This window comes from Plecotus auritus, assembly GCF_963455305.1.
Source record: "Plecotus auritus genome assembly, chromosome: 2".
Taxonomy (NCBI): Eukaryota; Metazoa; Chordata; class Mammalia; order Chiroptera; family Vespertilionidae; genus Plecotus; species Plecotus auritus.
In genome coordinates, this window is record NC_137771.1 from 105,072,885 (window position 1) to 105,217,063 (window position 144,179).

Sequence of the window (144,179 nt, forward strand, 5' to 3'; positions counted from 1 at the left end):
TAATTCGGATATTGGTACTCTTGAAGTTGTCCCAGAAGCTTCTTACACTATCTTCAAATTTTTGGATTCTTTTTTCTTTTTCTTTTCCCGGGTGGGTGTTTTTTGCTTCTTTGTATTTCAAATCTTTGACTTGATTCTTGCGTTCCTCTAGTCTGCTGTTGGGTCTCTGTATAATATTTTTTATTTCAGTCAGTGTATGTTTAATTTCTAGTTCAGCCGTGGGCAAACTACGGCCCGCGGGCCAGATCCGGCCCGTTTGGCTGTTCTATCCGGCCCGCAGAGCCGAAAGAGTGGAGGGTTCTCTTGCTCTCCCCTCCGCTCCTTCACCAGCAGCAGTGTTAACATGGCAACGTCGGGAAACACGGCCGCAGCTCCTTCTTCTGAGTGGGCGGATTTATATCCGCCCATTCAGTAGAAGGAACAACCTGTCAGTCTTCCAGAGGCTCCTTGTAATGCCTGGGGACGGGTCCCCCGACATCACCCTGGGAATGCGTAGACATGTTATTGTGGTGATGTAGGGAGACACGCCCCTGGAGAGCACAGTATCAGAGCATTAGCTACAAAGGAGACCAACAACACTGTTCCCACTGAAGTTGATGTTTTAAAGACCAAAAACCTTTCAACCCAGTCTACATTGCCATCTACATCTACGTCCCGGGCATCATTTGGAAGTTGCACTAAAGAAAATGTTTAATTTACTGTTTACACATTTTGTTCTTTTCTATTTGTTTTAGTTTTAAATTATTTTATTATATTTAAGTTTAATTTGAAAGGCTTTTGTACCTTTCCTTTGTTAGGCAATTTTATTTTGCCTTTGCCATCTTCAATATAAGGTATGTTATTGTGCTATGATTCCTCCATTTTTTGAAGTTTCAAATTATAATAATTAGTGTTTACATTCTTCTTGTTAAAATGTTTGAAATGAATAAAACTATTGAAATAAAAAAAAGACTGTATCCTTTTATGTAATGATGTTTACTTTGAATTTATATTAGTTCACACAAACACTCCATCCATGCTTTTGTTCCAGCCCTCCGGTCCAGTTTAAGAACCCATTGTGGTCCTCGAGTCAAAAAGTTTGCCCACCCCTGTTCTAGTTGGTCCTTTTTCATATCCTCGAGGGTCTTTATTGGCCTTTTCTAGGATATTCTTGGAAAACCTTATAACCATGGTTTTGAACGCTATATCCAGTTGTTTGTTTTCTTCCTTTTCTTTTGTTTGTGATGTTTCTTTGTCTCCGCATTTTCACTGCTTCCCTGAGTTGGTGGGGTGGCTTTGTGTGCTAGGTGTCCTATATGGGTCAGTGGGTCGGCCTCCCAGTTACCTGAGGTGGACACTCTTGGTGCACCCCTTTGTGGACTGTGTGTACAGCCTTGTTGTAGTTAAGTCTTGATTGTTGTTGGTGTCACTGGGAGGAATTGACCTCCAGGCCAACTGGCTGTGAGAACCCGCTGTGTCTATAATGGAAGAACTGCTGCACTGGAGACACGCTTAGGAGGCAGGAATTGCTTCAGTGGGGTTTTGGTGCTCACTGAGTCTGCCTCTTGAATGTGTCACTTATGGATGTAAGTAGTTGAAATCGGTGTCGTCTCACACTGACCACTAGATATGCTAGCTTCTGGATCTCCAATGGGGTGCTGGTCAGCTACTCTCTGAGGCCACTCAGTAGGAGGTACAGATAGAACTACAGTTTTCTCCTCTTTGCTTGGGGTTTGGAGGTTTTGGAGCTGTCTGACCAGAGCTGCAGTTTGTTAGGTTAAGCTGCGATAGGGCCGGCCATTTATATGCAAAAGCTGCTGCGCGGAGCTTGGGTGGGTTTGTAGATTGTGCGGGGCGGGGTGTCAGGGAGTCACTAGGCTAGGGCGTGGCAAACAGTGATGGCTGCCAGTCAGCCGTCTCTGCGTTTCCGCATTTCCAAGTTCCCGCGTCTCGTGCCCCAGCGCAGTAAACAATGATTGCTGGGTGCACCTCTGCAAGGAAGTCACCCTCACTTTCCGACCCGATGGCAGACAGTCCAGCTTCTCCCCATAGGAGTTTGGGTCCCCAGCGTCTCCCCAGAAACTGGAGTTCAGAGTAATCTGGAGCTTGTCTTCCTTTGGGTTGAAAGAAGCAGCTCACCCAGACACCCGCCGCCAGCCCGATTCGCGCGCTGCCATACCTCAGCTTTTCAGCGCTTGTGCATGTCTCAATGCTCTTTTCTCTTTCCTTCTAGTTGTAGAACTTCCATTCAGCCAGCTTTCCTGTGGTTCTGGGTGATAGATGTTTAGGCTTTTAGTTGTAGTTTTGAAATTGTTGTGCGAGGCAGTAGTTTAGGTGTTTACCTATGCTGCCATCTTGGTTTCTCTCGCTTTTCTCTATTCTTGACTGCTTCTTCCTTTCGTAGATAGCAAGAATCTCTGGAACCAGGGATGGGTAAGACTACACCCTTTGACAGCAGGAAGAAACTACAGAAGATAAGACTTTTATCTATTTACCCTTGTAAGATTATACGGGTCCAGAGTTCTGAAGGGGAGAATTGTTATCATAGCCAGGGAGCACAGGGGAGTCTCTCCCATTGGCCAAGATGGCACAGGGAGAGGTTCTTACACTGAGCATGCCAAAAGCTAAAAAGATGAATGGATAGGGCCCAACCACACCAAAAGCTAACATAATAATTGCACAGAAAAAATCCCTCCCCTCCCTATCCCTATAAGAACTACAGGCTTGAGCAGGAAAGGGAGATGGTCTTTGAGAAGGGAGTCTACCATTCTCCAGGTCATGCTACCTGAATAAAACTCTTCCCTTTTGTACCAGCACCTATCTCACGAGTTTGGCATTTGTTGCTGCAGACAGCTTAATGTGTGTTTCATTACCATATGTGTACTTTTTTTGTGTGCTGTGCCATTCACCCAGTACCAAAATTGTGTCTTTATGGAAAACGTTACACTCCTCAATACTATATATTTCCAGCTACATAATCAACTAATGTGAGGTGTAAAAAATTTAATTCTTGATCTTATACTGTTTGGAGTGTAAGCAACTCATTATATAGAAAAGATGCCTTACATCACAGAGAGGCTGAAATCTAAGGTGCCCACAGAAAGGCTAAGCAAGGCTTGCAGTTTAAGGTATAAGATGATTGTCAGACATGCAGGCACCTCGGTCTACATATCACGTACCAAAAAGTCAGCCTCTGTTCTCTCAAGCACCTGATATTCTATGTCCCAACTGTCTAAAGATGGTCATTAAGGACTTTGCAATTCCAACTCATAAACTAATTTAAACCCAAAGAGACAGTGTCTAAAAGGAAGAGTAAGCATAAAAATATAATATATAAACATATTTAATAGAAATATTAAAATAATCACTATGTTTCCTCTCATTGCTAAAATCATGAAAGAGTATTTCTTTTGTAATCAAAGTAATAATTTTTAATCAGTTAAAAAAGTATTTTTGTTATATTCATAAGCAGAAACCATATTTCAAAACAAGTGTATAGACTTAAAAAAGGCCTAGACTTAAAGAGAAAGTGGGATTTATTTAAATACTATTATAGTTTCATTGTATGCTGTTGGCATACTTATATTCACAGTACATAAAGTAAAAAAAAATTAATCTTTTAAAGTCAGCTCTGAAATAGATGCATTTTCTTTAATACATTCACTAGTTAGTTCTGTTCTAAAACAGGAGGGAAGATAGATATATGAGATATTTTTAAAAGAACAAACTCAACAAGTCAGCATCACATTTCAGGTAAATTAAATTGGAAGCCAATGTTCTGAGTAACCAAAGTAAAAGTCAGTTAACCAGCTGAGAGTGAAAATTAGAATATAAATTAAAAAGCTTAAGAGAGACCTTCATAGAACACACTGTAACAAATATTAAAAATAGAATTCTCAAATTTATGATTTAAGAACACAATTTTTTTGTAGTCAATAAAATATATTCAGAGGCATCAAAAACAAGTCATAACACCATCTAGAGTTATTAAGAAGAACTGTGGATCTCTAGTGTCTCTCTAAAATCCTTCTAATGGAAAACTTACAGAATAACATTATCTGCTGAAACATGGGAAGCACCAGATTCATATTTTGATAAAATGCTGAGTAATACAATCATTTTTCTGATACATTTTTATTTGGGGAGATGGAGAGAATTCTCAAAATAGACTCATGGCTTAGAAGTAGTTGAGCTGTAACAAGAGCCTAGAGAGACACCATGAAATCAACCCAAGGTGAGGTGGTGGTTCCATCTCCTCACATTCAGTATTACACCAGCCAATAAAGGGCTTTGACAACACAGTGAGTTTTGATATAACTTACTTTAGAGGGCAAAAACCCAGTTAATTTAAAAGTAAATAACTACATAAATTGTATTTTAACTTAGTCTCATAATTAACTGTAGTATATCTAACATATAGTCCCTTAATAATCAAACCAACTTTACCAATAAAGCATTTTCCTTCATGTTCTAATTAACAAATTTCTTTAACAATTTATAGCTAATTACAATCTACCAGCCCAACCTTGCAATAAATATTCGTGTAATGTTATTTTAAAAGCCTAAATTCCAGTTGATATGGTACCAGAATGTCACTTAATTTTAACATTCACAGTACTGCTCAGAAATGGACAGGTCCTGAGGTTCTAGAGAATGGAGTGAGTTCTTGTTGCTTTCACCTGGCAGCATGCGTGGGTGATCACAGAATCAAAGAGCTGTGGACTGGTATCAACAGTGCAGGCTATTGTACTTTTACTTCAAGCTGAGACTTTTAAATACAGGATACAGTGGTGGGCAAATGTAGCCTTTCAACTATGAGTACATGAAACACAGTTTATTCTTGTATTATTTATTTGTATTACAACTATAAACCTACTTTTGCCCACCCCTGTATATGTGCACACATATGTACAAACACGTGTGGATATGGATATACACACGCTTTATGATGAAAGAATAACAGCAATATATGTGAACAATTTTTGCCAAATGGATTCTATTTGGTTAACAAAGAATGTTCTTTCCATCCATCTATCTAAGTCCAGACCAGCTATGAAGATAGGATGCCCATCCGGAGGAACGGGAAGCATTTTCTTCCTCACCTTTGGGGAGTTAAAAAAAAAAAGTATTAATCTTCTCATATCATACTTTGATGTTACGAATCTTTCTGTTCTTAAACTTTCAGTATTTATTGTTTACTGTCTTTCTCTATTAGATAATTCCAAAATAAAGTCTCCAGTGCCATTAAATATTATTGAAAATAAAAGGAACTTTTTATATTCTTTTGAAATAGAAACCTTTACATAACTTAGAACCTAAAACTAATCGATTTACGGTAAACCTCAAAACTAAACCAAAACAAACCCCAACTGTTTTTTAATCATTTAAAAATTAGGCTTATTGAAGTATAATTTACTTACAGTAAAATTCAACCTTTTAAATGTAGCACCACCCCCAACCAAGGTATAATGTGTCAAAGTTTTCTCATGCCCTTTTGCCAGCACCCCTGTTACTCCTTCACAACCACTGCTTTGTTTTCTGTCCTTATAGTGTTGTTGTTTTTTCCTAGAAATTCATATAAATAGAATCACATTGTATATAGTCTTTTTTTTTTTGAGTCTTATAGTCTTCTTTCACTTGCACAATGCATTCAACCATCCATGCTGTTGTGTGTATCAGTTCACTCTTTTTTACTGCTGAGTAGTATTCCATTGTGTCTGCACCAGTTTATTTATTTACCAGTGAAGGATATTTGAGCTGTTTCTAGTTTTTAGCAATTTAAAATGAAGCTGCTACAGTGGGCATGTGCTGGGGGTGGGAATGGCTGGGGAGAGGTCAATGGGGGAAAAAGGAGACATATGTAATATTTTCAACAATAAAGAATTTAAATTAAAAAATAAAAAGAAACTGCTATAAACATTTGTGAGAGGTGTTTTTTTTGTTTGTTTTGTTTTTGCTAGTCCTCATCCCAGGATATTTTTTCCCATTGACTTTTTTTCCGAGAGAGTGGAAGGCAGAAAGGGAGGGAGGGAGGGAGGGAGGGAGAGAGAGAATGAGAGACAGAGAGAGAATCATTGATGTGAAAGAGATACATATATTGGTTACTTCCTATACACACCCAGAGCAGGGTGGGTGAATGAACCTGCATCTCAGATTCATGCCCTTGACCAGGAATCCAACCCATGACCCTTTGGTGCATGGGCCAATGCTCTTTAACCGCTGAGCATTGCTGGCTAGGGCTGTGCAGAGGTTTTTAATTTAAAAATTCAAGAACTAATTCACATACCATAAAATTCACACTTTCAGGATTTATAATTCAGGGGTTTTTAAAAATATGTTCACTAGAGGCCCGGTGCATGAAATTAATGCACAGGGGGAGGTCCCCTCAACCCAGCCTGGACCCTCTCCAATCCGGGACCCCTCGCGGGATGTCCGACTGCCGGTTTAGGATTGGATTGGGCCTAAACAGGCAGTTGAACATCCCTCTCACAATCTGGGACCGTTGGCTCCTAACTGCTCACCTGCCTGCCTGCCTGATCACCCCTAACAGCCTGATCACCCCTAACCACCTCTGCCTGCCAGCCTGATTGCCCCCAACTCCCTCCCCCTGGCTGGCCTGGTTACCGACAATTGCCCCCCCTGCTGGTCTGGTCATCCCCAACTGCCCCCCCCCCACACCGGCCTGGTCACCCCCAACTGCCCCCCTCCTGCTGGCTTGGTCGCCCCTAACTGCCCCCCCTGCCAGCCTGGTTGCCCCTCACTGCCCCTCCTGCCGTCCTGGTGACCCCCAACTGCCCCCATGCCAGCCTAGTCGCCCCCAACTGCCTCCCCTGGCGGCCTGGTTGCCCCTCACTGTCCCCCTCTGCTGGCCTGGTTGCCCCAAACTGCCCCCCTGTTGGCTTGGTTGCCCCTCACTGCCCCCCTCTGCCGGCCTGGTCACCCTTTACTGCCCTCCCTGCCAGCCTGGTCGCCCCACACAGCCTGCTGGTCAGTCGTTTGGTCGACCCTCGCTAACCCCCTGCTGGCCTGGTTGCCCCACACAGCCTGCTTTTCGGTTGTTACTGTGAGGGCATCATGACCAATTTGCATTATTACCCTTTTATTAGTATAGATGAGCTTTGTGTTTTTCTTTGTGTAGACATAGGTTTTCTGAACACCTTGGAATGGGACTGTTGCTGTACAATGAAGGTATGCTTAACTTATCCTTCACTTCTCCCCTCCCCTCCACAAAGGCAACCATCATTACATTTAGCATATACCCTTCCAGACACCCTTCTGTGTTTTCAGACATATATGTACAGTTGGGTCTCATTCAGAGAAGCATTTTCAAAGTTTTAAATGGAGAAACTACAGTTTACACACCACTTTCATTTATTTTTCTGTTTATTGTCTGGTTTTATTCATGTATTAGAGGCCTGGTGCATGAAAATTGTGCACTCAGTGGTGGTGGTGGGGGGTCCCTTAGCCCAGCCTGCACCCTCTCACAGTCCAGGAGCCCTTGGGGGAATGTCTGATGGATGACTTGGGTCTGCTCCCTACCTAAGCCATCAGTTAGACATCCTTAGCGCTGCCGCAGAAGTGGGAAAGGCTCCTTCCACCACCACTGCGCTCGCCAGCCATGAGCCCGACTTCTGGCTGAGCGGCGCTTCCCCTGGCTGAGCATCTGTGCCCTGATGGTCAGTGCGCATCATAGCAACCGGTCGTTCTGCTGTTGGGCTGAAACTGGCTCTCCGACATCCCCCAAGGGGTCCCAGATTGTGAGAGGGAACAGGCCAGGCCAAGGGACCCCACTGCTGCACTATCGGGGCTGGGGAGGAATACGGGAGATTGGCCAGCCAGGGAGGGACTGTGGGAAGGCTCTAGGGCAGGGGTCCTCAAACTTTTTAAACAGGGGGCCAGTTCACTGTCCCTCAGACCGTTGGAGGGCCGTACTATAGTTTAAAAAACTATGAACGAATTCCTATGCGCACTGTGGGCCCGGGACGAGTCAGCTGCTAAGCGGGACAGGCAGCGGCACCCGGCGGGCCAGATAAATGTCCTCGGCGGGCCGCATGTGGCCCGCAGGCCATAGTTTGAGGGCCCCTGCTCTAGGGCGTGTATGGTCCACCTTGCTCAGTCCCAATCAGCTAGACCCCAGCAGCAAGCTAACCTACCAGTTGGAGCTTCTGCTCCCTGGTGGTCAGTACATGTCATAGCGACAGGTGGACCGGTCAACTGTCTGCCCCCTGGTGGTCAGTGCACGTCATAGTGAGCGGTTGAGCAGCCTTAGCATATCATTAGCATATTATGCTTTGATTGGTTGAATGACCAACTGGATGACCAGACACTTAGCATATTAGTCTTTTATTATATAGAATTAGTTATAAACTGCTACATACCAAATTACCACAAACTTATCAGCTTAAAACACATTTATTTTATTTAATTTTTTAAATTTAATAAATCTTTATTGTTCATATTACAATTGTTCCTCTTCCCCCCCCCCCCATAGCTCCCCTCCACCTGGTTCCCACCCCACCCCATGCCCTAACCTCTCCCCTACTGTCCTCGTCCAAAGGTTTATGATTTTTGTCCAGTCTCTTCCTGCACCTCCCACACCCCTTTCCCCCCGAGAATTGTCAGTCCACGCCCTTTCTATGCCCCTGATTCTATTATATTCACGTTTATTCTGTACATCAGATTTTTAATTCACTTGATTTTTAGATTCACTTGTTGATAGACATGTATTAGTTGTTCATAATTTTTATCTTTACTTTTTTCTTCTTCCTCTTCTTAAAGAGTACCTTTCAGCATTTCATATAATACTGGTGTGGTGGTGATGAACTCCTTTTGCTTTTTCTTATCTGTGAAGCTCTTTATCTGCCCTTCAATTCTGAATGATAGCTTTGCTGGGTAGAGTAATCTTGGTTGTAGGTTCTTGCTATTTATCACTTTGAATATTTCTTTCCACTCCCGTCTGGCCTGCATAGTTTCTGTTGAGAAATCAGCTGACAATCATATGGGTGCTCCCTTGTAGGTAACTAACTGCTTTTTTCTTGCTGCTTTTAATATTCTCTCTTTGTCTTTTGCTCTTGGCGTTTTAATTATGATGTGTTTTGGTGTGGTCCTCTTTGGATTCCTTTGTTTGGGGTTCTCTGCACTTCTTGGACTTGTAAGTATATTTCTTTTACCAGGTGGGGAAAGTTTTCGGTCATTATTTCTTCAAATATGTTTTCAATATCTTGCTCTCTCTCTTCTTCTGGCACCCCCATAATTCGGATGTTGGTACACTTGAAGTTGTCCCAGAGTCTTCTTACACTATCTTCAACTTTTTGGATTCTTTTTTCTTTTCCAGCTGAGTGTTTTTTGCTTTGTATTTCAACTCTTTGACTTGATTCTTGCAGTCCTCTAGTCTGCTGTTAGGTCTCTGTATAATATTTTTTATTTCAGACAGTGTATGTTTAATTTTTAGTTGGTCCTTTTTCATATCCTCAAGGGTCTCGTTAAATTTATCGGCCTTTTCTAGGATATTCTTGAAAATCCTTATAATTGTGGTTTTGAATTCTATATCCAGTCATTTGTTTTCCTCCATTTCTTTAATTTGTGATCTGTTTCTTTGTCTCCACATTTTCGCTGCTTCCCTGAGTTGGTAGGGTAGCTTTGTGTGCTAGGTTTCCTATATGGCCCAGTGGTTGGTCTCCCCAGTTAACCTGAGATGGACACTCTTGGTGCACCCCTTTGTGGACTGTGTGTACAGCCTTGTTGTAGTTAAGTCTTGATTGTTGTTGGTATCACTGGGAGGAATAGACCTCCAGGCCAGTTGGCTGTGAGGATCAGCTGTGTCTACAATGGGAGAAGTTAGGTGCTGGAGACAGCCTTATAGGATTAGACTTGCACAATTGCAAAAGCCTCTGTGCTCAGCTCGGATGGGGCGGGGTCTCAGGGCGGAGCATACAGTCTTGGCTTCCCATCAGCTCTGACCTTCTGTGCGCGCCTCCTGACCTCTGCCTTCTGCGACTCCCCTGAGTTTCCACCTGACATTTCAGATTCCCCCTGTAAGAGCGTAGGTCCCCAGGGGCTCGCCCGGAACTGGGGTTCAGTGCAGTCCGAACTAGGGTTCAGTGTAGTCAGAAGCTTTCAACTCCCTTCCACTAGGGAATGCCTGCGGCAACCTCCGCATTCAGCTTTCTCTGCGAGCACTCGCGTGCGTGCACGCGCGCCTTCAGACCCACCACGGCTGCCCTGGGTCTCCAAGTCTCCGTGTGCCTTTCTCTCTACCTGACAGTTCAGACTCCCCCTGTATGAGCCTGGGTCCACAGGGTTTCGCCCGGAACTGGGTTTCAGTGCAGTCAGAACTGGGGTTCAGTGCAGTCGGGGGCTTCCTTCCCCCTCCCGCCAGAGAAAGTCAGCCAGGCACTCAGTCGCCCTTCCTCTCTGCGCAAATCTCCGTACCTCAGCCGTCCTTTGCCGCTCCTCTAATTCTCTGTGAGCTTTCCTCCTTCCTTCTAGTTGTAGAATTTCCACTCAGCCAGCCTTCCTGTGGTTCTGAATGATGTCCATTCCATTTTTTAGTTGTAGTTTTGAAATTGTTGTGCAAGGCAGCAGTTTAGGTGCTTACCTATGCCGCCTTCTTGGTTTCTTTATCTTCAAATTTTTGAATTTTTTCTTTTTGCTTTTCCGGCTGAGTGTTTTTTGCTTCTTTTTATTTCAACTCTTTGACTTGATTCTTGCGGTCCTCTAGTCTGCTGTTAGGTCTCTGTATATTTTTTATTTCAGACAGTGTATGTTTAATTTTTAGTTGGTCCTTTTTCATATCCTCGAGGGTCTCATTAAATTTATCGGCCTTTTCTAGGAAATTCTTGAAAAACCTTATAACCGTGGTTTTGAACTCTATATCCAGTCGTTTGCTTTCCTCCATTTCTTTCATTTGTGATCTGTTTCTTTGTCTCCGCATTTTGACTGCTTCCCTGAGTTGGTAGAGTAGCTTTGTGTGGTAGGTGTCCTCTAGGGCACAGTGGCTCAGCCTCCCCAGTTACCTGAGTTGGAAACTCTTGGTGCACCCCTTTGTGGGCTGTGTGCTCAGCCTTGTTGTAGTTAAGTCTTGATTGTTGTTGGTATCACTGGGAGGAATTGACCTCCAGGCCAAATGGCTGTGAGGATCAGCTGTGTCTACACTGGGAGAACTTCTGTGCTGGAGACACTCTTATGAGACAAGACTTGCAAAATTGCAAAAGCCTCTGGGCTCAGCTTGGATGGGGCGGAGTTTCAGGGCGGAGCAGATAGCCTTGGTTTCCCGTCAGCCCTGCCCTATGAGGCCCCTGGGTCTCAGTGCCCCTCAGTAATCACTGCAAGCACGTCTGAGAGAAAGCCGCCCTCGAGTTTCCCCCGCTGCCAGATAGTCCAGTTTCTCCCTGAATGAGTCGGGGTTCCCAGAAACTTGCCTGGAACTGGAGTTCAATGCAGTCGGGAGCTTTTGTCTCCCTCCTGCTTTAGAAAGCCAGCCGTGCACTCAGCCTCCTGTGCATTCAGCTGTCAGTCCTCTCTGCGCTCGCACACGCGCGCCTCCAGACCTCTGCCTTTCGCAGCCCCCGAGTCTCAGTGTGCTTTCTTTTTCCTGACAGTCCAGATTCCCCCCGAATGAGTCTGGTTTCCCAGTGTCTCACCTGGAACTGGAGTTCAGTGCAGTCGGGAGTTTCCTTCTCCCTCCCGCTTTAGAAAGCTAGCCGAGCACTCAGCCACCCGTGCACACAGCCGCCTGTCCTCTCCGCGTGCGAACCTCTGTACCTCAGCCTTTTGTAGCTCCTCAAGTCGCAATGTGCTTTCCTCTTTTCTTCTAGTTGTAGAATTTCCACTCAGCCAGCTTTCCTGTGGTTCTGGATGGTGTCCATTTTGGCTTTTAGTTGTAGTTTTGATATTGTTGTGCGAGACAGCAGTTTAGGTGTTTACCTATGCCACCATCTTGGTTTCTCAATCTTAAAACACATTTAGTCACTCAGTTTCTGTGAGGCAGCAGTCCAGGAATGGCTTAGCTGGGTCCTCTGTCTCAAAGTCTCTCAAAAATCTACAATCAAGGCATCTTCCAGGGACAAGCTCTCATGTGAAGGAACAAAGGAGAAGGATCTGCTTCAAAGTCACAGTAGATAGCAGAACTCAGTTCCTCAAGAGCTGCTGGAAGGACGGCCTTAGTTCATTGTCACATGAGCCTCTCCAATATGGCAGCTTGTGTCAATAAAGTATGTAAGTGGAGAAGGCAGAGCATCTGCTAGCAAGACAGAAGTCACAGTCTCTTGCAACTTATATGTAACATCCTACCTCTTTTGCTATATTCTACTGGCTACAATTAGTCATGAGGCCAGCTTACTGGCCATTCAAGGGGAGAGGATTACATAAAGGCACAGATACATGGATGAGAGATTAATGGGACAGGAGGCCTTGTAGAAGTCTGTCTTCCACAATTGCAAGAAGAGCTTCTAGAAAGCTCTTTATTTATGGATGGACAACTGGGCACTGACTCTGCTTTCTCCCATCAGAGGAGGTGGCTTTGCTCCCAGGAACAATGAGAGCTAGGTGACTGTAAAACATTTCCCAATACAAAATGCAGAGACTATTGTGTGTTCTTCTGGAATAAATGATATACTCTGAGTATAAGTCTTGTGACACAATAAAACTCAAGCTGTGTTCTCAGATCTGGCATGACCCTGCCCTGTCAATATTCCTGGAAGCTATTCATCTCCGTAAGTAAATAATAACCAGAGTAGAGCCATGCTGAGATATGGTGCCTTTGCTCTTGCCCTGAGCAATTGTTCTCTTCTGATGCAGATCCAACCAGGTACTTACAGTGAGTATATCAGCGTGCACTGAAGGGTCAAGGGTTTGGTTTCTGGTCAGGGCACATGCCCAGGTTGTGGGTTTGATCTCCTGCGTGTGGAGGCAACTGATGGATGTTTCTTTCTCTCTTTCTCTCTCCCCCTTCCCCTCTCTCTCTCAAATCAATAAAAATATATCCTTCGGTGAGGATTAAAAAAGAAAAGCTTATGATAGTATTTGTATTTTTCTCAACTGTATTTGTTGGACTTTTTCCTCTTTATGTGTACACAATGTTAGACCTTGGTATATAAGTAACAATATACAGCTCTGTAAATAATAACCTAGTTGGGGAGTAAAGATGTACAGAAGCAACTTTTAGTTTTGGCCAGAGCAGCAGAGCTGAGATTCCAGTTTTTCACAGGGAAGTACTATGTAATTAACATATGTGGAGAGCGAGCTGATTTAGCACAAGTTGTATCCCAAGTGGACTGCAATCTGTAAGTTGTGTTGGGATTTGATAAGCAGGGAGGAGGGTGAGTTAACATTTACATTGCAAGTAGAGTGACAATATTTTCTTAGCAGTGTCTTCTTCATGTCACATTTGGGGACTAATATGGCACTTTATACTGTGTTTCTTATATAGAGTCTAGAGGCCCAGTGCATAAATACGTGTACAGGTGGGGTCCAGCTGGCCTGGCCCCAATCAGGGAGGATCAGGGCTGGGCCTGTCGGGAGGAGGAGATGGTGGGAGGTTAGCCGGCCAGCCTGCCTGGATCAGGCCCAATCAGGGCCCCTGATCAAGGCCGGGCCAGCAGGCCCTGCCCCTGATTGGGGTATGGGGGCTGATTGGGGGTGGGGCTGGCCATGGGGAGGGGCTGTGGGCAGTGGGCCAGCTGGCCCCACCCCTGAATGGGGTGGTTGGGGGTTGCCAGTCAGGGGCCAGTGGCCTGGGGGAGGGGCCATGGGTCCTTGGGCGGCCGGCCCTGCCCCTGATCAGGGTGGGGGGCCAATCTGGGGTGGGGCTGGGTGGGGGAACGGCTGCAGGATATTGGCCGGCCAGCCTCGCCCCCTATTGGAGTGTGTGTGTGTGTGGGGGGGGGCACGATCAGGGGTGGGGCTGGCTGGGGGGAGGGGCTGTGGGCCGATCAGGATGGGGGGGCTATCGGGGGTGTAGCCAGCCAGGGGGAGGGGCTGCAGGCGGTTGGCTAGCCAGCCCTGCCCCCTATTGAGGTGAGGTGGCTATCAGGGGCAGGGGGTGTGATCAGGGGTGGGGCGGCCAGGGGGAGGGGCTGCAGGAGGTTGGCCACCCAGCCCTACCCCTACTGGGGTGGGGGTGTGTGTGATCAGGAGCAGGCTGGCCATGGGGAGGGGCTGTGGGCCCATCATGGTGGGGTGGGCTGATCGGGGCGCAGCTGGCCGGGGGGTGGGGGGGAAGGGCGGAGGCGTTTGGCCAGCAGGCCCCACTCTTGATTGGGGTGGGAGAGTCTGATCAGGGGCAGGCCGGCAGGGGGGAGGGGCTGCAAGGTTGGCTGCCAGGCCCACCCCCTGATTGGGCTGGTTCGCTGGCCACAGTGGGCATCACAACTACCGGTTGTTAGGTCGTTATGGCTGTTACGGTAGCTGCCTTTTTATATATATATAGATATAACAGGCAGCAACCAGCAGCTCATAAGTTTGGCCCTTAATAGGTGTCTATCATAAGGATTTTAATGTCACTTATCAGAGTTGGATAACCTTATTCCCTAAACTAATGCTTCTCAAATATTTGTGACCTAAACCCAGAGAAAAAAAAAAGACATTTTATATTAGGAACTGACAGTCAGACAAATAACCAACATCCATACATATACCTAGAGAGTTTCAAGAAATAATTCTTACTCTTACTAAATTCAATGTATTCTGTTGTGTCTTTTTTTTTCCTCAAATCCTCACCTGAGAATATGTTCATTTTAGAGAGAGGATGGAAGAGGGAGAGAGTGAGAAACATCAATAAACAACATTTAAAAGTTATAATTTTAAATCACAGTGTTAAGAAAAAGATTTTAAGTATATAGACAAAGTCACAACCACAAGACAACATTTAGAGTAAGTCATAAAACAAGTTTTAAGACTTTGCTTCACCTACCTTGAGCAATTGTGGCAAGTTTTCCCTTTTCTTCAGGGCTGAGCTGTAACATTGTGTCTATGACAGGAAGAAGCCTCTCTCTTTCACTACCTGGTTTTAGGAAAATGAACTGTAGCAAGACATTCTTCAAGTACTCCAGGTTAGCTACGGACTTCTCTCGCTCTTGATTTCTTTCCAATCTTCTAATTTCATTTTTGAGAAGCTGGTATGAGAGAAATGACTTAAAAGTAGGTTTTAGGAGCTTCTGGTTAAACATGGCAGACTGCACACATGCATTTTTCTTCTCTTCCCCCCTGACAATGCCCCCAAAATGACAATAATGGAGAGCCTAGGAGAGGAGAAAAATGTAGATGAGAAATATCAAGAAAGTCCCAGAAAAATGGGAGAGATGAAGTGTCAGTAAATCAATCCAAATACTGACCAAGTACCAGAGACAAAGAGGAGAGAATGGATCCCACAGAAACACAGACAATCTCCTGCCTCAGAAGTACAGGTTACCATGGGAACTGAGGACTACATGAAGTCTATATAGGTTAGTACCAGGATGTTCCCTCTACCTGCATACTCTCTATAGAAACTAAGCCAAGAGGGCTTAGGGTTCTGGGTTGCCAAACACATTGTAAGGAGTGCAAGACAGAAGTCTAAAAGCAGGGGATGAGTGAACATCTGTATCCACCACCAACCCCTTTCCCTGCCCTGCTCCCAGAACCCACAGCAGTTAAGATGCACACAGTGAAATTATGTTTTCATGATGAACAGCATTTCACCAAAAATAAAGTCAAGTTTAGGATAGAATGAAAATTCTGGAGTGCAAGATAATCTAAAATATAAGGAAAATGGAGCAAAGGATATGAAGAAGATGGTAGAATGTTAGTCTTTGAGGAAGATTCATGGGTTGAAACAAAAAATATATATATTGTTTTAGTTCATCATTTTATGGGCTAGTCCAGGAAAGTTAGCCAGCGATGTCCTAAAACCCAGAGCCATTTTAGAAAAGTGACAATAAGGTCTAAGAAATCATATAAGAATGTATATTTGTGGAAATAAAATATAAATAGTCACTTAGGTTCATGGGATTAGTGATTTGTTAGATGTGATAATATTTTGACTTTGTGGGAAAATGTTTTTTTTTTTATAGAGATGCATACTAAAATATTTAGTGATGGGATGCCATAATATATTTAACCAGAGGCCCGGTGCACAGATTCGTGCAATGGTGGGGTCCCTCGGCCTGGCCTGCTCTCTCTCACAATCCAGGACCCCTCGGGGGATGTCGGAGAGTCAGTTTTGGCCTGATCCCCGCAGGCCAGGCTGAGGAACCCCACTGGTGCTAAAATCTGTGCACCAGGCCTCTAGTATGCATATAAGATCTTTGGTTGATGTCTTCCTGCCCTCCCCCCTTCCCTCTGAGATTCATCGGTCTGTTCCATGTTTCCATGCCTGTGCGTTGTCTGCCCCCTGGTGGTCAGTGTGCATCATAGCTACCAGTCAAATGGTCAGACACTTAGCATACTAGCCTTTTATATATATAGATGTGCTGCAAATAACTGAATAACTTGGCATTAAAAAAGTTATTTTGACAAGGACAACTGGTGGCCCTGCATGGCACAGGCAGAAGTATGTGCTTCTTGGAAAGCCAGGGGTTTGAATTTTGCTCCACCGTTTATCAGCTTCAGGTGTTCTCTTCAGTGCTTTTGTTAGAAAGGACAAGGGTCTCAAGATCTGGTGGTTCTCACTAAATGCTATTCTTGCTAAATGTTAAAAACCCAGGGCCTGGCTCATGAGAATTACTCAACAAGTAGTATGACTATATTTAGAGAGTCTATATACCATTGAGCTAGGTTGGAATATATAATTTGTGTATTCCTCAACTGCTCCACAATATACCTTATTCCTACACATTTCTGGTGTCTTTAAAGGAGGAAAAGCTCCCTATGCTATTTTACCATCTGTGGAAAGTAGTTTAGTGCCATAAACAGCAGAATACTCTGAATAAGAAATGCTCCATGGTTTATCTTTAAAATACCCATTTAAGTTTTATTTAAGCACATGTAGAATAATGACTTGTGAATATATGTCTACATTCTAAATCTATTACGTTTCTTAGAAAAAGTAGGAATTAAAATAGTATTTATATAATAGATATAAAAGCAATTAATATTTCTTGATATGGGAATATAATACTATCAGGAATCAAGATGTTATGGAAACACCTGATCTGTGAGTTTGTAAACTTAGATAAGTGTGGGTAGAGGGCCAAGAAACCCAAATTGCATTTTCTTGTCGGCAGTTTTTGACCCTTACCTTAATTTGCTCCATAAGGATTGCATTGGTTGCTTCCGTTTCCCGAAGCAGGCCATTTAAGTGATCGGCACTTTTTGTGGTGGAAATGAGCTTTTGCATCAATTCTTCTTTGGTAAATTCAACATGCCACAAAGGAGGCTCTGTAAGATGTTGTTCCAGTAATTAATTTTCAAAATCAAGATTACAGATGAAGATTCTAAATAAGAGAAATATCTTAGTACAGATATTTTGCCCCCCAATATTACATAGGTCCACTTTCTTTGCCATTCCTCTAATCATAACACAGTTAAAAACTTACATGTTAAATGTAACAAAGACAATCTCTGTAGTAAGGCATGTAATCTAATTAAATATAAATTCTATGAGCCCCAATTCTGCAATTTGTTAGGCTTTTGTTTATAAATCATTTTGTTTATAAATCATTTTATCACTCAACCTCCTCTATTAATGTTCTAAGAGCTTGTGTCATTTTACTTATAAATGAAGTAGTAACATTTACTGATCACTCATATCATGGCGCCTCAAGAATTTTATATGAGGTGGAGTAGTTATTATTTTTCAAATTTTACAAAAGATGAAACAAGCAATTTTGGCAAAATCACAAAGCCAAGTCTGATTCTGGGGTCTAGTGCTGCTCTTTAGTGATGCTTCCATCTCACCACTATTAACTTCACTTAAGGAACAATAAGTACAGCTTCCACCCACATCACAATCAATGATTGTGGATATTCAAGGACTCCAGATCCTGAAACTTCAGAAAGATGACAGATTACCCCTGAATTGTGAATCTTAGTTAGTATTCATTATAGGCAAGAAAAATATATCACAACTTCACTATATGGAAGAAGGCAAATTTAGCACTACTGCTTTATCGAGAGGAATAAACTGTTTCTCAGAATGGTGAGAGAATATAATACTTTCTAATACTACCTTAGAACTTCCAGCATCTATTTCTGGCTCAAGCTTAGGTAGAACTAATTTTAATTAAGCAATTTTTTTCCTTCCTTCATTCTGCAGGAAAGTTTTCCATTTGAAAAGGGGTGAAACACTGAAAGAAATTTTACTGGAGTAGATAAAAAAAAAAAGCATTTGTAATTTAGAGTAATATTGGTTAGACAAGACAGTAAAATTAAATAAAAACATACTTAAACAGAAAAACATACCAAGTTTAGTTGTGGGAGAATTAAGAAGCTGCTCTAAAGACTGCGTGTGAGTGCCAGTGGAAGATACAGACTCCGTATCAGCCGTCTCCATCCCTTCTCCCTCCTCCCGGGTTATACAATGCATGTCCAGTAGGGGGAGGTCTGTGTTTCTCCTTTCTCGAAGGTTCTTCACAGGTTGGTGGAAAGAAGGTGGGCCTATTTTTTTTAAAGGGGAAGTGAGAGAGTGTTCAAAATTGATAAATTCAGCATTAACAGAGATACACAATAAAATTAAAATGATCCTAGGAATGTCAGATGATATGGTAAGGAATTTGAATAAATAGGATAAAAAGTAAATGATGTATAAAAAATAAGTTCTGAAATAGTCCTAAAAACTGAACTTGTAACCACGTGTCATTTCAGCAGAAGCTATAAATTACTATTAGTTAGATACGATAAAGTATTAGATAACACAAAGCTCACAATTAGAGACCTCAACATTGGCAGAAATTCTAAAACTAGATTCCAGCTGTTTTTGAGGATCAGGTATTTCAGCTGGCTGCATACTTTCTGACACAACAGACTTGCTGACGTATGCTCAGCAAACGTTCTTGTTGATCACTGCCCTCTACTGATTCCTACCATTGTCTGCTCAGTGTTCAGGCAAGAAGAACCTAGAGTTCAGGACAGGGAACTAATCAGCACTAATCACAAGCAAGGCTCTCCTGCTTGCTGGTAGTGAACACTTGCATAGAAATGTAAGGTTGGTAAGACACTTTCAAATACATCACTTTATCGATCCCAAGAAACCTGAAGTTCAGAGAAAGTAAATGACTTTGCTCAGGGTCTCAGAGCTGGGTCAGAGACCAGAATTCTAACCCAGGTTTTTTAACTTCAAATTTCACTTATTTTCCCATTCCATGAAGTTGCCTCCCATTTTCTTTTCTTTAATATATCTTTGTTGATTTCAGAGAGGAAGGGAAAGGGAGAGAGAGATAGAAACATCAATGATGAGAGAGAACTATGGATCAGCTGCTTCCTGCATTCCCCTACTGGGGATTGAGCCCACAACCCGGACATGTGCCCTGACCAGGAATTGAACTGTGACCTCCTGGTTCATAGGTCAACGACCAACCACTGAGACATGCTGGCTTGGCTGCCTCCTATTTTCTTTCAAACATTAGCCCTCTGGCTACATTTGTTGAGGCATTTTCCTGGATTTCTGATATTTTCCTAACTGCTTATTCTACTGCTGGTTCCTAGACTACAATCTCTTATGCAACCCGTGTTTCCCTGGCTGATTACTTTCTGTGCTGATTCTTGGCATATGTTAAATTTTCTTAAAAGTTGGTTTCTGACCCTGATGAGTGACTTATAACTGATGACATTTTTCCATGGCAAACAGTGTTAAGTATGAAGCTGATACTTAATACTAAAATGTAGCCTCATCTAGGCTGACATATTTCCATCTCTTCCAGAAAGTAGACTGACACTGGGTGTGGCTGAACTAAAACTCCAACTAATCAGAAACGAGAGGGAAGAGCTGTATTGGCCAACCAATCCTGTAAGTTCAGTGCTGCTTGAGTGTTCCCAAGCCTCTTGCTCTCTTAATATTTCTAATTAAAAAATACATACATTTTGATGACTAACAGTGAAAAACACCAAACAGATCCAGTGAATATTTGAATCTGGCAGGTCATGAGACTGACACACTATGTTGGAGTCAGAGAAAGGAAATACTCTATTACATGGAGGCTGACAAATACATGGAAATCAGTATTCTCTGGTTACATAGGCTGGTTTAAGTATAATTTAGAATGGTTCCAATATCTTTTCTGTGAGCAAATCCAAAATTCATTAATCACAGAATCAACACTGGCTGTCACCTAGTACATTTTCTATTTTCTTAAGAATTTGTGAAGAATGTATTTGAGTGACATAAATACATGAGAACATGAACGACGATGGTTTCCATGTGTACATACATACTTTTTGTGGTCGATTCACTCTTCAGCTGGAAAAGCTGAGTTTCCACCTTGGAGAGCTGTTGCTGCAAAGTTTCCATCGTCTTTCTGTGCTCTTCCTGCAAGTGCCTCACTTGATCTCGGAAGCTGCTGCGAAGGACCTCATTCTGGGATGTCAGGTAACTCACAGCCTGTGCATGTTCAGACTTCATCATCATGTTCTCTGATTGTATTGAACATAATCTGAAGGGTGAGAGGCACGTAATTTATATGAGATCTTGCAACTTAAGATGCTGACTCAGCCTTTCTTAACTGGGCCCTGCAAGAGAATTAGCCCTGAGATAGGAATGAACTTCTCTCCTATGCATGTAAGATGGGACTAGCTGTGTAACAATCTGGGGAGAAATGACACTGGCTGTCATCTAGTTCAAATCCTAGTCTGTGTTCCATAGTTCAGAGAGGAACCCTGGTTGAGAAACTATGTTGTATGGTTTAGATGAGAAACTTCCTTCATAGTTTAGCAGAAAAAAGCACTATATTTAGGGCATAAATATTATACTTTTAATTAGGGCACTTTGGGTTATCTTATGTGGTATCTCATATAAGTACAGGATTATTATATCTTTTTTCGATTATCCGAAAAACACACAAAAAGAACACTCTTTCGATTCATAAGGAAAGCCTTAAAGGAAAGCATCCCCTTCTGAGCGAATTAACATGACACTCCGAAACACAAAGACTTAGCTTACTATAACTGCTTCTGAATTTCACTGCACTTCAGAACCACTCAGGTACCCAATTAAAAATACAGACAACTGGTTCTCTTCCGCGAGCCACTGAATCAGAATATCCAAAGGTAATCCTAGAAGTTGCCTACTTTTAGCAGTTATCCATGTGATTTTTATGTAGTCAGACTGATACTAGTAAGGGACCTACTATTTGGAAACTACTATTTTTAATAGCTTAGTTGTAGTATTGATCTTCTATGTTTGACTTTGGTAAAACAAAACTTTTTTTTTTTTTTTTTTACAAAAGGGAACCACAAGTACACTACCATAAAAATTCAAACAATACTGAAGCAATTATAGGAAACAGTTAAATCCCCCTTTTTATTCACTCCTCCTTATCCCCACAGTGTAAAACCCCAACTCCAGGGGTAAAATTTATTAATGGTTTAGCACAGGGGTGGGCAAACTTTTTGACTCAAGGGCCACAATGGGTTCTTAAACTGGACTGGAGGGCTGGAACAAAAGCATGGATGGAGTGTTTGTGTGAACTAATATAAATTCAAAGTAAAGGAGTGGAGGGGAGAGCAAGAGAACCGGATAGAACAGCCGGATCCGGCCCGCGGGCCGTAGTTTGCCCAAGGCTGGTAGCATGTAGCTTTCCAAAATCTCTTTTGTATGTGTTACACATATGGATACCACATAAGGTTTTAAAACAGGATTTAGTTGCTAAAGGGGTCATATGCAATAAAGAATCATGCTTCAGAAAAGGTGTTTGTTTTGTTAATCCTCACCCAAGGATACTTTTTCCATTGGTTCTTAGAGAGAATAGAAGGGAGGGGTAGAGAGAGAGAGAGAGAAACATCCATCTGAGAGAGACGCATCAATTGGCTGCCTCCCAATATGCCCCAACTGGGGCCAGGGATTGAGCCTGCAACGGAGGAGGGACATGCCCTTGACCAGAATTGAGTCTGTTCTCCTGAGAATATGTTTTTATTGATTTTTAGAGAGAAAGGAAGAAGAGAGAGAGAGAGAAAGAAACATTGATGTGAGAGAGAAACACTGATCACTTACTTCCCATATGCACCCCAACCGGTGATCAAACTCGCAACCTGGGTATGTGCCCTAACCGGTAATCAAACCTGAGACCTTTTGGTGCATGGGACAACATTCCAACCAACTGAACCACACCAGCTAGGACCAGAAATGTATCTTAATTGCCAAATTCATATCAATTAATGAGTTTAAATAATGATAGTATATATGCTAACCCTTAACCCTGCATTTTTCCTGCAAGCATTTTGTTTAATATGTATCAAGGAAGTAAAGAAAGAATCATTAGCTATCACAATAATTTTCTAAGGAAGATAAACGCTGCATTTTAGAACTAGGGTTTTCAGGTGGTGTGACACTTCTGAATTTGCTTGTTTGAGAGAGGTAGAAATTTAAGCCACACCTGGAACTGGAACAACTGTGATGATGAAAGTCCTCTGTTCTTGTCCCAGCTGTTACTGGGGTGTTTACATTAATTGGGTCCCTATTTACTCCTCTACCATTTAAAAAAATCTCATACAGTAAAGTATGAATATTAAAATGTTTAAAAGCGAGAATATATAAAGAAAAGGCTATTTCTTTAGGCTAGGGCACAGACAGCACAATATCATTAGAGGGAGAGGGAGAGAGACATTGATTTGTGGTTCCACTTATTCATGCATTCATTGGTTGCCTCTTGTATGTGCCATGACTAGGGATCGAACACACAACCTTGATGTATTGGGTTAATATATCAACTGAACTACCTGGCTAGGTCAATAATATCATTAGTTTTTCATATTTTGGGGGAAGACCCCTATAAATATCTCAAAATGCTATGAACACTGTCCAGCACTTAGGAAAGTGACTGGCACATAGTAGGTGCTCAAAAAAAATGTATGGAATGATCAAATTACTTCAGAGGCATCACTTGCACTTTATTTGTGTTAGCAATATAGTTAGCAATAGCTTTTCTAGAGTAAAGAATAAGTGTTGAAAATTTCTGAAGTAAACATCAAGTATATACATCATTATATATAAACTAATCTCATGGTAAACCCCGGTGATAGTTAGAAAATTGGTAGAACTTTCCTGAAACTTTTGATTTATGAAATTAACATACATAAATTACACTGGTTGACTTACCAAAGTCAAACATAGAAATTAATTTGGTGTAAAAAGCCAAAAAATTGAAGTGCTTTAACTTTTAAGATTAGTATACAATTAGGCATGTATTATAAACACATCTGAGATATATAAAGTATCTTTATGAAAGACACTCAATGAAGAATCCTTTTCCTCAATCTAGGATACAACTAACATTACCACTCAATTTCTTTATGACAAGAATTCAAAGTTCCTTGTTCACAATAATCGACTTATTCTGCCAATACTCCTAATGTCCATTTATACTGATTAACAAAAATAGCAAGTTGAAGACAGAGCTGCAAAGGTAGGTTGCATATTCTTTTTAGTCAGCAGCTGTTTGTTTACATGTTTTCCTCTAAAAAGAAAGAAAAAAATACTTGTAATTTGACACAAGGTCAGCGAGGTAGTGTATTTTTTTTTTTTTTCAGGGAACATTCTAGCCATGAAGGTCATAGGAAAGACAGAGTATTGGATGAATACTTTCTCTTAAACAAGCTAAGAACAAAAATAATCAAAAGGGAGAGTTTTAAGATAGAAACTTAAAAGGCAGAAATATTTTGCTGCCTGGTACAAACACTGTTAGTGCTGTTAGCAACCGTACTTTTCCCGGAGTTCTGCCTCTTTAGACACTGTTTCCTGCAGCATCTTGTTGTGCCTTTCTAGCAGAGTATCATGTTCAGACTGTAATGTTTGAAGTTCAGTCACACTGATCTGTAAATTATTTTGGGTATCTTGTAATTTGATCTTTAGTTGGTCAACCATCATTTCCAGGTGTTCTCTAAAATAAACAGAAATAAACAGTTTAAAATATTTTTGAAAGAGGTGAACATGATTAAAATTTTACTTTTAATCTTTTAATGTCAGACTCCTGCTATTATTATGGATGATTCTAAAGTAAATATAATAATCAGAAGAATTCAGAGACTAGGTTTAAATATAATGCAAAAGACATGATCAGATTTTAGATCTCAGGCACTTCAGGTTTAAACTTATGTTTCATATTCAAAAGGGGTAGACCATTAAAAGGCATTAAAATAACCTATTTTATGTTGTAGGACTATGCCATTAATTTAAAAAGAAAAAAAATCACACAGTTCTAAGCTAATCATTATGAGAATGGTAGATTAGACAAAGTTATAGTTAAACAAGTCCTTGGAGAAAAAAACAAGGACTTGTTTTTACTTGGAGAAAGAAAGTCCCTGGAGAATTGGACTTTGTAGCTAGATCTCGAATTCCAACCGGTAATTCTGCCACAACTAGTAAAGTACACTATATTGATTAGTTTCTTTTCTTTTTTTAAAGTAATGTATAAGAAAGTAGAAGGGGTCAGTCCCCTCACCCTCTGCTGCTGCCGCCCCTCTGACAGTGCTCCAGAGCCACTCGCCACTCAGCAGCCATTTGATACTCAGGCCAGTGGTCTCGGGGTGGGGGTGTTGGGGGAGCGAGGCTGGCGGTCCTGCGTGCTCTGCACATCCGCTCCATGGGATCGGCGTGAGGCATCTTGTGCTCTGGGGACATTCCCACTGCTGCACTGAGAGAACACATCTTCCATGGACTGGGAATTCCTAAAAAGCTGCGTTTGTGAACAGCTGGCAATAATTTCCTAAGTCCCAGCTCTTCATTTTCCTTTGTGTTACATTTTGGAACATCCAGAAACCATGAACATGAACAGCGTTAGTAATGAAGAATTTGACGGCTATTTCCTCGATGAGGCCTTTACTGCCAAGGACATTCTGGACCCAAAATTTAATGCAGTCTCTTCTTCTGATGATAAGGATGCTTTCTATGTTGTGGACCTGGGAGACATTCAAAAGAAACATCTGAGATGGCTAAAAGCTCTTCCTCGGGTCACACTGTTATGCAGTCAAATGCAATGACAAGAGAACCATAGTGAAGACTCTAGCTGCCATCTGGATGAGATTTGACTGTGCCAGCAAGACTGAAATATAGTTGGTGCAGAGTCTTGGGGTATCTCCAGAGAAGATCATCTTGCAAACCCTTGTGAACAAGTGTCTCAGATTAAATATGCTGCCAATAACGGAGTCCAGATGATGACTTTCAATAGTGAAGTCGAGCTGATGAAGGTTGCCAGGGCACATCCAAAGGCAAAGCTGCTGTCGTCTCAGTGTTAAATCTGGTGTCACGCTCAAGACCAGCAGGCTTCTTTGGAACGGGCCAAGGAGCTAAACATTGATGTCATCGGTGTCAGCTTCTATGTGGGCAGTGGCTCTACCAACCCTGAGACCTTTGTGCAGGCCATCTCTAATGCCCACTGTGTCTTTGACATGAGGGCTGAGGTCTGTTTCAACATGTATCTGCTGGATATTGGTGGTGGCTTTCTTGGATCTGAGGATGCAAAGCTTAAGTTTGAGGAGATCACCAGTGTAATCAACCCAGCCCTGGACATATATTTTCCATCAGGCTCAGGAGTTACATTCGTAGCTGAGCCGGGCAGATACTATGTTGCATCAACTTTCATACTTGCAGTTAATATCATTGCCAAAAAACTGTTCTTAAAGAACAAACAGGCTCTGATGATAAAGATGAGTCCAGCGAGAAAACCTTTATGTATTACGTGAATGATGGAGTATATGGATCATGTAATTGCATCCTCTATGATCATGTGCACATGAAGCCCCTTCTGCAGAAGAGGCCCAGACCAGATGAGAAGTACTACTCATCCAGCATCTGGGGACCGACCTGTGACGGCCTTGATCGCATCTTTGAGCATTACGGCTTGTCCGAGAAGCACACGGGAGACTGGATGCTCTTTGAAAACATGGGTGCTTACACCACGGATGCTGCTTCTACTTTCAATGGATTGCAGAGGCCGACTATCTACTATGTGATGTCAGGGCCAACATGGCAACTGATGCATAAAGTCCAGAACCAAGACTTCCCGCCTGAGGCGGAGGAGGATGCTGGCGCCTGCCTGTGTCCTGTGTCTGGGCGAGTGGGATGGAGCGCCTTCCGGCAGCCTGTGTGTCAGCTCACATTAACATGCAGAAGCCATTCCTGTAGCTGTTATGCGAGTGCAGCATGCCTTAAGGGATTTGGAGGACCATTAACTTATTGATTGCTAGTTTTGAAATGTCTTTGTAAGTGGGGTTGGCACAGATGGAACAAGGGGGAAGGCCTAGGTGATTGGGTCACACTTATCTGTGTTCCTATGGAAACTATATGAATGTTTGTTTTATATGGATTTTTATTCAATTCTCAAACATGCTATCAGAGCGCCCCTTAGCTGCCAGGCAAGCATTTGTAGCTTATGTATTGGCAGAACCGGCCCAAGGCTTAGTGTTGTGACCTGTTTTAACAATAAAGTACCTTGGAAATTAGGCATTGGAAAAAGAAAAAGAAAGTAGAAGGAACATATAACATTCATATTAAAATAATGTGAACCCCAAATTCTGGCACAATTAAAGTGTTCAAGTCTTGGAAATGGTGACATTTTTATATTGTGTAAATATTCAACTTTAGCTTTAAGATGAGCTATTGATAGAGAAAATATCTCATCATTTTCATCCTATAGTTGCTATTTTTTAAAGTACTTTTTTATTTTATTTTTAAAAAAATATATTTTATTGATTTTTTACAGAGAGGAAGGGAGAGGGAAAGAGAGTTAGAAACATCGATGAGAGAGAAACATCAATGAGCTGACTCCTGCACATCTCCTACTGGGGATGTGCCTGCAACCAAGGTACATGCCCTTGACCAGAATCGAACCTGGGACCCTTCTGTCTGCAGGCCGGTGCTCTATCCACTGAGCCAAACCGGTTAGGGCCTATAGTTGCTATTTTTAATAGACACCTAAACAAAAATTAATATAAGCAAAAACATACAAATACTGTAGGATATTCAGTCCTACTTGGAACAGTAAGTGTCAGATGTAAAACTGCTTTAACACTGAACTTCTACTTATAAAAAGAAAATACCCATGCTGTAGAATGCCCTATCTTTTATTCCTAGCATATTTTAAAATAATTTACAAAAGTATGCTAGTTTTAAGAAAGCATTAAACAATACACTATTGAAACAGTAATTGAAATGGTCATAAACTTTAATTCTAGACCAAAAACTTAGTACTTTTTTTAAAAATATATTTTATTTATTTTTTACAGAGAGGAAGGGAGAGGGATAGAGAGCTAGAAACATCAATGAGAGAGAAACATCGATCAGCCGCCTCCTGCACACCCCCTACTGGGGATGTGCCCGCAACCAAGGTACATGCCCTTGACCGGAATCGAACCGGGGACCCTTCAGTCCGCAGGCCGACGCTCTATCCACTGAGCCACACCGGTTAGGGCCAAAAACTTAGTACTTAATTTAAAACTTGTGAAATAAGTAAAATTTTAGGAAACTTCTGTTTAGCATAATTAATGGTGAATAAGTATATCATGGAAACTTTTTTATTCTTGTATTTCTGAACTTTCAAAATTGGGAAACTTATAATGTAACTTTGTGTTTCCACTATGACCAGATTCTACTACAAGGTGAAAATATTATGCCTGTATTTCAAAGCTTGTAGCCTGGTTTCACTGTTTCCTTTACACATATTTTTGAGTTTGTAATAGTGCCTTTCACAGTGACCTTTCCCTGCTGCTGTCTGGAACACAGTGAAGCCAACACCTTTCTCGTTCCTGATTACATGTAAAATCCCAGTCAGAAGATATCAAAGTAGGATTGTCAACCTAATGGGTGGAGAATGTGTCTTGGGGAGAAAAACCCTGCATGTTTCCTATAATTCAGACTTTACCTTTCTTGTTTAGCTTCCTCAGTTTCACCCTGAGATGCAGATTTATTTTTCTGTTGTTTTAGAACATTATGAACTCGGACTTTGTAGCTTTCAAATTCAGAGGTTATAGCAGCTTGTTCCACCTAAAATATTTAAAAGAGAGAAAAATTTTCTATTGCATTTTCTTTAAAAAAATATATATATGTATATATACATATATGTTTTTTATTGATTTCAGAGAGGAAGAGAGGAGTGAGAGAGAAACATCAATGATGAGAAAGAATCATTGATTGGATGCCTCCTGCATACCCCACACTGGGGATTGAACCTGCAACCCAGGCATGTGTCCTGACTGGGAATCGAACTGTGACCTCCTGGTTCATAGGTTGATTCTTAACCACTGAGAATTTCTATTGTCTTTCAGGGAGTAATGCATTAAGATGACAACCTGTTTTTGAAAATGAGGACAATGGCTAACACCTTTTAGCCCCTAATAATTAACTTTGGCTAAAAATTGTGCTTGGCCTTACACTTCTTAAAAGATTTTGAATGATATAATTTTGTCTAACTAGAGATATGCATCTACCATGTTTTATTCCCTGTGTGGACCGAGAAAGATGATACCTACTAAGAAGGGCTCCTGGTGGCTAAAGGCCTCAAATTTTAAAGAACAAAGCCTAGAAGAAGGTGAAAGCCTGTACTCACTGCCTCCCACAACCAATCAAAATTACAACTAAAATACAGAACAACCATCATTCAGAACTGCCTGAAAGCTGGCTGAATGGAAGTCCTACAACTAGAGAAATAAATAAGAAAGCACATTGAGTCTGGTAGGAGGGGTGGAGTCGCAGAAGGGGTTGGTCCAACGCCCTTTGCGCCCTTTATTTAATCGGAGCGAGATCGTCTCTGTGGAGGCTACCCGTGAGGAGCAAGATGTTCTAGCCCCAAGCCAAACACCCCAGCCCAGGCTCCCAGAGATGGGGAGAGAAGTCCCTATAACCATGGACTATAGAAACCAGCAGGAATTGTGGCTGAGGGACACAGAGGCTGCTGGAGACCAGGGTGTTCCTCTTAAAGGCCCAGTGCACAAACTTACTGACTCAATCACTCTGAGCTCCAGCACTGGGTGACTTTAGGGGACCCAGACACATACAGGGAGGAACTGGATTGTCTGGCATTGGGGCAGAAACTCAGGGGTGTCTTTCTACCAGATAGGAGTGCTCGCAGGGGGCAGTGTTCCTGTCCTGGGACCTCCCCTGTCACAGGCTGACTGGCAGACATATTTGAGTCTCCATCAGCCTGGAGCATACTGTTTGCTCTGTCCTGGGAATTCCCTGAGGTCCCACCGCATCCAATTTGCAGCCCCACACAAGCTGTTTGTAGCAGTTTTTCCATATGAATGGCCAGACCAGGCACAGGCTTCAGGCTTTGCTAAAAATCTCTCAAACAAGCTGTAGCTGGTGACAGAGTGCCCCAAACCTATCAATAAAAGGCCCAAGACCTGGCACTAGCACTAGTCTGCCTTGCTTCACAGCTGGGCCTCACCTGGGCACCTCCATGCCCAATGCAAATAGCAGCCATCTATAGATCCCTCTGTAGCTCCTGCTGGATAGCCCAGGCACTGGCTGACTTTGCACTTCCCTGAAGGCCCTAGAGCAGCCTTGGGCAAACTACGGCCCGCGGGCCGGATCCGGCTGTTCTATCCGGTTCTCTTGCTCTCCCCTCCGCTCCTTTACTTTGAATTTATATTAGTTCACACAAACACTCCATCCATGCTTTTGTTCTGGCCCTCCGGTCCAGTTTAAGAACCCATTGTGGCCCTCGAGTCAAAAAGTTTGCCCACCCCTGCCCTAGAGCCTGTGCACCTGGTGGACAGCTTCAAACCATAGCAGATTACAACTCTACATATCCACAAGTGACCTACTGAAGAGGCAGACTCAGTGAGCACCAAGCCCTACTGAAGCAAGTCCTGCTCCATAGGGGTGTTTCCTGCACAGTAGCTCTCCCACTGTAGTCAAAGTCAATTGGCTTGAAGGTCAATTCCTCTTAGCGATGCCAATAGCAATCAAGGATCAACTATAAGACAGCATACAGCCCACACAGGGGCGTACCTAGAGTGCCCAGTTCAGGTGACTAGGAAGGCTGAGCCACTGGGCCCTACAGGACAATTACTACACAAGGCCACTCTACCAATTCTAGGAGACATAGCAGCTCTACCTAATACATAGAAACAAACACAGGGAAGCAGACAAAGAAACATGTCACAAATGAAAGAAATGGAACCAAGCAAACTACTGGATATAGGGTTTAAAATCATGGTTATAAAGTTACTCAAGGATCTTCATGGGACTTAGTGAGATTTTTGATGATCTTAGTGTGAATGTCAAAGACATGGAAAAGGACCAGTCAAAAATTAAGCATACACTAACTGAAATAAAGAATAATTTACAGGGATTCAACGGTAGAGTAAAGGAGTACCAGAATCAAATAAACAATCTGAAATATGAGAAAGCAAAAAACACCCAACCAGAAGAGGAAAAAGAAAAAAAGAATCCAAAAATATGGAGATAGTTTAAGGAGCCTCTGGCACAACTTCAAGCATACCATTTGCATCATGGGGGTGCCAGAAGGAGAAGATAGCAAGATATTGAAATATAAAAGCCATAGATGACAAACCCATAGCCAACATCATACTCAATGGGAAAAACTAAAACCATTTCCCCTAAGAACAGGAACAAAACAGGGATGCCCACTTTCACCACTCTTATTCAACATAGCACTGGAAGTACTAGCCATAATGATCAGACAAGAAGAAGAAATAAAAGGCATCTAAATTAGAAAAGAGGAACTAAAACTCTCATTATTTGCAGATGACATGATATTGTACATACAAAACCCTAACGACTCCACCAAAAAACTACTAGATTTAATAAGTGAATTCAGCAATGTAGCAGGATACAAACCTAACACCCAGAAACCTATGGCATTTCTACCTATGGCATACACCAATAATGAACTCACAGAAAGAGAAACTAAAAAAACACACAAAAAACTCATTTACCAGTGCAACAAGAAAATTAAGATACCTAAGAATAAACTTAACCAAGGAGATAAAAGACCTGTACTCTGAAAACTACAGGACATGGAAAAAAGAGATAGAGGAAGACATAAACAATTTAAAGAATATACTGTGGCCTTAACCGGTTTGGCTCAGTGGATAGAGCGTCAGCCTGTGGACTGAAGGGTCCCAGGTTTGATTCCAGTCAAGGGCATGTACCTTGGTTGCAGGCACATCCCCAGTAGGGGGTGTGCAAGAGACAGCTGATTGATGATGTTTCTAACTCTCTATTCCTCTCACTTCCTCTCTGTAAAAAAAATCAATAAAATATATTTTTTTAAAAAAAGAATATACTGTGTTAATGGATTGGTAGAATTAACATCATTAAAATGTCCATACTACCCAAAGCAATCTATAGATTCAATGGAATCCCTATTAAAATACCAAAGGCATATTTCTCAGACCTAAAACAAACTCTCCAAAACAAAACCCCAAATACCTTCAGCAATCTTGAGATAAAAGAATAAAGTTGGAGAGTCACAATATCAGATATCAAGTTATACTACAAAGCCACTGTAATAAAAACAGCTTGGTACTGGCACAAGAATAGGCATAGAGATTAATGGAACAAAACAGAGATGCCAGAAATCGACCCAAGCCATTACACTCAATTAATTTTTGACAAAGGAGGTAAGAACATACAATGGTGTCAAGACAATCTCTCCAATAAATGGTGTTAAGAAAATTGGACAGATACATGCAAAAAAAATGAAACTAGACAAACTTACACCATACACAAGAATAAACCCAAAATCAATAAAAGTCATAAATGTAAGTGGGAAAACCATAAAAATGCTAGAAGAAATCTTATGCAGCAAAATCTCAGGCATCTCTCCTAGCAATATGTTTCGCAATACATCTCCTAGGGCAAAGGAAACTAAGGAGAAAATAAACAAATGGGACTACATCAAAATTAAAAGATTCTGCACAGCAAAAGAAACCATCAACAAAATGAAAAAGGGGCCCACTGTATGGGAGAACATATTTGGCAATGATACATTTGATAAAAGGTTAATATCCGAAATATATAAGGAAATCATACAAATTAACAAAAGGAAGACAAACAATCCAATTAAAAAATGGGCAAAGGACCTAAATAGACACTTCTCCAAAGTGGACATTCAGATGGCCCAGAGACATGAAAAAATGCTGAAAGTCATTGATCATCAGATAGATGCAAATTTAAACATCAATGAGGTATCACCTCACACTTGTCAGAATGGCTACCATCAGCAAATCAACAAATGACAAGTGGTGGTCAGGATGTGGAGAAAAGGAAGCCCTCGTATGCTGCTGGTGGGAATGCAGACTGGTGCAGCCATTATGGAAAAGAGTATGGCGTTTCCTCAAAAAATTAAATATGGAAATGCCATTTGACCGTGATCCCACTTCTAGGAATATATCCTAAGAAACCTGAAACACCAATCAGAATGAATATATGTGCCCCTATGTTTATAACAGCACAATTATAATAGGTAAGATATGGAAACAGCCCGTGTGTCCAGTAGATGAGTGGATAAAAAAGCCGTGGTACATTTATACTATGGCATACTATGCAGCAGGAAAAAGGACGGATCTCTTACCCGTTGAGACAGCATGGAGGGACCTGGAGAGTATTATGCTAAGGGAAATAAGCCAGTCAGAGAAAGACAAGTATCACAGAATCTTACTCATATGTGGAATCTAATGAACAAAATAAACTGATGAAGAAAATAGATCCAGAGACATAGAAACATAGAACAGACTGTGGAACCTCGTGGGAAGGTGCGGGAGGGTGGGTGGGTGGGAAGTGATCAACCAAAGAACATGTATGCATAGCCCATGGACACAGATAATAGGGTAGTGAAGGCCTGGGGTGGGTGGCAGCGGTGGGCTAGTAGGGGTTAATGGGGGGAAAATGGGGACATATGTAATACTTTCAACAATGAAGACTTTAAATAAATAAATAAATAAATAAATAAATAAATAAATAAATGAAAAATAATTCAAAGAAATTAAATTACTTGTACTTCAGTTTTCAAAAGAGAGTGAAAAAAAATAAATTCTAGGACTTCCACTTTTCTGCAGTGATCTGTAAACTCCCATGACTCTTTGGCCAAGAACACTTAGATAAGAGTTATCCTCTAACAAAGCTACTGTACTGTTTTTGTTTTGTATGCAGGTAAGTAGGCCCCAGACCCCAATGTACTAGAATATTTTATAATCATTTAGCCCTCAGAAAGAACTGTAACACTTCTCTAATAAAAACTTTAAAACAGTAACTTTCTTACACATGGAAATTGCAAAACAAAGTTGGAGTGAAAACAACATGTATGCATGTCTTTTCTCTTAGCAAAGAAAAAGTTATCCATGTGACAGGGTTGTGATGGAGTTGGGGTTAGGGTCAGATGAGTTGAACCTCGTATTCATCTAGTAAGTGTTCTTAAATGACAGCAAACACTAAAAAGCCAGACCATAGTCCTCAAGTGAAGTGCTACCCAGTGGGTAACAGCATCTCTGACATGCTGCTTCTGGGTGAGGAACACACCTTGGCAGCACGGCACTCTTCCTGAAGGGCTGCCACTTTCTGTTCGTATATGCTCAGTGTGCGCTGGTGCTGGTCTACAGAGGTCTTCAGGTGTTCGTGAACGTTGTGTTTCTCAGATGTTATTTCAGCCAGCTGAATCTGGGGGCAAAATCTTTTAATTAAGCTCTAGCAAATATGATTTTCACTTGTTAAGAAGATTTTCCTTAAACGTAAACTTGAGTTTAGAGACATGAGTCTCAAATAATTAAGTGACATAAATAAATACCAGAATTATCTATTATTGAAACATTTTTTTCTTAATAAATTAGGTTTCCTTAAAAAAAATAATGAAAAAGAATCCCAGACTACATGTTATAGTTCAATGTTTAATTAAACACCTCAAGAGGTGTTTAATTGAGGAAGAATATTTAGGGGGGGGATTCAATTGACCCCCCAGTATCTGTGGGGGATTGATTCCAGAAATCCAGTGTTACAAATCCGTGGATGCTCAAGTCCCCCAATAAAATGGCATAGAAAAATGCATACAGTTGGCTCTTCACATCTGCAGATGGTTGGCTGAATCTGAGGATGCAAAACCCGCAGCTCTGAAGGGCCAACTGTGTGTATGATTGATATACAATAATATTTAGCAAAATCCCTAAATGGTATTTTACTTCTACATGGAAAAATTTTTCTAAATCTTAAAAGGAAAACGAATCTTACTTTATAGACTTCTACTTGCTGCTGGCTTGCCTCTAGCTCGCTCTTTAAAGATGCTTGAAGCATTAAGTGATCAGTTTCCTACAGAATAAGAATCTTGGTTAAATTTTAAAAAGGAATTATTCATAAATACACTATAAGTAAGTATTAAAATGTGAAACTGAGGAATTAACATACTGCTTGCTTTGAATCTGCCAGTTCTTTCTTGGTTTTCATAAGCAATTGCTTGATTTTGGTGTTGTTTTCCTCATATTGTTGCAATGAAGTCTGTAGTGAAGCTAGTGTTAAGAAATAATTTCAGAAGAGATGAAATTATTTTCATGAATTAATTTAAATAAACAAGTGACAAGTCTTTTCTTTGTATTAACCTATCTTTTAAAGAAACTTGTCTTAGCTTTTTCTTATGGAACATTTCAGACATAAGTGACAGTCGTGATGATAGTGCAATAAACACCACTGTGCCCATCACCTGACTTTAACAATTACCAACACATGGCCAATCTTATTTCACCCAGACCAGGAGTCAGGCCCACAGGTAAAATCTGGCTGCTGCCTGTTTTTGTGAATAATTTTAATAAAACACAGTCAGGCTCATTTATTTACATATTGTTTTTAAGGCTGCTTTAGTGCAACAATAAATAGTAAACTTGACTAACATGATAGAGATTACATGGCCTGAAAATAAAACATTTATGGCCTGGCCCTTTATAAAATAAGCTTGCCAACCCCTGACCTATAGCCTCACCTACTCTTCCCCTCCCCCCTGACTCCCTCCCCCTCTTCTTCTTCTTCTTCTTTTTTTTTTTTACAAGATATACTTTCATTTGTAAATATTTTAGAATATACAGAATGGGGCAAAAGTAGGTTTAAAGTTGTTCGTATGAAAAATAATACAATAATCCTATATAGTAAAGAGGTGATATGCAAATTGACCATCACGCCGTCACAAAGATGGCGGCGCCCACAGCAGGGGCGGGCCGGCTGCTCCGTGGGCCTGCCGCCGGAGTCCCCTCAGCCCTGCTGGGGGCCTCAGATCCTCCTGCACCCCCCACAACTGACAGCTTGCCCAGGCTCCTCCAACAAGCTACACATCCCTCTCTTCCTCCATCCCTGAAGCTGAAGCTTGACTGTGGTGTCCAACAAATTGGAAGTTATAACTCACGTCATTGAGAGTATCCTCCATTCCTCAGCCAGGGCCAGCTGCTCTGCACGCCTGCTGCTGGAGTCCCCTCAGCCCCACTGGGGGCCTCTGGTCCTCCTGCACCCCCCACTGACTGAGGCTCAGGCAAGCAGGGCCGGCAAGCCTCAGATGGCGGCTGCTCAGCCTCCCAGGGCCAGCCCAAGGCTCAGGTAACCAGGGCCAGCTGAGGCTTGAGCTGTTGGCAGTGGCAGCAGCAGAGGTGTGATGGGGGCGTCGCCTTCCCTTGATCACCTGGGTCGCCACCCGCCCGAGGGCTCCCAGACTGTGAGAGGGAGAAGGCCGGGCTGAGGGACCCCCCCCTCCAGTGCATGAATTTTCATGCACTGGGCCTCTAGTCTATATATATAAAAAAGCTCAGCGACCAGAATGGCAGAATGACCAGAATAACTAGAATGACTGGTGGCTATAACACGCACTGTGGTAGCCAACCAGCCTGATCCGGGCCCCCAATGGCCGCCCCCCCCCCCCCAGCTGGCCCAGTCCCCAATTGACCCCCAACATCCCAGTTGGGGGTGGGGCTGGTCAGCCAACTGCCGCAGCCCTTCCCCTCCGCTGGCCCGGCCCAATAGGCCTCCATTGGGGCAGGCCAGCTGGACTGCACCCATGCATGAATTTGTGCACTGGGCTTCTAGTCTACATACATAAAAGTCTAAGCGGCCAGCTGGCCATCTGGTAGCTATAACACGCACTGACCACCAGGGGGCAAATGCTCAACACAGGAGTGGAAACCATAGGCATGGAAACATGGAATAGACTGATGAATCTCAGAGAAAAGGGGGGAGAGTGGGAAGAGATTAATCAAAGATCTTATATGCATACTAGAGGCCAGGTGCACGATTCGTGCACTGGTGGGGTCCCTCGGCCTGGCCTGCGGGTATTGGGCCGAAACCAGCTATCCAACATCCCCCAAGGGGTCCCAGATTGCGAGAGGGCACAGGCCAGGCCAAGGGACCCCACCGGTGCAGGAATTTGTGCACCATACCCTCTAGTTCAGGCGTCCTCAAACTACGGCCCGCAGGCCACATGTGGCCCGCTGAGGACATTTATCTGGCCTGCCGGGTGCCGCTGCCTGTCCTGCTTAGCAGCCAACTCGTCCCGGGCCCACAGTGCGCATAGGAATTTGTTCATAGTTTTTTTTTTAAACTATAGTCCGGCCCTCCAACGATCTGAGGGACAGTGAACTGGCCCCCTGTTTAAAAAGTTTGAGGACCCCTGCTCTAGTTAATAAATAAAAATACAAGAATAAACTGTGTTTCATGTACTCACACTGTAAACCTACTTTTGCCCACTCTACATCTCAAAAATAAAGGTATATACTTACGGTATATCTAAAAGATAAAAACTTTAAGAAACACCTCAAAATAGGTGCTGCGTATTTTCAATTGTATCATAATAGAGGCACATAGCTGGTTTTCTATTTTTGTGATTCTAATTACTTTGAAGGTATTGTGAGTGAAAAATAGTTTACTAAGGAACTGAAATGTAAGAAAAACAAATACTTTTATGCTTACAAAGGTAAAGAAGAAACAAATATCAAATAGGAATAAGTGGATTCATTGTCTAAATCACAGGTACCCATCTACAACCAGCAGGCCAAATCTGGCAATAGCCTATTATAAAACAAACAAAGAACATATGATAGAGACCATGTAGAAGCCATGAAGATTTATTATCTGGTCCTTTACAAAAAAAGTGTACTTGACATCTGGTTTAGACCAGTGCTACTAAAAGATCTTAAAAGCAATGATTAACTTTATGAAGTTAAATCCATACATATAGATTGTATTACTTGGTAAATATGAACAGGTACTATGCCTTTTTATGATAAATCTATTCAGTTATTTTCTGGTAACTATTTATCTAGTTCTGCAAAGCATTTTATAAAGCACAAATGATATACAAAGCCCCGTTAAGTGCTCCCAGGAATTATGATAAGCAAGATATACTAAGTTCCTGAACTCAAAGAATATGTAGAATGAAATTAGGGGATAACATTTTACATGATAATGTAAAGCAAAATATAAATGTTAAGAAAAAAATACAATAGGCTATCAGGATCCATGGACTAAAGATTATCAAGATTATTGATAATAATGAAAGCATAATATGCAAATCGACTGAATGGCTGAACAGCGGAATGACTGTCTGGACCACCACACTATGATACTCATTGGCGCCAGGCCAGCCAAGACATGTGCGATGCAGTCAGGGGCCCTGCCATCACCCCATGATCACTCTGCAGAGGGAGGCCCAGGCCACTGGCCAGTGGGGCAATTGATCCATCGTGGGTCTCCATGATCGCCCCATAGAGGGAGGCCCAGGCCACCGACCAGCAGGCTGCAGCAGGTGGGTGGGGCCTCCCTCTGTGGGAGCAATCCATCGCAGAGCCCTGGCCGGGTAGTCAGGGCCTACCTTTTTGGGACAATTGATCATGGGGCTCCCAAACTGTGAGAGGGCACAGGCTGGGCTGAGGGACCACCGCCCCCCGCTCAGTGCATGAATTTCATGCACCGGGCCTCTAGTTTATATACAGTTTGCATGGGATAAGGAAGATTTCATAGTACAAGAAAACATTTAAGATCAGGAAGCATTTCAAAAGGTGAGCATAAGGGTAGAAGGGCCAGGGCATGAAAGGAAGAATAGTAGCAGATGAAATATACACTTAAATCGTGTCTCAGGAAAAATGAATAGTCCTCTTTTCCTATAAGAGAGTAATGAGAATTAAACTGAAAAGTTAGCCTAGGGTTAGCTGTTTAGGGGTTTGAGATTAAAATTGGCATTCCTAATTCATTAGGCAGAATGAGCCAACCATTAAAAAAAATTTTCATGGAACATTGTCCTCCTGCTTCCTCATCTTCTTTCTACTCTGTCACAACTCCTTAGCTCAGATACCAAAGTCTTTGCTGCCATAGGCTGGTGGCTTTTTCAAGATTCTACCCCATTCTAATTAATTTGATATACTATACGGGCAAATCTTCCTCACTGTCCTTAAAAAGGGCCCACATACATTCTGGTATTCAGGTACTTCATGAAATGAATGGAAATATATCTTCCTTAATTGTACTTTACTTCCTAAAAGGTCAAGCCTTCATTCCAACTAGTCAAGCCTTCCCAAAATTATGTTCTTTAATTTTTGCTCATACCATGGTGTTGAAAGCCGCCCATTGTCTTCACTAGCAGAGAGGTGTGGACAAGGAACCCGGAAGGCTGGTCAACCTTGAAGCTCTGAAAGGTCAGAACCAACCACCCACTGTTCAGTTGAGACAATGGTAGCTAAAGCAACTTCCACCTTTTAGTTTTAGGTAAATCCTTGCAGATTGGCTATTATTGGAATTGCCTGCCTAAAGGCTATGGGTGTATCCCATAGTCTTAATAAAGGGGATAGCAAGGCCAGAGCAGGGTGAAGTCCTTCCCCTTGAGTTGGGCTCCCGCCTGGCCCCAATATTTCTAAATTAATATTTTCTAGTCTCTTTCATTTGTGTGCGGCCTCCTCCAGAGCCCGAACCCTGAACCTGAACCCTGAATCACGCGGGACGTGAAAGGGGTTCACTACACCATGGCTAGAGAAAGGAATACCCTTCTCAATTAGCTTTTTCTCTCCAAACCTTAACTTTAAGGATTAACTTTAGCCCCAAATTGTAAGAGTTTGTTTCAGTGCACAGAATCTCTCCACTCTGAACTCTTAGCACACACTGCCTGTGCCAACTCATTTCTGGCTATGAGGGAGTAACAAAATCTAGACTTTTATTCTTGTTATAAAAATTAGAAAACTAAGGAGGTCCAAGATGGCAGTGGTATAGGAAGACACTGAACTTAACCCCTTCCATTGGAATACTCAAATATACACATATAAAGAGAGCAAGCACTCCTTCCAGACAGCTTCTGAACAAAAAACAAACAAATGAACAAAAAACAGAGGGCATAGAGAAGGCTGGGAAACCACAGGAACTTTCCCAGGCTAGAGAAGCTAGTGAGTGCCATTGTTTATGGCTCCCTCCACACTAGAGCTCCCTCTATTCAGGTACTTTGACCTATCTGCAAGATCACCACAGGGTGTTCGCACCTATACTATTTAGAGCCTTTTGTCTCTGAAGATAAGGCCACATTTTCAAGACCAAGAGAGATAGTTATTTTTGCTTAATTCATATAGACTAACACAGAAAGTCAAAACAATATCTCTCAAATGAAGGAACAAGAAAAATCCCCAGAAAAAACCCTAAGGAAACAGTGATAATATGCCTGATCAAGAATTCAAAGAAAATCATAAGGATGCTCACTGAATTTGAGAGTGAAACAGAGGAACTTAGGAAGAACTTCAATAATAATTATATTAAGAACCAAGTAAACCTGAAGAATACAATAATGAAAATGAAAAATACATTAGAAAGAATCAACTGCAGATTTGTTACTATAGAAGAATGAGTCAGAGACCTGGAAGCCTGAATAGTGGAAATCAACCAATCAGAACAGAAAAAAACCCCAAAAGATTGAATTAAAAATTAACAAGGATAAGGGATGTCTGGGATAACAACAAATGTTCAAACATTAATATTATAGGGATCCCAGAGGAGAAGAAACAGAACAAGGAACAGAAATTTATTTAAAGAAATAATGGCTAAAAATGTTCCTAATCTTGGAAAGGAAATAGACATTCAGTTTCAGCAAACACAGAAAATTCCAAATAAGATAAACCAAAAATCAGACTAAGACATACTATAATTAGCTGGCCAGTGTGGCTCAGTTGGTTGGAATGTTGTCCTATGTACCGAAGGGTCACTGGTTTGATTCCTGGTCAGGGCACATATGTAAGTTGTGGGTTCGATCCCCGGTTGGGACCTGTACAGAAGGCAACCTATCCATGTTTCTCTCTCTCCCCCTCTCCCTTCCTCTCTTTCTAAAATCAATAAAAAATATTCTCAGGTGAGGATAAAAAAAAGAAAAAAAACTTACTGTAATTAAAGTAATAAAAGTTAAAGAGACAATCTTGAAGGAAGCAAGAAAAAACAGTGTATCACAACAAAGGAAACCCCATAAGAGTATCAGCTGATTTCTCAGCAGCAACTTTATAGGCCAGAAAGGAGTGACAGGACATCTTTAAAGTGCTGAAAACAAGGAACCTACAACTAGAATAATTTACCCAACACGTATCATTCAGAATAAAAGAGAAATAAAGAGTTTCCCAGAAAAATAAAAGCTAAAGGAGTTTGTAGTATTAAATCAGTTTTACAAAAAATGGTAAAGGATCTTCTTAAGCAATAAAGAAAGGCTATAACCAGAAACAAGAAAATATGAAAAGGAAAAAATTTCACAGGTAAAGCCAAATATTTAATAAACAGTGGAAATCAGATATTTAAAAAGTTTACTATGAGATCAGAAGAAAAAAATATCAAGCTCCACTCAAATTACTACAAGTAGCTAGGAGATGCAGAACATAAAAAGACCTAAAATATGACACCCATAACATAAAGTGTGGGGGTGGGGATAAAATTGCAGTCCTTATAAAATACATTTGAACACCTATGAGCTTAAAATGGACTAGTATAGATGTAGAGTAATATACATAAACATCATTGATAACCACAAACCAAAATCCTACAAAAGATATACAAAGAACATAGAGAAAGGAACCCAAACAGAACACTAAAGAAAACCAACAAACCACAAGGAAAGAGATCAAAAGAAGAAAAAAGGAACAGAGGTGAACTATAAAAACAACAACAACAACAAAAAAAAACCCCAAAACAAACCACACACAAAAGAATTAACAAAATGGCAGTAAGTACACACTTACCAATAATTACTTTAAAATGTAAATGATTAAATGTTCCAATAAAAAGACACAAGGAGGCTGAATGAATTAAAAACCAAAATAAAGCATGACCCATCTATATGCTGCTTATGAGACTCACTTGAAATCGAAAGACATACACACTGAAAGTGAAGAAATAAAAAAAGACATTTCATGAAAACAAAAATGAAAACAGTGGTAGCAATATTCTTATCAGACAAAATTTACTTTAAAACAAAAATGGTAAAAAAAGATTAAGAACATTACATTATTATAAAGAGGTCAATCTAAAAAGAGGATATAACAATCCTAAATATCTATGCACCCGCCAAATAATATCTATGCACCCAACATAAGAGCAACTAAATATATAAAGCAATTATTAATGGACATAAAGGGAAAAATCCACAGTAATATAATAACAGTAGGGGATTTCAATACCCCACTACATCAATGGGCAGATCACCAAGACAGAAAGTTAATATGAAAATAATGGCATTAAATGTAACATCAGACCAGATTAACTTAATAGACATTTATAGAACATTTCACTCAAAAACTGTAGAATACACTTTTTTCTTTTTCAAGTGCACATGGATCATTCTCCAGGAGAGATCACATATTAGGCCATAAAACAAGTCTCAATAAATTCAAGAAGATTAAAATCGTATCAAGCATCTTTTCTGACAATAACTTGAAATCATCTACAAAAAAGAAAACTGGAAAAAAACACCCACCCACAAATATGTGAAGACTCAACAATATACTATTGAACAGCAAAGGATTAAAGAGGAAATCAAACAAGAAATCAAAAGCTACCTTGAAACAAATGAAAATGAAAAACACAACTTTTCAAATTGTATGGGATCCAGCAAAAGCACTTCTAAGAGATAAGTTCATAGTTATATAGGTAAGCTCAACAAACAATAAAAATCTCAAATAAACAATCTCATTGGACACCTAATGGAGCTACAGAAAGAAGAACAAGCAAAACCTAAAAGTAAACAGAAGGAAGGAAATAGTAAAGATCAGTGTAGAAATAAACTAAATAAAAATCTTAAAAATAGAAGGTAACACTAAAACTAAGAGCTAGTTGTTTGAAAAGATACACAAAATTGACAAACTTATGGCCAAATTCATCAAGAAAAAAAGAGAGACCAAATAAATGAACGTTTCAACTGACTGCACAGAAATATAATCATTAAAGAACTGCAAACAATTATGTGGCAACAAATCTGACAATCTAGAAGAAATGAATGACTTTCTAGAAGTATATAACCTTCTGAGACTAAACCAGGAAGAAATACAAAATCTAAACAGATCAATTAGTAGCGCATGCAAAAAGATGAAACTAGACCACCAAGTTATACCATAGACAAGAATAAACTCAAGATAGATAAAAGACTTAAATGTAAGGCATGAAACCATAAAAATCTTTAAAAAAAAATAGGCTGTAAAATCTCAGACATTTCACATAGTAATATGTTTACCGATACATCTTCTAGGGCAAAGGAAACTAAGGAGAAAATAAACAAATGGGACTACATCAAAATAAAATCTTCTACACAGCAAAAGAAACTACCAACAAAATGAAAAGGGAACCCACTGTATGGGAGAACATATTTGCCAATGATATATCTGATAAGGAGTTAATATAAAAATATATAAAGTACTCATACAACTTTACAAAAGGAAGACAATCCAATCAAAAAATGGGCAGAAGACATGAGTACATATCTCCAAAGAGGACATACAAATGGCCAAGACACATATTAAAAGGTGCTCAATATCACTAATCATTAGGGAAATGTTAATTAAAACCATAATCAGGTATTACCACCCACCAGTAAAAATGGCTATCTTCTATTGATCAACAAACAAGTGTTGGTGAGGATGTGGAGAAAAGGGAATCCTTGTGCACTATTAGTAGAATTGTAAATTGGTGCAGCCACTGTATAGAGATTCCTCAAAAAATTAAAAATTGAGCTGCAAAACGACCCAGCAATTCCACTTCTGGATATTTTCCCAAGAAAACAAAAACACTAATTTGAAAAGATATATGCACCCCTATGTTCACTGCAGCATAACTAGTAATAGCCAAGATATGGAAGCAGCCTAGACATCCATCATTAGGTGAATGGGTAAAGAAGTTATATCTCCTATATAATAAAAGCCTAATAAGCAAATTGTCACCTTGACTGGGAGTTTGACCACTTGCTATTACGTGTGCTGACCACCAGGGGGCAGCATGGAACATGGCAGGAGTTGGTGATGAGGTGCTGGCAGCGGGCAACTGCCGGCCCCAATGGGCTTCCGGGTGAGCTGGGCTGCAGCCATCAGGACCACAGGGGCTGGTTGGGTTCCCTGTGGATTCGTGCAGGAGCTGGTCTGTGAGGCCGGCTGGGAGAGAGCACTCTGCCCGCCCGGCTTCTGTGCAGTGCTGCTGGGCAGCCCAGAGGCCCACACTGCACCCTGGCCCACAGCGTCTGGCCATATTCACCGCATCTCCGCGTGTGGACTCGGGCACTGTGACTCAGGTGGAGGGGTGTGCGTGGGGGGCCAGGGGCCCAGGTGCTGCCCAGGGCCCAGAGGTTAGTGGGGACCTACCCTTCCATGCCAGACGCTTATGCTTTGATCACCGGCCAGGCCTAGGGACTGCACCCGTGCACGAATATCGTGCACCAGGCCTCTAGTACACACACACACACACAATATGGAATGTTATTCAGCAATAAAAAAAGAAAGAAATCTTGCCATTTGTGGCAACATAGATGGACCTACAAGTTTTATGCTAAGTGCAATAAGATAGACAAAGAAAGATAAATACTATATGATTTCACTTATATGTGATATAAAACAATAACAAATAAATAAACAAACAAAAATAAACAGACCCACAGATATAGAGAACAAGCTGATGATTGCCAAAGGGGGGGTGATAAAAAATAAGACAATGACATTTAATGACTTCCATTTTTTCTTTAAATAATAATTTTTTAAAAACCGAATATATGAAAAAAACCTGTCTTCTGACATTGGACAGTAAGCAGTATAGTACTGTGGTGCCTAAAAGGAGGTAAACAACAGGTGAGCCCTATTATATAGTCCCTGCTCTCTGCCTGAGGCAATTTTTAAACTATGATACAGAAAGGGAATCCCAAACAGAGCAGAAGTCTTACTGAGTTGCAAAGATTACCAGGATCAAAACAATGCATAGAAAGCTGCAATCTGAGTAATTCCCAGATTTTACATAGCACTATAAATTGTTCATATTTCTACCAGCTACAGTAAGAAATGTTGTTGAGTACATGGGCACTCAGTAGTCCTCAGATGATTCCCACCTTAATATTGGGACTGAAATGGATCGATAGGTATAGAGAGCGGTTATAGGGTTAAGCCTCGGACTGACCTGCTGTCAAAGCCACAAACAAGTCCCAGCTTAGAGGGCACAGCCCTCTTAGCATAATTAAGCTTGATCTTGTGACTGCTCCCTAGATCTTTCCTGGGTAGCTAATGGGCTGTGGGAGGTGCAGCAAATGATGCCAAAACAAATGAAACTTACGAGAACATTGTAAATTACCTTGTTTACCTCTGACTATAAAATAAAGGCTCAGCTTGCAGTCTGGATCTGTTCTGTGGCCTCAGCCAGGTACAGAAGATCCACCTAGACCCAGCTTATTCTCTTTGTCTTTTCTTCATCCTTTGCCAGCTCTCCCTCAGACTCACCGAACCCTTGCCTGTGCTGGTGCGGCACAATAGGAAAGGCTATTCTATTCTATACTTGTCCTAAAGAAGATGAAAAACAAGCCACAAAAGGATAAAACTGATTCATAAATAACTTCTTGTCATACAAAATTTAACTCTTCAAATTTCTATAAAAAATTTAGCATTCAAATATGTCAAATTCATATCCAATTAAAAAATTATTTCCCATGAAAAAAAGCAGGAAAACATTATTCATAAACAGAAGAACAAACCCCAAGCAATAGAAATAGAAATTACAGAAGTGGTGAAATTAGCAAACAATGAAATTAAAATAGCTACAATATTCTAAGGACTTAAATAAAAACATGAACATAAAGAAGAAATAAATGAAAAATAAACAACAACAAAACAAATGGGACTTCTGGAGATAAAAAAAAAATACAGTATCTAAAATGAAAATGTCACCAAATGCAATTAACAGATGAGACACTGCAGATGACAGAATTGAAAGATATAATAATGTAAACTATCTATAAATAAGCTCAGAATATATAAAAAAAAAAAAGATAAAGGAAAATGGATTATGACTGAGTTGTAGGACTTCATCAGTGGTCTAATGTGTGTAATTGGATTACTGGGGAAAGAAAAGAAAGGGAGGTTTATATCCAAAATATTAAGGGAAATAATCACCAAAATTATTATAAACCTGAAGAAAACTATAAAAACTCCATACATCAAAGAAGTTCAATATACTATAAAAACAATACAAACAAGGTAAAAAATGCACAAAGGTACATCTTAAAACTCTATACCCAGCAAAAGTATCCTTTAAAAAGGAAGGCTGGTTAAAGATGTTTTCAGACAAACGAAACACAAGAGAATTCAATGCCTGTAGCCTGTGTCAAAAGATGCATTAAAGGAAGTTCTTCAGGCAAAAGGAAAGTCATACCTTTTGTAGAGAATTGGGATATACATGAAGGAGTGAAGAGCACGAGAATGATAAATGTGAGTGAGTATTAAAAACAAATCCTCTCAGTTTTTCATTTCTTTAAAATGGGTTGATAAACACTAAAATGGTCAGATAATAAATATTACAGGCTTGCAGGCCATGCAGTTTCTGTGACAATTACTCAACTGTGCTGTTGTAGCATGAAAGTAGTAAAAAATGATATAAACAAATGAACATAGTTGTGTTTCTACAAAACTTTTGTTTATGAAAATAGACAGCTGGGCTGTGGGCCATTGTTCACAGACCTCTGCTTTAAAAGATAACTATTTTCAAACAAAAATAACAACAATGTATTATAACACATGTAGAATTAAAATGTATGACAAAAACAGCACAAAAGAGAAAAGGGGAGAAAAATTGAGTGCCATTGTAAGATTCTTATATACTTGAGGCCCAGTGCATGAAATTTGTGCACTCTGGGATGGGGGTCCTTTAGCCCGGCCTGCACCCTCTTGCAGTGTGGGAGCCCTTGAGGTATGTCTGACTGACGGCTTAGGCCTGCTCCCCACTTAAGCAGTCAGTCAGACATCCTTAGCACTGCAACGGAGACGCGAGAGGCTCCCACCACCATCGCTGCGCTCACCAGCCATGAGCCTGGCTTCCACTCCTGTGTTGAGTGTCTGACCCCTGGTGGTCAGTGCACTTCATAGCGACCAGGTGTTCCACCGTTGGGTCGATTTGCATATTAGCCTTTTATTATATAGAATAAAGTGGTATAATCTACTTGAAAGTAATCTCTATTAAGTTCTAGATGTACACTATAAACCATAAAGCAACCACTAAAATCTAATTGGTATAGCTAATTAAAGAGATAAAACAATATAAAATATTTAATTCAAAAGGTGGCAGAAAAAGAGTAAAAAGGAAAGGAATTATAAGACAAATAGCGAACAAATAGCAAGGCAATAGATTTAAACTGAATCACATAAATAATCATTAAAAATAAATGGCTTAAACATCCCAATTAAATAACAGATGGTCACCTTGGAGAGAAAAACAAGACTCAACTACATACTTAAGAAACACTTTACAGATTTACATAGTTTGAAAGCCAAAGAATGGGAACAGATATGTCATGTAAATAGGAAATGAAGGAGAGCTGAAGTGGTTATATTAATGTTAACATCAAAGTGGACTTTAGAAAAAGGAATATTACCAGTGATAAAAAAATGATATTTCACAATCATAGAGGGATCAAATCACCAAAAATGACTAACTATATATATAAAACCCTAATATGTAAATAGGCCAAATGGCGGAACTGAACAACTGGTCACTATGACGTGTGCTGACCACCAGGGGGTGCACATGGAACATGGTGGGCGTCGGCAGCATGTGGCAGAGTGTGGAACATGGCGGGTGTCGGCCATGGGGGATGGTGGAGCAGGTGAGCAGGGGTGCCAGACCAAGGTGGGGCACTGGTTGCTGTCATCGAGGCAAGCCTCTTGTGGTTACTGAAAATTCTTTGCTCCCCACCCAGCGCTCGCACCTACTGCGGGCACTGGCCCTGCTTGCAGCCGCTGCCGGTGCCGGAGCTGCTACTTGCACCACTGCCAGCGCCCAGCGCCGGCCCCTATCACTCGGCACTGTCAGCAGGTGTGAGCGGCAGCTGCTGGTTCCAATTGCCCCTCAGGGTTTCTTCACCTCCACCTGCTCCTGAGGGGCGATCGGGGCCGGCAGCCGCCTCTTGCACCCGCTACCAGCGCTGGCCCAGCTCGCACCCACTGCTGGTGCCGGCTCTGCTTGTAGCCGCAGCCAGAACCCAGTGCTAGTCCCGAACGCTTGGTGCTGTCAGTGGGTACGAGCGGCAGCTGCCGGCCCCGATCGCCCCTGAGGGCTTCTCCACCGCCCCCTGCTCCTGAGGGGTGATCGGGGCTGGCAGCCACCACTCGCATCTGCTGCTGGCACTGGCCCCAATCATTCGACACCATCGGTGGGTGCAAGTGGGGCCGGCACCATTAGCACATGGGAGTGGCAGCGGCAGTAGCCGGGCTGCCAGCAGACAGGGGACTAGGGGCCAAGGCGGGAAGGGCCAGGAGGGGGCATGGAGGATGGACTGAGACCCGCCCCTGTGCCCACCACTGCCTCACAGTCCACAGTTCTTTTCAAGGTGCACGAATTCGCGCATTGGGCCCCTAGTACTAAATATACGTGTAGCTAATTCCAGAGTTTCTAAATATATGAAGCAAATTCAACTGAACTGATAAGGGTTAGCTAGCTAGCTTAATGAGGCAGTCAGAAAGGGGGGGTGTCCAGGAAGGATGGAGGCATTTCTGGCCTGAACAATTAAAACAGCCATAAGGTAGATCAAAAGCAGCGCTGACCTGAGCAGCTGTGAGAGCCATAAGGGGTAATGAAACATCTCTGGCAAGGACAATTGAGAGAGAGCCATAAGGGAGATCAAAAGCAACTTCAACCTGAACAGGTAAGATGGACAATGTTGCAAAGTAAGGGGGAGAGGCAGTGAGGGGCACCACATGGGCTTTAGACTTTGAAACTAACACTATGTAGCACAGCAACCAATGAGGAAAGCACAGAACTCCTAATTCAGGGGTCCTCAAACTACGGCCCGCAGGCCACATGCGGCCCGTCGAGGACATTTATCCGGCCCGCCGGATGCCGCTGCCTGTCCTGCTTAGCAGCCGACTCGTCCTGGGCCCGCAGTGCGCATAGGAATTTGTTCATAGTGTTTTTTTTTTTAACTATAGTCCAGCCCTCCAACGGTCTGAGGGACAGTGAACTGGCCCCCTATTTAAAAAGTTTGAGGACCCCTGTCTAAATTAAGGTAGAGTTCAATTAGGAAGGGTTAAGTCCAGACAAAGAACTGCAGCCTTTATACTAGTAAACCAGGAGACAAAAAGACTCAGCAGAAATAGATTTTGGATTTAGTTTTTTTTCCCATTAGAGAGAGAGAGAAAAAAAGCAGGCTTTTCTCCTTTGGGGATCCCCCTGCCTAGATGGACTTTGTATATGCTTCCAGTAAACTTTTACATTTTTATTAAAGAAATCTTTCAGTCCATGAGTTTAATTCTTCAAACTTCACAGGGCAAGGACCCACAGGAAGAATCTGCACTCTGAGCCCCATGTTTCAGAACCAAAAAGAAAACAAAATTCAGAATACAGAGAATTCAGTCCTTGATAGAACAGTAGTAAAAAATCACTAAGGATGTAGAAAACTTAAACACTGTCAACTGACTTGATCTAATTGATATTAGATAGAACAATCTATCTAACAACTAATATAGTCTAACACATTACTTTCAAGTGAATGAAACATTTACCAAAAGAAATCATTCTGGGCCATAAAATAAAACTCAATAAATTTAAAAGGACTAAATCATACAGAATATGTTCTCTAACTACAAAGGAATTAAGTTAAAAAAATCATTAACAGAGCCCTAGCTGATTTGGCTCAGTGGATAGTGGACTGAAAGGTCCCAGGTTTGATTCTGGTCAAGGGCACATGCCTGGGTTTCAGGCTTGGTCCCCAGTAGGGGACACGCAGGAGGCAGCCAAACAATAATTCTCTCTCATCATTGATGTTTCTATCTCTTTTTCCCTCTCCTTTCCTCTCTGAAATCAATAAAGATACATTAAAAAAACTTCTTAAAAATCATTAACAGAAAGATATCTGAAAATTCCTTAAAATATTTAGGAATTAAACAACACACTTCTAAATAATCCATGAGTCAAAGGAAATGAAAAAATATTGTGGGCTGAATTAAAATAAAAATACAACATATTGCCAAAACCGGTTTGGCTCAGTGGATAGAGCGTCGGCCTGCGGACTGAAGGGTCCCGGGTTTGATTCCGGTCAAGGGCATGTACCTTGGTTGCGGGCACATCCCCAGTGGGAGGTGTGCAGGAGGCAGCTGATCGATGTTTTTCTCTCATCAATGTTTCTAGCTCTCTATCCCTCTCCCTTCCTCTCTATAAAATATCAATAAAATATATTAAAAAAAAAAATACAACATATTATTCTGTGAGATGTAGCCGAATGAGCTAGGTCTAAAGCGATATTAATGTAAGCATTAATCCCATTATGGATAAAATGGAATATAATCACCTTAAAAAGAAAGATTTCACAGTTATTTAAATTATCCCACTCTGCTGACAATAAAAGAATCATTGACAAAGACCCCTTTTTATTTTTGTATTACTCACACAGTAGGTACTTACGAAATATTTAAGTGAATACATTATTCACCAACATGGGCTGTCAATGTCTGTACTACAAATGGTTTTAAACTTTTCTGGTCCTTAAAAATGGTTAGCACTGTGTGAAAGATCTGGTTGGCAGTCAAAAACTGGTGAAATAAACAAGTAATGTTGCTCTACTGTATTCTGCTATAATGAAGTTATTATTAAGTTAAAATGAACTGTGTTTTACTCACTCATTTCTTCTTGTAGGGCTTCTTGTTTCTGTTTTTGAATTTTTACTTCTTGCTCCAAATCTTCTATTTTGCTGTTTTTATTAGTTAACTTTTGATTTAGTTCTTTCATCAAACGTTCATAATCGGCTATTTCCATATTCATCAATGTGGTTTGTTGAGCATCCTGCACATATTATAAATAAATGATCCACAAAATAAAAGATGAGTTAATTTCATATGTAAAATTGCTAAAATGATGCCATAGGAATAAACATGTTCTAGTATGCTTTTCTGAAATAATGTTTACACAGTAACGAAGAAACTAAAAGTTGAATATTTTCTACTTTGTAATTTCAAAATGTGTTTTGTAATAGTTTATTTAATCTAACTTTCTCAGTTTCATTGTATCTCTTATTTTTTATTAACCTCAATTGGTAGTTATTCTCTTGTGGGGCTCTTATTTATAAACTAGAGGCCTGGTGCATGAATTTGTGCACGGGTGAGGTCGGGCCAGCCCACCCTGATTGGGGCTGATTGGGGCCAGGCTGGCCAGGGGGAGGGACCATGGGAGGTTGGCCAGTTGGCTGGTTGCAGTGCACGTCATAGAAACTGGTCATTCCATTCACTTGGCTTTTATATATATAGATACTAGCATTTTAAACAGCTTCTACAGTTGTACAGTACTTTCTTTTCCTATTAGCCTCATCTTGAAAAATGTTGAGAAAAATAAGCCAAAGTTAAATCTTCATGTGTCATACAATAATCATGTACAAAAATAAAATACCAACCAATATCTAAAATATCTAATAATTCATGAACCTAGATTCTTCTGGAGAGATAGGCATTCAGAGAAATAAATTCAATTTTCAATATTATGAGGCAAGCAATTTATAAATGATTATTTTAGTACGGCATGTAATCATGTTTTTGAAAGATTTCTTTTCAATGTTTATAGAATAGTTTAACGAAGATAATTACTGACATAAGTTTTGAGTCTGATTTTATTTTACCTTTTTAACCAGTTCTAATTCTTGCATGGTTTTCTGTAGCTGTTTCTTTTCCTTTTGAAGTTGTAGCTGAAGTTCTTCAAGTTCATTTACAGAACTGGCATGCTCCTAAAATTAAAAACCCCCACCCCCCCACCCCATGCCAACCAACATTAAAAAGGTATTTGTAAGGAACTATAAAATAAATCTGACATACTAAAATATCAAGTGTTTGAAATCTTTCAATATTTGAAAAATATACACTCAAAAGTCATAACTTAGATTCTCAAATCCATAGCTAGCATATATTAAGGAATTAATGAATTTTTCTGTATTAACAAATGCTATTCAGTAATCTTTCCATCTTTTTTTATGTTGTTAATCCTTACCTGAGGATATTTTTTCAATTTTTTTTTTTTTTTTTTTTTGAGAGTGAAACAGGAGTAGGGGAATAGAGGTAAGGTGGGGGCAAAGAGAAACACATGGATTGGTTGCCTCCTGACCAGGACTGGGATTGAACCTGCAACCAAGGTACTGTGCCCTAGACTGGGAACTGAACCCACAACACTTTGGTCCATGGGCCAGCGCTCTAACCACTGAATCAAACAGGCCAGGACAATCTTTCCATACTATATAATACAAGGTTAATATACAAATTGTCCCTATGGGCAGGAGTTTGACCTATCGGGATTTAGACGTGTGCTGAGCACCAGGGGGTGGCGCAGAACATGGTGGGCGTCAGTGACATGGTGCTAACAGTGGTGGGCCCCAATGAGAACAAGACCACGGTGGGGTGGTGGAGCAGGTGAGCAGGTGGCACCAGGCCAATGCAGGTATGAAGGGAGGCCCTGGCCAACAGCTGGGGGAAGGGAGGACGCGGCCGACAGCTGGGGGAAGGGAGGCCCTGGCTGGCAGCCGGCAACTGCTAGGGACCCTACCTGTGCACGAATTTCGTGCACTGGGCCTCTAGTCTCTTAAATAATACTTTGATAAAAACATCAATGTATAACATGAATTAATCCCACAGGACTATTTTTACCTTTATCTTCTGCTCTTTCTTAAGTTTCTCAGCTTCCAACTCTTTGTCCACCATTGCTTTGGCTTTTTGGACCTCTAAAATCTGTACTTCCAATAACTTGACATTAGACTGTAGTGTTTCAACATGAGCCAGGAGATCATCATTGTCAGAATTTAATTTTTCACACTAGAATGAGAAATTATTCATTACTGTAAAAACACACAAAATATATATAGGAGTGGAAGAATAAAATGGTATATTAACCAGAATGTTGCCATAGTATTAAAAAAATGAAGATTTCAAAATCAGTTTCAAAGAATGACAATGTTAAGTTGAGGATAAGTTTTAAACACTATAATTGTTGATATTAATTTGGCAAACAATATAAAAGACTAGGAACATTGGCAGAGAAAAAGGCAAAAATGAAACAAAACGAAAAAACGCCCAAGGGAACTGAGATTAGAGCAAGCATGTCAAACTCAAAGGCTAACAGGGGCCAAATAGACAAGGTTTAAGTTTATGTGGGCCACAAAAAAACAAAAGCTTCAATTTTCATAGAAATGTAGGTTTATTTCAATAAAGACATGCTGAATACAAAGGGCTGAAATAGAATATTTTAATAAAAATTAATATTTTTTCTTGAACATTAACTTACCAGACACTGAATAACTGCATAAATTAATAAGTGTAAGGCAAATAAACCTATTTTTCTTGTTCTCTGAAAACGAAATATTTCCTGTTTTGCACACCAAACAAGTCAATCCAAGACTAATGACGTGGCAATCGGCTGTTAAAATATTCGCTGGTAGTATTAGTAGAGAGAAATGGTGTGCCTGCGCATAAGGCACGTAAGGGAAATGAATACAACACGATTATAGTAATTAGTCATTAGCGAACATTGTAGTTCATTATTAATAATTATGTATAACAGGATATTGTAAAAATTAAGTTAAAAATTTTTATTAAAACATTTCTTACATAATGGCTGGACCGTAAAAATATTCGTTATGGGCTGCGAGTTTGACATGCTTGGATTACAGCAATAAGTAAGACAGGATAGTTGCTAGTTTTTTCCCAACAGTGGGAAAAGAAAATGAAATTAAGTTTCTGCCTATGTATTAATTTTATTTTATGCAAATATACTGAAATGAAATATACTTATAATTTTCATGTATGCATTTTCTCAATTTAAAGTTACCTGAAAAGTTGAATTCCTTAATTGTCTTGTAAGGTCTTCTACCTGATGCTCAAAATTATTAGCACGTTCTTTTTCTATATCCAACTGCTCTGATTGCTTATCATATTCTAGTAAAAGATTCTTCAATAAAAGACAAAATAATTTAATTTTAGGATATTATTATACACTCAACCAGTCAGACTATACCATCAAGCCACCTTTATATAAGGTTTATGAGTCCATTCTGGAAGCTTAAATATTTGCCTAAGTTCAACATTTGACAAAATACCTAATTGGCATTATATAATAAAATTAGCATAATTCAGATGATTTTAAGTATGAGGGGAATCTATTGAAGGGGAAGAGGATTTTATATTTATACAGTAATTTCCAAGTTAAATTTTCGAGTCATCAGTAAAAACAAACTTCTAAAATGTAAACAAAATTTGAGGAAGGAGAAAAAGTTTAACCTGGTTACTTATTAGTTCTACCTAAAGAATTCTGATGAAGGAAATGTTTCAGGTCTAGTTTAATATAAAGTAGAAGTGCTAATGACAGAACATGAGAAGACATTATATAAATACAGCCCCTTACATCTTATAGTAAAACATTCAATATTTTCTGACGACTCTAAAACCAAATGAATTTTTTGGATAGTCCCACATGGCCATTATTCCAGGAGAAAATGCCCACACAGACTTTTCTGCTACATAGCAGCCAATCAGGTTACTCTGTCAGAAATATGTAAATGAGACTCAGTTTCCAGATTGTCTATAGTTTCTCCTCTTTACCCTCTCTTCTAAATCCTGTTTTTGCCTTTGTTTCTGGACAACTACTACTGTTCTCCTTCACATAAATGAATTTGTATGCAAAATAACTAAGAAAATGTTTCTCAGTTTTCTGTGAAAAGTGACTTTCATCTAGCCCTGGAACTCTTGAGTCCTTGCCTCACCTTCTCAGGCTCTTCTGGTGGTCTCATGCATGGAATTATATATTCTTTCTGGTTCTGGCCAAATCTAATTTTGTTTCTAATTCTAATTTATTCATAGTCAATTATTATCCACACTGGTGACAGTTAGAATCTGAGGTTCTATTTTATGGTCTACCTAATTATTCATTGGCAAAGGCAGGAAATGGGAATCTAAAATCTGGCTTACAAATTTATTTGTCCATGTTCATTTGTCTGAGGATTCTGATAAATCCTAGGATACAAAAATATGGAGTTGAGAAATTATGTCTTCTATCTCATAGAGAGATGATGGCATGCTTATTTTGTATTTATGTGGATTCCTTTAACTCCAAAAATCAAAGGTCTTTATGCTCTTAGACTCTGTCTAATGTTTTTACTCATTAGGGTTTTAATAGTTGTCAATAGCTACTCTTAAAAATGGTGGAGATGGTGAACTTTGCTTTCTATTTTACCACATTTAAGTATTTAAAAAAACCAAGGGGGAGTAAATGGATGCTACACTGGCACGTTCCCAAGACCAAATTAGAATTATAACTAAAATACAAAAAAAATCTTGAATAATCAACTGAGGACTAACTGGAGAGAAACCTGATAACCAAGAAAGGAAAGTGGAGACTGCATAGAGACTGGAGACCAGAAAGGGCTGGTAAGGCACTCACAGACAGCAGCTGAAGTTCTGGAGGGATATTTCAGCTGTGGAGGGTTCCAACTGAGGACTCTGGGGTCTAAACCCCAAGCTGGGCACCCCAGCAAAGAGCACCAGAACTGAGAAAGATGCCAACATAACATCTGGCTGTGAAAAGCAGAAGGGTTGCTGTCTGCCAGGGAGAGATGGCTGGAAATGCAGGCATCCCAATAAAGGACCAACACACAAAACTTCATGTGCAGCCACTCACCTTGGGCTCCGGCAGAGGGAGGCCACAGTGGACTGGAGCTATGTAAGCAGAAGCCAGGGTTGGGGGCAATGGAGTTAGAGCTCTGAAGGCAGACACCCCTATTTCCTGTGCTGAGTCATTCCATCAAGCTGCAGATGTCATCTTTCTCAGGCACATATTTGCTATCCAAGCAGCTTTTGCCTAGGGGGCAGACAGTTGACCCATCCTATTATAAAACCCCTTGTCCCACCCTGTAGTTTCTGTGGACAATTAAGAGACTAGAATAACAATTAGCCTCCAAGTGGAAACAACTGCCCCACCCTATTGGAAAACCTCTCACCGCACCTGTGGATGATGGCCAGAGGGCTACTCAAGACTGAAGCCAATCCAGGATCAAGTGGGTCTTTGAAGGTGTTGAGTCTTTGTCTGATCTAATTAGTCAGAAACAGCATCTGACACAGTCCTACACTAGTGATTGAGAGGTGTAGCAGATCTACCTAATATAATGTATAGTCAGTCACAAACTCAAATAGGCAGCCGAAACAACAAGACAGAGAAACAACCCCCAAATTAAAGAAGAAAATTGATATAGTAACTATGAAAACAGAATAGTCAGAAATAAAGAATGACATAGCACAAATAAAGAATACATTGGAAGAAATACACAGCAGATTAAAGGAAGCTGAGGATCAGATCAGTGAATTAGAAGGCAGGTTAAAAAAAAGTCACTCAAAGAATCAAAAAGAAAAAACAACTAAAAAACAGGAGGGCAGCTTAGGAACATGAAATATAACAATATTTGCATAATAGGTGTTCCAGAAGAGACAGAAAGGGAGCAAGGAATAGAGAACAAATTTAAAGAAATGATGGCAGGAAACTTCCCTAACCTGGTCAAGAAAAAAGTCACATAAGTTCAGGAGGCACAGAGAACCACAGCAAGAACCCAAACACACCCACACACAGACACATCATAATTAAATGCCAAAAATTAAAGACAGAGAGAATCTTAAAGGCAGCAAGAGAAAAGAAAATGGTTACCTACAAAGGAGCTCCCCATAAGGCTGTCAGCTGATTTCTCATCAGAAACTCTACAGGCCAGAAGGGAATAGCATGAAGTACTCAGTAATGAAAAGCCAGGATCTGAAACCAAGATCACAATATCCAGGAAGGCTGTCATTGAAAAGAGATGGTGAAATAAAGAGCTTCCCAGACAAAGGCTAAAGGAGGTCATTACCACGAAGCCAGCATTACAAGAAATGCTAAAGGGACTGCTGTAATGAGAAGAATCAGAGAGGGAAACCTAGGCATACAGAATTAAAATGGCAATTAATAAGTACCTATCAATAATAACCTTAAATGTAAATGGATTAAATGCTCCAATCAAAAGGCATAGGGTAGCTGAATGGATACAAAAACATGACCCAACTAACTATATGCTGTCTATAAGATATCCACCTCAGAACAAAAGACTCATACAGGATGAGAGTGAAGGAATGGAAAAAAATTTTCCAGGCAAATGGAAAAGAAAAACGCTGGGGTAGCAATACTCATATTGGACAATATAGACTTCAAAATGAAGGCCATCACAAGAGAAAACATAATACTAAAGGGATTAATCCAATAAAAGGATATAACCCTGGTAAACATATATGCACCCAATACAGAAGCACCTAAATGTATAAAAAACTTCTAGAGGACATTAAGGGAGAGATCGAAAACAATTCAGTCATAGTAGGGTAATTTGACACCTGCTGGCTTTACTGAATACATCATCCAGACAAAAATTTAACAAGGAAACAGTGACTCTAAAGCAGTGGTCACCAACCTTTCGGACCTCGCGGAGGGTGTTCCATGGACCACCAGTTGGCGACTGCTGCTCCAAAGGTTTCCTTAAACCAGCAGTCGCCAACCTTTCAGACCTCACAGATCACTAGTGATCGGCGGACCACCGGTTGGTGACCACTGCTCTAAAGGACAAATTGGATCAGATGGATTTAATTGACAATTATAGAATATTTCACCCCAAAGCTGCAAAATATACATTCTTGTCAACATGGGTCATTCACAAAGAGACATGTTAGGACACAAAAAAATCTCTACAAGTTCAAGAAGATTGAAAACATATCAAACATCTCAGATCACAGTGGAATAAAATTAGAAATCAACTAGAGTATAAACACCCCAAAACATTCTAATACATAGAGGCTAAATAGCATGTTATTAAGCAATGAATGGGTTACCAATGAGATCAAGAAAAATGAAAAGACTTCCTGGAAACAAATGTAAATGAACACACAACACCACAAAATCTCTGGGACACACAAAAGCAGTTCTGTAAGGTAAGTTCATAGCAATATCAGCCTACCTCAAGTAACAAGAAAAAGGGCTAATAAACTATTTAATCCTACAACTTAAGGAATTATAAAGAGAACAAGAAAAGCCCAGAGTAAGTAGAAGGAAGGAAATAAAGAAGATTAGAGCAGAAATAAATTACATAGAAAAACAATACCAAAAGAAATCAATGAAACCAAGAGCTGGTTCTTTGGAAAGATAAAAACAAGATTGATGAACCATTAGCCAGACTCATCAAGAAACAAACAGAGAACCCAAAAAAATAAAACCAGACATGAAAGCAGTGAAGTAAGCAGTGACACAACAGAAATACAAAACAAGCTGGACAATATGGATGAAATAGACAAATTCTTAGAAAAATACAATGTCCCAAAACTGAATCAGGAAGATTCAGAAAACCTGAATAGGCCAATAAAAACTGATGAAATAGAAGCAGTAATAAAAACAAACAAACTCCTAGCCATTAAAAACCCTGGTTCAGATGGCTGCACAGGGAGTTTTCCCAAACATTCAAAGAACTAACATGTATACTCCTCAAATTATTCAAAACAACCCCAGAGGAAGAATCACTGCCAAGCCCTTTTTATGAGACCAGCATTACCCTAATTTCAAAACCAGATAAAGACACTATAAAGAGAATTACAGGCCAATATCCCTGATGAACATAAATGCTAAAATCCTCAAACAAAATATTACCAAATAAGATCCAGCGATATGACCAAGTGGGATTTATTCCAGGGATGCAAGGCTGGTAAAATATTTGCAAATTAATAAACGTGATATATCATATAAACAAACTGAAAGACAAAAATCACATGATCATATCAATAGAAACAGAGAAAGCATTCAACAAAATTGAACACCCATTTTTTAAAAATAAAAACTAGGCAAAGCGGAAATAGAGTGAGCATATCTCAATATATAAGGCGATATATGAAAACCTACAACCAACATCATACTCAAAAACTAAAACCATTTCCCCTAAGAACTGGAATAAGACAGGGATGTCCACTTTCACCACTCTTATTCAACACAGTACTTGAAGTACTAGCCCAGTGGTCGGCAAACTCATTAGTCAACAGAGCCAAACACCAACAGTACAACGATTGAAATTTCTTTTGAGAGCCAAATTTTTTAAACTTAAACTATATAGGTAGGTACATTGTTATTAACTTAATTAGGGTACTCCTAAGCTGGCCTATGCTAAAAACTCAAGGGGCCAAAGAGCCGCATGTGGCTTGCGAGCCGCAGTTTGCTGACCACGGTACTAGCCACAGTCATCAGACAAGAAGAATAAACACAAGGTATCCAAATTGGAAAGGAGGAAGTAAAATTGTCCTTATTCACAGATGACATGATATTGTACATAGAAAACTCTAAAGACTCCACCAAAAAACTATTAGATTTAATAAATGAATTTGAGAATGTAGTAGGATACAAAATCAACATTCCCAAATCTATGGCTTTTTAACCCAGCAATAATGAACTCTCAGAAAGAGAACTAAACAAACAATCCTATTTACCATTTTAACAAATAAATTAAGTTACTTAGGAATAATCTTAACAGTGGAGGTAAAAACTTGTACTTGGAAAACTACAGGATGTTGAAAAAAGAAATAGAAGAAGATATAAACAACTTAAAGAATGTACCATGTTCATGGATTAGTAGAAATAACATAATTAAAATGTCCACACTATTCAAGGCAATCTACAGATTCAATGCAATCCCTATTAAAATACCAATGGCATATTTCACAAATGTAGAAATTTACATGGAACCAAAAAAGACACCAAATAGCTTCATCAAATTACAAAAGAATAACAATGTTGGAGGAATCACAATACCAGATATCAAATTATACTACAAATCCACCATAATCAAAACAGCCTGGTACTGGCACAAGAACAGGCACATAGATCAATGGAACAGAACAGAGAGCCCAAAAATCGACCCAAGCCATTACGCACAATTAATATTTGATAAAGGAGGCAAGAGCATACAATGGAGTAAAGAATGTCTCTTCAATAAATGATGCTGGTAAAATTGGACAGATACAGAGAAACCAAGATGGCGGCATAGGTAAACACCTAAACTGCTGCCTAGCACAACAATTTCAAAACTACAACTAAAAGACAGAACGGACACCATCCAGAACCACAGGAAAGCAGGCTGAGTGAAAATTCTACAACTAGAAGGAAGGAGAAAAGCTCAAAGAGAATTGGAGGTACAGCAAAGGGGCTTTGTGCGCGCAGAGAGGAAGGGCGGCTGAGAGCCTGGCTGACTTTCTCTGGCGGAAGGGGGAAGGAAGCCTCCGACCGCACTGAACCCCAGTTCTGACTGCACTGAGCCCCAGTTCCAGGCGAGCCCCTGGGGACCCACGCTCTTGTGGGGGGAATCTGGACTCTCGGGCGGAGACTCGGGAGCCGGGGAAGGCGGAGGACTGAAAGCGCGCCTGCGCCGGTGCGCACAAGGGCTGCGGAGTTTGCCGCGGGCTTTCCCTGGTGGAGGGGAGTCAGAGGCTCCTGACGGCACTGTGCCCCAGTTCTGACTGCAGTGAACCCCGGTTCCAGGCGAGCCCCTGGGGACCCATGCTCTTGTGGGGGGAGTCTGGACTCTCAGGCGGAGACTCGAGCTGGGGAAGGCGGAGGACGGAAAGCGCACGTGCGCGCAGGGGCGGGGCTGACAGGAAGCCAAGACTCAGGCTCCACCCCATCCAAGCTGAGCACAGAGGCTATTGCAGTTTGGCAAGTCTAATCCTATAGGGCTGTCTCCAGCACCGGGCTTCTCCCAGCATAGACACAGCTGATCCTTACAGCCAACTGACCCGGAGGTCAATTCTTCCCAGTGATACCAACAACAATAAAGACTTAATTACAAAAAGGCTGTACACACAGTCCACAAAGGGGTGCACCAAGAGTGTCCACCTCAGGTTAACTGGGGAAGCAGACCCACTGGGCCATATTGGAAACCAAGCACAAATATCTACCTTACCAACTCAGGGAATCAGTGAAAATGCGGGGTCAAAGAATCAGATCACAAACAAAAGAAATGGAGGAAAACAAACGACTGGATATAGAATTCAAAACCACTGTTATAAGACTTTTTAAGAATATCCTAGAAAAGGCCGATAAATATAACGAGACCCTCGAAGATATGAAAAAGGACCAACTAGAAATTAAACATACACTGACTGAAATAAAAAATATTATACAGAGACCCAGAAACAGAATAGAGGAACACAAGAATCAAGTCAAAGAAGTGAAATACAAAGAAGCAAAAAACACTCAACCGAAAAAGCAAAAGGCAAAAAAAAAAAATCCAAAAAGTTGAAGATAATGTAAGAAGACTCTGGGACAACTTCAAGTGTACCAACATCAGAATTATGGGGGTGCCAGAAGAAGAGAGAGAGCAAGATACTGAAAACCTATTTGAAGAAATAATGACCGAAAACTACCCCCACCTGGTGAAAGAAATAGACTTACAAGTCCAGGAAGCCCACAGAACCCCAAACAAAAGGAATCCAAAGAGGACCACACCAAGACACATCATAATTAAAATGCCAAGAGCAAAAGACAAAGAGAGAATATTAAAAGCAGCAAGAGAAAAACAGTTAATTACCTACAAGGGAGCACCCATACGACTGTCAGCTGATTTCTCAACAGAAACTATGCAGGCCAGACGGGAGTGGCAAGAAATTTTCAATGTGATGAATAGCAAGAACCTACAACCAAGATTACTCTACCCAGCAAAGCTATCATTCAGAATTGAAGGGCAGATAAAGAGCTTCACAGATAAGAAAAAGCTGAAGGAGTTCATCACCACCAAACCAGTATTATATGAAATGCTGAAAGGTATTCTTAAAGAAGAGGAAGAAGAAAAAAGGAAAGATAAAAATTATGAACAACAAATACATATCTATCAACAAGTGAACCTAAAAATCAAGTGAATTAAAAACCTGAGGGACAGAATAATCTGGTGGATATAATAGAATCAGGGGCATAGAAAGGGAGTGGACTGATAATTCTCCGGGGGAAAGGGGTATGGGGGGTTCATGAAGAGAATGGACAAAAATCATACACCTTTGGATGAGGACAGTGGGGGGGAGGTAAGGGCAGAAGGTGGGGTGGGAAAGGGGTGGAGGGGAGCTATGGGGGGAAAAAGGAGAAATAATTGTAATAATCTGAATAAAGATTTATTTTAAAAAAAAATTGGACAGATACAAGCAAAAAAAAAAAAATGAAACTATAAGAATGAACTGAAAATGGATAAAAGACTTAAATATAAGTTGGAAAACCATAGAAATTGTAGAAGAAACCATAGGCAGCAAAATCTCAGACATCTCTCCTAGCAATATGTTTCCCAATACATCTCCTAGGTCAAAAGAAACTAAGGAGAAAATATACAAATGGGACTACATCAAAATAACAAGCTTCTGTACTACAAAAGAAACGATCAACAAAATAAAAAGGGAGCCCACTGTATGGGAGAACATATTTGGCAATGATACATCTGATAAAGGGTTAATATCCAGAATATATAAGGAACTCAATAAAAATTAACAAAAGGAAGACAAACAATCCAATTGAATAATGGGTAAATAACCTTAAATAGACACTTCTCCAAAGTGGACATTTAGATGACCAAGAGACATGAAAAAATGCTCAATCATTGATCATCAGAGATGCAAATCAAAATGACAATTATGTATCACCTCACACTTGTCAGAATGGCTATCAACAACAAATCAACAAATGAAAAGTGCTGGTGAGGATGTGGAGAAAAGAGAACCCTAGTACACTGCTGGTGGGAATGCAGACTGGTGCAGCCATTATGGAAAACAGTATGGAGTTCCATCAAAAAATTAAATATGGAACTGCCATTTGACCCAGTGATCACACTTCTAGGAATATATCCTAAGAAAACAAAACACCAATCAGAAAGAATGTATGTTCATAACAGCACAATTTACAATACCTAGGCATGAAAACAGCCCAAGCGCCTATCAGCAGATGAGTGGATAAAAAAGCTGTGGTACATTTATACCATGGAATACTACGCAGCAGTAAAAAAGTAGGAACTCTTACTCTTTGAGACAGCATTGAGAGGCCTTGAGAGCATTATGCTAAGTGAAATAAGTCAGTCAGAGAAAGACAAGTATCACATGATCTCACTCATATGTGGAATCTAATTAAAATAAACTGATGTACAGAGTGGATCCAGAGATGTGGAAGCATGGAACAGAGTGCAGAATCTCAGAGGGAAGACAGGGGAGCGTGGGTGGGTGGGAGGTGATCAACCAAAGAACTTTGTATACATATATGTGTAATTCATGGACACTGATAATAGGGTGTTGAAAGCAGAGGGCAAAGGCGGGCTGGGGGGATTAAAGGGGGAGAAAAGGGGACATATGTACTACTTTCAACAATGAACATTAAAAAAAATTAAAAATGAAGGAGAAACCAAGATGGCGGCATAGGTAAGCACCTAAACTGCTGCCTCGCACAACAATTTCAAAACTACAACTAAAAGACAGAACAGACACCATCCAGAACCACAGGAAAGCTGGCTGAGTGAAAATTCTACAACTAGAAGGAAAGAGAAAAGCTCACAGAGAATTGAAGGTACGGCAAAGGGTCTCTGTGTGCGCAGAGAGGAAGGGTGGCTGAGAGCCTGGCTGACTTTCTCTGGCGGAAGAGGGAAGGAAGCCCCCGACCGCACTGAACCCCAGTTCTGACTGCACTGAACCCCAGTTCCGGGCGAGCCCCTGGAGACCCACGCTCTTACGGGGGGGGGGGGGGGGGGAGTCTGGACTCTTGGGCAGAGACTCTGGAACCGGGAAAGGCAGAGGTCTGAAGGTGCGCGCGTGCCAGTGCGCACAAAGGCTGCGGAGGTTGCCACAGGCTTTCCCTAGTGGAAGGGAGTCAGAGGCTCCTGACTGCACTGAGCCCCAGTTCTGACTGCACTGGACCCCAGTTCCAGGCGAGCCCCTGGGAACCCACGCTCTTGTGGGGGGAGTCTGGACACTCGGGCGGAGACTCTGGAGCCGGGGAAGGCAGAGGTCTGAAGGTGCGCGTGTGCCAGTGCGCACAAAGGCTGCGGAGGTTGCCACAGGCTTTCCCTAGTGGAAGGCAGTCAGAGGCTCCTTACTGCACTGAGCACCAGTTCTGACTGCACTGAACCCCAGTTCCAGGCGAGCCCCTGGGGACCCACGCTCTTACGGTGGGGGAGTCTGGACTCTCGGGCGGAGAGTCAGGAGCCAGGGAAGGCAGAGGTCTGAAGGCGCATGCGTGCCAGTGCGCACAAAGGCTGCGGAGGTTGCCACAGGCTTTCCCTAGTGGAAGGGAGTCAGAGGCTCCTGACTGCACTGAACCCCAGTTCTGACTGCACTGAACCGCAGATCTGGGCGAGCCCCTGGGGACCCACACTCTTACCGGGGAAATCTGGACTGTAAGGCGGAAACTCGGGAACCTCGGAAGGCAGAGGTCTAAAGGCGCGTTCGCGCAAGGGCAAGGCTGATGGGAAGCCAAGACTGTCTGCTCCGCCCTGAGACTCCACCCCATCCAAGCTGAGCACAGAGGCTATTGCAATTTGGCAAGGCTAATCCTATAAGGCTGTCTCCAGCACCTAACTTCTCCCAGCATAGACACAGCTGATCCTTACAGCCAACTGGCCTGGAGGTCAATTCCTCCCAGTGATACCAACAACAATCAAGACTTAATTACAAAAAGGCTGTACACACAGTCCACAAAGGGGTGCACCAAGAGTGTCCACCTCAGGTCAACTCGGGAGGCCAACCCACTGGGCCATATAGGAAACCTAGCACACAAATCTACCCTACCAACTCAGGGAAGCAGTGAAAATGCGGCGTGAAAGAAACAGAACACAAACGAAAGAAATGGAGGAAAACAAACGACTGGATATAGAATTCAAAACCACGGTTATAAGGCTTTTCAAGAACATCCTAGAAAAGGCCGATAAATATAACAAGACCCTCGAAGATATGAAAAAGGACCAACTAGAAATTAAACATACACTGACTGAAATAAAAAATATTATACAGAGACCCAAAAACAGACTAGAGGAACACAAGAATCAAGACAAAGAACTGAAATACAAAGAAGCAAAAAACACTCAACCGAAAAAGCAAAAAGCAAAAAAAAAATCCAAAAAGTTGAAGATAGTGTAAGAAGACTCTGGGACAACTTCAAGCGTACCAACATCAGAATTATGGGGGTGCCAGAAGAAGAGAGAGAGCAAGATACAGAAAACCTATTGGAAGAAATAATGACCGAAAACTTCCCACACCTGGTGAAAGAAATAGACTTACAAGTCCAGGAAGCGCACAGAACCCCAAACAAAAGGAATCCAAAGAGGACCACACCAAGACACATCATAATTAAAATGCCAAGAGCAAAAGACAAAGAGAGAATATTAAAAGCAGCAAGAGAAAAACAGTTAATTACCTACAAGGGAGCACCCATACGACTGTCAGCTGATTTCTCAACAGAAACTATGCAGGCCAGACGGAAGTGGCAAGAAATTTTCAATGTGATGAATAGCAAGAACCTACAACCAAGATTACTCTACCCAGCAAAGCTATCATTCAGAATTGAAGGGCAGATAAAGAGCTTCACAGATAAGAAAAAGCTGAAGGAGTTCATCACCACCAAACCAGTATTATATGAAATGCTGAAAGGTATTCTTAAAGAAGAGGAAGAAGAAAAAAGGAAAGATAAAAATTATGAACAACAAATACATATCTATCAACAAGTGAACCTAAAAATCAAGTGAATTAAAAACCTGAGGGACAGAATAATCTGGTGGATATAATAGAATCAGGGGCATAGAAAGGGAGTGGACTGATAATTCTCCGGGGGAAAGGGGTATGGGGGGTTCATGAAGAGAATGGACAAAAATCATACACCTTTGGATGAGGACAGTGGGGGGGAGGTAAGGGCAGAAGGTGGGGTGGGAAAGGGGTGGAGGGGAGCTATGGGGGGAAAAAGGAGAAATAATTGTAATAATCTGAATAAAGATTTATTTTAAAAAAAAATTGGACAGATACAAGCAAAAAAAAAAAATGAAACTATAAGAATGAACTGAAAATGGATAAAAGACTTAAATATAAGTTGGAAAACCATAGAAATTGTAGAAGAAACCATAGGCAGCAAAATCTCAGACATCTCTCCTAGCAATATGTTTCCCAATACATCTCCTAGGTCAAAAGAAACTAAGGAGAAAATATACAAATGGGACTACATCAAAATAACAAGCTTCTGTACTACAAAAGAAACGATCAACAAAATAAAAAGGGAGCCCACTGTATGGGAGAACATATTTGGCAATGATACATCTGATAAAGGGTTAATATCCAGAATATATAAGGAACTCAATAAAAATTAACAAAAGGAAGACAAACAATCCAATTGAATAATGGGTAAATAACCTTAAATAGACACTTCTCCAAAGTGGACATTTAGATGACCAAGAGACATGAAAAAATGCTCAATCATTGATCATCAGAGATGCAAATCAAAATGACAATTATGTATCACCTCACACTTGTCAGAATGGCTATCAACAACAAATCAACAAATGAAAAGTGCTGGTGAGGATGTGGAGAAAAGAGAACCCTAGTACACTGCTGGTGGGAATGCAGACTGGTGCAGCCATTATGGAAAACAGTATGGAGTTCCATCAAAAAATTAAATATGGAACTGCCATTTGACCCAGTGATCACACTTCTAGGAATATATCCTAAGAAAACAAAACACCAATCAGAAAGAATGTATGTTCATAACAGCACAATTTACAATACCTAGGCATGAAAACAGCCCAAGCGCCTATCAGCAGATGAGTGGATAAAAAAGCTGTGGTACATTTATACCATGGAATACTACGCAGCAGTAAAAAAGTAGGAACTCTTACTCTTTGAGACAGCATTGAGAGGCCTTGAGAGCATTATGCTAAGTGAAATAAGTCAGTCAGAGAAAGACAAGTATCACATGATCTCACTCATATGTGGAATCTAATTAAAATAAACTGATGTACAGAGTGGATCCAGAGATGTGGAAGCATGGAACAGAGTGCAGAATCTCAGAGGGAAGACAGGGGAGCGTGGGTGGGTGGGAGGTGATCAACCAAAGAACTTTGTATACATATATGTGTAATTCATGGACACTGATAATAGGGTGTTGAAAGCAGAGGGCAAAGGCGGGCTGGGGGGATTAAAGGGGGAGAAAAGGGGACATATGTACTACTTTCAACAATGAACATTAAAAAAAATTAAAAATGAAGGAGAAACCAAGATGGCGGCATAGGTAAGCACCTAAACTGCTGCCTCGCACAACAATTTCAAAACTACAACTAAAAGACAGAACAGACACCATCCAGAACCACAGGAAAGCTGGCTGAGTGAAAATTCTACAACTAGAAGGAAAGAGAAAAGCTCACAGAGAATTGAAGGTACGGCAAAGGGTCTCTGTGTGCGCAGAGAGGAAGGGTGGCTGAGAGCCTGGCTGACTTTCTCTGGCGGAAGAGGGAAGGAAGCCCCCGACCGCACTGAACCCCAGTTCTGACTGCACTGAACCCCAGTTCCGGGCGAGCCCCTGGAGACCCACGCTCTTACGGGGGGGGGGGGGGGGGGGGAGTCTGGACTCTTGGGCAGAGACTCTGGAACCGGGAAAGGCAGAGGTCTGAAGGTGCGCGCGTGCCAGTGCGCACAAAGGCTGCGGAGGTTGCCACAGGCTTTCCCTAGTGGAAGGGAGTCAGAGGCTCCTGACTGCACTGAGCCCCAGTTCTGACTGCACTGGACCCCAGTTCCAGGCGAGCCCCTGGGAACCCACGCTCTTGTGGGGGGAGTCTGGACACTCGGGCGGAGACTCTGGAGCCGGGGAAGGCAGAGGTCTGAAGGTGCGCGTGTGCCAGTGCGCACAAAGGCTGCGGAGGTTGCCACAGGCTTTCCCTAGTGGAAGGGAGTCAGAGGCTCCTGACTGCACTGAACCCCAGTTCTGACTGCACTGAACCGCAGATCTGGGCGAGCCCCTGGGGACCCACACTCTTACCGGGGAAATCTGGACTGTAAGGCGGAAACTCGGGAACCTCGGAAGGCAGAGGTCTAAAGGCGCGTTCGCGCAAGGGCAAGGCTGATGGGAAGCCAAGACTGTCTGCTCCGCCCTGAGACTCCACCCCATCCAAGCTGAGCACAGAGGCTATTGCAATTTGGCAAGGCTAATCCTATAAGGCTGTCTCCAGCACCTAACTTCTCCCAGCATAGACACAGCTGATCCTTACAGCCAACTGGCCTGGAGGTCAATTCCTCCCAGTGATACCAACAACAATCAAGACTTAATTACAAAAAGGCTGTACACACAGTCCACAAAGGGGTGCACCAAGAGTGTCCACCTCAGGTCAACTCGGGAGGCCAACCCACTGGGCCATATAGGAAACCTAGCACACAAATCTACCCTACCAACTCAGGGAAGCAGTGAAAATGCGGCGTGAAAGAAACAGAACACAAACGAAAGAAATGGAGGAAAACAAACGACTGGATATAGAATTCAAAACCACGGTTATAAGGCTTTTCAAGAACATCCTAGAAAAGGCCGATAAATATAACAAGACCCTCGAAGATATGAAAAAGGACCAACTAGAAATTAAACATACACTGACTGAAATAAAAAATATTATACAGAGACCCAAAAACAGACTAGAGGAACACAAGAATCAAGACAAAGAACTGAAATACAAAGAAGCAAAAAACACTCAACCGAAAAAGCAAAAAGCAAAAAAAAAATCCAAAAAGTTGAAGATAGTGTAAGAAGACTCTGGGACAACTTCAAGCGTACCAACATCAGAATTATGGGGGTGCCAGAAGAAGAGAGAGAGCAAGATACAGAAAACCTATTGGAAGAAATAATGACCGAAAACTTCCCACACCTGGTGAAAGAAATAGACTTACAAGTCCAGGAAGCGCACAGAACCCCAAACAAAAGGAATCCAAAGAGGACCACACCAAGACACATCATAATTAAAATGCCAAGAGCAAAAGACAAAGAGAGAATATTAAAAGCAGCAAGAGAAAAACAGTTAATTACCTACAAGGGAGCACCCATACGACTGTCAGCTGATTTCTCAACAGAAACTATGCAGGCCAGACGGAAGTGGCAAGAAATTTTCAATGTGATGAATAGCAAGAACCTACAACCAAGATTACTCTACCCAGCAAAGCTATCATTCAGAATTGAAGGGCAGATAAAGAGCTTCACAGATAAGAAAAAGCTGAAGGAGTTCATCACCACCAAACCAGTATTATATGAAATGCTGAAAGGTATTCTTAAAGAAGAGGAAGAAGAAAAAAGGAAAGATAAAAATTATGAACAACAAATACATATCTATCAACAAGTGAACCTAAAAATCAAGTGAATTAAAAACCTGAGGGACAGAATAATCTGGTGGATATAATAGAATCAGGGGCATAGAAAGGGAGTGGACTGATAATTCTCCGGGGGAAAGGGGTATGGGGGGTTCATGAAGAGAATGGACAAAAATCATACACCTTTGGATGAGGACAGTGGGGGGGAGGTAAGGGCAGAAGGTGGGGTGGGAAAGGGGTGGAGGGGAGCTATGGGGGGAAAAAGGAGAAATAATTGTAATAATCTGAATAAAGATTTATTTTAAAAAAAAATTGGACAGATACAAGCAAAAAAAAAAAAATGAAACTATAAGAATGAACTGAAAATGGATAAAAGACTTAAATATAAGTTGGAAAACCATAGAAATTGTAGAAGAAACCATAGGCAGCAAAATCTCAGACATCTCTCCTAGCAATATGTTTCCCAATACATCTCCTAGGTCAAAAGAAACTAAGGAGAAAATATACAAATGGGACTACATCAAAATAACAAGCTTCTGTACTACAAAAGAAACGATCAACAAAATAAAAAGGGAGCCCACTGTATGGGAGAACATATTTGGCAATGATACATCTGATAAAGGGTTAATATCCAGAATATATAAGGAACTCAATAAAAATTAACAAAAGGAAGACAAACAATCCAATTGAATAATGGGTAAATAACCTTAAATAGACACTTCTCCAAAGTGGACATTTAGATGACCAAGAGACATGAAAAAATGCTCAATCATTGATCATCAGAGATGCAAATCAAAATGACAATTATGTATCACCTCACACTTGTCAGAATGGCTATCAACAACAAATCAACAAATGAAAAGTGCTGGTGAGGATGTGGAGAAAAGAGAACCCTAGTACACTGCTGGTGGGAATGCAGACTGGTGCAGCCATTATGGAAAACAGTATGGAGTTCCATCAAAAAATTAAATATGGAACTGCCATTTGACCCAGTGATCACACTTCTAGGAATATATCCTAAGAAAACAAAACACCAATCAGAAAGAATGTATGTTCATAACAGCACAATTTACAATACCTAGGCATGAAAACAGCCCAAGCGCCTATCAGCAGATGAGTGGATAAAAAAGCTGTGGTACATTTATACCATGGAATACTACGCAGCAGTAAAAAAGTAGGAACTCTTACTCTTTGAGACAGCATTGAGAGGCCTTGAGAGCATTATGCTAAGTGAAATAAGTCAGTCAGAGAAAGACAAGTATCACATGATCTCACTCATATGTGGAATCTAATTAAAATAAACTGATGTACAGAGTGGATCCAGAGATGTGGAAGCATGGAACAGAGTGCAGAATCTCAGAGGGAAGACAGGGGAGCGTGGGTGGGTGGGAGGTGATCAACCAAAGAACTTTGTATACATATATGTGTAATTCATGGACACTGATAATAGGGTGTTGAAAGCAGAGGGCAAAGGCGGGCTGGGGGGATTAAAGGGGGAGAAAAGGGGACATATGTACTACTTTCAACAATGAACATTAAAAAAAATTAAAAATGAAGGAGAAACCAAGATGGCGGCATAGGTAAGCACCTAAACTGCTGCCTCGCACAACAATTTCAAAACTACAACTAAAAGACAGAACAGACACCATCCAGAACCACAGGAAAGCTGGCTGAGTGAAAATTCTACAACTAGAAGGAAAGAGAAAAGCTCACAGAGAATTGAAGGTACGGCAAAGGGTCTCTGTGTGCGCAGAGAGGAAGGGTGGCTGAGAGCCTGGCTGACTTTCTCTGGCGGAAGAGGGAAGGAAGCCCCCGACCGCACTGAACCCCAGTTCTGACTGCACTGAACCCCAGTTCCGGGCGAGCCCCTGGAGACCCACGCTCTTACGGGGGGGGGGGGGGGGAGTCTGGACTCTTGGGCAGAGACTCTGGAACCGGGAAAGGCAGAGGTCTGAAGGTGCGCGCGTGCCAGTGCGCACAAAGGCTGCGGAGGTTGCCACAGGCTTTCCCTAGTGGAAGGGAGTCAGAGGCTCCTGACTGCACTGAGCCCCAGTTCTGACTGCACTGGACCCCAGTTCCAGGCGAGCCCCTGGGAACCCACGCTCTTGTGGGGGGAGTCTGGACACTCGGGCGGAGACTCTGGAGCCGGGGAAGGCAGAGGTCTGAAGGTGCGCGTGTGCCAGTGCGCACAAAGGCTGCGGAGGTTGCCACAGGCTTTCCCTAGTGGAAGGCAGTCAGAGGCTCCTTACTGCACTGAGCACCAGTTCTGACTGCACTGAACCCCAGTTCCAGGCGAGCCCCTGGGGACCCACGCTCTTACGGTGGGGGAGTCTGGACTCTCGGGCGGAGAGTCAGGAGCCAGGGAAGGCAGAGGTCTGAAGGCGCATGCGTGCCAGTGCGCACAAAGGCTGCGGAGGTTGCCACAGGCTTTCCCTAGTGGAAGGGAGTCAGAGGCTCCTGACTGCACTGAACCCCAGTTCTGACTGCACTGAACCGCAGATCCGGGCGAGCCCCTGGGGACCCACACTCTTACCGGGGAAATCTGGACTGTAAGGCGGAAACTCGGGAACCTCGGAAGGCAGAGGTCTAAAGGCGCGTTCGCGCAAGGGCAAGGCTGATGGGAAGCCAAGACTGTCTGCTCCGCCCTGAGACTCCACCCCATCCAAGCTGAGCACAGAGGCTATTGCAATTTGGCAAGGCTAATCCTATAAGGCTGTCTCCAGCACCTAACTTCTCCCAGCATAGACACAGCTGATCCTTACAGCCAACTGGCCTGGAGGTCAATTCCTCCCAGTGATACCAACAACAATCAAGACTTAATTACAAAAAGGCTGTACACACAGTCCACAAAGGGGTGCACCAAGAGTGTCCACCTCAGGTCAACTCGGGAGGCCAACCCACTGGGCCATATAGGAAACCTAGCACACAAATCTACCCTACCAACTCAGGGAAGCAGTGAAAATGCGGCGTGAAAGAAACAGAACACAAACGAAAGAAATGGAGGAAAACAAACGACTGGATATAGAATTCAAAACCACGGTTATAAGGCTTTTCAAGAACATCCTAGAAAAGGCCGATAAATATAACAAGACCCTCGAAGATATGAAAAAGGACCAACTAGAAATTAAACATACACTGACTGAAATAAAAAATATTATACAGAGACCCAAAAACAGACTAGAGGAACACAAGAATCAAGACAAAGAACTGAAATACAAAGAAGCAAAAAACACTCAACCGAAAAAGCAAAAAGCAAAAAAAAAATCCAAAAAGTTGAAGATAGTGTAAGAAGACTCTGGGACAACTTCAAGCGTACCAACATCAGAATTATGGGGGTGCCAGAAGAAGAGAGAGAGCAAGATACAGAAAACCTATTGGAAGAAATAATGACCGAAAACTTCCCACACCTGGTGAAAGAAATAGACTTACAAGTCCAGGAAGCGCACAGAACCCCAAACAAAAGGAATCCAAAGAGGACCACACCAAGACACATCATAATTAAAATGCCAAGAGCAAAAGACAAAGAGAGAATATTAAAAGCAGCAAGAGAAAAACAGTTAATTACCTACAAGGGAGCACCCATACGACTGTCAGCTGATTTCTCAACAGAAACTATGCAGGCCAGACGGAAGTGGCAAGAAATTTTCAATGTGATGAATAGCAAGAACCTACAACCAAGATTACTCTACCCAGCAAAGCTATCATTCAGAATTGAAGGGCAGACAAAGAGCTTCACAGATAAGAAAAAGCTAAAGGAGTTCATCACCACCAAACCAGTATTATATGAAATGCTGAAAGGTATTCTTAAAGAAGAGGAAGAAGAAAAAAGTAAAGAGAAAAATTATGAACAACAAATACATATCTATCAACAAGTGAACCTAAAATGAAATGAATTAAAAACCTGAGGAACAGAATAATCTGGTGAATATAATAGAATCAGGGGCATAGAAAGGGAGTGGACTGATAATTCTCAGGGGGAGAGGGGTTTGGGGGGTTCAGGAAGAGACTGGACAAAAATCATACACCTATGGATGAGGACAGTGGCGGGGAGGTAAGGGCAGAAGGTGGGGTGGGAACCGGGTGGAGGGGTGCTATGGGGGGAAAAAGGAAAAACAATTGTAATAATCTGAATAAAGGTTTATTAAAAAAATAAATAAATATAATGAATAATTTAAGTATAATTGTAACCAAAAAAAATAAATAAATAAAAGGTTTGAGTCATGTTCTAAAAAAAAAATTAAAAATGTTTTAACAGACTTTATTATTTAAAAGTTTTTGGTTTATACAAAAACTGAGGGGAAGGTATAGAGAATTCACATTACCCATCTTTCTCCAATATATAACCTCCTTCATCATCAACGTCCACCACCAGAGTGGTCTATTACAATAGATAAACCTACTATATTGGTTCACCATTGATGAGTAACATCATTACCCTAAATCCATAGTTTATATTAGGGTTCACTGTTGGTGTTGTACATTCTATGGGTTTGGATAAATGTATAATGACATATATTCACTATGACAGAGCAGTTTTACTGCCCTAAAAATCCTGTGTTCCACCTATTCGTCTCTTTTCCCCCACAAACCCTCAGAACCATTGTTGGTTTTTTTGTTTGTTTTTTTACTATATCCATAGTTTTACTGTTTCCAAAATGTCATATAGTTGGAATCAAATATATTTTCATATTGGCTACTTTTGCTTAATAGTGGTATGCATTTAAGTTTCTTCCATGTCTTTTCATGGCTTGATAGCTTGTTTCTTTTTAGTGCAGAATACAGTCATTCATCAATTAATGATGGGAATAAGCTCTAATAGATACATCATTAAGTAGGGGATCGGGCTGAAACCGGCTCTCCAACATCCCCTGAGGGGTTCTGGAATGCGAGAGGGCACTTTGCAAAGTTGCTGTCGTACAGGGTGTGGAACGCAAACGCAAATGTGCAATAAACCAGATTCGGGGCCGACAATGCCACAACAACAACATAACCCAGGGCCAAAGGTGGAATTGTGTGGCCCTGTGAGAAATCGGGCTCCCTCCTCTCTGGTTTCGGGGTGCGTCACCCAAGAACTGCCACTGCCAAGTCATTGCAGCTTGGCACCTCCTGCGTTGAGTGTCTGCCCCTGATGGTCAGTGTGTGTCAATAGCGATGGGTCGTACGGTCGGACACTTAGCATATTAGCCTTTTATATATATCTTATCTAATAAAAGGGTAATATGCAAAGTAACTGTCACTCTGTCACAAAGATGGCGTCGCCTAGTCCTCTCAGCCCCGCCGGAGTCCCCCAGTCCCTGGGGGGCGGCCGCTGAGAGCGAGCAGCATGAGCGGCCTGGTGGAATACTTGCTTCATCGCTGTGGCGATGAGGCAAGCATTCCGTGCCCGGCTGTGGATGGGCCTCTGGGCCGCGGAGAGCCTCTGGGCAGCAAGCGCGGAGCAACCAGGCCCCGCAGAGAGCTACTGGCGTACGGATTCGTGCGCAGGGCTACTAGTAGAAGATAACAGTAATAATACCATCTTTTTTGTTACTAATCCTATCTAATAAAAGAGTAATATGCAAATTGACCATCACTCCAACACACAAGATGGCCGCCCCCATGTGGTCAAAGATGACTGCCCCCATGTGGACACAAGATGGCCGTCACAAGGTGGCCAGCATGGAAGGGCAGTTGGGAGGAACCAGGCCTGAAAAGGAGGGCAGTTGTGGGCGATCAGGCCAGCAGGGGAGGGCAGTTAGGGGTGACCAGGCCGGCAGAGGAGGGAAGTTGGGGGCAAACAGGCTGGCAGGGGAGCAGTTAGCGGGTGATCAGGAAGGCAGGCAGGCAAGCAGTTGGGAGCCAGCAGTCCTGGATTGTGAGAGGGATGTCCCAGATTGGAGAGGGTACAGGCTGGGCTGAGGGACATCCCCGCCCCCCCGTGCACGAATTTCATGCACCGGGCCTCTAGTTTTATTATAAAATCCCAAAACAGAATCTTAATTTTAAGATACAAGGTACTATTTAAAGCTTAGCTACTTAAAATCTTGACATTATGATACCACATTATACAAAAATGATTTACTAAAAACACAAAGTGATTGTATTATGGACAAGAGTTTCTAGTACATTTCTTAACTTAGAGATTACAAATAAACCCTGTTATTAAAATAACTTTTTACCTTATAGCTTTCTGCTCCTTGAATGAGATCTTTCATGGAAGTAGACAACTGATCCTTTTCTGATTGAAGAGATTTGAGTTCTTCCCTTAGAGTCTGGGCCTATTTTAAATATATAATAGAGAGTTTTTTATAAACAGAAAAGTTGATTTTCTAAAATGTAAGGTTCTTGAATTTTGCATTTTTAAGTCACCTTACCTCTCTCCTGCTAGAATCTAGTTCTTTCTTTGCCTTCACAGCAACTAGTTTTATCTTATTTATTTTTTCCTCTTTCTCTCTGGATTCTTTTTTGAGGTACTCTAAAAACATAAAATGAATGGCTTATATATATACTCAAAAAGAAAAACATTCAAATTTACTTATTTTAGCCCTAGAAAAAATATTAATACCTATTTTTTTAAGTGAAAGCTTAATTATTCATTATCTAAGTGAGGGAAACAATGTAAAAAATTTACATTTTCTTCAATCCTCCATAATAGCCTACTTTTGTTTTTTAGGCATTTCATAACTGTCTAGGAATTGGAGAGGTTGTTAGGACATCTTGAACCTTAAAAGATTTCCTGGAAACACCCACATACCAAGATTTTAGGTTATAATTTTCAAACAAGAATCAAGTAGAAGAGAAGTTATATAGTTATTAAGTTATATAACCAGATGAAGTTATATAGTCATGCTCCCTAGGCATACTCCTCTTGGTTGGTGGGTCTTATTCTTACAACTAAGCCTGTAATGTGTTCTATGTATCCAGTCTTGACCTCTCCCCTTAATTTCTTTTTAAACTTTTATTTAATTTATTTTATTTGTTTCAGAGAGGAAGAGGGAGAGATAGAAACATCAATGATGAGAATCACTGATCTGCTGCTTCCTGCATGCCCCCTACTGGGGATTGAGTCTGCAACCTGGGCATGTATTTTGACCGGGAATCGAACCGTGACCTCCTGTTCATAGGATAACACTCAACCAACTGAGCCCCACCGGCCAGGGCATATTTTACTTTTTTGATGGTATTACTGCTTAACTTCAGTTCTGTCCCTGCTTATTAATGTACTTGCACCTGTCTTCAAATGCACTGTTCAAATACATCTGCCTGCTACAGATGAACCATCTGTGTGTGTGAAGCACAGGACAATTGTTTCAATTCTGCGTTTCATCCTATATCTTCTCACCTACTCAGGCACCAGTGTAACAATTCTTCTCCTTTACTGTGCAGCATACCTCCTCCTCTATTAGCGTTTCTCCAATTTATAAGCATACAACAAGAAAAATATCGAGAGATTAAGCTCAGGAATAAATAGTGAATGCAGTTAAAGAGGGTTGCAGTGAGGTCATGATAGGATAGATGAAACATCATACACACACAAAAAGGCAAACTACATTTCCCCTGTGGATGTTGTCCCACCTCTTCTTTCTTTTATAGCAGAACTTGTAAGAGTTGTTTATACATGCTCTCAAATTTCTCTTCCTCCATTTGTTTCTTTAACTCACTTCAATCAGGATCTGGCTTTGGTATATCATGGGAACTATTACTACCAAGTTACCAATGACATCTAGGTTGCTTAATCCAATGGTTAGTGCTTAGTACTAATGTTACTTGGCCTATCATAGCATTCACATGGTTAAATATTTTTCCCTCTTGAAACATTTGAACTTCATTTGCCTTAGTTTCCAAGACATTTTATGCTCTGGGTCTTCCTACCTCCCCTCTTTTCTTCTCAACTTTCTTTGCTGTTTGTATCTTTCTGATTTTTAAATGATAGAGAACTATCTCTGGTCCTCATCCTTTTTCTACACTCATTTGCTTAGTGATCTCAATCTCATGGGTTTTAATGCCTAGGTAACTGGGCATTCAAATAGTTTGTTAAATAATTTAAAAATCCAAAACTATCATGGAACCATTTATAAATGAAATCATATCAGTCCTTTACTTGGATTAAACAAAAAGTGACAGTTTTGAAAGGGAAGGCAAACAGATGGCAGAGGGGCAAGAAATGGGATATTAGGAATAGACAGCTGCTTATTATGATTTAAAGACTTATTAATTGGCTTCTATATTTCCCAACCTACTTTAACACTAAGGAGAATCTGTATAATTGTGGCAACATATGCAAAACTGTACTTACCTATTTTTTCTTCCAGTTCTTTTACTGAGAGAGGTTGATCGTTTTCCACAGAAGGTGATTTCTCAAAGGAATCCTAGATTTTATAGGGAACACAAAAACAAAAATAGAATCATTTTATTCCTAATGATGAACAGGCCATCATGTTAAATATACGAAAATCATTATTATAGAATCCATACAAAAAGAATTTGGTGAACAGTCTTTTTCTTCCCTTGAGAGACCAGGTAATATTGACATTAAGAAAGGTAATATGTACATCACACAAGAATGAAATTCAAATTTTTTCATTCTTAGTGCAGTTTTGCTGTTGACTAAATTATACAATTACATAATATCACTTAATCTTATGCAACATCATAATTCTAAAATGATCTAAAACCAAAAAGTCATCAGGAAAAGAAATGTATTTTTCAGAAATTTCCCATTTGAGCTTACATGCCAAAAATTTAAATTCTGACTTTGAAGTGTAAAAAAGGTTTATATATTTTCTAGAGCTTACAATTAGAACTAAGCATTTATTTAAGTCGATAAAATTCAAATTAAAATACCTTTAATAATATCAACTCTGCTTTCAGATCTTGCAATTCAGATTCTTTTTGTTTTAGTGCTAGCCTTAGGTTTTCAAGTTCCTTTATAAAAGATTTTTCTTTTTCATTATGGATTTCAATGTTGCTACACAATTTTTGAGACATTTCTTCAACTTGAATTGAAAGATTCGGATTTTCAAGCCTTATTTTTTCATAAGCATTTTTCATTTCTAAAAGATTAGACTGCAGGACCTCTTTTTCTGACCTAGTTTCTTCTAACTCTTTCTTTAAGAGAACTTTCTCTTGTTCATAGTCTCTCAGTAAAGACCTAAGTTCCTCATATTGAACTATATTCTCCTCCTGAAGGCACTTAATATTTTTTTCTAACTCTACTACCTTTTTATCATATTGAAAGAGCAAGTTGTGTTTTTCCTCATTTGTTTTAGCTAAGGATTCACCTACAGCTTGTAGGACATTTGCAACATCTTGCTCTTTGTTTTCTTCTACTTCTAGCTCCATTTGTTTAAGAAAACCATACAACTGAGTTTTAACAAATAACTTCAGGACTTGCTCATTTTCAAATAGTTTATTTAAATTATCTCGCTCTTGAACTGTTAACTGAAGTTTCTTTTCTAATTCAGAAATGTGTTCCTTAAGAATAAAATATTCTTCCTTTTGAGAAAAGAAAGCTTCCAAATCTCTACTCAAATGATTCTTTTCTGAACTTAGCTTACTATTTTCCTCATAAAGAGACTTCACTTCAGATGACAGTGCTTCCTGGTTTTCAGAGAGAGTTTTCAATTGAACCATAACCTTTTCTAGTTCTTGGTTACTTTGGTCTTTTACTTTTAAAGTTTCTTCTAGTTCTCCTTTCAATTCATTTACCTTTTGTTCTAGTTCACTGTTGTATTGGGTAGTTTGCTGCACTTTATCCCTAAGTTCTAGAATTAATCTTTCTTCCCTTTCACATTTTATATGGAGATTACCCATCTCTTCATGAGAACTTTTAATTTTACTTCTGAAGTTATCTTTTTCTTCTGTAAGAGAACTTATCTTTGCTTCAAATTCTTGTAACATGGAATCTCTCTGACTGAGACTAAGTAAATATGCATCATTCTTTTCTTGAAGATTTCTTATGGCTTTCTCAAGTTCTGGTACAAGTTCTTTTTGTGACAATAACTTTTGATTTTCTATTTGGAGATGATTCACAGTTTCAAGAAGAGCATCTTTTTCATTGAAAGCAGTTCTGAGCTTCTGCTGAAGTTCATTAACATCAGATGCTTGTTGTTGCTTCATTGATTCCAATTCTTGACTTATTTTTCCAGCAGATTCCCCTAGTTCTGCTTGTAAAATTTCCATAATCTCTCTCAAACTCTCATAATTTAATACTGCTTCTTGCTTTTCTTGCTGTAGGTTTTCACACTGCTCCTTAAGACACTGTATTTCAAACATTAATGTTAATTTTTCTTTTTCTGAATCTGACAAAAATGACTCATGTAGTTCTGATATTTCTTTTTGATGTTGCTTCTGAAGACTCTGTATTTCTTTGTTATGCTGTTCTGTAATATGGCAAAATTGTTTATTTGAATCTTCTAGCTCAGATTTTAATTTTTCGATTACACAGCCCTGTTCTTCTTTAACTAGTAATAATTCGTTGATTTTAAATTCTAAATCTTCCCGCTCATGAAAAAATTCATCCTTTATATGTTGGGCATCAATTTCAAGTTTTAATTTAAGATTATTCATATAAATTACCTCATCTTTTAAGATATTATATTGAGACTGTAGTTCTTTTAAAGTATCTTCTAAGTGTTTGACTTTTTCATTTACTATTTGTTCTACAAAAGTATCTTTTAAGAGCAAAGAAGACATCTGATTTTCTTGGTTTGCATTTGAGGCTCTCCCTAAGTTTTCTAATTCACATTCATATTTCTCCTGAATGTCCTTCTCACTTGCCTCACATTGTCTGACTAAGTTCTCCTTTAGCTGGTTAAAATTATTGGCTTCTGCTTCTTGTTCTTTAGCAGATGCTGCAATTTGGCACATCAATTCTTTCACCTCTTCTTGGTGTGTAGCTTTCAACTGCGTAAGTTTTTCTTGCAAACTACTAATATCTTTTTGGTAATGCTGAGAATTAGCCTCAATGACTTTTTGAAGATGAGTAATTTCTTGCTCCTTTTCATTTGTGGTAGCTTCTAATTGATTTTTCAGATATAAAATTTGCTCCTCAAAGGCTGCCCTAATTTTCTGAATCTCTTCTTGCAGATTTTTAACATTATCTTCAGAATCACTCTGAAATTTAAGTTGTTCTGAAAACTCTAATTGTTTTTTTTTTGCTTCTTCCAATTCCATTAGCAATCTAGCTTTATCTTCACTATGTTTACAATGTACTGCCATTAATTCATTTTTCAAATTTTCCATTTGCTTCATACAGTTCCTTTGTGACTGTTCAAACTCCTTGTGGATATCTTCCATCTTATTTTCAGAATCCTATTATAAAAATAAGCACATAAAAATTATTTTATTAGCCCCAGGCAGATAGCTCAGTTGGCTAGAGTGTCGTCCCAATATGCCAAAGTTGTGGGTTTAATCACAGGTCAGGGCACATAAAAGAAACAATCAATGAATGCATAAATAAGTGGAATCACAAATCAATATTTATTTTTCTCTCTCTCTTTTAAAAAAATCAAGACATAAAAATTAAAAATAATTATTTAATTAAGATAAAAGAAACCCCTGTCCTCAAGAAAAGTATTAGTCACAGGCTAACTAGAGAGAACAGGAATTGAACAGAAAAGTACTTAGAGAAATAGGACACTGATATTCCAAGAATTCTACTTGGGGTCTGACTACCTTAAGTATGACAATATATATCAACAGTGCTAATGCCATTCAGAGTAATAACTAGGAAATTTATTAATTTAATTTTCTTTTAAAAGGACAAATTATGTAAGTTGTATTACATCAAAAGGCTTTAATGACTATCTCCCGATTAGATTAATAAAAGACTTTTTGGAAAATTTGCCCAGACCCAACAGGCAACTGCATATCCTAGAACTGAACATATAATAGTACTTAGAATATGTGTAAAGATAAACTTACATACTTTTTCATAAAATATTTTTTTACCGCATTTTTATTAAAGAATGACATTAGCCCTAGCCGGTTTGCTTCAGTGGATAGAGCATCGGCCTGCAGACTGAAGGGTCCCAGGTTTGATTCCGGTCAAGAGCACATGCCTGGGTTGCAGGCTCGATCCCCAGTAGGGGGCGTGCAGGAGGCAGCTGATCAATGATTCTCTCTCATCATTGATGTTTCTATCTCTCTCTCCCTCTCCCTTCTTCTCTGAAATCAATAAAGAAAAAAAAAAATGACATTAGCAAGAAGGAAGCTTAAACAATACAACAAAGAAATATTAGCTTTATCTCTTGTAGTTGAGTGATTTCAGTTATTTTTCTTTTTAAATATCAATTTATCTTCTTGTTTGTAAACTGTTAAAGTCAGATCAGATGCTTTTAAAGATCTTAAGTCTAAAATTCTTTACCACACTATATAAGTTAATAAAAAAATTAAAATATTGCCTTACCTCAACCTGTTGCTTCATTTTAATATTTTCCTTCTTCAGAGAAAAACACTGTTGCTCAGTCTCTGCTTTTTCCAGAAGAACAGCATCCAGATGTTCAGATAATGCCTGTTTGAAACAGGATTTGTTTGCCCAAAGTTAAATATAATGGATTGATCACATGCATAATATCTCCTCACCTTTTCCAAACCACACTAAAATAAGAATGCAAGATTTTAAAAGGAACACACATAAGAACAAAGAGAAAAGGAGAAAGGACATGAGGATATGAAAAATTTCAACGTATTTTTGGAAAACTGAAAGTGGAAAAGGAGGAACTGAATTAGAGAGAGGAAGAAAGCTATAACCTAAGGGCCTTCACAGAGAAACACTTATGAGAAACTAGAAATACTCTAGAGCAGTAGTCGGCAAACTCATTAGTCAACAGAGCCAAATATCAACAGTACAACGATTGAAAATTTCTTTTGAGAGCCAAATTTTTTAAACTTAAACTTCTTCTAATGCCACTTCTTCAAAATAGACTCGCCCAGGCTGTGGTATTTTGTGGAAGAGCCACACTCAAGGGGCCAAAGAGCCACATGCGGCTTGCAAGCCGCAGTTTGCCGACCACGGCTCTAGAGAATTAAATGCTCAGGAACTGGAGGCAACAGATATTGTTGAAAGTACAATGTATATGGCATTTAAAAATTGGGGATTGGGTGATAGTATGAATAGGGAGTGGTTAGAATAATAGGCAAGAAATTCACCCATGTCCTATCTCCCTCAGAGACAGGGTTATTTTATTTTATTTTAAAGATATATTTCTTTTCTTTCTTTCTTTTTTAAATTGATTTCAGAGAGGAAGGGAGAGGGAGGGAGAGATAGAAACATCAATGATGAGAGAGAATCATCGATCAGCTGCCTCCTGCACGCCCCCCCACTGGGGACCAAGCCCACAATCCAGGCATGTGCCCCTGACCGAATCGAACCTGGGACCTTTCAGTCCACAGGCCGATGCTCCATCCACTGAGCCAAACTGGCTAGGGCAGAGACAGGGTTATTCTCTACAGAAATTAAATAGGTGTGGAAGTTAATAAAATCGAAAATAGATCAACAATTCAAGAGTCAGCTAACAAAGTGGACAACCTCTAGTAAAACTGATCAAAGGAAGACTGAAGCAACAAACAATATAAAAAAAAGGGGGGAAAGATATACATATAAATCAGAAATTAAACAGAGTATGTAATATGAAAAATTATTTGGCAATAAATTGAAAACTGGAATGAAATGAATAAAAATTCCTAGAAAAATATAGTTTTATTAACTCAAGGAAAATAATTTAAAAAGTATAATTAACACTACTCTATCTACTTAAAAATCTAACCAGCTATTTAAAATTGTCCACCAAAGAAAACAGGGGAAATAGATAGCTTTATTAGTGAGTTCTATCAAATTTTTAAAAGAACAGATAATTCCAATTATATATGAACTTGTTCAAACAAAATGAAAAACAAGAAGAATTCCCAAGTTATTCTATAAAACTGGCATAACTTGATACCGATATCCAAGGAATTCACAGACAGGTAAAGCACAGACCCATTTCACCACAAATATAAAGTTAATCCTAAATGTTAAAATCCTAAGTAAACATTCATCATCCATCATCCTTGAATTGCCTATCTCTGGACTTATATGAAACTAGAGGCCTGGTGCACGAAATTCGTGCACGGGAGAGGGGGTCCCTCAGCCCGGCCTGCACCCTCTCCAATCCAGAATCCCTCTCGCAATCTGGAACCACTGGCTCCTAACCGCTCACCTGCCTGCCTTCCTGATGGCCCTAACTGTTCCCCTGCCAGCCTGATGGCCCTAACTGCTCTCCCCTGCTGGCCTGATCACCCTGTCTATCTGCACTCCCATCCTGGCCTGATCCCCCTAACTGCCTATCTGCTCTCCCTTCCTCTCCGCGCCCTTCGGACCCCCAGCACAGGCATGCTGAGAGCTGTCTGCCGTGGCCCTGCTCCCATCCTGATTGGTTGTTATGTGACAGCGTCCCAGCCAATTTGCATAGTCCTCTATTATTAGTATAGATAATAAAGAAAAACTTTATTTAAAAAAACACACATATGTAGGAAGTTTAGACTTCTATATCAAGTTATAGCTATTATTCAAACACGAGAGCAGAATAAGTCCATTTTAATACATAAGATGACAAAAATTTTCCTCCCATGCATCCATTCTTAGGAAGCTATAGAAGGACATGCTATACTAAATGAGAGGGTTAACCAGGAAGGTGAAGACATGTGACCTAGCAAACAGGAAGGCCAACATAGGAAAGCGGTGTAGAAATTCACAGGATAATGGCAAGAGGCCAATCCAGGAAAGCTGTGCAGCAATACTAAAAAACAGCCAGATCAAATTAGTGCAGAAAGAGAGTACTAATTTGACCATTTGGAAAATAGAAGTCATTGTAAAAGACAGCTAAACTTTTACCACACCTTTACTTTCTGGGAATTGTGTGGTCAGGATAACATGGGTTAATTATTAAACTAACTAGAGGCCTGTTGCACGAATATTCGTGTAATAGGCCTTCCTTCCCCTGGCTGCCGGCACCGGTTTTCCTCCGGCACCCAGGACCCAGGCCTTTGCTCTGGCCGCTGCCTTCCACCTTCAGTCTTCTCTGCTCCGGCCAGAGCGCCACTCCTGTAGCTCCCTCTGCCTCCCGCCCTCCCCCTCATAGCAGGCATCCTGCCCTGCCCGGTCGCTCCACACCTGCGTACGCAAATTAACTCGCCATCTTTTGGGGTTAATTTGCATACTCACTCCTGATTGGCTGGTGGGTGTCGCTGAGGTACGGTCAATTTGCATATTTCTCTTTTATTAGTGTAGATAACATAAAAGGTAATGCTGGCTAACTTAGAGAAATTTTCTAATCTCATCTATAGGAACAGTTTTGACAGAATAGGAGAATACATTGATTGATGATAAGGAACAAATAAAGGGCTGATATTTAGTTACCCTGAAATGCAACTGTATAAAAAGTATTTTAAGAGCTAAGAGTTAACTGATACAAATTAGAAGAGAATCTTTTCAAATACAAAAGCCTTCTGGTGTGCATTCATATATGTGCATAAAACATTCCCACAAATACATAGTAACAATGATAATGAGCCCTAGCTGGTTTGGCTTGGTGGACAGAGCGTTGGCCGGTGGACTGAAGGGTCCCAGATTCCGGTCAAGGGCACATGCCTGGGTTGCGGGCTCAATCCCCAGTAGGGGGAATGCAGGAGACAGCCGATCAATGGTTCTCTCTCATCATTGATGTTTCTATCTCTCTCCCTTCCTCTCTGAAATCAATAAAAATATTTAAAAAAATAAAGTAATAATGATAATGAATATCAAGTACTTATGTGACAGACCCAGTTCTAAGTGCTGTACTTTTATTTACTCATAATACTCAAACAACCCTATGAAAAATAGGTATTATCTCTAGTCTACAGTTGAAGAAACTGAGTCACAGAGAATGAAGAAACTTAGCCATGGTCACACAGCTGGTAAGTGGCAGAGCAGGGATCTGAAGATCTGACAGGCAGTCTGGTTCCAGAGTTGGCTTCCTTCATTGCTAGGGGCGACCCAAGCTTCCCATCCACCCTTGCCAACCGTGGAAGGAGGGGCCTGTGGGCAGTGGCCATGGAGCCAGCCTGAGTGCGTGGGAGGATTGGGTCACCCGGGCCAGTTGCCGAGGAGGGGCTTGCAAACGGCCCTCAGCCCCTCACCCAGGCTGGCCATGCCACCATCAGGGTGAGGGTCCTGGCTGGGGGGTGTGGCCAGCCTGAAAATGGCCCTCAGCCCCTTACCCAGGATAGCCATGCCCCCATGGGGTAAGGGTCCCCACTGGGGGGCGTGGCCAGCCTGAAAACTTCCCCAGCTCCTCACCCAGGCTGGCACCATCTCCAGTGGGGACCCCCACCCCAATGGGGGCGTGGCCAGCCTTCAAACCACCACAGGCCCCTAGCCCCCCAAGTGAACCCCCATCCTGATTCGGGACACCCTTCAGGGCTAACCAGCTGGCCCCCACCCGTGCACCAGGCCTCTATCTTACCTAGTAATAGAGAAACATGTAAATTGACTGTACCTCCACTATGCCCACAGCCAATCAGAGTGAGTATGCAAATTAACCCAACAAAGATGGAGGTTAATTTGCATACATACCTGGGTCCCAGGAACCTCCTAGACACCCAGGTCACTCCCAGCCGGCCATTGGAGGGGCAGAGCCTGCGACTGGAGGGGTGGGGTGGGGGTGGGGGGGTGCTCCCCAAGCCTAAAGCCTGGGGCTTGGGAAGGGGCCGAGCCTGCGACCAAACGCAGACCATCCGGAAGTCAGCGCTGGGTTGCCCAGCTGCAGCCTGTGGCTGAGACCCAGAAAGTGAGTCAGGGTCTGATCTGCAGCCTCAGTGGAAGCTGTTGATCAGTGTACTTACCTCTCTCTTTCTGATCTTTGCCAACAGCCAGGCTTTTCTTTCTCTCCAGTCCTCCATGGGGGCTGCTGTTAAGCCCCGCCTCTTTGATCAGGCCCAGGGATAGGCCTGGAGATGCTGACTGGCATAGGAACCGACCAATCAGAACCAAAGGTGGGTGCTGTGGGGAACCAATGGCTGCCTAGGAGGTAGAGCTTCTGATGCTGACTGGCATAGGAACTGACCAATGAGAACCAAATCTGGGTGCTGTGGGGAGCCAATGGCTGCCTAGGAGGTGAAGCTTTTGACACTGACTGGCATTGAAACCAACCAATGAGAACCAAATCTGGGTGCTGTGGGGAGCCAATGGCTGCCTAGGAGGTGAAGCTTTTGACGCTGGCATAGGAACCGACCAACCAGAACCAAATTGGCCAGCAGAGGAGGGCAGTTGGGGGCGACATCAGGCCTGCAGGAGAGGGCAGTTAGGGGTGATCAGGCTGGCAGGCAGAAGCAGTTAGGGGCAATCAGGCAAGCAGGCAGGTGAGCAGTTAGGAGCCAGTGGTCCCAGATTGTGAGAGGGATGTCTGACTGTCGGTTTAGGCCCGGTCCCTGGGATCAGGCCTAAAATGGCAGTCGGACATCCTGCAAGGGGTCCCCAACTGGAGGGGGTGCAGGCTGGGCTGAGGAACACCCCTCTCCCCCGTGCACAAATTTCGTGCACCAGGCTACTAGTCCTATCTAATAAAAAGGGAATATGTTAATTGACCCTCACGCTGCCCCAAAGATGGTGGCGCCCACAGCCAATAAGGAGGGAATATGCTAATTGACTGCCCCACCCTCAAAAATGGCGGTGCCCATAGCCAATAAGGAGGGAATATGCTAATTGACTGCCCCACCCTCAAAGATGGTGGCACCCAGTCCCCTCAGCCCCGTTGGGGCAGCAGGCACACGGCAAGGCCGGGCCTGCCTGCCTCTGGAGTACCCCAGTCTCCTCAGCCCCCAGGGTCGGTTCAAGGTGCAGGCAAGCCTCGGATGGCGGCTGTCCAGCTGCTCAGGGTCACCCGAGGCTCAGGTAACCACAGCCGGCTGAGGCTTGTACTGCCGGCAGTGGCAGCAGAAGAGTTGTGATGGGGCGTTGCCTTCCCCTGATTGCTGGGTTGCCTCCCGCCCCTGAGGGCTCCCAGACTGTGAGAGGAGACAGGCCTGGCTGAGGGAACCCCCCCTCCAATGCATGAATTTTCATGCACCGGGTCTCTAGTGTTTAAATAAATCAGTTCATTATAAATCCAAATGGTATTTGTGCATGCCATTCACTATATACTATTTTAGCTGAATAAAGAACAAAATTATATTGCATGATATGCACAGGGATTTAAGACCTCCTGTAGCAACTTTCTGGGAGTCTTTCAATTGTTCACTGCTCACAAATTTAGAGCCATCTAATAAAAGAGTGTAAGATAACATATAATAAAAGAATAGATCGCAAAACTCAAATTACAAATATGGAAAAGCAAGAAAAAAATTATTGCACAGCTTTGAGAAGTGAAACTTTCAAAAGGTTAGGCCAAGTGGGGGAAGGAAAAAGTATTTAGTTATTAGTGTTAACGGCAGGTAATAAGCAACTCAGGTTCTTAAACAGAATAACAAGGTAAAAGTAACATCAGTGATCTGGTAATTGGATATAGCAGTAAAAAGAGAAAGAGAGCCTAGTTAGGGGGTTATTAAATTAAGTCACATATGACATGAAGCGCTTCACACAGAGCCATGGACAGGGAGAGAAGGAGGGTGAACTGCCACCTTAGCTTGAAAAAAAAAACTTCTCTGGCGACTGACACACACAGAGTTAGAGACAGGAGAGCTGAGGAGTCTCTAACGTTAAAGGCCTGGAAAACAGTGCTGCTCCTGGTTGTCCAGAAAAGAGGATAGTCATGTTGAAGAGTGGACTCGAGAAATGGGTAAAGATTTTTCCCCCAATAGTTAGTAGTCAAGTCCAGGGATACCTATCTATCTGTAGATTAAATGTATATATAAATGATCTGCCCCCAAATCATCATCAATGTCCTGGGCTTTCTGAGGGGGAGAGGGAAGAGCAGGGCTAAGACTGAGGCAACAACCACAGTTACAATGTGTTTGATGAAAAGGAGAGGGAATAATACTCATTTCAGAACAGAAGGGAGCCAGAGGTCATTTAACCTAACTCTCTTTTTACAGTCAGCCAGAGTGATTACAAACTTATCTAAGGGCAGAGAGGAAGTGGCGAAACAGGGGCAGAAAGCTAGAGAGCGGTCCAGGAGGCTGACGGTCCTCACAGAAATATGAAGGTCATTAGACATTTCCTCTAAGTAAATAAATCAAAATAAAAGCAATATTCACAAATGTTTCATCACCTTAATAACTTCATCAGTTCCTCCAGCAACAGGTTTTGATTTGAGTTCTTCAATTTCTTTCTCTAATTCTAAACAATTATTTAAAAAAAAAAAAAAAAAGATTCCAGTTGAAAAATAACTGGCTAAAGGAATAAGTACATTCTTTTTTTAAAAATCACTATAAATTAGAATACATTTAAGAAGCGACAAATAATTTAAAAAATATTAACTTCACCCATACCTTTTATTTTCCTTTTTATTATGAAAAACTCCAAATATATAAAGAGAATAGTATGATTAATCATCATGTGCCCATCACCTTGATTTAGCAATTCTTACATAGCCAATCTTGTTTCATTCTGACCTGCATTCACTTCAACTTTCCATCAAATTTTGAAGCAAATCCTAGGCATTGTTATTTCAGCTGTAAACAACTTCTTACTGTAGAATCTTAAAGCAACAACTAACCTCATATTAAACATACATGTTAATCTATTTCATCCACTCATGTCGAGGTCTGGGGCTTAGAACACCTTTCCAAATAAATTACTCTCTCACAAATTGATCAACTTCCCAAAACACAATGTGACCTTACCTAACAGAAAAATAAAATTTGGCTTTTAGGCTGGGCAGTTAACATTTGTTAAGTCACTGAAAATTTAAGCACTAACCCACACATACTAAAAAGGATACTAATTTCTTCATCCTTTTGGAATATAAAGAAAGGGAAACTAAATAAGGACTCAATCAACTTCAGCAAATAAATATAATTCAAAATTTCAGAAGTGGAAATTTTTTATTACTTTACTTAGGCCTTGTTTTATTTGTTTGGCTCACAACCTTGTGTCTAACATTTCAACTGACTACTCTAGAAACATGCTTGACTCAGAAAAATATACAATCTAAATTAAGTTTAAAAAAGGTGCTTAATTTAACAAATTGTTTTAAATATCTTCCTTTATTTTAATAATTCAAAGGAACTGCAGTTTAGAGATGTGAGGTTAAAAAAATGAGAGGCAAATGGTTAGAATGCTAAATAAACAGATTTCACTACACTAAGATTTTACTGGATTCACTAGTAAACAAAACAAACAAATGTACTATTAAAAAACTAATTTTTAACTATGATTAAATAATATTTTGGTTAAGATAGTTTCAATCCAATACCTGTGCATCTTGAATTAGCTTTCTGTATTAGCATCATCTGTTTCTTGGCGAACTTGATAAGATCTTCCTTGGGCAATGTTTCCAGCTGAAAGATGTAGTGACATTACCAATTTGTTATAACTCATGTTTCTACTATATTGCAAAAGAAACATCACATCTCCTCAAAAATGAAAATTCTACTGTATGTCAACCAAATGCTACATTTTTTAAAATGAGCAAATGCAACTTCAATTATTAGTTAAGCAACCACTAGGAAATGTAAAAATTGCACATGTCTTACAGATATTGTTGTCAGAGGTTAAGACACTTTCTAGGTTTTGATTTCTTTAAGCATAATTCTTAGAGCAATAAGATGAATCATGCTGCATTATGGCTTTAACTAAAACTCAGGGAAAATTACTTAACTTGTGGGCTCATCTGTAAAACTGGGGAACAATGGTAGTTATCTCATGGTTACCATTAAGTTGAAATGGAGTGTTTAGGCAAGTGCCTGAAACTTAGCATGCAAGTGATAAACCGCTACCTGTGAGAATCATTGAAGGATAAACGGCTGTACAGGGCCATGAAAATTACACAACTGAACTCTCTCTTCGCATCATAGGAGAAGCCTGCAGAATAGAGTCCCTTGACTCCTATCTACCCATGTCTGCTCTTTTCACTACACTATATGAATCGTCATAAATTAGACAGCTTTGTTTATGTCTGAAATTTACATAATCTCTCAGCTGTGCTAACCAGGCGCAGGAAGTAAACAAAGAGTCAACTCTTTTCATACCAGTAAACTTAAAAAGGGAACAGATGGGTGACTGTGTAAATTAAAATTGAAAGCCCTTGGAGAAAGGCTATTTCTTTTGAATAACACCCCCCCCCTCCCCATGCCACAGTTTTCCAATTCATCAGCCTTCCACTCTCCAGGGAGTCTGCTATTCAAGTATTCTCTTCACCTTCGATTTCCCAGCTCCAGGCGTGGCTGGTGAAGCCACCCCACGTTGGACAGGATCCTGCAAAAACAATCAAAGCCAGGTGGTCAGAACTGTTTTCCTAATCTGGAACAGAACGCGGAACCCTGAGAGGTAAAAAACCGTTCCGTGGGATCAGGTGGAGGAAACCTTTACCGTGAGAAAGACCTGGGGAAGGAGGGGTCTGCCACTGGGGCTGATTGTAGCAATCGTATAGGAGCTGTTCTAATGGGCCTGGGACAGCGAGGGACGGAGTTTGGGGACGGTGGGAGAAACTACGAGGAGGCTGCTGAGCCCTCATTCCGGGCCTATCCCCGCGTCCAACCCGGGGCGGGAAGGCTCGGCGAGAAGGCGGTGGGCCCCAACCCAAGTGCGCCGCTCAGGGCTCGGGCCGCGTTACCTCCATGGCGGCTCGCCCACCGCGGTCCCAGCAACCACGCAGTCCCCAGCCCGCTGCTCCGGTGCCGACTGGAACTTGCGTCTGCGCCGGCCTCTGACGTGGCCCGATGGCAGGTCAAAGGTGGCGCTCCTCCAGCTGCCCCACCCCACGCGTCTCCATGGCTGCGCCCCGGGCGCTTGCGCTTGCGCTTCCGCTTCCGCTCCCGCTCCTGCTGCGACTGGCCCCTCCGGATACCAAGCCCGGGCCCCAGAGGGGCCTTGCGGGGCTGCAGACCTTGGAGGAGCCCAGTCTCAGCGATGAAGCTGGGGGCCGGATCTACATGGCCAGTGAGTCAGGAAATTCCCTTTATTTAGTGATCCAATTAGGATAGGGATTTACTGTTACTTGTGTGGAGGAAAAGGGTCCACAGGCTAACCTGATTAACTCAAGAAAGGCCTGCGTGATGACCTTGCAAACTCTGGAGACCTAAAGTAACCACAAAGGATGGTCTGAAATTAAAACCTTTTGTTAAAAGCAGATTATAGTGGGTAGTCATGTCCTTGGCCAGTGTCTTCCATGACAAAGATCAACTTCATCTTTACTGAGGCTATTGTCTTTTTGCATCTAAGATAACAAACCTGTGGAATGTCAAGGTAACTTGTAAATTCCCTTTTTCCAGATCCCTCCCGGCACAACAAATGGTGCCAGGGCACTGACCACAAATTCCCTCATTGTTATTGTTATCTGTTAATTGTTGCCTGTTACCCACCTTTGTAAAAGAAGCATGTATTTATCATTTTACTTAAAAAAAAAAATACATTTTTGTTGATTTCAGAGGGGAAGGGAAAGGGAGAGAGAGAGAGAAACATCAATGATGAGAGAGAATCATTGATTGGCTCCTTCCTGCATGCCCCCTATTTTGGATGAAGCTGGCAACCAGAGCATGTGTCCTGACTGGAATCCAAGCACAACCTCCTGGTACATAAGTTGACACTCAAGCACTGAGCCACACTGGGCTTTTGCCCATTTTTAAATAGGATTATTTTCTTCCTGGTGTTGAGTTTTATAAGTTTTTTATATATATTGGAGATGAACCCCTTGTCTGATGAATCATTGGCAAATATATTTTCCCATACAGTAATTTTATGGATGGTTTCTTTTGCTATGCAGAAGTTTGTGTTTGTTTTTTTTAACTGTAGCCAGTTTATTATTTATTTATTTTTAAAATATATTTTACTGATTTTTTTTTTACAGAGAGGAAGGGAGAGGGATAGAGAGTTAGAAACATCGATGGGAGAGAAACATCAATCAACTGCCTCCTGCACGCCCCCTACTGGGGATGTGCCTGCAACCAAGGCATATGCCCCTGACCGAAATCGAACCTGGGACCCTTCATTCCGCAGGCTGATGCTCTATCCACTGAGCCAAACCTGTCAGGGCTATGCAGAAGCTTTTTAATCTGATGTAGTTCCATTTGTTTATTTTTTCCTGTGTTTCCCTTTCCCTTGGAGACATATTGGCAAAATATTGCTGTGAGAGATGTCTTAGATTTTACTGCCTATGTTTTCTTCTAGGATTTTTAAATTTTCACAACTTATATTTAAGTCTTTTACCCATTTTGACTTTATTCTTGTGTAAGATGTAAATTGGTGGTTTAGTTGCATTTTTTTGCATGATGCTGTCCAATTTTCCCAACATCATTTACTAAAGAGACTGTTTTTACTCCACTGTATGCTCTTGTCTCCTTTGTCAAATATTGACCATAAAGGCTTGGGTTGATTTCTGGGCTCTCTGTTCTGTTCCATTGATCTATATGCATGTTCTTGTGCCAATACCAGGCTGTTTTGATTACAGTGAATTTGTAGTATTATTGGTGTCTGGTATTGTGATCCCTTCAACTTTATTCTTCTTTCTAAAGATTGCTGAGGTTATTTGGGATTTTGTTGTTGTTCCATATAAATTTTGGAATATTTGTTCTAGATCTGTGAAATATGCCATTGGTGTTCTAATAGGAATTGCGTTAAATCTATAGATCGGGTTGGGTACCATGAATATTTTAATGATGTCTATTCTTCCAATCCATGAACATAGCGTATGCTTCCACTTGTTTGTATCTTCTTTGATTTCTTCTTTTCTTTTGTTTTGTTTTTGTTAATCTTCACCTGAAGATATTTTCCACTGATTTTTAGAGTGGAAGGAGAGAGGAAGGACAAGAGAGAAAGACACAGAGAGAGAAATATCAATGTGTGAGAGATACATCACTTGGTTGCTTCCCACACGTGCCCCTACCAGAGCCCAGAATCAAACCCTCAACCCAGCTATGGATTCTTTTTTTATTTTTAATAATAAATCTTTACTGTTCAGATTATTACAGTTGTTCCTCTTTTTTCCCCCCATAGCTCCCCTTCACTCGGTTCCCACCCCACCCCCTACCTTTACACCCCCCCTACTGTCCTCATCCATAGGTGTACGATTTTTGTCCAGTCTCTTCCTGCACCCCCACACCCTCTTCCCCCCGAGAATTGTCAGTCCACTCCCTTTCTATGCCCCTGATTCTATTATATTCACCAGTTTATTCTGTTCATCAGATTTTTTTATTCATTTGATTTTTAGATTCACTTGTTGATAGATACGTATTTGTTGTCACTTTGTTGATCATAATTTTTATCTTTACCTTTTTCTTCTTCTTTCCCTTCTTAAAGAATATGCTTCAGCATCCTATCTAATAAAAGAGTAATATGCAAATTAACCATCACTCCGTGACAAATATGATGGCCTCCATAGCCACAAGATGGTGGCGCCCAGTCCCCTCAGCCCCGCTGCTGGTGTGTCCGGGCCTGTCCGCCAGAGCAGCGAGGCTGTATCTGCCGCCGGAGGGGGCGGATCCAGCCTCCCCGCTCCACTGCTGCTGCAGTGTCTGGGCCTGTCAGCCCCGCTGGGGTTCGCGGGGACCAAGCAGCGAGGCTGGATTTGCCCCCAAGACACGGCAGACAGAGTCTGGACAGCAGGGCTTGGGACCTTCCTTAGAGTGGCGGCAGCAGGGAAAACCCAGGCCCGGCAGGCAGAGCATGGACAGCAGGGCATGGAGGCTTCCTTAGCGCAACGGCGGCGGGGAAGACCCAGGCCCGGCAGACAGAGCCTGGACAACAGGGCATGGAGCTTCCTTAGAGTGGCAGTGGCGGGAAAGTCCTAGGCCTGGCAGACAGAACCTGGACAGCAGGTCTTGGGGGCTTCCTTAGCACTGCGGCGGCGGGGAAGCCCCAGGCCCGGCAGACAGAGCCTAGACAGCAGGGCTTGGGGGCTTCCTTAGCGTGACAGTGGCGGGGAAGTCCCAGGCCTGGCAGACAGAACCTGGACAGCAGGTCTTGGGGGCTTCCTTAGCACGGCGGCGGCAGGGAAGCCCCAGGCCTGGCAGACAGAGCCCAGACAGCAGGGCTTGGGGGCTTCCTTAGCACGCGGTGGCGGGGAAGTCCCAGGCCCGGCAGACAGAACCTGGACAGCAGGTCTTGGGGGCTTCCTTAGCATGACAGTGGCGGGGAAGTCCCAGGCCTGGCAGACAGAACCTGGACAGCAGGTCTTGGGGGCTTCCTTAGCATGGCAGTGGCGGGGAAGTCCCCAGACATGGCAGACAGAGGCCAGACAGCAGGGCTTGGGGGCTTCCTTAGCAAGGTGGTGGCGGGAACACCCCCAGGCCCCGCAGACAGAGCCTGGACAACAGGGCATGGGGGCTACCTTAGTGTGTCAGTGTTGGCGAAGCCCCCAGGCCTGGCAGACAGAGCACACTGCAGGGCATTGGAGCTTCCTTTGCATGGTGCATGGTGGTGGCAGGCAGAGAGTGGACAGCAGGGCATGGGGGCTTCATCTCCATGGCTGCAGCGAAACCCCCAGGCCCTGCAGAGAGCAGAGAACCATGGGGAGTGGGCCTAAGCCATCAGTAGGACATCCCCTGAGAGCTCCTGGATTGTAGAGGGTGCAGGTTGGGCTGAGGGACCCCCGTGCATGAATTTCGTGCACCTGGCCTCTAGTTTCATATAATACTGGTTTGGCAGTGATGAACTCCTTTAGCTTTTTCTTATCTGTGAAGCTCTTTATCTGACCTTCAATTGTAAATGATAGCTTTGCTGGGTAGAGTAATCTTTGTTGTAGGTTCTTGCTATTCATCACTTTGAATATTTCTTGCCACTCCCTTCTGGCATGCATAGTTTCTATTGAGAAATCAGCTGACAATCGTATGGGTACTCCCTTGTAGGTAACTGTTTTTCTCTTTCTGCTTTTAAGATTCTCTCTTTGTCTTTTGCCCTTGGCATTTGAATTATGATGTGTCTTGGTGTGGTCCTCTTTGGATTCCTTTTGTTTGGGTTTCTGTGTGCTTCCTGGACTTGTAAGTCTATTTCTTTCACCATGTAGGGGAAGTTTTCTGTCACTATTTCTTCAAATAGGTTTTCAATATCTTGGTCTCTCTCTTCTTCTGGCACCCTTATAATTTGGATGTTAGTACGCTTGAAGTTGTCCCAGATGCTCCTTGCACTATCTTCATATTTTTGGATTCTTTTTTCTTTTTCTTTTCCAGTTGGGTGTTTTTTGCTTCTTCGTATTTCAAATCTTTGACTTGATTCTTGGGATCCGCTAGTCTGCTGTTGGATCTCTGTATATTATTCTTTATTTCAGTCAGTGTATGCTTAATTTCTAGTTGGTCCTTTTTCATATCTTTGAGGGTCTCACTATATTTCTCGGAGGTTTCTAGAAGATTCTTGAGTAACCTTGTAACTGTGGTTTTGAACTCTATGTCCAGTAGTTTGCTTCCCTCCATTTCTTTCATTTGTGGCCTGTTTCTTTGTCTCCGCATTTTGGCTGCTTCCCTGTGTTGATAGAGTGGCTTTGTGTGCTAGGTGTCCTACAGGGCCCAGTGGCTCAGCCTCCCCAGTTGCCTGAGGTGGACACTCTTGGTGCACCCCTTTGTGTGCACAGTCTTGTTGTAGTTAAGCCTTGATTGCTGTTGGTATCACTGGGAGGAATTGACTTCCAGGCCAATTGGCTGTGAGGACCAGTTGTGTCTACAATGGGAGAACTTCTTTGCTGGAGACACCCTTATGGGGCAGAACTTGCTTCAGTGGGGCTTTGGCGCTCACTGAATCTGCCCCCTGTGTGTGTCTCTTATGGATGTGAAGAGTTGTAATCTGGATGGTCTCACTCTGACCACTGGGTACACTGGTTCTTGGATCTCCAAGGAGGTGCAAAGTCAGCACTGCCTGAAGCCACCCAGCAGGAGCTACAGAGAGATCTGCAGATTCCTCCTCTTTGTTTGGGGTTTGGAGGTGCCCAGATGAGGCTCAGCTGTGAAGCAATGCAAGCTGCTGTGGGGCCTTGGGCCTTCTTTTGGAAGCTCTGGGGCTCTCTGACCCAGTTGCAGTTTGTTAGGTAATTTTAGATTGCAAAAGGCCAGCCCATTCATATGCAAAAACCTCTGTGCACAGCTTGGGTGGGGTTGTAAATTGGGTGGGGTGGGGTCTCAGGGAATCACCAGGGTGGAGCAAACAGCAATCGCTGACCGTCAGCCCTGACATGAAGAGGCCCCCAGGTCTCTGTGTCCCGTGGCACCATGCAGGAACTATGATCACTGCAAGCACCTCTGAGACAAAGCCACCCTCGCGTTCTGGCCCGATGCCAGACAGTCCAGTTTCTCTCCGTATGAGTCTGGGTCCCCAGAGTCTGGCCCGGAACTGGAGTTCAGAGCAGTTGGGAGCTTGTATCTCCCTCCCGATTGAAAGACATCAGAGTACCCAGTTGCCAGCCCCTTTTGTGCGCACCTCCGTACCTCCGCCCTTCGCTTCCACACCTCCACACCTCCTACCGAACTCAATGTGCTTTTCTCATTCCTTCTAGTTGTAGAATTTCCACTCAGCCAGCCTTCCCGTGTTCTGGAAGATATTTATTTTGTCTTTTAGTTGTAGTTTTGATATGGTTGTGCACGGCAGCAAGTTCAAGTGTTTACCTGTGCCGCCATCTTGGTTCCCAGGTATGGATTCTTGACAAAGAATTGAACCTTTGGTCCTTGGGCCAACACCCTAACCACTGAGAAACCCCCAGGGTATTTTGTTGAGGATTTTAGCATCTATGTTCATCAGGGATATTGGCCTGTAATTCTCTTTCTTTGTAGTTTCTTTATCTGGTTTTGAATTAGGATAATGCCGACCGCATAAAAAGGGCGTGGAGTGTTCCTTCCTCTTGGATTTTTTGGAGTAGCTTGAGGAGTATAGGTGTTAGTTTTTCTTTAAAAATTCCCCTGTGAAGCCATTGAAACTAGGGCTTTTGTTTGCTGAGAGTGTTTTGATTACTGCTTCAATTTCATCAGTTGTTATCTTGGCCTAGTCAGGTTTTCTGATTCTTCCTGATTCAGTTTTGGGATATTGTATTTTTCTAGGAATCTTTCCATTTCACCCACATTGTCCAGCTTGTTGGCATATACTTCTTCATAGTATTTTTTTTTTTTACAATCCTTTGTATTTCTGTGGTGTCAGTGGTAACTTTTCAACTTTCATTTCTGATTTTATTTATTGGGGTCTTCTCTCTTTGTTTCTTGATGAGTCTGGCTAATGGTTCATCAATCTTGTTTATCTATTCAAAGAACCAGCTCTTGGTTTCATTGATTTTTTTGTAGTTTATGTCATTTAGTTCTATTCATATCTTTATTATTTATTTCCTTCTATTTACTCTGGGCTTTTCTTGTTGTTCTTTTTCTAACTCAGTAAGTTGTAGGGATAAATAGTTTATTATTAATTTTTCATGTTTTTTGAGGTAGGCTTGTACTGCTATGAACTTCCCTCTCAGGACTGCTTTTGCTGTTTCCCAGAGAATTTGGGTTGTTGTGTGTTGATTTTCATTTGTTTCCAGGAAATTTTTTATTTCTTTCTTGATCTCATTGGTAACCCATTCATTGTTTAATAACATGCTATTTAGCCTCCATGTGTTTGAATGTTTTGGAGGGTTTTCACTATAGCTGATGTCTAATTTCATGCCATTGTGATCTGAGAAGATGCTTGGTATGATTACAATCTTCTTAAACTTGTAGAGACTTAGTTTGTGTCCTAACCCGTGGCCTATCTTTGGAAATTTCCTATTTGCACTTGAGAAAAATATATATTCTGTAGCTTTGCGGTGAAATGTTCTGAAAATGTCAGTTCCACCTGTTCTAGTGTGTTGATTAGGATCGCTGTCTCCATGTTGATGTTTTGTCTAGAAGTTCTATCTACTGATATCAGTGGGGTTTAAAGTCCCCTACTGTGATTGTATTGCTGTCATTCTCTCCCTTTATATACTCTAGAAGTTATTTATATGTACTTAGGTACTCTTATATTAGTTGCACATATGTTTACCAGAGTTATGTCATCTTGTTGTATCAATCTCTTTAGTATTATGAAGTGGCCTTCATTATCTCTTGTTTTGGAGTCTATTTTGTCATTTATGAGTATTGCTACCCCAGGTTATTTTCCCCTTTGCCTGGAAACATTTTTTATAATCGCTTCACTTTCAGTCTGTGTGAGTCCTTTGTTCTGAGGTGGGTTCTTGTAGACAACATATATATGGATCGTGATTTCGTACTCATTTAGCTGTCCTATTTCTTTAGATTGGTGATTTAATCCATTTACATTTAAGATTATTATTGATAGGTACTCGTTTGTTGCTATTTTTATTGTTTATGCCTGTGTTTCTCCCTCTCTTTCTATTCTTTTATAGCAGTCCCTTTAGCATTTCTTGCATGGCTGATTTGGTGATATTAAACTCCTTTAACCTTTTTTGTTTGTTTGTTTGCAAAGCTCCCAATTTCACCTTCAATTTTCTTTTCTTTTTTAAATATATTTTTATTTATTTCCGAGAGGGAGAAGGAGAGATAGATAGAAACATCAATGATGAGAGAGAATCATTGATTGGTTGCCTCCTGCACACCCCCTACTGGGGATCGCGGTCACAACCCAGGCATGTGCCCTTGACTGGAATTGAACCTGGGACGCTTCAGTACCCAGGCCGACACTCTATCCACTGAGCCAAACCAGCCAGGGCTCACCTTCATTTTCAATGATAGTCTTGCCAAATAGAGTAGTCTTGGATTCAGTCCCTCAGTTTTCATTACTTTGTGTACTTCCTGCCATTCCCTTCTGCCCTGAAGTGTTTCTATTGAGAAATCATCTGATAGTCTAATGGGAGTTCCCTTTTAGGTAACTTTCTGTCTCTATCTTGCAGCCTTTTAAGATTCTTTCTCTTTAATGTTTGCTATTTTAATTAAGATGTGTCTTGGTGTGTGTCTTTTGGGGTTCATCTTGATTGGGACTCTGTGCTACCTGGACTTGTGTGGCTTTTTTATTCCTCATGTCAGGAAGTTTTCTGTCATTATTGCTTCAAACAGGTTTTCTATTCCTTGCTCAGCCTCTTCTTCTTCTGGCACCCCTATTATGCGGGTGTCATTTCGTTTCGTGATGTCCCAAAGCTCCCTTAGACTCTTCTCCTGCTTTTTATTTTTTGTTTTTCCATTTTCTGCTCTGAATGGCTATTTTTTTTTTTTTACCTTGTCTTCTAATTCACTGATTTGGTCCTCAGCTGCTTCTTCTTTTTTTTATTTTATTTTATTTTTTAATTTAATAAATCTTTATTGTTCAGATTATTACAATTGTTTCTCCTTTTTCCCCCCATAGCTCCCCTCCACCTGGTTCCCACCCCACCCTTTGCCCTTACCTCCCCCCACAATGTCCTCATCCATAGGTGTACGATTTTTGTCCAGTCTCTTCTTGCACCCCCCATTCCCCTTTCCCCCTGAGAATTATCAGTCCACTCCCTTTCTATGCCCCTGATTTTATTATATTCACCAGTTTATTCTGTTCCTCAAATTTTTAATTCACTTGATTTTTAGGTTCACTTGTTGATAGATATGTATTTGTTGTTCATAATTTTTCTCTTTACTTTTTTCTTCTTCCTCCTCTTAAAGAATACCTTTCAGCATTTCATATAATACTGGTTTGGTGGTGATGAACTCCTTTAGCTTTTTCTTATCTGTGAAGCTCTTTATCTGCCCTTCCATTCTGAATGATAGCTTTGCTGGGTAGAGTAGTCTTGGTTGTAGGTTCTTGCTGTTCATCACTTTGAATATTTCTTGCCACTCCCGTCTGGCCTGCATAGTTTCTGTTGAGAAATCAGCTGACAGTCGTATGGGTGCTCCCTTGTAGGTAATTAACTGTTTTTCTCTTGCTGCTTTTAATATTCTCTCTTTGTCTTTTGCTCTTGGCATTTTAATTATGATGTGTCTTGGTGTGGTCCTCTTTGGATTCCTTTTGTTTGGGGTTCTGTGTGCTTCCTGGACTTGTAAGTCTATTTCTTTCACCAGGTCGGGGAAGATTTTTGTCATTATTTCTTCCAATATGTTTTCAATATCTTGCTCTCTCTCTTCTTCTGGCACCCCCATAATTCTGATGTTGGTATGCTTAAAGTTGTCCCAGAGGCTTCTTACACTATCTTCAACTTTTTGAATTCTTTTTTCTTCTTTTTGCTTTTTCGGTTGAGTGTTTTTTGCTTCTTTGTATTTCAAATCTTTGACTTGATTCTTGCGTTCCTCTAGTTTGCTGTTGGGTCTCTGTATAATATTTTTTATTTCAGTCAGTGTATGTTTAATTTCTAGTTGGTCCTTTTTCATATCTTTGAGGGTCTCGTTGTATTTATCGGCCTTTTCTAGGATATTCTTGAAGAGCCTTATAATGGTGGTTTTGAATTCTATATCCAGTCGTTTGTTTTCCTCCATTTCTTTAGTTTGTGATCTGTTTCTTCGTCTCCCCATTTTTCACTGCTTTGCTGAGTTGGTAGAGTAGCTTTGTGTGCTAGGTTTCCTATATGGCCCAGTGGGTCGGCCTCCCCAGTTAACCTGAGGTGGACACTCTTGGTGCACCCCTTTGTGGACTGTGTGTACAGCCTTGTTGTAGTTAAGTCTTGATTGTTGTTGGTATCACAGGGAGGAATTGACCTGCAGGCCAGTTGGCTGTGAGGATCAGCTGTGTCTATGCTGGAAGAAGTTCGGTGCTGGAGACAGCCTTATAAGATTAGCCTTGCCAGATTGCAAAAGCCTTTGTGCTCAGCTTGGAAGGGGTGGAATCTCAGGGCGGGGCAGACAGTCTTGGCTTCCTGTCAGCCCTGCCCTTGAGCGGGTCTCCAGACCTCTGCCTTCCGAGGTTCCCGAGTTTCCACCTTACAGTCCAGATTTCCCCAGTAAGAGTGTGGGTCCCTAGGGGCTCGCCCGGATCTGCGGTTCAGTGCAGTCAGAACTGGGGTTCAGTGCAGTCAGGAGCCTCTGACTCCCCTCCGCCAGGGACAGCCCGTGGCAACCTCCACAGTCAGTCTTTGTGTGCATTCACGCCTCCAGACCCCTTCCCCTGCCACTGCGGCTCCCCTGAGTCTCCGAGTCTCCGTGTGCCTTTCTCGCTACCTGACAGTCCAAACTCCCCCTGTATGAGCCTGGGTCCACAGGGTTTCGCCCGGAACTGAGGTTCACTGCAGTCGGAACTGGGGTTTAGTGCAGTCAAGGGCTTCTTTCCCCCTTCCGCCAGAGAAAGCCAGCCAGGCACTCCACCGCCCTTCCTCTCTGTGCGCGCGTGTCTCCCTACCTCAGCTCTTTGCCGCTCCTTCTCCCTGAGATTTCCTCTTTCCTTCTAGTTGTAGAATTTCCACTCAGCCAGCTTTCATGTGGTTCTGGATGGTGTCCGTTCTACCTTTAATTGTAGTTTTGAAATTGTTGTGCAGGGCAGCAGTTTAGGTGCTTACCTATGCCGCCATCTTGGTTTCTCTCTCTGGTCCTCAGCTTCTTCTAATGCACTGTTGAATCCTTCCAGGGTGTTCTTCATTTCAGCCATGTTTTTCCTCACTTCAAATTGAATCTCACTTATTCTTTCAACCTTTCTTTTCATGTTGGTTTAGCTCTCATTAAGTCCCTTCATATTCTCATTAACTTTCTTATAATTCTTATTAAGTTGCTTATAGGTCTCACTGAATAGTTTGAGCACTCTTATTTCCATTATTCTGAATTCTTTATCTGACCAATTGATTGCTTTCATTTCATTTAGTTCCTTTTCTAGCATTTCTTCATTTTATTTCATTTGTGGGTTATCTCCTCATTTTTGCTTCCCCTTTGTATTTGTTTCTATGTATTTGATCAAACTGCTATGCCTCTCAGATTTTGGGGTGGGGGATGGTCTTACATAGTAAGTGTTTTGTGGGACCCAGTGGTGCAGTCCCTTAGATCTCCTGAACTGGGCGCTCTAGGAAAGCCCCCTGCTTGAGTTATTTTGGTTCTCCTGTTGTAGTTGGGTCTTGAATGTTATTGTTTCATTCTTGGATGGAGACTCCTCTCAGGCTGGCTGACTATGTGGCTCTCCCCCAACCACATTGTGCAAGATCCTGTGTAGGTGCTGACTAGACAGTATGAAATACAAGACAAAACACAAAAGAGAATAAACAAAACAAGAACATACACAAGACCCATAAAGCACCAACAAAAGCAACCACCAGAGAAGAGAGAACTAGGAAAGAGAAAAGAGCACAAGAATGATAGAAAAAAAAAAAAGAGAGAAAAATATGGGGACAAAACAAAACAGACAAACAAACAAAATAACCAAGAAAAGGTGGGGCACAATATGTAGGTGAAGAGCTAAAATAAGAAAATAAGAATGAAGAATTAGAAGGGTAGGGGAAGGAAAACTATTTAGAATAAAGGACAGAGAAGAGAAATGAAAAGACAAGAAAAGAATTAGAAAAAGAAAATAGAGGGCAAAGCAGAGGATCTAAAATATGAAAGAAAAAATGATAAGAAGGCAGGAGAAAAAGAAAAGACAAAGGAAAGACTGAAAAAAAATTGAGTAGTGAAAAAAGAAAAATTTAGTAGAAGGAAAGAGGAAAATTATATATATGAACAAAACAACAACAGAGACTAGAATAACAAATCAATAAATCAGGTAGATGAAGAAGATAAACTTAAAAAGAGGAAAAAAGAAAGGAAAGAGAAAAACTAAAAAAGAGGAAAGGGAGGGAAAAGAAGAGAAAGAAAAAAGATGAAGTGCTGTTTGTTTCAGCCAAGTTTAATGCCCCACGAGAGCTCACTTTGGACACCACTCTTCTGTCTGCCAATTCTGGGCTTCCTGTGAGTACTTAGGTGCTAACTACTGTCAGACACTGTCTTTGGGCTTTGGCCACCTGCTGGAAGCTCCAAGTGATCCACTGATCCACCACTTGTGTCTGTCTCCATGGCCCTTGGCTGCAAGCAGGAGGGCCAATCTGCCCTATAAAATAGGTTTGTTAGCTGCAAGGGGCCCAGGGCTGGGTCAGCAAACTTGCCCTGGTTCCCTGGGCTCTCCCTCTGTCCGCCTTTGCCTGCTAGCCATCTGTCAATCTTAAGCACTCAAAAGTCTGTTTGTGAAAGGGCTTCAGTGGGGAAGGTGCTATTTAGCTTCAGGTAATGTGGTGGGTGTGTTTTTTTTTTTTTCTGGAGCTACTCCTGTGAGTAGCCCAAAATATTACTCTGCCCTTGGCTGGACAGAGATCCTTATATGCAGACCAATGGGATCAGCAGGGAACCTGGAGTTTTTATCAGTCTGGTTCCCAGAATAGTGGCAGGTGTTCTCAAACTACTATGGCCTGCAGGCCGCATGCGGCCCGCCGAGGACATTTATCCGGCCCACTGCTGCCTGTCCTGCTTAGCAGCCGACTCGTCCCGGGCCCGCAGTGCGCATAGGAATTTGTTCATAGTTTTTTTTAAACTATAGTCCGGCCCTCCAACGGTCTGAGGGACAGTGAACTGGCCCCTGTTTAAAAAGTTTGAGGACCCCTGGGATGGCCCCTCCTCCAATCCAGTCACTGAGTGCTCCTTGAGAACTCTTCAGACCCGTAAGCTTGACCTCTGCTTTCTTTTCCTCTGAAAAGCTCAAAATGCAGGGTGTGGAGTGCAGGGCTCTTGAGGGTAGGACAGGCTGTATCACTTGTCCTGAGGCTACTAGGAGCAGTTAGCTCCTCTCAGAAAAAATGGGTTTCAGTTTGAATGGATTTGAAAGACCAAATGCAGGACTACTGGCTACCGCTTTCCCGCATCTCTCTGTCCTGCTTCCCACCCCAGCCTCTCTTCAGGCCCCTCAAGTTTGTACCTCCCTCCCTGTACCAAAGCCTCAGGTGAGTAGTTGCAAATGAAAACTCTTGTGCTCTGGGTGTAGAGAATAAAAACAACGAAACTGTGGCTTTCTCTCTGACCACATTTTCTAGCTTCTTGGCATATTGTTGCTCATAGTATTTTTTTAAAATACTTTGTGTTTCTGTGGTGTCAGCTGTTACGTCACCTCTTTCATTTCTGATTTTATCTATTTGGGTCCTTTCTCTTTGTTTCTTGATGGGTCTGGCTAAATGTTCATCAATCTTGATTATCTTTTTAAAGAACTAGCTCTGGGTTTCATTGATCTTTTGTAATTTTTTTTTTAGTCTCTATGTCATTTATTTCCACTTGAATCTGTATTATTTCCTTCCTTCTACTTTCTCTTGACTTTTCTTGGTGTTTACTTTCTAATTCTTTAAGTTTTAGGGTTCCATAATTTATTAAAGATTTTTCTTGTTTCTTGAGGTAGGCCTATAGTGCTATGAACTTCCTCCTCAGGACTGCTCTTGCTGTGTTCCATTGATTTGGGGGTTTTGTATGTTCATTTTCATTTTTTTCCAGGAAGATTTTGATTTCTTCTTTGATCTCTTTGGTTACCCATTCATTTTTTAATAACATTCTATTTAGCCTTCATGTGTTTGAATGTTTTTGAGTGTTTTTATTATAGTTGTTTTCTAATGTCTTGCCATTCTGATCTGAGAAGATGCTTGATATAACTTCAGTCTTTTTGAACTTGTAGAGACTTAGTTTGTGTTCTAATATGTGGTCTGTCTTTGAGAATGACCCGTGTACACTTGAGAAGAATTTATATTTTGTAACTTTGGAGTGAAATGTTCTGAAAATGTCAATTAATTCCACCTGTTATAGTGTGTTTTTTAAAATCACTGTTTCCTGGTGGGAATGCAGACTGGTGCAGCCACTATGGAGAACAGTATGGCATTTCCTTAAAAAACTAAAAATGGAACTCCCATTTGATCCAGTGATCCTACTTCTAGGAATATACCCCAAGAAACTAGAAACACCAATCAGAAAGGATATGTGCACCCCTATGTTCATAGCAGCACAACTTATCATAGCTAAGATTTGGAAACAGCCTAAGTGCCCATCAGCAGGTGAGTGGATTAGAAAACTGTGGTACACCTACACAATCGAATACTACGCTGCGGTAAAAAAGAAGGAATTCTTATTTGCAACAGCATGGATGGAACTGGAGAGCATTATGCTAAGTGAAATATGCCAGGCAGAGAAAGATAAATATCACATGATCTCACTCATTTATGGAATATAATGAACAACATAAAGTGATGAACAAAAACAGATCCAGAGACAGAGAAGCATCAATCAGACCATCAAACCTCAGAGGGAAAGTATGGGAGGTGGGGGTAAGGGGGAGAGATTAACCAAAGGACTTGTATGCATGCATATAAGCCTAACCAATGGACACAGACACCAGGGGTGTGAGGGCATGAGTGAGGGGGTGAGGGGAGGGGGGCAAAGGGGGGATAAGGACACATATGTAATACCTTAATCAATAAAGAAAAAAATATTATATATATTTTAAAAATCACTGTTTCCTTGTTGATTTTTTGCCTATAAGATCTATTCAGTGATGCCAGTGATATGTTAAAGTCCCCTACTGTGATTGTATTGCTGTTGATATCTCCCTTAAAGTTTTTTGTTTTTTTTTATGTTTGGGTACTCCTATATTGGGTGTATATCTGTTTTCCAGAGTTATATCGTCTTGTTGTATTGATCCCTTCATTGTCTCTTATTATGGCCTTCATTTTGAAGTCTATTTTGTGAGACATGAGTATTGCTAGTCCAGCTTTTTTCCCATTACCATTTGCATGAAAAAAAATTTTTCTATTCCTTCACTTTCATTCTCTTTGAGTCCTTTGTTCTGAGGTGGGTCTCTTGTAGACAGCATATATATGGGTTATGTGTTTTATCTATTGAGCTACCCTCTGTCTTTAGATTGTAGCATTTAATTCATTTACATTTAAGATTATTATTTATAGGTACTTAGTTATTGCCACATTTATTCTTTATGCCTGTGTCTCTCTTTCTCTCTATTTCTTCTTCTTACACCACTCCCTTTAGCATTTCTTGCAGTGCTGGTTTTGTGATGATAAACTACTTTATCCTTTTTTTTGTCTGTGAAGCTCTTTAATTCATCTTTGTAGTTGTTTCTCTCTTTCCGTGTCCAGCAAGAGAGCGTGTCCAGTTCCTGAGTAGAGGAGCTGGGGATTGAGAAATAAAAGAAAGAAAAAGACAAGCCACAAAGATAGAAGAAAAAAGCTGGGACCAGGTGGGACCACCGTCCTCTCTGATGGAGGGACAGGGACCCAGAGCCAATCCAGCGAGTTTATTTTATATCCCAAATACCAGGAAGTTTCATCAAAAGGTCAAGACAAAAAGAGTTTATTTGCATTCTTGAATAGGCCCTGAGCATTCCTGGTGCTAGGCTGGATTTAGATATCAAACCTACTTCCCCACACCATGGGCTGATAAGAGTCAATGCTGATAACACCCTTGCCCTTTTGGCAAGGGTTGTTCCCAGGGTGTGGCTTTGCCTGTCACCTTGGGTTCAGCTGACAATAATTAAAGAATGCCCATATGCCTTCCCAGGGGCCCTCTACACATCTTCAATTTTGAATGATAGCTTTGCTGGATAGTGTAGTCTTGGATTGAGTCTTTGGCTGAATACTTCATGCCACTCCCTTCTGGACTGAAGTGTTTCTATGGAGAAATCAGCTGACATTCTAATGGGATCTCCCTTGTAGGTAACTTTCTGTCTCTCTCCTGACTTTAAGAGTCTTTCTTTTTCTTAATTTTTGTCATTTTAATTGAGATTTGTCTAGGTGTACTTTTTTTTTTTTTTTTTTTTTTGATTCATCTTGATTGGGACTCTGTATTTCCTGAACTTGAGTAACTTTTTCATTCACCAGGTTAGGGACATTTTCTATCATTATTCTTCACACAGGTTCTATATTCCTTGCTCATATTCTTCTTCTGGCACCCCTATGATGCAGATGTTGTTGGGTTTCATGTTGTCCCAAAGCTCCTTTAAAGACTCTGCCCGCTTTAAAAAAATTTTTCCTAATTGCTGCTCTGATTGAGTGTTATTTTCTACTTTGTCTTCTAATTTACTGATTCAGTCCTCACCTTATAATCTACTTTTGTTTTTTCCAGGGTATTCTTTATTTTAGCGATGCCATTCTTCATTTCCTATTGATTCTTATTCATAGTTTCTATTCTGTTTTCATGCTGATATGGTTTGTACTAAGTTCCTTATAGTTCTCATCAAGTTCTTTGAGCATACATATAACCATTACTTAGAGTTCTATATATGATAAATTGCTTGCCTCCATTTCATTTAACCCTTTTTCTGGAGATGCCTGTTGTTCTTTCATCTGTGGCCTGTTTCTTTGTTTCCTCACTTTTTAATGTTTCTTTATGTTTGTGCCAGAGAAGACTGCTATTCCTCCTAGTCTTGGTGGGGTGGCCTTCTTGTGGGACCCAGTGGCGTGGTCTCTGATCTTCTGAGCTGGGTGCTCTAGGAATGACCCTTGTGTGGGTTATATGGGGCCTTCTGTTGAATTTGGGTCTTAATTGCTGGATAAGTTCAGTTCTCAGACTTGTTGCCTGTGAGCCTTAATCCCGACCTCGTTGTGCCAACTCTTCTACAGGTGCCGACAGAACAGAATGACAAAACTAGACCAAACCAAAAGGAACATGAAGAAGAAAAAAAGCATGAATAAACAAAATACCACTAATAATGAAAGCAGCAGCCTTAAACAAAAGCCTTACAAACAAACAGACAACCCTCTTACCCCCCCGCAAAAAAAACCCACAAATCAGACACACACACACACACACACACACAGAATATTAGAAGACACAAGACCAGAAGAATTAGAGGAGCAAAAATAAATAGGAATATGATGCAAAGAAAGAAGAGACCAGAAATAGGGTAAGTATAAAAATAAAGATAGAACATAATGAATAAAATAATTTTAAAGAGTAATAATAGTAAATAAAATAAAGTATGGAATAGGAAAAGAAAAAAGAAAAAGAAAAAAATGAACTAAAAATAAGAATTAACAAAAAGTAAAGCGAGAAAGAAAGAAAAATATTAGACTAAAATAAAAGTCAGAGAATATGAGAAAAAAAGAGAAAAGAAAGAAAATCCAAACCAAATGAAAACAAACCAACCATAAAAAAAAAAATGGAGGAAAATACAAAAACAACAACATTGGGTCTGTTATTCACAGAGCTCGCTGCATTTTGTATCAATGCTGTTGTATCTGGTCCCTTGGTGTGTGGGTCCCAGGCCCTCCGGGCAGTTCTCAGGTGCAGGCCAATGTAAGTTACTGTCTCTGCCTGGCTCTGGGCAGCCTGGCGATGGTTCTTCTGTATTTTAGTTATAATTTTGATGTGGTTGTGGGAGGCGGCAAGTACAGGCATTTACCTACACCCCCATCTTGGTTCTCTTCTCAGACTTTCAGTTCTTAAAGCATATAGGCTGTGTTTTAATAATCATTTTTTACTTTGCTCAGAATTTTGTGTGATGTTGAGCCATAAAACACGTTTCAGATATATTTGCTGACTGGTCCATGTTGCAGAAGATTACCAAATAAACTCTTCCTGGGGTCGGGGATCAGCAACAGTTTTGTCCATCAGAGAGAAGAGAGGCACACCAGATTATGGGACAGCCTGTTTCTGCCCATAAGGAGGAAGTCAAAGTACAGGGTCTCTGGGAAGCCTGGCTTTGGGGTCAGGAGCAGCTAAGCTGCCCACAGTACATAGACTCCTCAGGACATGGGCAGGCCAGACCCCTTCAAAGGGCGCTTTGGACAAACCTCAGACTGAACCCTACCATCTGCTTTGTCCTTAGCTGCAAACATTAAATTCTCTCCAACTTTCCCCTTGTCCCTAATGGAAATATTCCTAAGCAATGAAAATTTCAGAAAATAACCTGAAGGATCAAAAGCCCAAAGGCTATCTTTCCTGAAGGAAAATCTTGTTTTACAGTATGAGAAAAACACCCAACCAGAGATGTATGCCAGTGGTGACATTGGAGTTCAGACCAGTGAGATGTCTGAGGTATCCCCGTGGATCCCGGGCTGCAGATATACATCCTCCACCCCAAGTACTCAGAGGCCTCTGCCACTCAACACCTCCAGGAATTCTCCAGACATAAACAAGCAGGTACTGGGGCAGAAACTGCTGGATGTAAGAAGATTCTGCTTCTGTTGGAAGGAGAAAAGGAGTTGGAAGCCTGGAGAAGCCCCACAAACCCCAATCCTACACAAAACGTTTCAATGAGCTATGAGCTCTCTAATGTGTTAAGAGCAGGAGCAAAGCCAAGAGTGACCACTGCACACTGTGCTTGGACACTGTCAGACAATCACAGATACTTGTAAGGCACCGCAATCTAGAGGCACAAAGCAAGACACCAAGTAAATGTACAGATTCACTGAAGCAAAAATAAAAAGGACACTTTCAAATATTTAGCAAATACACTTGCCAGACTCCCTGCCACTGTGCCCTGCCCAGGTGGCTGTCCTCAACCCCTGACATGCACGTAACCTTTAAGTGCTTCCTGATTGTTGTAGACCACAACCAGAAAGATTGACATGAAGATGTAGGTGTAGTACAGTACTGAGAATATTACCAATTGAAGTCATAGGAAGGCATCCTAGAAGGAAATAATTATGTTTCACAATTTTTCATGCCACAGGGCTAAGTGAATAAAAGATTGAGCTTAGGTGACATCCCACATGGACAGTTCTTAAAGCATATGTGCTGTGTCTTACCCAAAGCCATCACCATTTCTCATGCCAAACAGATCACTCAAATCCTGCCTTTTGAAATTCCTAGTACCTCATAGAGGTGCAAACTTTCAACACAGGCAGGACCTTGGAGATTCCCCAACCCCACTCCCTCCACCATGAGAAAATCGGGCCTAGAATGGAGAGTGACTTGCCCAGAATTACAGAGAAAATCTGAAGTGTGGCTTGGGTTTACACTCAAGGGTCTGCAGGGACATCACACTGCCTTGATAATTTTCTATCCACGCTGGGACAATGAGAATGAAAGAGACACCATTAATAATCATGCCAGCACAAGAGTCATAAATTGGGACACATGCTTACACTGTCTTTGACTGGCTTTCCTATAGGAGGGAATGTTCGGGTGCCCATGAGGCAGCCCAGGTCTATGGGAAGCTCCAAGAGAACACAAAGGGGGGCAAGACTTTACCTTGCTTGTGTTTGGGCAGAGCCAGGCCCAAGAGTGAGCAATAAACAAGAACCAAGTTGATGTGCTGATCCTACAAGAACTGGACAACAAGAAACCTGCCCCTCCCCCAGAGTACAGGCTTGGGCAAGACAGGATTGGCATTTGCAGTGTGAACTCTGTCCGCACTGTAGACCTGAAGGGCTGCCTACACAGTGTGGCAATGTTTAATAACCATACCTCTGTGAATAAGGTAAAGGAGAAGGACACCAGAATGTCCTCATGTGGAGAATTGGCATTTCAGGAGGAAGGTGATACCTATGAATCTTTACATTTCTTTCAGCCAGAAAACCACATCAGTGCTCAGGACAACAAGCCATAGTCCCTTTAAAAAGATAGCTTAGGTGTCAACATCCAAGACTCAAAGGAAATTTCAGGATAGAGTGCGAGCTCAAACATTTAAGAGCTGGATCCCAAGAGATGTCTCCTGTTGCTTTTAGTTTTTTAAAAATTTAAATAGATAGGCTAGCCTATTGTTAGTGAATAAATTTTGTAGTCTTCAGAATTTTTACAGTGAATATGAATTTAAAAAATCATATTTTCCCCCTCTTAACCCTGGGACACAACTGCTTTTAATAAAGTGAATTCTGTTGTGGTAGCAGATGTCCATGCATCCTTGATGACATCAGGCTGTCTGCATCAGTGACCAGCACATAGAGCTTGAATGCTATTTCCAGGATGTTGGTGAAGAAGGGTGATTATACCACTGTTTTAAGACCCTTAAAAAGAAACCAAAAACACAAATAGAAAAGTCACACAAATAAAGGATGTGGTTTCTTATACACTTTTCCCCTTTTAACAGCACTCCTGGAGTGTCTGAATGAGGAGGACAGTGTCAGATGACAGATTCTGCTCCAACAGTCTGATCTCAAACATGGGAGGATTCACAGGGGGAGACTCCCAGAGCAGCATGCTCACCTGTCCCCAAAGAGCTCAAGCCCAGGAGAGAGATCACCAGCAGATTGAGAATGAACAGGAGGAAGATGCAGAGGGTGTCATGCAGCGGGTTCTGGATTATGCAGAAAGCCCAATGTGAAAAGCCCTTCAGATCTATGAAGAAAAAATTTCATGTTGTACAAGAAACCAGCTAATTTTCTGCATAAACAAACCAAAACCAAGCCTTTGTGTGTCTATATTACATCCTTACCTGACAACTTTCAGGGAAGTTAAATTAGAAGGACTGGTCCTAAGGCTCTTGACCACTGCACAAAGTACATTCACAGCTTTCAGGGACCAGGAAATAATCAGATCAATCAAGGTCAGTTGTGAGACACAGGATACCGATGTATGCACTGAATTGCTGGAGGGCAGAGGAAGTCACTATGTGGATGCATGCTCACTGACCCAGAAGGAGGGTCACAATGTGTCATATAAAAGAGCAAGTTTCATAAGCAGCATGATTCATGCTTTATAATAGAACATTAATAATTACTGCCTTTTGTGTGTTTACTTTTGCCATTGAGAACATTAATAGTTACTGCCTTTTGTGTGTTTACTCTGTAGCTTATTCCATTTTAACCTGTCACACCTCTAATGTGGGTACTATTCCTGGATGGAGACACTTGAGGCACAGAGAGGGTGAGTATGTGGCCTTGGTCACACAGCTAATAGGGGAAGATGGGACTGGAACCCAGGCAGTGATGTCAGAGCCCTGTTGGGGCCAGTACTGTGATGTACGCTCCACACTGCTTCCTGCCTCACTTTAACTTTCCTTCAATTTCACACATAAAGGAGGGGCTTTCTAGCCTAGGAACAGAAGTAAGATAATCTAGAATATAGAAAATCTTCTTAATCCTGATTAATGTCAGGTTTATAGTCACCTGAGGACAGGGCAAAAGAAGACCCCACTGTAAGTAAAAGGTAAGTAAAAAGGTGTAGAAAAAGGTAAATAAAAAGGAATAATCTACCGTCATGAAAATGGTAACCCAGTCCCTTTGCTGGTAAGGAACAGAGGACCCAGTGAGGTCCAGCACAGGGGACAGAATGGACACAGACAGAGCTGGTGCTACCCTGATCACCAACTGGAGGGCACAGCAAGACTGACCCAGGGCATAGGGACATGCACAGCCCAAAGGGATATGATGTTTGAGGAGGCTTCATGGAGGAGGCACTTCTGATGTAATCTTACAGCACAGACAGAGCTTTAAAAGGATAAATCTCAGAAAGGTCAAGAGTCACACAGAAGACACAGTAAAGAGACTCCGGGGGAGCTGTCCCTACATGTCTGGAAAGCAGAGGGTCCTGGGAGGGTGGGCAGAGGGGAGTGGAGAGTGACAGGACTGATGGCAGGTGGCTTGGAAACCAGGCTAAAAAGTAAGTCTTATTCCTATGGCAAAGCCCTGGAAGGCTTTCAAATAAGGGCAGAGGAGTGAGACACACCCCCCCATAAGATATGCAGGACAGCCTGGCTAGTGTGGCTCAGTGGTTGAGTATTGACCTATGAACCAGGAGGTCATGATTCAATTCTCAATCAGGGCACATGCCTGATCACTGCACAAAGTGGTTGCAGGCTCAATCCCCAGTGGGGGCGGGGTGGGGCGTGCAGGAGGCAGCCAATCGATGATTGTTTCTCATCACTGATATATTTCTCTCTCTCCCCCTCTCCCTTCATCTCCGAAATCAATAAAAAAATTAAAAAAAAAAAAGATGTGCAGGACAGACTTGGAGGTTCACACTGTGAGGGAGCCTCTTTATGTGCAGGGCATTGTTGCAGCTCTGGAGAAAGAGCAAAACACTAGAGGGAAAGTGCCTGTGGAAGCACATGTGCTATCAGGAAAAGGAAACAGCACTGAGGGTATGTGCCTGCAGCACATGGCCCTACGTGATCTAGAGAACACCCTGGCAGGGCAGGGCTGAGGGTGTGCAGGGGTCCTTTGAGGAGAGGGCGTGGGGTCGAGGCGATGCAGAACAGAGGGGTGGTTCCAGGAAAGGACTGTGCTGAGCAAGGGCTGAAGCAGCCCCACGAGGGAGAGAGCAGGAGAGGGCAGTGGGAAGAGGGTGGTGGGTGGTATGGGAGGAAAAAAGCCTTGGCCATGACAAAGACTTCCACTTTTCTCTGGGTGACGTGGGACGCTGTAGATGATGTGACACAGGGGCAAGGTTACTTAAGTGTTAAAAGTGCCTGTGTGGGAGGACAGAAGATGGCGGCAGGCAGGACGGAGAGGTGAGGGAGAGGGTGTGAGTGAGTGAGGGGGTGAAAGGAGAGTGTGTGGTGTGTGTGTGAGTGAGTGAGGGACAGTTAAATCTGGCAGGAGCAGCAGGGGCTAGCAGACCAGGCTCTCCTGGACAGAGAGCACCTACCACCACTGTGGGCACTCCCCGGGCTGCGGGACTCGGGCACGGAGCCCACGCCATCTTGAAGGGGAGAGAAGCTTCTTCTAGGAACTCATCAGCACCACCACCCAGACAGACCTTGGACACTGCCTGTGACCCTGCAGCCACTCCAGCCAAAATCCTGCTGCCCCACCCGCAGACCTGCAGACCCCAGGACCTCCACCTCCAAGGGTGCACGCTCCTGCAGCAGTAAATGCGACTTCCCCCTCCCCAGCAGCTTAACTCCTGACTCCACAGTCGCGCTTTTCCAGTGCCAGTCAGGCTTTTCCAGCACCACAGTCGCGCTTTTCAAGCGCGCTGGCCACCTGCGCCCACCACTCCACAGGCTGCTAGTGGGTGCCACCACTGGGCACACTTTTATCCAAACAAGGGCAAACTGCCCTGGCAGTAGAAATTCTGAACTCCCCCTTCCTGGATACCTCCCCTCAGTCACCTCGGTCGCAAGGGTTCAGCACCCGGGCCCCTTTGAGTGCCTGAGTGCACCGCCACTGGGTGTGCGCAAACCCAAACAAGGGCACAAGGCCCCTGGCAGTAGAAATATGGACTTTCCCCACTCCCAGCTGCCTGCCCACAGACACCTCAATCACGGGCTCAGCGCAAGGGCCTCTTTGAGTGCACTGCCCTAGCTATCAGCCCTTGGGTACCCCTGTGAGCCACCACTGGGTGCATGCAAATTCAACCAAGGACACAGCAGCAAAAACTGAGTTTACCCACTTCACAGCTGCTGACCTCTGGACACCACAGTTGTGCTTTTTCAGCATGCAGGCCTCCTGAGCCCACCATCCCAAAGGCGGCTCTTGGGTGCCTCTGTGAGCTCTTGCGGGGTGTACTTGTATCCAAACAAGGGTGCACACCCTGGCAATAGAAATTCAGAACCCCCCTTCTGGCTGTCTGCCCACAGACACCTTGGTCACATGGCATCAACGCGAGGGCCACGCTGAGTGCACCACCCTGGCAAACAGCTTCTGGGTGGCTCTGTGAGCAGCCACTGGAAATACACGAATACAACCAAGGGCGCAAGGCCTTGGCAGCAAAAACTGAGTCTTCCCACTCCACAGCTGCCAACCTCTAGACCAGCCGTGGGCAAACTACAGCCCGCAGGCCGGATCCGGCCCGTTTGGCTGTTCTATCCGGCCCGTGGAGCCGAAATAGCGGAGGGTTCTCTTGCTCTCCCCTCCGCTCCTTTACTTTGAATTTATATTAGTTCACACAAACACTCCATCCATGCTTTTGTTCCGGCCCTCCGGTCCAGTTTAAGAACCCATTGTGGCCCTCGAGTCAAAAACTTTGCCCACCCCTGCTCTAGACACTGTCGTCCCGCCTTTCCAGAGCGCAGGCCTCCTGAGCCCCACCACCCCGACAGACGGCTCCTGGGTGCCTCTGTGAGCCCCTGCTGTGCATGCATGATTTCAACCAAGGGCACAAGGCAGCAAAAATTGGGACATCCCCCTCCCCGGCTGCTGACCTCTGGACACTGCAGTTGTGCCTTTCCAGCACACAGGCCTACTGAGCTCACTGACCCTATAGGCAGCTGAGTGCCTCCTTGAGCCCAGTTGGGTGCGCTCATATCCAAACAAGGGCACATGGCTCTGGCAGTAGAAATTTGGACTTCCCCCTTCCCGGCTGCCTACCCACAGACACCACGGTCACATGTTTTCAGCACGCAGGCCCCCTGAGGACACCGCCCCAGCAGGCAACTCCCGGGTGGCTCTGTGAGCTGACATTAGGCACACTTGTACCTAACCAAGGGCTCAAAGCCCCACTGCAGAAACTCAGATTTCCCCCTCCTTAGCTGCCAACCTTTAGTCACTGCACTCACACTGATCCAGTGCACAAGCCCACTGCCCTTGCAGGTGGCCCTCAGGTACTTCTCTGAACTGCCGCTAGGCACAACTCCAGCTGCTGGCATCCAGTCCCCATGGTAGTGCCACTCTGGCACAAGGGCCTCCTGAGCCCACTGCCCCAGCACACAGCTCCTGGGTGCCTCTGTAAGCAGCCATTGGGCATGCATATCCAACCAAGGGTGCACATCCCCCAAAGCAGAAACTGGGACTTCTCCCTCCACGGGGCCGGTGGCACACCACAATCGCTCCAATCCAGTGTGTGGGCCCCATGAGCACACACCCTCAGCAGACGGCCCCTCTGTGTGCTTCCACTGGGTGTGGGCCTCTCCAACCAAGGATGCACGGCTCCCTCAGAAAGATCTACGACATCCCTTTCCCAGCTACCTACCTCTGGACAGCTTGGTGAATTACTGAGGACTTGCCTCCCTGGACAAGGTCACATTATTTCAGCCACAGACCCTGAGATTCCCACATCCCATCTGCTGGATCCTGAATCCCCTCATGATTCAGAGACACCCTCCCCCGCCACTGTCATGGCCTCCAGGCCCCCTGTAGGGAGTTGCAGAGTGACGCTAATCCAGCAAGGGTCACACCACACTGGCCAAAGCCACAGTACCTGAGCCTCAGGCCCCAAGACTCCTTCCTCACAGGTCGTGGACTCTGGGAACCCACAGTGAGCACATACCAGTTAGACCTCAGACAACCTTTTACACAAGAGCCAGAACCACAGTCACATTCAAAAGAGCATGTACAATGAAGCCGGGGTGAGTCACATTGCCAACCTGAGGTGAGAATTCATCTACGGATAAGAAACTAACATTCAAGATACAATTACATCAAGAGAACCCAAATAGCTCAAGTAGGGAGCTACACTAGATCACCAAGCCCAGGAGAACTGAGAGATTGCACCTCTAGCACCACCCCCAAAAGAACCTGGGTAGTGAAGAAGTTGGATCTAAGAAACAGAAATAATTAAAATGTTACAGCAAAAAATGGGGAGACCAAAAAACAATCCCCAAAGAAAAGAAAAAGAAGAATCACCAGAAAGGGAATTAAGTGAAATGGAGGCAAGCAACATGTCAGAGAAAGAATTTAGAGTAATGCTTGTAAGGATGCTCAAACAGCTGGATGACAAATGGACACAACTCAATGAGAATTATAAAGAGATGAATGAGAATGTCATCAACATGAAAACGAACAAAGAGGAAATGAATGACATAGCTGTAATAAAGAACACAATGGAAGGCTTAAACAGAAGACTAGAAGAGGCTGAGGACTGCATCAGTGAATTAGATGAGGTAGGGAAAAACACACAAACACAACAGAAACTGGAAAGAAAACTTAAAAAGCAAGAGGAGACCTTAAGGAAGCTTTGGGACAATGCAAAATGAAACAACATATGCATAAAAGGGGACCAGAAGGAGAGGAAACTGAGCAAGGAATAGAAAACCTGTATGAAGAAATAATGACAGAAAACTTTCCTGATATTGACAAGAAAAAAACCACGCAAGTCCAAGAAGCACATAGTGTCCCAAACAAGATGAACCCAAAAAGACCAACACCAAGACACATCATAATTAAATTGGCAAACATCAACAACAAAGTAAGAATCTTAAAGGCTGCCAGAGAGAGACAGAAAGTTACCTACAAGGGCCGAAAGCGGTTTGGCTCAGTGGATAGAGCGTCGGCCTGCGGACTGAAGGGTCCTGGGTTTGATTCCGGTTAAGGGCATGTACCTTGGTTGCGGGCACATCCCCAGTGGGAGGTGTGCAGGAGGCAGGTGATCGATGTTTCTCTCTCATTGATGTTTCTAGCTCTCTATCCCTCTCCCTTCCTCTCTGTAAAATATCAATAAAATATATATTTTTTTTTAAAAAAAGAAAGAAAGTTACCTACAAGAGATTTCCCATTAGAATATCAACTGATTTCTCAACAGAAACTCTTCAGGCCAGAGGGAATGGAATGAAATATACAAAGTGATGCAAAGCAAGGGACTGAATCCAAGAATACTATACCCAGCAAGGCTATCATTCAGAATTGAAGGAGGAATCAGGAGCTTCACAGACAAAAATGGGCTAAGAGAGTTTATTAACACCAAGCCAGCAATGGAAGAAATGCTAAAGGGACTGCTGTAAAAAGAAAAAATAGAAAGCAAGAAGGATCACAAACATTAAGAATGAAACTGACGACAAACAAGTACTTATCAATAATAACATTAAATGTAAATGGATTAAATGCGTCAATCAAAAGACAAAGGTAGCTGAATGGATAAGAAAACATGACCCATATATTTGCTGTCTGCAAGAGACACACCTCAGAACAAAGGATTCACACAGTCTGAGAGTGAAGGGATGGAAAAAAATTTTTCAGGCAAATGGAAATGAGAAAAAATCTGGGGTTGCAATACTTACATCTGACAAAATAGACTTCAAAGTAAAGGCCATAACAAGAGATAAGGAAGGCCACTTCATAATACTAAAGGGAGCAATTCAACAAGAGGATATAACTCTGATAAACATATATGCACCCAATACAGGAGCACACAAATACATAAAACAACTTCTGGAAGATATCAAGGGAGAGACAGATAGCAATACAATCAAAGTAGGGGACTTTAATACCCCACTGACACCACTGGACAAATCCTCTAAACAAAAAATCAGCAAAAAAAACAGCAAGCCTAAATGACTCACAAGATCAGATGGACTTAATTGACATCTTCAGAACATTTTACCCCAAAGCTACAGAATATAATTCTTCTCAAGTGCACATGGGACATTTCAAAGATAGACCACATATTAGGACACAGGCAAAGTCTCTTCAAATTCAAGAAGATAGAAATCATAACAAGCATCTTCTCAGATCATAATGGCATAAAACTAGAAATGAACTACAATAAAAACAATGAAAAAAAAATCAAACACTTGGAGACTAAATAGCATGCTATTAAACAAGGACTGGGTTACCAAATAGATCAAGGAAGAAATTAAAAGCATCCTGGAAACAAATGATAATGAAAACACAATAATCCAAAATTTATAGGATGCAATAAAAACAGTCCTGAGAGGGAAGTTCATAGCTCTACAGGCCTACCTCAAAAAAAAAAAAAAAAAAAAAAAAAAGAACAAAAACACAAGAAAAAATGGTAATAAATTATCTACCATTGCAACTTAAAGAATTGGAAAGAGAGCAACAAGAAAAGCCCACAGTAACCAGAAGGAAGGAGATAATAAAGATCAGAGCAGAAATAAATGACATAGAGACCAAAAATCAATACAAAAGATCAGTGAAACCAATAGCTGGTTCTTTGAAAGGATAAACAAGATGGATGAACCTCTAGCCAGACTCACCAAGAAACCAAGAGAGAGGACCCAAATAAACAAAATCAGAAATGAAAGAGATGAATTAATAACTGACCCCACATATATATACAAAGGATTGTAAAAAAATACTAGGAACAACTCTACTCCAACAAACTGGACAACATTGACGAAATGTACACATTCCTACTAAAATACAAGCTTCCAAAACTCAATCAGGAAGATTCAAAAAACCTGAATAGGCTGATAGCTACTGATGAAATTGAAACCGTTATCAAAAACCTTCCAGCAAACAAAAGCCCTGGACCAAATGGCTTTACAGGGGAGTTTTACTGAACATTCAAAGAAGAACTAAAACCAATCTTTCTCAGACTATTCCAAAAAATTCAAGAGGAAGGCACACTTCCAAACTCTTTGTATGAAGCCAGCATTACCCTAATACCAAAACCAGGTAAAGACACCACAAAGAAAGAGAATTACAGGCCAATATTCCTAGTGAACATAGATGCTAAAATCCTCAACAAAATTCTAGCAAACTGGATCCAGCATTACATTATAAAGATCATACACCATGACCAAGTGGGATTTATTCCAGGAATGCAAGGTAGGTACAATATCTGCAAATCAATAAATGTGATACATCACATAAACAAATTGAGAGACAGAAATGACATAATCATATCAATTGATGCAGAAAAGGCATTTGACAAAATCCAACATCCTTTCTTGATAAAAACACTTAGCAAAGTGGGAATAGAGGGATCATACCTCAACATAATAAAAGCCTTATAAGACAAACCTGCAGCCAGCATCATACTCAATGGGCAAAAACTAAAACCATTTCCCCTAAGAACAGGAATAAAACAGGGATGCCCACTTTCACCACTCCTGTTCGACATAGTACTGGAAGTGCTAGTTACAGCAATCAGACAAGAAGAAGAAATAAAGGGCATCCAAATTGGAAAATAAGACGTAAAACTGTCATTATTCGCAGATGACATGATACTTACATAGAAAACCCTAAAGACTCCATCAAAAAATTATTAGACTTAATTAATGAATTTGGTAATGTAGCAGGATACAAAATTAATGCCAAGAAATCTATGGCATTTCTATACACCAATAGTGAACTTACTGAAAGAGAGACTAAAAAAAAAAATCCCATTTACCATTGCACCAAAGAAATTAAGGTATGTAGGAATAAACTTAACTAAGGAGGTAAAAGACCTCTACTCAGAAAACTACAGGTCATTGAAAAAAGAGATAGAAGAAGACATAAGTAGATGGAAGAACATACCATGTTCATGGATTGGTAGAATCGACATCATTAAAATGTACATACTATCCTAAGCAATATATAGATTCATTGCACTCCCCATTATAATACTAATGGCATATTTCACAGACCTAGAAAGAACTCTCCAAAAATTCATCTGGAATAGAAAAAGACCCTGAATAGCCACAGCAATCCTGAGAAAGAAGAGCAACGTAGGAGGGATCTTAATACCAGATATCAAGTTGTATTACAAAGCCACTGTTCTCAAAACTGCCTGGTACTGGCACAAGAACAGACATATAGACCAATGGAATAGAATAGAGAACCCAGAAATTGATCAAAGTCATTATGCTCAATTAATATTTGACAAAGGAGGCAAGAGCATACAATGGAGTGAAGACAGTCTCTTCAATACATGGTGTTGGGAAAATTGAACAGATACATGCAAAAAAATAAAACTAGACCACCAACTTACACCATACACAAAAATAAACTCAAAATGGATAAAGGATTTAACCATAAGACGGGAAACCATAAAAATATTAGAGGAATCCACAGGCAGCAAAATCTCAGACATATGCTGAAGCAGTATCTTCAACGATACAGCTCCTAGAGCAATGGAAACTAAAGTGAGAAATAAACAAATGGGACTATGAAAATAAAAACTTCTGCACAGCAAAAAGAAACCATTCACAAAACAACAAGAAAGCCCACTGTATGGGAGAACATATTTGCCAATGTTATCTCGGATAAGGGTTTAGTCTCCAACATTTACTGGGAACTCGTACAACTTAACAAAAAGAAGATAAACAACCCAATCAAAAAATGGGCAGTGGACCTAATAGATACTTTTTGAAAGAGGACATAAGGAAGGCCAAGAGACATATGAAAACATGATCAAAGTCACTAATCATTTGAGATATGCAAATCAAAACGACAATGAGGTACCATCTCACACCTGTCAGAATGGCTATCATCAACAAATCAACAAACGACAAGTGCTGGCGAGGATGCGGAGAAAAAGGAACCCTCGTACACTGCTGGTGGGAATGCAGACTGGTGTAGGCACTGTGGAGAACTATGGAGTTTCCTCAAAAAACTAAAAATGGTACTTCCATTTGACCCAGTGATCCCACTTCTAGGAATATATCCCAAGAAACTAGAAACACCAATCAGAAAGGATATATGCACCCCTATGTTCATAGCGGTACAATTTACTATAGCTAAGATTTGGAAACAGCCTAAGTACTCATCAGCAGATGAGTGGATTAAAAAATTGTGGTATATCTACACAATGGAATACTATGCTGCTGTAAAAAGGAAGGCATTCCTACCATTTGCAACAGCATGGATGGAGCCGGAGAGCATTATGCTAAGTGAAATAAGCCAGGCAGAGAAAGATAAGTATCACATGATCTCATTCATTTGTGGAATATAATGAACAACATAAACTGATGAACAAAGACAGATCCAGAGAAGCATCGATCAGATGTTCAAACCTCAGAGGAAAGGTAGGGGAGGGTGAGGGTAAGGGGGAGAGATCAACCAAAGGACTTGTATGCATGCATATAAACATAACCTATGGACAGAGACACCAGGGGAGTAAGAGTATGAATGGGAGTGGGGTCGGGGGAGGGAATGGGGAGATAAGGACACATATGTAATATGTTAATCAATAATAAAAAATTTTTTTAATTAAAAAAATGTGTCTGTGTGCCAACCTATGACCCTATTCTAGGCCTCATGCTGGGAATGTGAGGCCATTAAGGGATACTTTGGAGCCTGGCGTCATGGGGGCCACGTGGCAGAGAGGTCATGAAACAAGTACACTCTCTTTTGGGAAGAGATTAGCAAGGTGTCTTTTTCTATTTTCTATACTCTATTGTTTGGATTTCCTGTACATATGTATAGTTTTGTGGCTGTTTTTTTGTTTTGTTTTGTTTTGTTTTTACTGTTTTCCCACCCATGCCATCCTCCACCTTCCTGTGTCAAGTAGCATTGTGTTACCCACTGAGTCCAAACTGTGGTCACGGTACTATCCCAGATTGAATATGCTTGTATCACTCTGTATACAGTAGAAAGTGAAGGCATTTCTAAAAATAAGGAAAGTACAGATAGGTAGTTGCCATATTCTGAGGATTCAGCACATGTGTGAAGGGAAATCCAAACAAATATTTAGAGAAAGGATGAGGAAAGACAGTGGACCACTTAGGCAAAATAGATGCCACTAGGGGAGGAAGAGTGAGAAGTGCATATGGACAGCACGCAGCTTGGCGCCTGGAGTGAGGGGACACTTCAAAATGTTTGCAGGACAGGCCTCTACAGTTCCCACCATCTGAGGGGCTTGCAGACACTTTGAGCAAAGGCAGGAAGGGATCTGCAGTGTGCTGCTGGAGAATTCATCCAGCAGTGGCAACTAAAATGCATGTACCAGGGATCTGAGGTTGAAGTGACCACAACAGTTCTGGAAAGGGGTGAGAGGCATCATGGTGGGAACAGAATGTCATGGTGTGCAGCCGAGAGTCAGTGACAGCCACATCAGAGGCCACTGAAATGGTCCAGGTGGGAGAACAGGGAGCAGGGGAGGCAGAGGAAGCTGTGCAGAAACCAGAGTCGTTCTGAGGGGAAGGGGAGGTAAGGGGAATATTGGTGAGGAGGACTTGGAACTAGAGGATGAAGGATTAAGCTCCACAGAAAGTAAAACAGCCAAGAGAGCTGGGGAGAGGAAGAGTGTGGGTTTTTAAAAATATATTTTTATTGATTTCAAAGAGGAAGGGAAAGGAATGGAGAGATAGAAATATCAGTGATGAGAGAGGATCATAATCGGCTGCCTCCTGCACACCCCTGTACTAAGGATCCAGCTGCAACCTAGGCATGTGCCCTGACGGGGAATTGAACTGTGACCTTCAGGTTCATAGGTCAATGCTCAACCACTGAGTTACACCAGCCTGGAAAGAAGGTGGGTTTGAGTTGAAATACTGAGGTGGAAACAACAGTTGGCCACAGCGGGGAAATCAGGATCAGCTACAACGGGAGAACCCCTCCCCACCAAGAGTTTGCAGAAAACTCTTAGAATGGATGGCCCTCCAAGAAAAGAACATCAAGTAGAAAGGGTAGAGGTGAGGGGACTGAGCGTGGATTAATTGGGAAGAAACATGGATCAGGCACACAGGCCCTGCGCTGACTTGCTAGTTTTAAAGTAACCTAACCTACAATCACTGAGGTGGCCTCTGCTCACTACAGCAGCACTTCAGAATACATTACCCTCCTCACTTGGTTTATATGCTTCCAGATTTTCTATGGATGTTAACAGTCTTTCCTTTTTTCTTTTTAACAAAGATGTGATCCAACTGTTTTGAAACCTGCTCTTCTGACTTAATAGATAACAAGCATATCTTCTTGATAACAGACACATTTGTGCTTTAACAACATTTTAAAGAGCTGCGTGGATGTGCTACATGTTATCTAACACATCTATTGTTAGGAAATAGAGTTGTTTCCAGTTTTTCAATATTAGGAACATCTCAGCCATGACGAATTTTGTGGCTAATTCTGAGCACATCCTTCTTGCTTAAAGGTCAATGCACACCAATGCAAATCCAGGTGCAAGCCCACACTGGAGGCTTTCCCAGGAACTGCCAGCCAGCCTTCCAGAAAGACGGCGATTCCTCCTCCAGGAGTTCTGTTTATTCACAACCTTGCTAACATTGTTTTACAAAAATGTTTTTAATTGTTTTAATATAAATTTCTTCATTAGTGAAATTAATCATTTTTCATATTTCCCGTGTTTATTTCTTCTTTCATTATTTGCCTTTACCTGTTTTCAGCACATTTTTCTGTTAGAGTTTCTGTCTTTCCTCTTTAACTTTGAAGTACTCTTAATATGTTCAAATGTTCACACTGTCACATTTTACCCTTTGTTAGCTCTTTGGCTGCAGTTTGCTTGCAGTTGTGCTGATGGTGTTTGTACCAACATCTGTCACTGTTACTTGAACCAAGTGAAATTCATCAAGTCTTTCTTCTTCAGTTTCTGCCTTTGACACAAACTCTTAAAGATACTATACAAGTACTCACCCCTATGGTTACCATAATGCCGATGTTTTTGTATCCTTCCAGAAAACCATTTGAGGAGTAACTTCCGCAAAACATACAAGTCTCCCAAAGAATGCAGTCAGAGTACTGCTATCGAGGTCACCTGCACACAGAAAACAGACTGAACTCAGTGCCCTGACATTGGAGGCTCAGCTTTAGTTCTCTCATAATCCCACCCACCCACCCACTGGCCAACTTGATGCCATCCCTGAGAATTAGTGATGTCCCTTCATATTACTGAAAGTTGCAGCAAAATTCTTTGCTAGTTGGAATGGTTTCTTCCTCTTGAAAGGAAACCTGCCCTTGAGCCATGAATTCCATGACCCAACAAGTAGAGCTTCCTGAAAGGGGCTGACCGAGCAGGTAGAGGACCCAGCAGGCATTTCTCCAGAGAACAGGAGGTCAAGGCCTGCAGAGGCAGGCATCTTCTGTGTTCTCAACTCCTATGCTTATATTTAGAATGAACATCCAGCAGTTCAGTCTCTCTAGTGATAGAGTTACTCCCCAAAGATGCATTTTGAAATGGTGTGTCATTTTTAGACATTACTGCCACTGCTACCTGTATTTGGCTGGTTAGAAGAGAGAATAGAGGCCACTGACCCAGTGTGGAGTCATGACAGTCTCCTTCGTAGGTTAGAGGGTACCAACTTTAAACTGCCTATGGACAGCTAGATTTTCAGCCTGTGACTCCCTCCCAGGCTTTGCCTGTGATTGTCAGGAGGCAATAACTCCTCCATAATGAGGGCACTTTCATCCATTAAGGGGGAACAAAGGGTGAAGAGAATAGGGAAAGAGACAACCTGGAAAGGTCTGGGGTGAAGGCTGGGAGGAATGGACTCCCTAAGGGACGGAGAACAGGGGGCTGGCTCTGGGATCTGAGAGCAGCAGGTGACACCATTCTCTCCCACTCCAGCCCTCATGGGTCCTGGGCATGAATGTGGCTACAGCCCCTTGCAAATCTTCTAGTTCTCAGCCTGTTCATCCTTGAAGAGCTACAGAGAGCCACTGTTAGGGCCAGGCTTGCAAAAGGACTTGAGGCAATTCCAAGACACACCTGTTCAAAATAAGATTTGCTTGGTAATGCTGGATCTGCCCACCCCCCATCACATTTGATTTTAGAGACTTCAAGTACAAATACTGGCCAAAGGAGCACTCTGAAACTGAGGCAGACAACCCAAAGCTGTATATGACCAATAACAAATAGAGGGGTGAGGACTCGGAAAGAGAAGCAAATGACTGGGAAGACAACCCATGGAATTGTCCCCTTGGCTACGGTGGGCTGGTGCTGGGGAGAAACCAGTTTTTCCCAGGTCTGTGAATGCACAACTCTTCAGACTCTGTGTTTGTTTGACAGTCATTGGGCTAAAAGTTTTCTATCCCAGATTTTCATTAATTGTGGACTCCTGGTCACATGGAAGTGTGTACACCATTACTTTGGTGGCCTCTAATAAACCACATTCTGGTTTCCACTCCCTTGTACAGTGTCCTCCTGCATTGACTCAGGGCTTGAACATCTGATGGGCTCTGACCAACAGGACATCAGCAAGTGTGATGCAAGCAGAGATTGATGATGCTTACACCTGGAATGCTCCTTAGATCCCTCACCCACTGGGAGAAGCCTAAACGACGTGGAGCAGCCATGTGAAAGATAGCAGGGCTACCTGGCCCACAGTTCTAGCTAGGTGAGCTCCCAACTGATAGCCAGTAGCACCTGCCAACCTCCACAGACCTACAGAGCTTCCAGATAGCTACCACCCCAGCCCATGCCAAATGAGCAGGAAATCTGCCCAGTTGAGCCCTGATACCCATGGAATCATGGAAGATAATAAAAGCTTCTTCTTTAAAGTAAGGGGTTGAAAACCTTTATCTTTTAATGGACCTGAGAGTAAATATTTTAGGCTTTGGAAGTCATGCAGTCTCTGTCACAGCTACTCTCAGAAGTGAGTTGCTATAAAGTTGGGAATTAATGTGAGCAGGTCATCAATTTATTAAGTAAACCCACCTGGAGTAGCTGGTTAATTTGATATATTACTTAAAATAACATGTGATCAGCCCAGCTGGTGTTGCTCAGTGGTTGAATGTCATCCTCTGCACCAGAAGGTCATAGTTTGATTCCTGGTCAGGGCACATGCCCAGGTTGTGGGCTCAATCCCAAGTGGGGGTTGTGCAGGAGCCAATCAATGATTCTCTCTCATCAATGTTTCTATCTCTCCCCCTCCCTTCCTCTCTCTTAAAAAAATCAAAATAAAAACATATTTTTTAAAAAGTACATGTGATTAGCTAGTAAGCACCAATAAATACTGTATGATTTATCACTATGAAAAAAAGATGGAAATGTGAGAAGTACAAGAAGTAACATACTACACTATGTTATGACACTGTGTATTTGTCATTAAATAAATATGCTTCTCAAATACAAGTTGTCTATCTGATTTATCCCTGTGTGCACAGAAGATGAAAACCTTCCACTCCATTAAAAATGCCTCATGATTGAAGCATCAGCTCAGTGAAGACGCAGAATTCTCCCAAACTCCAGAAATAAAAATAAAACCAAGTTCACATTGAAATTTGGGGCGGGGGTTGGGGTGGGGGGAAGAAAAGGCATGGGGCCCACCTCATCTATGACTAGCTCTGGTCAGCCACCTGATTTTTTATGCTTACATGTTCCTCAAAGAAGATGAGAGAAAGGTTGACACAAATAAAGAAGTAGGTGGCTCCCCCACATTGTCCGGTAGTTGTAAAAATAATAAAGTCTGAAGAGGAAATGAGTAAAGGTGGTTATAAACAAGGAGTGGTAGTTAAACCACACTCCAACTTCCTAAGAGAAGACTAATGGTGAGTGAAATATGAAGTGATGGCTCTGGGCTCCTTTCCTTTAAATCTAGGAAGCAAGGGGAAGCATGTAACCAAACATACACTGTGAAACATAACAATTCATGAATATTATCATATCTCAATATACATTCTCTGAACAGTGTCAAGCTAGGATTAGTACCCTTATGGGGTGGCTGAGACAATAGGAGAGTACTGCTAGAGAACTTAGACCAGTGACTGATGTGCATAAACCTCAGTCAGCGTGACTTAAAATTGTGTGGCATGGTAGCCCAACTGGTTTAGAACATATCACCACATCTTGACTTTGGAGACTCAGAGATCCCATGGTCACGCTGTCTCTTCCTGTTGGGTCCTGGAGGGACAGTCTTCCCCACCTGCTGGACAGCCTCCAGGGGTGACGCATTCACTGCTTCATTTACTCATTTAACCATTCTTTTTAAAATATATATATTTTACTGATTTTTTACAGAGAGGAAGGGAGAGGGATAGAGAGTTAGAAACATCGATGAGAGAGAAACATGGATCAGCTGCCTGCTGCACACCCCCCACTGGGGATATGCCCACAACCAAAGTATATGCCCTTGACCGGAATTGAACCTGGAACCCTTCAGTCCGCAGGATGACGCTCTATCCCCTGAGCCAAACCAGTTAGGGCTCATTTAACCATTCTTAATACATTTTGTACATGCGAGGCATCATGCTCTTATTCCTTTAAAATACAAGCATTGGACTTTATCCAAATCCATGTGTCATACTCTACATACTTCTCAAAATATTGGTAGAAATATTAGCTTGGGTTCCACTTCAAGAATATTAAGTGTTAAAGGAGAGGTGGTTCCATGTGACAGTTTAACACTTTAGTAACTGATGGCCTGACAGGATGTTTCAAATGAAACATTTCTGTTGTACTGGGTATCAGAAATGTAGGCAGCTGCCAGGAGAACGTCCTGCTCCTCATAGGGAGAAAGTCAGGGGACAGCAACAGTCAGAGTATAAAAGGACACTTCTTTTCATGTGTAAGTATGTACCAGTGTAAATGGAAATGCCCTTCACCTCCTCCACCTCACTCCAACAGAGGCAGACAGCATTAACAGTACTGCATGTCACCTCCAGATGTTCCCTGGGCCCTGAAAATCCCGCAACCAGGCTGAGCCACAGGCTCACTTTGAAGCATAGTAACCCCTCCTTTGGAAAACTGCTGTTTAAAACTGATGTTTGAACTACACTATTATTCTTAGACAGTCCCTTGTTCTATAGGTCAACTGTTATTTTTAGATAGTCCCCTATTCTGTAAAATAACTGTTTTAGTTTGAATAATAGAAAAAGATAAAAACTGTCTGACCGCCAAAACCGGTTTGGCTCAGTGGATAGAGCGTCGGCCTGCGGACTGAGGGGTCCCGGGTTCGGTTCCGGTCAAGGGCACGTACCTTGGTTGCGGGCACATCCCCAGTGGGAGGTGTGCGGGAGGCAGCTGATCGATGTTTCTCTCTCATCGATGTTTCTAGCTCTCTATCCCTCTCCCTTCCTCTCTGTAAAATATCAATAAAATATAAAAAAAAAAAAAAAACTGTCTGACCTTGCAAGCTAGCCATCTAACGTAATAGACTAATACTGATAATATTCCCATATTCTAATGCCAATTGTTTGTCACAAACTGTCTGCAAAAATAACGTACACAGAGCTCTTTGTAAAATCTGCAGACAAAGAGCTCGAAAGGTATAAATAGGGAAAACTTCCTCCATGTCTTTGCTCAGAGATTTGGGAGACACCTCCCTCTGGGCCCGCTGGCATTAATAAAGACTCCTAATTCATTGCCTTGTTAAGGCATCTTGTAATTAGCTTGCTGATTGACAATATAACAACTTCACTTTCTTGAATTCAAATATAGGCTCTCAGTGGAGGAAATGAAAAAAAGAAACACTGAGTAAGTAGTATACATACATGTCTTTAAATGGTATATTTATACATACATAGGATTATTACACAAATACATATGTATGCATAAGATATATACAAACACAAAATTATATTTAGGCCAATTGATGGGTAGTTAGAGGGTTGCTCAAGGATTAATTTGACAAGTCAATTATTGTCTTTCTTGATGACTTTTGAACCTAACTCCATCTCAAGGTATGACCCCAACTCTATAGATACATAATTTAAAAATAATAAAATTGTTTTCATATGATGCAAAGCTTACTTTTTAACTTAACATATTCTGGATTTTTAATAATAAATATGAGTATATATATATCACACACACACACACACACACACACATATATATATCCCAGTCTTTTTCACAAATGCCTCTTCCTTCATTTTTAAATGAATATTAAACTCACACACATGCATTTATTTTTATTTTTATTTTTGCCAGTCCTCACCAGAGGATATTTTCTCCATTGTTTTCAGAGAGAGTAGAAGAGAGGGAGGGAGGGGGAGAGGGAGAGAGAGGAAGAGAGAGAAAGAGAAAGAGAGAGAGAGAGAGAGAGAGAGAGAGAGAGAGAGAGGAGAGAGAAAGAGAAAGAGAGAGAGAGAGAGAGAAGGAGAGAGAGAGAGAGAAACATTAATGTAAGAGAGACACATTAACCACTTGTCTCCTGCATACATCCCGACCAGGGGGCAGGGAGCGAACCCGCAACCCAGGCACATGCCTTGATCTGGAATTGAACCCGTTACCCTTCGGTACATTGGCCAATGCTCCAGCCACTGAACAACACTGGCCAGGGCAAACGCATGCATAGCTTTGTGCCATATGAGTGCTTCTGTAGAACAGAATATATAACTTGTGAATAAAAGGTACATGCATTTTCTCTTTTGATAGCTACTATCACATTGTCTCCCCCAATGCTACACATTTATGTGCTTCAAGAGCATACATGTTTTCCTGCTTCTCACCAACATTAATGATTTAAAATGGTTGATGATATCCTGTCAGCCAAAAGGATATACTGAGATTTTCACTTGCCTTTCCCCAGGACAAGTACAGCTGAGCCCCGTTTGTGATGACTCATGCTTCTGATTCAGTCTAAATGAGATAAAGAACACATGCAAACAATCTAGCTATTTAGACCTTCTTATGTACTTCAAAAGGAAAAGCAATCTGATTGTCCAACTGATTACTTGAGTTGTCTCCTCAACACATAGCACATCTTCCTGTCTGGAAATCACTTACTGGTCAAGCAAGTCATTTTAAAAATGCACCAAGGGTTCAGAGATGTCAAAAGATTCTGAACCGCATATTGAATTTTTATATTAAATATCCATAATAGATAGTTATAGACTAGAATTGTGTTTCCTAAATTTATTTCATATTGCAATATTAAAAAATAAGTTATACTGCATTAAAAACACAGACCTTAGTTACTAAGAAGTGGTTTTTGTTTTTTTTTTTAAATATATATTTTATTGATTTTTTACAGAGAGGAAGGGAGAGGGATAGAGAGTTAGAAACATCGATGAGAGAGAAACATCGATCAGCTGCCTCCTGCACATCCCCTACTGGGGATGTGCCCGCAACCAAGGTACATGCCCTGGACTGGAATCGAACCTGGGACCATTGAGTCCGCAGGCCGACGCTCTATCCACTGAGCCAAACCGGTCAGGGCCTAAGAAGTGTTTTAATAGACTTTTCACCAAAGAAGATATATGGATAACAAATAAGCATATGAAAAGATGTTCAACATCATTAGTTATTAGGGAAATGCAACTTTAAATTACAATGAGATACCACTACATATCCACTGAATGTTAAAACTAAAGACTGACCATACCAATTGTTGAAAAGGATGTGGAGCAACTGGAACTTTCATACATTGTTGGTAGTATTAGTTAAAAACTAGAAATGACCAAAATGTCCACAAACAGGAGAATGAATAAACACAATGAATTTACACATGGAATATGACCAGCAATATAAAGGAATGAATTATCAATAAACATGACAAAATGGTTGAATCTCAAAATAATTGTGCTGAGTGAAAGAAGTCAACATTCATATTCCCCCCCACCCCCACAAAGGATCTATGATTCTATCTACATAAAAATCTAGGAAATACAAACTAATTTATAATGACAGAAGCCAGATCAGTTGATCAAGCTCAAGGAAACTTTTAGGGGTGATGGGTATGTTCAATACCTAGATATGGTGTTAATCATATAAATGTATTAAAAACTTATCACACATTTTTTTACATGTTTAAAAATAGTTTAGTAGAAAATCTGTTAATATCAAGTGTTTTCCCATTGAACATTTTTAACATTGAAAAACATTAGAGTTCCCCAGGATTTGCTTAGCAATCTACTTTAGGTGGAAAATGCCTAGCTTCAGCAAGAATTTAAAAAAATATATTTTATTGATTTTTTTACAGAGAGGAAAGGAGAGGGATAGTTAGAAACATCAATGAGAGAGAAACATCGATCAGCTGCCTCCTGCACACCCCCTATTGGAGATGTGCCCGCAACCAAGGTACATGTCCTTGACCAGAATCGAACCTGGGACCTGTCAGTCCTCAGGCCAACGCTCTATCCACTGAGCCAAACCAGTTAGGGTAAGAATTGGGGTTTTTAATGAATGCATGTTAATTTACATTTCTGACATCTATCCCTTTTAAAATCTCATCTGCTCTACCATCTGGTCATACTTGTCTTACATCCCTTCATCCCATTTATGTGCAACTTCCAAGTCTCCTATCTGCCTGGGAAGAAGTACTCTCAACAGGCAGACTTACTGCGATGAGCGTACTCACTTATATTTTCCCATAAAGAGAATAGTTTACACCCAAGGCAAAAATGTGGCTATGCTAGACATGCTGTTCCAAAACTGCACATTCTTTTCAAGTTTACATGGGAAGCAGTGCCCCTGTCTACCATGAAAATGGCACAGACTGAATAGCAAATGTTTCCCCAGATACAGCTTGTAAGTGCCTTTGTATCTCAAAGCAGCAGCCCCAGCCTATGGAAGGCGCTGGTGACTGCCAGGACAATATTGCTCAACTCTAAGGAACAACATAAAATGATGAACAAAAATGGATCCAGAGACAGAGAAGCATCAATCAGACCGTCAAACCTCAGAGGGAAGGTAGGGGAGAGAGGGGGTAAGGGGGAGAGATCAACCAAAGGACTTGTATGCATGCATATAAGCCTAACCAGTGGACACAGACACCAGGGGGGTGAGGGCATGAGTAGGGGGGTAGGGGGCAATGGGGGGATAAGGACACATATGTAATACCTTAATCAATAAAGAAATTCAAAAAAAATACTGCTCAACTCCCAAAGCACCTTGCAATCACCTTTAGAGTTTTGTTTTAAAAAAAATACCATTTCGAAGAAACCAAGATGGCGGCATAGGTAAACACCTAAACTGCTGCCTCGCACAACAATTTCAAAACTACAACTAAAAGACAGAACGGACACCATCCAGAACCGCAGGAAAGCTGACTGAGTGAAAATTCTACAACTAGAAGGATAGAGAAAAGCTCACAGAGAATTGGAGGTACGGCAAAGGGTCTTTGTGCGCGCGGAGAGGAAGGGCGGCTGAGAGCCTGGCTGACTTTCTCTGGCGGAAGGGGGAAGGGAGCCCCCGACCGCACTGAACCCCAGTTCTGACTGCACTGAACCCCAGTTCCGGGCGAGCCCCTGGGGACCCACGCTCTTGTGGGGGGAGTCTGGACTCTCAGGCGGAGACTCGGGAGCCGGGGAAGGCGGAGGACTGAAAGTCCGCTCGCGCCAGTGCGCACAAAGGCTGCGGAGGCTGCCACAGGCTTTCCCTAGCGGAAGGGAGTCAGAGGCTCCTGACGGCACTGAACCCCAGTTCTGACTGAAGTGAGCCCCAGTTCTGACTGCAGTGAACCCCAGTTCCAGGCGAGCCCCTGGGGACCCACGCTCTTGTGGGGGGAGTCTGGACTCTCGGGCGGAGACTCGGGAGCTGGGAAGGCAGAGGACTGAAGGCACACACGTGCGCGCAAGGGCAAGGCTGACGGGAAGCCAAGACTGAGACTCCACCCCATCCAAGCTGAGCACAGAGGCTATTGCAATTTGGCAAGTCTAATCCTATAAGGCTGTCTCCAGCACCGGACTTCTCCCAGCATAGACACAGCTGATCCTTACAGCCAACTGGCCTGGAGGCCAATTCTTCCCAGTGATACCAACAACAATAAAGACTTAATTACAACAAGGCTGTACACACAGTCCACAAAGGTGTGCACCAAGAGTGTCCACCTCAGGTTAACTGGGGAGGCAGACCCACTGGGCCAAATTGGAAACCTAGCACACAAATCTACCAACTCAGGGAAGCAGTGAAAATGTGGGGTCAAAGAATCAGATCACAAACGAAAGAAATGGAGGAAAACAAACGACTGGATATAGAATTCAAAACCACGGTTATAAGGCTTTTTAAGAATATCCTAGAAAAGGCCGATAAATATAATGAGACCCTCGAAGAGATGAAAAAGGACCAACTAGAAATTAAACATACACTGACTGAAATAAAAAATATTATACAGAGACCCAGAAACAGAATAGAGGAACACAAGAATCAAGTCAAAGAAGTGAAATACAAAGAAGCAAAAAACACTCAACCGAAAAAGCAAAAAGCAAAAAAAAAAAATCCAGAAAGTTGAAGATAATGTAAGAAGACTCTGGGACAACTTCAAGCGTACCAACATCAGAATTATGGGGGTGCCAGAAGAAGAGAGAGAGCAAGATACTGAAAACCTATTTGAAGAAATAATGACCGAAAACTTCCCCCACCTGGTGAAAGAAATAGACTTACAAGTCCAGGAAGCCCACAGAACCCCAAACAAAAGGAATCCAAAGAGGACTACACCAAGACACATCATAATTAAAATGCCAAGAGCAAAAGACAAAGAGAGAATATTAAAAGCAGCAAGAGAAAAACAGTTAGTTACCTACAAGGGAGCACCCATACGACTGTCAGCTGACTTTTCAACAGAAACTATGCAGGCCAGACGGGAGTGGCAAGAAATTTTCAATGTGATGAATAGCAAGAACCTACAACCAAGATTACTCTACCCAGCAAAGCTATCATTCAGAATTGAAGGGCAGATAAAGAGTTTCACAGACAAGAAAAAGCTAAAGGAGTTCATCACCACCAAACCAGTATTATATGAAATGCTGAAAGGTATTCTTAAAGAAGAGGAAGAAGAAAAAAGGAAAGATAAAAATTATGAACAACAAATACATATCTATCAACAAGTGAACCTAAAAATCAAGTGAATTAAAAACCTGAGGAACAGAATAATCTGGTGAATATAATAGAATCAGGGGCATAGAAAGGGAGTGGACTGATAATTCTCAGGGGGAAAGGGGTATGGGGGGGTTCATAAAGAGACTGGACAAAAATCATACACCTATGGATGAGGACAGTGGGGGGTAGGTAAGGGCAGAAGGTGGGGTGGGAAATGGGTGGAGGGGAGCTATGGGGGAAAAAAGGAGAAATAATTGTAATAATCTGAATAAAGATTTATTAAAAAAAAAAAAAAGAATGAGGAAACGGTGGCCCAGAAAAGTGCAAGAGTTCACAAATAATTGTTGTTTTTAAAAAAATAAATTTTGTTTTTTAAAATAAAAAAAAAAATACCATTTCCCAGACCTAGCCGTTTTGGCTTAGTGGTCACCAATCATTGGCCCACAGACTGAAGGGTCACAGGTTAGATTCCAGGCAACCAATTGATGTATTTCTCTCACATTGATATTTCTATTTCTCCCCCTCGCTTCCACTCTCTGTAATAATCATTGGGGCGGGGTGGGGGGGAGCCCTCGGGTGAAGATTAACAATAATAACAACAATAAAATAATAAAATAAATAAAAATCTCACTTCCCAGATGAACTGCATCAGAATATCTGGGAGGTGGGAACCAGAATTGAATTTTTAAAGTTCCCAGGCAATTCCAGCATGCAGTCAAGATGGAAAATCACTGGTCTAAATATGACCATTTTATTACTGATTCTTGTATGTATGTTTTTCATTGTATAATGACAAAAATTGACTTGTCTTTATTTTCCTTTTCTCATCTTCTCATAGCTGTGACATTTCCTTTCCTTTCCTCTAGATTTAAAAATGTATTTAAGGAGAGTGATGTCACCCAGATGGCAACATAGGTCATTCTTGACTTTGTTCCCCTCACACAAAAAACAACTAACAACTATTCATGAACAAGACACCACTGAGAGAATCCTACAACATGGAGGTGAGGCTGAAGCACTTTTCAAGTTCATGTGGAACATTTTTTAGAATAGACCATATGTTAGACCACAGTACAAGTTTTAGCTAATTCCTTAAGAATGAAATCTTACCAAGTATCTTCTTTAACCACAATAACATAAAACTAGAAATCAACAACATTAGGAAAACTGGAAAATTCGCTAACACATGAAACTTAAACAACACTCTCCTAAGCAACCAATTGATCAAAGAAGAAATAAAAGGGTGTCTTGAGCCAAATGGAAAATGGAAACACAATATACTGGAACTAATGAGATAGCAAAAGCAGTTCTAAGAGAAAAGTTCATAACAAGAAATGTCTACATTAAGAAGCAAGAAAGATCCCAAATAAAAATTTAAAAAACCTAACCCTATGCCTTGAGGAACCAGAGAAAGAACAAACTGAGTCAAACTTAGCAGAAAAAAAGAAAATAATAAAGGTTAGAGCAGAAATAAATGAAATAGAGAACAAAAATACACTGGAAAGAATTAACCAAACTAAAAGTTGATTCTTTGAAAAGATAAAAAAAAAAATGACAAACCCTCAGCTAGACTAACCAAGGAGAAGGAAAAAAAAGAGAAAGAGCCCAAATCAACAAAATTACAAATGGAAAAGGAGACATTATAACTGATACCAGAGATCCAAACTTTCATAAGAGGCTACTTTGAACAACTACATGCCAACAAACTGGACAACCTAGAAGAAATGGGAAAATTCTTAGAAACATACAACTTACCAATACTGAATCAGGAAGAAATAGGAAAGGTGGGGGAGGGTGGGTGGGTGGGAAGAGATCAACCAAAGAACTTGCATATTTGCAAGTTGGTAAATAAGAAGATCTTAAAAGTTCTCATCATAAGAAAATAAAATTTCAAGTCTGTGAGGTGATGAATGCTAACTAAAATTATTGTGGTGATCATTTCACAATATATAAATACTAGAGGCTCAGTGCACGAAATTCATGCACGGGTAAGGTCCCTAGGCCTGGCCAGTGATCAAGGCCAATCAGGTTCCCCACTTCCCCACCTCCCCGCCTCCTCCTTCCCTCGCTCCCTCAGTGCTCCACCACCACCACTGGCTGTCCACCATGGTCCGCACTGCCCCTGGTGATCAGTGCACGTCATAGCGAGTGATTGAATTCCCAGGTCTCCTGGTTGAACTCCTGAGAGGACAATTTGCATATTAGCCTTTTATTTTATAGGATATCAAATCAATATGTTGTATACATAAATAAATACAATGCTATATGTCAGTTATATCTTAGCTTAAATTAAAAACGTTTTTTAAAATAAAAAGACTCATTATTCCCCCTCCTCCCAAGATTCCCACAAAATAAAGAAGACTCCTAACTTTTGTTTCATAATTTCTAACTAGTTGTCTTTTCGCACTAAGTTCTATGGAATTAATTTGCATCATATTTCAGATTATTATTATTTGTATCATATTTAAGATGATTCATATTTTCATAGTACAGCCATGTCTAACCTACTAATAAACTTATATTTTCTTATATACTTTTTAAATTGTTGATAGATTCCCCTGTTTTCCTCCCCTTTGACCCCCTCCACCCAGCCCCCACCCCACCCCAGGCCTTTACAACTCTATATGGGCTATGCATATATGCATATAAATTTCTTTGGTCAATCTCTTTTCATCCCCCTGAGCCCTCTGCAGTCTGAGATCTGTTAGTTTGTTCCATGCATCCATGCCTCTGGATCCATTTTGTTCAGCAGTTTATTTTGTTCATTAGATTCCACAAATGAGCAAGGTCATGTGATATTTGTCTTTTCCTGGACTGGCTTATTCACTTAGCATAATAATCTCCAGGTCCACCAACAGTGTTACCAAGGGTAAGAGATCCTTCTTTTATATAGCTGCCTAGTATTCCATGGTGTAAATGCACCACAGCTTTTTTATCCACTCATATACTGATGGACATTTGGGTGGTTTGCATTCTTAGCTATTGTAAATAATGTTGCTATGAACATAGGGATGCATATGTTCGTTCTGATTGAGTTTTGGGTTTCTTAGGATATATTCCTAGAAGTGGGGTCATTGGGTAAAACAGCAGTTCCATTTTTTATTTTTTGAGGAAACTCCATACTGTTTTCCATAGTGGCTGCACCAGTCTGCATCCCACTAGCAGTGTACTAGGGTTCACTTTTTTCCAAGTCCTTGCCAACACTCTTTTGTTGATTTATGAGTGGTAGCCATTCTGGTTTTAATTTGCATCTCTCTGATGATTAGTGACTTTGAGCATTTTTTCATATGACTCTAGGCCTCTGTATGCCCTCATTGGCAAAATATCTATTCAGGTCCTATGCCCATTTTTACATTGGATTATTTGTCTTCCTGGTATTGAGTTGTATGAGTTTCTTATATATTTTGGAAGTTAACCCCTTATCAGATATGTCATTGATAAATATGTTTTTCCATACAGTGGGTTCCCTTTTTATTTTGATACTGGTTTCTTTTGCTATGCTAAAGCTTTTTATTTTGATGCAGTGCAATTTGTTTATTTTTTTTCCTTTGTTTCTTTTGCCCTACATGATGTATCAGTGAAAATTCTGCTACAAGAGATGTCCGAGATTTTGCTGCCTACATTTTCTTTTAGGATTTTTATGGTTTCACAACTTACATTTAAGTGTTTTATCCATTTTGAGTTTATTCTTGTGTATGGTGTAAGTTTGTGGTCTAGTTTCACTATGTGTAGCTGTCCAATTATCTAGACACCACTTATTGAAGACACTGTCTTGACTCCATTGTATGCTCTTGCATTCTTTGCCAAATATTAATTGACCATAATGGTGTGGATCGATTTCTGGCTTCTCTGTTTTGTTTCATTGATCTATATGCCTGTTCATGTGCTAGTACCAGGCTGTTCTGATTACAATGGTTTTGTAGTATAACTTGGTATCCAGTATTATGATCCCTCCAACTTTGTTCTTTCTCAAGATTGTTGTGGTTATTCAGGGTCTCTTTGTTCCATATAAATTTTTGAAGTGTTTGTTCTAGATCTGTGAAATATGCCATTGGTTAGTCTAATTTTAGTCTCTATATCACTTTAATAGGGATTGCATTGAATTTATAGATTGTTTTGGTGAGTTTGGACATTTTAATGATGCTAATTCTACAATCCGTGATCATGGTATATTCTTCCACTTGTTTATATGTTCCTCTGTCTCCTTTTTCAGCATCTTGAAGTTTTCTGAATACAGGCCTTTTATGTCCTTGGTTAAGTTTATTGCTAAGTATATTAATATTTTTATTGCAATGGTAAATGGGATTGTTTTCTTAGTTTCTCTTCCTGAGAGTTCATTATCTATATATATAAAAGCCTAATATGCTAATTGTTCCTCCAACTGTTTGACCTTTCGACCAGTCACTATGATGTGCACTGACCACCAGGGGGCATACGGTAGGTTAGCTTGTTGCTAGGGTCCAGTGATTGGGACTGGGTGAGATGGGCCAGGCACTCCCTGGAGCCCTCCTGCAGTCCCTCCCTGGCCCCAATCATGCACCGATGGGGTCCCTCGGCCTGGCCTGCACCCTCTCGCAATCCGGGACCCCTCAGGGGATGTTGGAAAGCTGGTTTCAGCCCAATCCCTGCAGGCCAGGCCTCTAGTTGATATATAAAAATGCCATCAATTTCAGGGTGTTAATTTTGTATCCTGCTTAATGGCCTAATTCATTTATTAAATCTAGTAGTTTTTTCAATGGAGTCTTTAGGGTTTTCTATGTACAATAGCATATAATCTGTGACTAATGACAGTTGTAATTTTTCCTTACCAATTGGATGCCTTTTTCCTTCTTGTCTAATCACTGTGGCTCAGACTGACAATACTATGTTGAATAAGAGTGGTGAAAGTGGACATTCCTATCTTGTTTCTTAGGGGAAATAGTTGTAGTTTTTGCCCATTGAGTATGATGTTGGCTATAAACTTGTCACATATATCCTTTATTATGTTGTGTTATAATCCTTCTGTTGCCACTTTGCTAAGAGTTTTTATAAAAAATGGGTGTTGGATTTTGTCCAATGCTTTTTCTGCATTAATTGATATGACCATGTGATTTTTCTCTTTCAATTTGTTTATGTACCGTATCACATTTATTGACTTATGAATATTGTACCAGCCTTTCATGCCTAAATAAATCTCACTTGGTCATGGTGTATGATTTTTTCAATATATTGCTGGATCTGATTTGCTAATATTTTTGTTGAGGATTTTAGCATCTATATTCATCAGGGATATTGGCCTGTAATTCTCTTTCTTTGTAGTGTCTTTATCTGGTTTTGGAATCCAGGTAATGCTGGACTCATAAAAGAGGTTGGAAGTATTCCTTCTTCTTGTACTCTTTGGAATAGTTTGAGGAGGATATGTGCTAGTTCTTCTTTGAATGTTTGGTAAAATTCTCTTGTGAAGCCATCCAGACCAGGGCTTTTAGTTGCGGGGAGTTTGTTTTTATTACTGCTTCAATATCATCAGTTGTTATCTTGGCCTATTCAGATTTTCTGATTCTTCCTGATTCAGTTTTGGGATATTGTCTTTTTCTAGGGATTTGTCCGTTTTGCCAAGGTTGTCCAGCTTGTTGGCATATAGTTGTTCATAATATTTTCTTACAATCCTTTGTATTTCTGTGGTGTCAGCTGTTAATTAAACTCTTTCATTTCTGATTTTATTTCTCTGGGTCCTCTCTGTTTCTTGATGAGTCTGGCTAAATTTTCATCAATCTTGTTTATCTTTTCAAAGAACTAACTCTGGGTTTCATTGATCTTTTGTATTTTTTTGTCTCTATATCATTTATTTCCATGCTGATCTGTATTATTTTCTTCCTTCTACTTACTCTAGGAATTTTTTCTTATTCTCTTTCTAATTCTTTTGTAGGGTTAGATAGTTTAATATAAAATTTTCTTGTTTTTTGAAGTAGGCCCATAGTGATATGACCTTACCTCTCAGGACTGCTTTTGCTGTGTCCCAGAGATTTTTGGGTTGTTGTGTATTCATTTCCATTTGTTTCCAGGAAGTTTTTAATTTGTTCCTTGATCTCATTGGTAACCCATTAATTGTTTAATAACATGCTATTTAGCATCCATGTGTTTGAATGTTTTTGAGTGTTTTTATTGTAGTTGATGTCTAGCCACTGTGATCTGAGAAGATGCTTGATGTGATTTCAATTCCCTTGAATTTGTAGAGAGTTGATTTGTTTCCTAACCTGTCATCTATATTTGAGAATGTCCAATGTGCACTTGAGAGGAATGTATATTCTGCAACTTTGAGGTGAAATGTTCTGTAAATGTCTATTATATTGATTTTGATCTAATTTTTCATTTAGGGTCACCATTTCCTTGTTGATTTTTTTGTCTAGAAGATCTATCCTGTGATATCAGTGAGGTATTGAAGTCCCCTATTATGATTGTACTGCTGTCAATCTCTCTTGTAACATCTTCTGAAAGTTTGTTTATATATTTGGGTGCTCCTAAATTGGATGCATATATGTTTACCAGGGTCATATCTTCTTATTGTATTGATCATTTTAGTATTGTAAAGTTCCCGCCTTTATCGCTTATTATGACCTTCATTTTGAAGTCTATTTTGTCAGATATGATTATTGCTAGTCCAGCTTTTTAAATTTTCATTTGCATCGAAAATATTTTTCCATCTCTTTACTTTCAAAATGTGTGAGTCTTTTGTTCTGATGTGGGTCTCTTGCAGAGTGCATATATATATATATATCATGTTTCCTTATCCATTTAGCTACCATTGTGTAGATATACCACAGTTTTTTAATCCACTCATCTGCTGATGGGCATTTAGGCTGTTTCCAAATCTTAGCTATGGTGAATTGTGCTGCTATGAACATAGGGGTGCATATATCCTTTCTGATTCGTGTTTCTAGTTTCTTGGGATATATTCCTAGAAGTGGGATCACTGGGTCAAATGGGAGTTCCATTTTTAGTTTTTTGAGGAAACTCCATATTGTTCTCCACAGTGGCTGCACCAGTCTGCATTCCCACCAGCAGTGCACGAGGGTTCCTTTTTCTCCACATCCTCGCCAGCACTTGTCATTTGTTGATTTGTTGATAATAGCCATTCTGACAGGTGGAGATGGTACCGCATTGTTGTTTTGATTTGCATCTCTCTGATGATTAGTGACTTTGAGCATGTTTTCATATGTCTCTTGGCCTTCCTTGTGTCTTCTTTTGAAAAGTGTCTATTTAGATCAGTTGCCCATTTTTTTTTTTAAATATATTTTATTGATTTTTTACAGAGAGGAAGAGAGGAAGGGAGAGGGATAGAGAGTTAGAAACATCGATGAGAGAGAAACATCGATCAGCTGCCTCTTGCACGCCCCCTACTGGGGATGTGCCCGCAACCAAGGTACATGCCCTTGACCAGAATCGAACCTGGGACCCTTGAGTCCGCAGGCCGACGCTCTATCCACTGAGCCAAACCGGTTTTGGCCAGTTGCCCATTTTTTGATTGGGTTGTTTATCTTCTTTTTGTTAAGCTGCATGAGTTCCCTGTAAATGTTGGAGATTAAACCCTTATCGTTGATATCATTGGCAAATATGTTCTCCCATGCAGTGGGCTTTCTTGTTGTTTTATTGATGGTTCCCTTTGCTGTGCAAAAGCTTATTTTCACGTAGTCCCATTTGTTTATTTTCTCTTTAGTTTCCATTGCCCTAGGAGCAGTATCAGTGAAGAAGTTCCTTCGGCATATGTCTGAGATGTTTCTGCCTGTGGATTCCTCTAGTATTTTTATGGTTTCCCGTCTTATGGTTAAATACTTTATCCATTTTGAGTTTATTTTTGTGTATGGTGTAAGTTGGTGATCTAGCTCCATTTTTTTGCATGTATCTGTCCAATTTTCCCAACACCATTTGTTGAAGAGACTGTCTTGACTCCATTGTATGTTCGTGCCTCCTTTGTCAAATATTAATTGAGCATAGTGATTTGGATCAATTTCTGGGTTCTCTATTCTATTCCATTGATCTATATGTCTGTTCTTGTGCCAGTACCAGGCTGTTTTAAGAGCAGTGGCTTTGTAATACAGCTTGAAATATGGTATTGAGATCCCACCTACTTTGTTCTTCTTTCTCAGGATTGCTGTGGCTATTCAGGGTCTTTTTTAATTCCAGATAAATTTTTGGAAAGTTCGTTCTAGGTCTGTGAAATATGCCATTGGTATTTTAAAGGGAACTGCATTGAATTTATAGATTGCTTTGGGTAGTATGGACATTTTGATGATGTTGATTCTATTAATCCATGAACATGGTATGTTCTTCCATCTGTTTATGTCTTCCTCTATCTCTTTTTTCAGTGTCGTGTAGTTTTCCATGGATAGGTCTTTTACTCCTTAGTAAAGTTTATTCCTAGGTATCTTAATTTTTTGGTGCGATGGTAAATGGGATTGCTTTTTTAGTCTTTCTTTCTGTAAGTTCATTATTGGTGTATAGAAATGCCATAGATTTCTTGGTGTTAATTTTGTATCCTGCTACATTGCCGAATTCATTTATTAAGTCTAGTAATTTTTTGATGGAGTCTTTAGGGTTTTCTATGTACAGTATCATATCATCTGTGAATAAGGACAGTTTTTCTTCTTCTTGTCGGATCGCAATGGCTAGTACTTCCAGCACTATGTTGGACAGGAGTGGTGAGAGTGGGCATCCCTGTCTTGTTCCTGTTCTTAGGGGAAATGGTTTTAGTTTTTGCCCATTGAGTATGATGTTGGTTGTAGGTTTGTCATATATGGCTTTTATTATGTTCAGTCATAATCCTTCTATTCCCACCTTGCTGAGAGTTTTTATCAAGAAAGGGTGTTGGATTTTGTCAAATGCTTTTTCTGCATCAATTGATATGACTATGTGGTTTTTATCTCTCAATTTGTTTATGTGATATATCATGTTTATTGATTTGCAAATATTGTACCATCCTTGCATCCCCGGGATAAATTCTACTTGGTCATGGTGTATGATCTTTCTGATGTACTGCTGGATTCGATTTGCTAGAATTTTATTGAGGATTTTGGCATCTATATTCATGAGGGATATTGGCCTGTAATTCTCTTTCATTGTGTTATCTTTATCTGGTTTTGGTATTAGGGTGATGCTGGCTTCATAGAAGGAGCTTGGAAGTGTTCCTTCCTCTTGAATTTTCTGGAATAGTCTGAGGAGGATAGGTTTTAGTTCTTCCTTGAATGTTTGGTAAAACTCCCCTGTGAAGCCGTCTGGCCCCGGGTTTTTGTTTGCTGGAAGCTTTTTGATGACTGCTTCAATTTCTTCCATACTTATCAGCCTATTGAGATTTTTAGAATCTTCCTGCGTAAGTTTTGGAAGGTTGTATTTTTCTAGGAATGTGTCCATTTCCTCCAGGTTGTCTAGTTTGTTAGAATAGAGTTGTTTATAGTATTTTTTTTACAATCCTTTGTATATATATGTGGGGTCAGTTGTTAATTCATCTCTTTCATTTCTGATTTTGTTTATTTGGGTCCTCTCTCTTTGCTTCTTGGTGAGCCTGGCTAGAGGTTCATCAATCTTGTTTATCCTTTCGAAGAACCAGCTTTTGGTTTTGTTGATCTTTTGTATTGTTTTTTTTTTTTTTTTTTTTTTTTTGGTCTCTATGTCATTCATTTCTGCCCTGATCTTTATTATGTCTTTCCTTCTGCTCACTGTGGGCTTTTCTTGTTGCTCTCTTTCTAATTCTTTGAGTTGTTGAGTTAGATGATTTATTACCATTTTTTTCTTGTTTTTTGAGGTAGGCCTGTAGAGCTATAAACTTCCCTCTCAGGACTGCTTTCATTGTGTCCCATAGCATTTGCATTGTTGTGTTTTTATTGTCATTAGTCTCCAGGATGTTTTCAATTTCTTCTTTGATCTCGTTGATCACCCAATCATTGTTTAATAGCATGCTTTTCAGCTTCCAAGTGTTTGAATTTTTTGGAATGTTTTTATTATAGTTTATTTCTAATATTATGCCA

At 41.4% G+C, this 144,179-nt stretch overlaps 1 protein-coding gene and 2 pseudogenes across 6 annotated transcripts; 1 reads left to right on the forward strand and 2 right to left on the reverse strand.

Moving 5' to 3' along the window:
• Positions 1-3,497: 3,497 nt before the first annotated feature.
• Positions 3,498-91,039, reverse strand: GCC2 (GRIP and coiled-coil domain containing 2). 4 transcript variants are annotated; one of them, XM_080653365.1, is made up of 23 exons: positions 90,825-91,039; positions 90,410-90,466; positions 89,466-89,550; positions 88,320-88,387; positions 81,503-81,607; positions 77,938-80,406; positions 77,390-77,462; positions 75,468-75,568; positions 75,273-75,371; positions 53,564-53,683; positions 52,387-52,551; positions 51,372-51,476; positions 50,383-50,545; positions 34,463-34,563; positions 34,289-34,366; positions 33,587-33,724; positions 27,963-28,084; positions 23,808-23,984; positions 20,326-20,543; positions 18,358-18,552; positions 17,195-17,334; positions 14,891-15,092; positions 3,498-5,081 (listed from the first exon to the last, which is right to left on the reverse strand). In XM_080653365.1, exons 1-23 carry the CDS (start codon positions 90,828-90,830, stop codon positions 5,011-5,013), a joined length of 5,058 nt encoding a protein of 1,685 aa, XP_080509491.1. In that variant the 5' UTR covers positions 90,831-91,039; the 3' UTR covers positions 3,498-5,010. The 4 variants fall into 4 exon arrangements, with proteins under 4 accessions (XP_080509491.1, XP_080509493.1, XP_080509492.1 ...); XM_080653367.1 differs by lacking the exon at positions 53,564-53,683; XM_080653366.1 differs by lacking the exon at positions 51,372-51,476.
• LOC308242600 (ornithine decarboxylase-like) lies at positions 24,865-26,227 on the forward strand (annotated as a pseudogene). The gene has a single exon. The product of its transcript is annotated as an ornithine decarboxylase-like (transcript).
• Positions 91,040-109,381: 18,342 nt separating the features above from the next.
• On the reverse strand, positions 109,382-129,716 carry LOC308241165 (annotated as a pseudogene). Its single transcript has 7 exons — positions 129,654-129,716; positions 127,836-127,924; positions 126,767-126,889; positions 124,131-124,239; positions 111,419-111,571; positions 110,903-110,990; positions 109,382-109,635 (listed from the first exon to the last, which is right to left on the reverse strand). The product of its transcript is annotated as an uncharacterized misc_RNA (transcript).
• Positions 129,717-144,179: the final 14,463 nt, after the last annotated feature.

Bases quoted from the DNA above. Each gene is read 5' to 3' on its own strand.
- GCC2 (XM_080653365.1), bottom strand. The intron at 34,367-34,462 runs GTATGTTAATTC...CTTATTCTGTAG, and splicing joins TGGCAGATTCAAAGCAAGCA to GAAACTGATCACTTAATGCT. The intron at 33,725-34,288 runs GTAAGATTCGTT...TTTTGCCCCCAG, and splicing joins AGCAAGTAGAAGTCTATAAA to ATTCAGCTGGCTGAAATAAC.